General features: G+C 41.1%; 2 protein-coding genes and 1 long non-coding RNA gene across 8 annotated transcripts; 1 reads left to right on the top strand and 2 right to left on the bottom strand.

The window, feature by feature from the left end:
* Nucleotides 1-46,500: 46,500 nt before the first annotated feature.
* Nucleotides 46,501-56,595, bottom strand: LOC128572100 (uncharacterized). The gene is made up of 3 exons (XR_008376042.1): nucleotides 54,460-56,595; nucleotides 49,735-49,823; nucleotides 46,501-49,130 (listed from the first exon to the last, which is right to left on the bottom strand). It is a non-coding gene; the product is annotated as an uncharacterized LOC128572100 (long non-coding RNA).
* Nucleotides 56,596-61,649: 5,054 nt separating this feature from the next.
* Nucleotides 61,650-123,121, bottom strand: SMAD4 (SMAD family member 4). 6 transcript variants are annotated; one of them, XM_053572046.1, is made up of 13 exons: nucleotides 122,984-123,120; nucleotides 121,154-121,211; nucleotides 97,286-97,662; nucleotides 96,149-96,323; nucleotides 95,667-95,696; nucleotides 89,543-89,755; nucleotides 86,589-86,708; nucleotides 86,376-86,492; nucleotides 84,793-84,843; nucleotides 80,018-80,201; nucleotides 78,812-78,980; nucleotides 69,555-69,693; nucleotides 61,650-68,068 (listed from the first exon to the last, which is right to left on the bottom strand). In XM_053572046.1, exons 3-13 carry the CDS (start codon nucleotides 97,532-97,534, stop codon nucleotides 67,857-67,859), a joined length of 1,659 nt encoding a protein of 552 aa, XP_053428021.1. In that variant the 5' UTR covers nucleotides 97,535-97,662; nucleotides 121,154-121,211; nucleotides 122,984-123,120; the 3' UTR covers nucleotides 61,650-67,856. The 6 variants fall into 6 exon arrangements, with proteins under 6 accessions (XP_053428021.1, XP_053428020.1, XP_053428022.1 ...); XM_053572045.1 differs by lacking the exon at nucleotides 121,154-121,211 and having other exon boundaries at nucleotides 122,984-123,121; XM_053572047.1 differs by lacking the exons at nucleotides 121,154-121,211; nucleotides 122,984-123,120 and adding an exon at nucleotides 122,791-122,847.
* On the top strand, nucleotides 122,588-142,618 carry LOC128571712 (translation initiation factor IF-2-like). Its single transcript, XM_053571347.1, has 4 exons — nucleotides 122,588-122,674; nucleotides 122,723-123,398; nucleotides 133,422-133,616; nucleotides 141,392-142,618. Exons 1-4 carry the CDS (start codon nucleotides 122,588-122,590, stop codon nucleotides 141,490-141,492), a joined length of 1,059 nt encoding a protein of 352 aa, XP_053427322.1. The 3' UTR covers nucleotides 141,493-142,618.
* Nucleotides 142,619-144,179: the final 1,561 nt, after the last annotated feature.

The raw sequence follows: 144,179 nt of genomic DNA, 5'->3' as shown, positions 1-144,179 counted from the left end.
TGAATTATAACTGCTAAAGTGTCCTGATGGAGGAGAGAACTCCTCTTCCAGGGATGGTTTGCAGATGCTGCCAGATCCCACAAGTGTAAGCCTGTTCCCCACCCCACTCCCAGTGGTCTAGGTGAGCTAATCCAGCTTCTCCCTTTAGTATGGGGTTTTTACCCTCAGCACTGTTGGCACTGGGGGCCGGAAAATTTGTTGGGGAGGGGTGCTGGCTACAATAGCCAATACTGTAGAATATTTTACGAGGCCTTAACCCACAAGATGTCAGTGGTCCATATACATACACACCCACACAGTTGTAACAATCAGAAATGCCTTCTCAGGGTGGTACCTGTGGCTCAATGAGTAGGGTGCTGGCCCCATATACCGGGGGTGGCGGGTTCAAGCACGGCCCTGGCAAAACTGCAACAAAAAATAGCCGGGTGTTGTGGCGGCCACCTATAGTCCCACATACTCGGGAGGCTGAGGCAAGAGAATCGCCTAAGCCCAGGAGTTGGAGGTTGCCGTGAGCTGTGTGACACCAGGGCACTCTACCAAGGGCCATAAAGTGAGACTCTTCTCTACAAAAAAAAAAAAAAAATGCCTTCTAATGTTGCTGTTTGTACCCTGGGGGGTAAAATCACCCCAATTAAGAATTGTCACTTGAGTCAACTGGAAAACCAAGCCAGTCAACCTAAGTCCTAGGTACTAGGACAAGTGATAGAAAAATGTCTCTCAGTGGTTAATATAACCACTTTTTTTTTTTTTTTTTTTTTTTTTGCAGATTTTGGCCAGGGCTAGGTTTGAACCCACCACCTCCAGTATATGGGGCCGGCACCCTACTCCTTAAGCCACAGTCGCCACCACTATAACCACTATTTTTGAGTACTACATATTTTATATACAGTTGCACTTACTCCTTAACTGAGGGAGGTATACCCTCTGTCACAGATGATGGGAACACCATCTCAGATGATGGGTTTAGCGAGGTGGTGGGATCCTAGTGCCCTGGCTGCTCCACTGTCTCCTTACCCATAAACAGTTTCCATAGGATAAGATGCAGTCAGCATTTCAGTATGCAAATGAAGTGTCTGGCACAGTCCAACATAGTCCAAGGTGCTCTGAGGTCTCGTTTCAGGCTCCCAGACCACTGTGCCCCACTCAGGGCCTCTATCTGCTGCACTTCCCACCTAGGACAGATTGCCCATTCCTGGTGGCCCCTTAGAGGTACTCAATCTATTTGGTGAAAGATAAAAGTTCCTGGAATGAAGAATGAAGCTGCCTAAGAATCCATTTTCTTAGATTGCAAGATTTTATTCGAAAACTTAAGACATCTCTGCACCATTTTGAGAAGTCTCATTTTTCTGTTTATCCCGTTTAAGCCTGGTTCCAGGAAGGAACTAGAGGACTTCAGACCATCACCTTCTCAGCCTCAGAAATGTCATCCCACAGGGCTTAGAAGGACATCCTTAGTTTACTCCTCTGTTATCAAAAGACGGAAAAACTCACCTAAGTACAACTCTGTGTCCTCTTTGCCACATGTATCCAGTCTCCCAGGGTGTGCTGAGGGCAACAGTAAGACCATTTAGAGCTAATCCTAGTGGACTTGGTAGGGTTTGTTATTTTTTTTTTCTATTTTTTATTGTTGGGGGTTCATTGAGGGTACAATAAGCCAGTTACACTGATTGCAATTGTTAGGTAAAGACCCTCTTGCAATCATGTCTTGCCCCCAGAAGGTGTGGCACACACCAAGGCCCCACCCCCCTCCCTCCATCTGCTTCCCCCTCCCCATAACCTTAATTGTCATTAATTGTCCTCATATCAAGATTGAGTACATAGGATTCATGCTTCTCCATTCTTGTGATGCTTTACTAAGAATAATGTCTTCCACTTCCATCCAGGTTAATACGAAGGATGTAAAGTCTCCATTTTTCTTAATGGCTGAATAGTATTCCATGGTATAAATATACCACAGCTTGTAAATCCATTCCTGGGTTGGTGGGCATTTAGGCTGTTTCCACATTTTGGCTATTGTAAATTGAGCTGCAATAAACAGTCTAGTACAAGTGTCCTTATGATAAAAGGATTTCTTTCCTTCTGGATAGATGCCCAGTAACGGGATTGCAGGATCGAATGGGAGGTCTAGCTTGAGTGCTTTGAGGTTTCTCCATACTTCCTTCCAGAAAGGTTGTACTAGTTTGCAGTCCCACCAGCAGTGTAAAAGTGTTCCCTTCTCTCCACATCCACGCCAGCATCTGCAGTTTTGAGATTTTGTGATGTGGGCCATTCTCACTGGGGTTAGATGATATCTCAGGGTTGTTTTGATTTGCATTTCTCTAATATACAGAGATGATGAGCATTTTTTCATGTGTTTGTTAGCCATTCGTCTGTCATCTTTAGAGAAAGTTCTATTCATGTCTCTTGCCCATTGATATATGGGATTGTTGGCTTTTTTCATGTGGATTAATTTGTCTATAGATCCTAGTTATCAAGCTTTTGTCTGATTGAAAATATGCAAATATCCTTTCCCATTGTGTAGGTTGTCTCTTTGCTTTGGTTATTGTCTCCTTAGCTGTACAGAAGCTTTTCAGTTTAATGAAGTCCCATTTGTTTATTTTTGTTGTTGTTGCAATTGACATGGCAGTCTTCTTCATGAAGTCATCCCCTAGGCCAATATCTTCCAGTGTTTTTCCTATGCTTTCTTGGAGGATTTTTATTGTTTCATGCCTTAAATTTAAGTCCTTTATCCATCTTGAATCAATTTTTGTGAGTGGGGAAAGGTGTGGGTCCAGTTTCAGTCTTTTAAATGTAGACATCCAGTTCTCCAAACACCATTTATTGAATAGGGAGTCTTTCCCCCAAGGTAAGTTCTTGTTTGGTTTATCAAAGATTAGGTGGTTGTAAGATGTTAGTTTCATTTCTTGGTGTTCAGTTCGATTCCAAGTGTCTATGTCTCTGTTTTTGTGCCAGTACCATGCTGTCTTGACCACTATGGCTTTGTAGTACAGACTAAAATCTGGTATGCTGATGCCCCCAGCTTTATTTTTGTTACAGAGAACTGCCTTAGCTATACGGGGGTTTTTTCCGGTTCCATACAAAACGCAGAATCATTTTTTCCAAATCTTGAAAGTACGATGTAGGTATTTTGATAGGAATGGCATTGAATAGGTAGATTGCTTTGGGAAGTATAGACATTTTAACAATGTTGATTCTTCCCATCCTTGAGCATGGTATGTTCTTCCATTTGTTAATATCCTCTGCTATTTCCTTTCTGAGTTCATAGTTTTCTTTATAGAGGTCCTTCATCTCCTTCGTTAGGTATATTCCTAGGTATTTCATTTTCTTTGAAACTATGGTGAAGGGAGTTGTGTCCTTAATTAGCTTCTCATCTTGACTGTTATTGGTGTATACAAAGGCTACTGACTTGTGGACATTGATTTTATATCCTGAAACATTACTGTATTTTTTGATGACTTCTAGGAGTCTTGTGGTTGAGTCTTTGGGGTTCTCTAAGTGTAAGATCATGTCGTCAGCAAAGAGGGAGAGTTTGACCTCCTCTGCTCCCATTTGGATTCCCTTTATTTCCTTGTCTTGCGTAATTGTATTGGCTAGAACTTCCAGCACTATGTTGAATAGTAAAGGTGACAGAGGACAACCTTGTCTGGTTCCAGTTCTAAGAGGAAAAGCTTTCAGTTTTACTCCATTCAGTAAAATATTGGCTGTGGGTTTGTCATAGATAGCTTCAATCAGTTTTAGAAATGTGCCACCTATGCCTATACTCTTCAGTGTTCTAATTAGAAAAGGATGCTGGATTTTATCAAATGCTTTTTCTGCATCTATTGAGAGGATCATGTGATCTTTATTTTTGCCTCTGTTAATATGGTGGATAACGTTTATGGACTTGCATATGTTAAACCAGCCTTGCATCCCTGGGATGAAGCCTACTTGATCATGATGAATGACTTTTTTGATGATAAGCTGTAATCTATTGGCTAGGATTTTGTTGAGAATTTTTGCATCTATATTCATGAGTGAGATTGGTCTGAAATTCTCCTTTTTGTTTGGGTCTTTTCCTGGTTTTGGTATCAGGGTGATGTTTGCTTCATAGAATGTGTTGGGGAAGATTCCTTCTTCCTCAGTTTTTTGGAATAATTTCTGCAGTACAGGAATAAGCTCTTCCTTGAAGGTTTGATAGAATTCTGGAGTGAAGCCATCTGGACCAGGGCATTTTTTAGTTGGAAGCTTTTTTATTGTTTCTTTGATCTCAGTGCTTGAAATTGGTCTGTTCAGGAGCTCTATTTCTTCCTGGCTGAGTCTAGGGAGAGGGTGTGATTCCAAATATTGATCCATTTCCTTCACATTGTCAAATTTCTGGGCATAGAGTTTCTGGTAGTATTCAGAGATGATCTCTTGTATCTCTGTGGGATCAGTTGTTATTTCCCCTTTATCGTTTCTGATTGAGGTTACTAGAGATTTTACTTTTCTATTTCTAGTTAGTCTGGCCAATGGTTTATCTATTTTATTTATTTTTTCAAAAAACCAACTCCTTGTTTCATTAATTTTCTGAATGATTCTTTGGTTTTCAATTTCATTGATCTCTGATTTGATTTTGGATATTTCTTTTCTTCTACTGAGTTTAGGCTTAGATTGTTCTTCTTTTTCCAATTCCATAAGATCTCTTGTGAGATTGTTGATGTGCTCTCTTTCTGTTTTTCAAATGTAGGCATCTAAAGCAATGAATTTTCCTCTCAAAACTGCTTTTGCAGGATCCCACAGGTTTTGGTAGCTTGTGTCTTCATTGTTGTTATGCTCAAGGAAGTTAATGATTTCCTGTTTTATTTCTTCCTGCACCCATCTGTTATTCAACAAAAGATTGTTTAATTTCCATGCCTTTGGGTGGGGTTGAGCATTTTTGTTAGAGTTGAGTTCCACCTTTAATGCCTTATGGTCTGAAAAGATACAAGGTAAAATTTCAATTCTTTTGATTCTGTTGATATTTGTTTTGTGTGCCAGGATATGATCAATTTTGGAGAATGTTCCATGGGGTGATGAGAAGAATGTATATTCTTTATCTTTGGGGTGGAGTGTTCTATATGCGTCTATCAAGCATAGTTGTTCTAGGGTCTCATTTAAATCTCTTATATCTTTGTTTAATTTCTGTTTAGAGGATCTGTCCAGCTCTATAAGTGGTGTGTTAAAGTCCCCTGTTATGATGGCATTATCAGATATCATATTGCTCAGACTGAGTAAGGTCTGCTTCAAGAATCTGGGAGCATTTAAAATGGGTGCATAAATATTTAGAATTGAAATGTCTTCTTGTTGTATTTTTCCCTTGACCAATATAAAGTGACCATCTTTGTCTTTTTTGACTTTAGTTGCTTTAAATCCACATGTATCTGAAAATAAGATTGCAACTCCTCTTTTCTTCTGAATTCCATTTGCCTGAAAAATTGTCTTCCAACCCTTGACTCGGAGCTTTAATTTGTCTTTTGAAGCCAGGTGTGTTTCTTGCAGACAGCAAATGGATGGCTTGTGTTTTTTAATCCAGTCAACCAATCTATGTCTCTTCAGTGGGGAATTCAAGCCATTAACATTAATTGAGATAATTGATAAGTGTGGTAGTATTCTATTTGTCTTATTTGGTGAGAGTCCATTGCTTAGTTTTATCTTTTGCATCAGTGTGGAGGTTAGGTTCTGTCCTTTGATTTCTGAGTTCTTACTTTGCTGCTGATCCATTGTGGTAGTCAGTGTGCAGAACAGGTTGAAGTATTTCCTGTAGAGCTGGTCTTGTTGTGGCGAATTTCCTCAATGTTTGTATATCCATAAATGATTTGATTTCTCCGTCAATTTTGAAGCTTAGCTTAGCAGGGTACAGAATTCTGGACTGAAAATTGTTCTGTTTAAGTAGATTAAAGGTAGATGACCATTGTCTTCTTGCTTGGAAAGTTTCATTAGAGAAGTCTGCGGTCACTCTGATGGATTTGCCCCTGTAGGTCAACTGGCGCTTACTCCTGGCAGCTTGCAGAATCTTTTCTTTTGTCTTGACTTTGGACAGGTTCATCACAATGTGTCTTGGAGAAGCTTCGTTAGAGTTGAGGCGACCTGGGGTCTGATAGCCCTCTGAAAGCAGTGTGTCAGAATCTTTGGTGATGTTTGGGAAATTTTCTTTTATAATATTCTCTAGTATGGCTTCCATTCCTCTGGGGCATTCTTCTTCCCCTTCTGGAATTCCTATAACTCGTATGTTGGAATGCTTCATAAAGTCCCATAATTCTGACAGTGAACGTTCTGCTTTCTCTCTCTTCTTTTCTGCCTCTTTTACTATCTGAGTTATCTCAAAAACTTTGTCTTCTACCTCTGAAATTCTTTCTTCTGCATGGTCTAACCTGTTGCTGATACTTTCCATTGCATCTTTAAGTTCCCTGAGTGACTGTTTCAGTTCCTTCAGGTCTGCTATATCCTTTTTATATTCTTCGTATCGTTCATCTCTTATTTGATTCTGGTTTTGGATTTCCTTTTGGTTATTTTCCACTTTATTAGCAATTTCCTTGTTTCCATCACTTCTTTCATTGTTTTCAACATATGTATTCTAAATTCCCTTTCTGTCATTCCTAACATTTCTTTACAGGTGGAATCATCTGCAGTAGCTACCTCATGGTCCCTTGGTGGGGTTGTTCTAGACTGGTTCTTCATGTTGCCTGGAGTTTTCTGCTGATTCTTCCTCATGGGTGATTTCTTTTATCTGTTTCCTTGCCCTAATTTTCCTTTCACTTCCTCTTGCTCTTTAAGTTCTTGTGCCTGTGGACTAAGGGTTACAGGACCAGAAGGGTGAGAAGGTTGAACAGCAAAAATGGGATGAAAGAAAGGAGGACCGAGTGATAAGAAATAAAAGAAAGATAGAGAAAGGAGAGGGGGTGGGTATAAGGAATATTGAAAAAAAGAAGAGAGGCACAGAAAGACGGAGACAGGGCAATATAGGTGTACAGTAGGGTACTTTGACACAACCTTAAAAAACCCCACCTTCTGGGGGTGCCCAGTTGGGTGGTTCCCTTGAGGTCAGCAGCTCTTTGCTAACCTGATCAGACACAGTACCCCACCTCCACCAAGTAGAGAGGAAAGACAAAAATGCTATAAATCAAACCAAAACAAGCAAACAGAAAACTTTACGGGGATAAAATTGGGTGAAAAACCAAATGATAGCGGTAGAAACACTTGCAAAAATGAAGTTCTAGTTATTAAAAAGGCAGCAATGGGAAATTATAATTGAACTAGAAAAAGTGAGAAAGAAAAAGGGATCTGTATGGAAAAGATTGAAATTAAAAAACAAAAGAACATCAACAACGTCAAAATAAACAAAAAAAAAACAACCAAACAAAAAAAAAGAAAAAAATACACAACCAAAAACAAAGCAGTTTGTATATGTTATTGAATATTGTCTGGGCAACACGTGGTCTTCTGGGGTATGAGATGTTAATCACAGTTCTGATACGACTGGAGGCTGCTGTTTTCTCAAACCCCAGCAGGTAGACACCCTAAATCTCTCTTCAGCCCATTTAAAAGGCACTTTGAGCTTGTAAACTTGCTGAGCAGAAGCTTTCCCAGCTTTCTCGCTGCAATCACTGCTGAAGTGGCTATCCACTTACCCAGTGTGCCAAAACCGGTCTCACTCTGCCCCTGAGGGTTAGGGCTACAAGGCGGCTCAGACCCCACCCTTAGGCTACTTGGTTGCTGGGTTACCAGCTCCCACCCGTTTCTAGCTCTGCGACCCTGAGGGCGGAGCCTGCCGGGGCAGATCACTGACAATGGTTCCGTGTGACCCAAACACTATTAGCTCCGTCTGGCTCAGCGGCTCAGCCTGGGGCCCTAGACAACGGCCAAAGTTCTCCACACTCCCGCTCAGGCCTTCCCCAAGGCAATTCAACTCAGTGCCAAGTCCAAGGACATCAAAACAGTTCACAGGTAAGGCCTTTCTGGTTTGCAGTCTCGCTGCTACTGAACTTACAGTTGTGGGCGGGTTTAGACGGATTGAACACACGCGACCACTTGCCAGTTTTCCACTGTTTTAGTCCTCCTCTTGGGGTCCAGAAGTCTCTCGCTGACTCCCTGTATCCTCATAGGAGTGATGATAGGCAGTTCCCACCATCCAGAGATGCCTGGAGTCCTATCTCCCCAGACTCACGGTGCCCAGATGCAAGGAAGCTGTTACTCGGCCGCCATCTTGCTCCACCTCCAGGTTGACTTGGTAGGGTTTTGATGTTAACACTGGTTTGGTCGAGCAAAGCTCCCTAGTGGATTTGCCTGTATATCAGGCCTTGAAGAAATTGCTTTCATCTCATCTCAAAGGGACCAGAAGTAAGTGTCAAGGGAGTGTGCCCCAAACCTGCCCACCTCCTACTGGAGCTTCCAGGGCAGACATACCCTTGACGTGGTGCAGCTTCATCCCCCAGAACCTTAGAGTCACTCCTGGAGGACCCCCACCTCAGGTCCTGACTCAGCTGGGCGGGGCCCAGGCAGGGCTATGTGAGAGTGGGGGTGTTCAGCTCTCCAAAGCCAAGGTTGTGGACTACTGCTTTAAGCTGCAAACCTGAAATTTCTTTGAAGGCTCGGGTCTAACCCTAAATCAGCGAACAATTTGCATTTTCCAAACAACATCCATACTTGATGTTAAACTGTCCTAAGCTGCTTCACTCCCTATACACATTTTGGAAAGTAAAATCAGTGCATAGGAAACTATCACATGTATCAGATACTTTCTGGTATTCCTGCTTTAGTTTGTGACAGTTGAGGACTAGCTCTTTGGGAATAACATAGGCAGTATGAAGCTGTGTCAGGAGAGGGAATTGTCTGGCTTCCTTGGGCTTCTGGGCACCACTTTCCCTTGCTATAGGTGCATGGGTGTGGGGTCAGCTTCTTCAGGGGCTCCATAGGCCCCATATGAGGTCTGAAAATTAAGGTCATGAACTCATTCTAGAAAAAAGTGCTGCACATCACTATGGCCACCTTTTGAGGTGTTCCCCTTCGGAAGCTGTGCTCTGACACCAATGCCTAGTCTACCCCTTAAATTTTGGAACTTTTTTCTGGAATGACCATCAGAACTGTTGTCTTAGGAGGTCTGACAATTAAGTTCGAGAACTTGCCACCATGCACTTACATTGGCAGCACTATGCAAACAACTTAGTAAGGGGTCATGACCTTGGTTTATCAGTGTCTCACAGCTATGTTCGAGTTGACGTGTGGCAGTGCCTTGCCGAGTATGGCTGTTGCAGGTTTTAGGTGCTGGTATCAGTGCAAGGCTTCCAGAGGGGAGTACCTCAAAGGTGACCATAGTGATATTCAGCAATGAGGTATGTAGCACTTTTTCTAGGGTGAGTTGACCATCTTAATCGTTAGGCCGCATAGTTGGCAGTTGCTTCTAGATGCACGTAAAAGAGAAACAAAACTTGCTGTGCTTGCATAACCAGGAAAGAGGGCACAGGGGGTTGTAAGGCCCAAGCCAGGCAGAGTCTTCTCTTCCACCTCCCGAGTCCTCAGATTTAGGGGTTTCCAGTGTCCTTATTTAAATGCCTCACTGTCTTTATTTCATTCCAGAATTCCATACATTAGTATTATATTTGACTCTTCCTGCCAACCCTATGAGATAGGTCATTTTACAGATGGGATTGAGGGAACTAGAAGCAGGGAGCTTCTGATGGCAGAGCAATGGCCAAGGAAGCAGCACCCATGCGCCCCTGTGGTCGCCCATGTGGCTTAAAGCCCTCCCATAGTGCCAGTCTGGAACCACCTCATCTATGAATGTTTTCAGCATATAAAGCTCTCTAACTTCACAGTTTATATTAACTATGATAAATGTGTGTGAAATATTTCATTCATGAACAACACCTGTCTAGTCCGTGTTGTTCGTACTAATCAGAATCCAGAACATGGGCATATTTGCTCTTTGCCATCACCGAGCACCCAGGACACAGGGGCACTGAACCGGAGGTTCATACACAGGTACAGAACGGCCTGGGGCCTCACTGACGGTGGACTTGGCCTTACAAGAGAGTTGGGCCATGGAAGTATCCTCAGGGGTGCACAGAGGATGCCCCCCGCCGGCCCTTTTGACTGGCCTGAGAGGGGACCTGAGGTAGGGCACTGTTCAGAATGGGGAGGCAGGCCGGCAGTGGAGTCACCAGCTTCCAAACTGAACCCAGGGAGTGGGCTGGCCCATGGAGGAGTCCACATGCAGGACACCCGGCCAGCCCAAACCTTGGGTGAGTTTGGAGCACTGCCTCCATCCCATTTCAGGAAAGGGGAGGGACTGGCAGAGGAAGAATGTATTAATTCTGAGACTGACTGGTGAGATACAGCTGAGAAAAAAGGTGACTATCAGCCCCCTGGCAGTCCAGATTCTTGACTAGAGAGTTCAATAGAGAGAGCAGCTTGGCCAGAGATGGAGTTTTGGCAAGGAGGAGGTGATGACTGGTTCTACCTACAGCCCTTTCTGCCAGGGCTAAACCCACCTGGTCAAGCAGGCACACAGGGCTCTGGGGGTGGCAGCTGGAAACCCTGTCCCAAATGGATCCTCAAGAAGTAGCTCCACCCCTTCATGTCCAGGCCCCTTCCTAGCCTTCTCACTGCCTCCCAGCCACCCTCCTCCATTGTTTCTGTCCACTAACATTTGCCAGCTGGGCCCGGTATTTGGCCTGGGGAAACAGACACAAAAAAGGACTCTGTCCTCAGCTAGCTGGGTCCTCCCTTCCCACTCAAGTCTCCCTTAGGGTTCAGGAAATAGGACTTCAATGCATTCTTCTGATGCTGATTGAATTCCTTCCTTCTGGGCAGCTTTATGTGCCCTTGGCACTAAGTGGAAAAAGGCAGCAGGAAGGCTTTTAAATAGCACACAACTGGCCAATTTGTGCCACCAACATAGGCTAGCTATTGTAAACAAAAAGAACAGGTGATGCAATTTGTTACAACTGTCTTTGGCATGGGCTCTGCTGTGGGTTTGCTTTTTTTTTTTTTTTTTTTTTGTAGAGACAGAGTCTCACTGTACTGCCCTCAGGTAAAGTGCCGTGGCGTCACACAGCTCACAGCAACCTCTAACTCTTGGGCTTACGCGATTCTCTTGCCTCAGCCTCCCAAGCAGCTGGGACTACAGGCGCCCGCCACAACGTCCGGCTATTTTTTGTTGCAGTTTGGCCGGGGCTGGGTTTGAACCCGCCACCCTCGGCATATGGGGCCAGCGCCCTACTCACTGAGCCACAGGCGCCGCCCTGGGTTTGCATTTTTAAGAGCACACATTCACCTTTAGTGGAATAAAAATAAACACATCCTGTGCAAATTCTGCTTCTGTTGCATGCTTGGCACCTTTGCAGGGTATGGTATGGCAACTTGCTTTGGTATCGGAATAAAATGAAGCTGTCATCCATCCCTGCCTGCAGGCAGCTCAGGTGACTTGTGGGAATTGGGTGCTGTTGGAATCAACAGTTTCTAGGAACTGGAAACTGAGGCTTGCCATAACAGGAAGCCACTTCCAGGGTTGTATTTAAAGACATTAGGCGGCTTCTAGAAATGGCCACCACATGCCAGAGTCCCTGACTGCCAATAAATAATACAGACTCACATCACTCATGGATAGTCCCTCCTGACACTTGTGGGAGTGCCACATCATGAATACAGGGCATTTATTTACCAGGGAGTTTTTAATAACTGTGTTAGTTCCTATGTCTGTTAGAATGAGGAGAAAACAACCCACTGGGACATGGTCACTGGGCCATCACTGGAGTCACTCCATAGTGGCTGAGTGACTCAGATTTGTGCCCTGGCAAAATAACAAATATAGATGAGGGACTTTCTGGGTGGCTTGAGAGTGACTAACTTGCCAATTGCACAAATGTCAAAGGTCTGTAATAGTCCTGTTGATAAACCACAAAGTTTGAGGAGAATTAGGGCCACTATATCCATAGACACCTTGTTTCACTTGCCTTGAAAGGAATAAAATATACCTTATTGGAATTCTCTAGAATTGGCTACTCTTTGTGTTTGAGTGATTATGGTCTCAAAGCATTTCAGGACTATTATCTTTCTGTTTAAGAGAGTGAGGGGAGAAAATCTTGGAGGGAGGAGAAAAACACCAGGTTGAGAAAAGCCTTCTTGCTCAAAATCACATAATTATTAGTTAGTTGAAACTGCAATTAGAAACTGGATTCCTGTAGCCTGGCTCCCGGCACTCATCTTCCATGCTGCTGCCCTCTGTCACCTGGTTCTAATTTTCCCTTTTCTTTCCCCTAGAAAGGCTGGCCACAGAAAGCCTCCCGTCATAGCTATGTGGCTAAAATCCTGCTGCTGGAGCTTCTTCTCTTTTGCTTAAGGCCTGAGTGTGAACTAAAGTACAGGTGTTCCTGGGAGGGAAGTATCTTTGACTCAGGGATCAGCAAACTTTTTTTTCTGCAAAGGTCAAGATAAATGAACAGGGTGTCCCAAAGGTTGCCATACATAGGAAAATTAACAAATTCATATCTCATTATTTTATATTTGTGTCAACTTGTAGAGAAATATTTTATAAACTTTTATAATGGATATTCTGTAAATAAAGTGCATTTAGCTACAGTTTCTCATTTTCCCCAAGTTTGTATGGCGACCTTTGAGGACACCCGGTGTTTTGCACACAGGCCATACAGTCTGTTATAAGTACTCGACTCTACCTCTGCGGCACAAATTCGCCCATAGACCACATAACAAGTGAACAAATCATTATGGACACCGACATTTGAATTTTACATGATTTTCTCAAAATGTTCTTCTGTTGAGTTTGTTCAGCCACTTAAAAAGGTGAAAACTATTCTTAGTTCATAGGCCACAACATAAACAGGCAGTGGGCCAGGTTCAGCTCACAGGCGTCACTCTAAGGTCAATGTTTTGTGGGTAAAGGTTCTGATGAAAGGGTTGGGTGGGGAGACTGAAAGAACAGGAAACCACCTGTGCCTTCCCGGGTGAGAGGTAGGGAATGCAGATGGGTAGTTGCCATCTGCAGTCTGGCCACCACTGGGCCAAGGCCCTGAGCCCATCTAGAATGGGGCAGCTGCCCCAGGGCCGTCTGTGCAGCTGCTGCTCCCACAGGAGCAGATCAGACCTCACAAGAGCCGATCAGACCTCACAAGAGCCGATCAGACCTCACAAGAGCCAAGGCTTTACAGCTGAGGGTGAATCAGATGTCCCCACACTCTGGATCACAACTGCACCAATATTTGGCTTTTTCCTCCCCACATCCATCTGTAAGAATTCTTTCCCTCACCATAAAGAGAGTGAAAGGTCAGAATTTTCCCTGTTGCTGGTAACCTTTAGAGGTATTTTGTTACTGTTTTGTTTTTTTTTTTAAATATAAAAACCACCTGAGGCGGAGGTTGTTGCTATATTAGACTGACGCTTTTGTCTTTCACCTAGTAGTAGACTTTGGGGCAGAAGGTGCTGTCATCTTGAAAGCACTTCCTCTTACTATTTTATTCAATTCTCCTGTGTGGAGTGAATAAAAAGATGCAATTATAATCATTTTACAGATGGAAAAACTAAGGCTCAGAGTTTCCCGAGGCAAAGCAGGGGAGCAGGGTTTGCATTCAGGTCTGACACCTAAGCCTTGATTGCAAAGCTGGCAGTGTAGTAGGATGACTTGAGGGCTGCAGAATGGCTCCAGCAGGGACCAGCATCCTCCCAGCCTCCCTGGGGGTGGAAGCAGCTGTTGGACGCACTCACGGGCTGGAGGTGGCTGGCAACCCTCCAGCTTCAGCCTCCCCTTTGTCTCACTGTGGCCCTTAGCACTAGCAGTTCCTCTGTGGTAATTTTGTCACTTTGTCCAGGATGAAAAGGGCTTCCTCTCCAGGGGCAGTGCCTGCCTCACCTCCAGAGAGGTCCACCAGAGCCCAGGGCCCATCAGCATGAAGAGCCCTCCCAGGAGGCTTTGCTCTCAGATAGTGTTACTTGCTTATTGTCTGACCTGTCATCAGCACTCCATGAATGAATGGGTTTATGTCTCTAACCTTCAGAAGCCCCAAGAATCCCAGGAAAAAATTCCCTGAGTTTAGTTTTCGGGGGAGTAACCCACAGGGGTTTTTTAGAATTCAGTCCAATTGGATCAGCACCTGACAGGGACACTCTTTAGCACACGTTCACTTCGTCCTCATGACCTTCTGCAGTTGGCAGCCTTGTCACCCTATTTTACAAAGCAAGGGGCTGGAGTTCAGTGACATTGAGGAGCGTATTCAAGTTCACCAAGGTGGTCAGTGGTGGGGTCAGGGTTTGGACCCGGCAGGGCCTGCTGTCTCCACACAGTTCTCACAGGCCTTTTATGGGCACTAAGTCATGCAGGTGAGGGAAGCTCCATAATTAGACAACACTTGAGACCCTCCAGAAGTGCTGAGAAGGGAGGAGCCCAGGGCCCCATACCTGCCCCAGCTGGCAGCACCAGGCCCAGGCTAGGCTGGGACCAGGCAGGATTTTCCCTGTGTTTGGAGCTTGTCTCCTTCTCCCTGCAGGCTACATGCCAGGGGCAGGAATAGCGAACATTTCTCACCTGCAGCCAATACAGCAGAAAACACCTTCCCTTAGAAGGGAGTGGCCTGTAGGTACTGGTTGTGTGAGCTGCACTGACTCTCCCACTGCCCGGCCTCTGCTGGAAACCTGCCATTAAAGTTATATCCTTGGTGTGTCACTACTTCTGCTTTTCACAAGTCCCCTATAAAAATGCATATGAGTGGGGAAAAAAAAAAACTGCATAGGTCGAGGGAGCCCCAGGGCAGAGGGGGATGGGGAAGGCCCTACTACCTACTTGGCAACTTGACCTCTGTTTGGGGCCTCTGCTCACACCCATCAGGATGCCGGACACAGCCTGCAGGGACATGCCTCACAGACTATCCAAAGGCTCACAGCTTCTTCCCCACAGGCCTCCCCAGGGCTTTCTTGCTGGTCACAGCACCCCTCCCCAACACCACCCTTCTTAGAGGGCAATAAGAGAATTCCAAACAGTAAGGGTTTTTTTTCACTGCACATACAGTGTCTCAAGATGTGAGGCCAAAATCTGATGAGCACCACACAGGGACTCCAGCTCAGGCCTCCCAGGCCCCAGAGCCCACAGTGCCCTCTCCATGCCCACGCCTGCTCCCTGAGTCCCTGCTTGGTGCTCACTCACCTTGCTTCCAGTTTCACCCGTCCTGGATGCTGCTGCAAAGCCAGTTCAGGCTAGAGTCCTGCCCTGAGGGACCTCTCAGGCTGTGGGTCGAGATCACTGGCCTTTAAGTGAGAGCCTTGTCTTCACCTGTGAGGAAGATCTACTCAGCCGACGTGGGCCTCACAGCCTTCAGCTTGCCTTCACTAGGTCTGTGGTCATGTCTAGAGGCGAGGGGTCCCCAGATCATCAGCATCACAGCACACAGGGACTCCAGCTCAGACCTCCCTGGCCCCAGAGCCCACAGTGCCCTCCCGGCGTGGACCAGTGACCAGTGACCAGTGCCAGGAGGTTTAACAAGCTTCCTGATGATTCTGATGTACCTGCACACTGGGCCTGCCCTTACCAAGTTCACACACTAAAAAGTTCTGATGACTTATTTTTATTTTACAAATTTCACCCATGTACTATTATTGTACTATTATTTTAAAGCATCCATTAAAAAAAAAGGTGAGTTAAAAAGATGTGGTCAACATGAAATTAACAATACATGCGTTACATGTCTTGTGACCGTCTCTTGGCACAGTACCTACTTCAGGCAACATTCAACATGAATGATTGTGGGTATAAAGCCGTAGTTCAAATAGTCTTCTGGATAATAGTCTCCAACTCTTTGTGAGATCTGCTAAAAGTGCCATGATGTATTTATTCATGGGTGGGTGGTGTTGAGCAGGAGGGCCAGCTCCACGATGGGGCTGTTTCCTGTTTCTTGACTCCCAGGTTTCTTTTCAACATTGTTTTAAAGCCACTTGTCCATTTTAGGAGAGTCAGTTTACTTAGATACAGATAACAGAAGCTCTAACTTCCCTCAGCTGTACTGTAATTTGCAGTTTGCTGAAATCCCTCCCTCCTGCCTGCTCTCCCCCACCCCCACATGGCGATCTGGGGCACCTGGGTCCCTGGTGTTCACGTGGCCAAGCTTTCTCTTTCATTTTTTGAAGTAAAACATTAATGTAAATAGATGGGCTATTATTTTCTTTCCATTAGCCCTTGAATCATTTTGCACACCCTCGGGGTTGCACGTACCCCCTTCAGAGACCCTTGCTCCAGACTGAGCATCAGGCCCCTTCACTTTCCCTGAAATTCCCACGGAGGTCCCTGAAAGAAACGTCGTAGATCAAGAGAACCTTCCAGTGGCTGTGCAGTCCCCACAAGGAGGGCTCTCTGGGCCCTCTTGCCTCCAGGACCTGTCCTCCCTGAGTGTCTGTAGCTGCCCAAGAGGTTCGTCACAGGCATGTGGGGTCTCGCCTGCAGCCAGTGTGGTGGGAGCACCCACCAGAGAGCCCCGGCAGGTCACACCAGGCTCTGACCCTGAAGGCCGGATCAGCGGCCACCATGGGCACTGGGCTGGGCTGCCTCAGGCTGGGCTTGCCCTGTGGGCAGTGCCCAGCTGGTGGTCGAAAGCTGGGGAAATACGCAGGAGGGGCTGCTTCTTTGGCTTCTTGTGGCATTTTTGAAATCTCATTTCCTGTCACAATTCCGAAGCAGGTGTTTCTGTTTTTAAGTACGTCTTCAGTTGCTATTCCGGTCGTGTGAGTCGCTAGTTTTTTCCAAAGACCAAACTGCTATTTTTTCCTCTGCCGGAGGCACAGTGAGCAGCCACTTCCCTAACCAGGATCAGCTGGGGACAGAGGCCCCCTTGGCGAGCCCCAGCCCAGGGACATGGGGACACTGCATAGACTGAGCTGGCCAGCCTGGCAGAGCAGGAAGCCATCCCCCGAGCGGTCACACAGGCTTCTGTTGTGGCCCGAATCATGCATATAGTCTGCTCCTGGCCCACTGGGAGAAGACAGACAAAAACAAGCCAGGTCCAAGAGCCTGGGCGCCTGCTTGGGGACTTCAGCCCAGAGGGCATTGGGAGTGGCTGGGGACCAGCACTGGCCCAAAGGGAAGCCGTTATAGAGCTTCTTAGATGAAAAGCCAGAACCTCAGATCCAGAAATGTGAGAACGGGGTCTATGAACACCCTGAGAACCGCCAGACACATTCAGGAGGCCCATGACCCCTTTAGGAGAATTTGAATTTCATTCAAATTTCATTCGAATTTGAATTTCATTCCAATGAAAATTTTTTAAATTAATATAAGCATGTTACCCTCCATATAAAACATCATCTCACAACAGTGTTTCTAGAGATTTCAGAGCCAACTAGTACTAATTTTTAAAAAGAATGGAGCACAGGATTTTGCTTGTGAACAGCATCTTGGTGTTTTGTACGGGTGAAATGTTGCGATTTTCCCCATAGAGGAAAGACATAGAGGAAGCACATCTTGCACCCCACAGGCTGGTGTCACAGAGTAGAATATTCAGCGTTTGGGTTCAGAAAAATACCATGAGGTCACATTAAAGTAAATGTCCTAACTTGAGTTTGGATGGTTTTTCAGAGACTTTTGGCAATTCATTTTTACACTGATGTTGGTGTTATAGTCATTTAAGAGCTATTGAAGTATATAGAGTCTAAATAAGTTGATGTTCATACTTATTTAAGATGATGAGCAAAATAATCTAGGGCAACCCTGGGGGATTGTAAGACTTTTGGTTTCCTTTGTTTAACAAAGGTTTGTACATGACTCAGATTTAAAAATCAATGCTGTCACCAGGAGAGCTGGCTGATGCCTGTAATCCCGGCACTCTGAGAGGCTGAGGCTGTGGTTAGATTGCTTGAGCTCAGGTGTTTGAGACCAGCCTGAACAAGTGGGAGCCTCAGTCTCCAAAAATAGCCAGGCGTTTTGGCAGGCACCTGTAGTCCCAGCTACTCGGGAGGCTGAGACAAGAGGATAGCTTGAGCCCAAGAGTTTGAGATTGCTGTGATGCCACAGCACTCTACCAGGGGCAAGAAGGCAAGACTCTGTCTCAAAAAATGAAAATAAAAATCATGACTCTGATTTGAATCAGATATCCAGAATTATATACAAGAAAGGCCAGGCCTAGAAGAATTAAGGCACGGTCTGTTAGTGATTAGGACTAAGACACTAGGAGGTCTGTTGTCACTAACGTGTTTACTGAGACCTGAGGCCAAGCAGACATGAAAGAGGCTAGAAAGGTGAGGCTAACAGCTGGCGAAGAAAGAACAATCCCTGTTTACCACCACACACAAACACACACAGAGAGACACAGGTTTCCCCAGGGAAGCAGCTGCAGACACCCCAGAGGCCACAGCAGGCAGCTGAGGTCATCGCCCTGGGAGTGAAGTGGCTGTCCAACTGGCTCCTTCCTGGTGGGGGGAGGGGTGGTGAGGCTTCTCGGCCTCTCTGGCCTCCCTTGCTGGTGGATTGGGGGGTTGCTGAGGTTAGGTCTGGGCTGTCACAGCTGGGAGGGCAAGGGTCACAGCTTTTGGAGGGGTTGTTCCTCAGACTTTCCAGGAACCACAGTGCTCATTGGAACAAAATAAGAAATACAGCAGTATCAGAGGTTTAGAGCCAGAAATGGCAAAGTTCATGCAAGTCAATGAACAAGCCCCTAATGTGACAGATCTCCAGCCCTGCCAGTTGTGGTGTGGGCACCCTGCAAAGGAGCAAGTCCAATCCATGGTCCTCCTGGTGCTTCCAGCAATGAAGCCAGAGAGTTGGCACCAGAAGCCCTTGGGACAGAAACCCCAGAGAGCTGGACTTTCTGCCTTCTGAGATAGGAACCTGCTAGAACAGTGGTTCTTAACCTTCCTAATTGCCACATTATTACAAGTGGAAAAAAGGGGGTCGCAACCCACAGGTTGAGAACCGCTGTACTAGAATCTTCTCACTTGGAAGGTGGTGGTTGATAAAGAAGACACCATAATGCTAGTAACTTAGAAACAAATGGAGCAATAAAGCCCTGGGAACCACTCTGTAAAAGCAAGACATGTATTTTCTCCCAGTTTTGGAGGCTGGAAGTCCTAGATCAGGGTGTAGGCAGGTTTGGTTTCTCCAGAAGCCCCTTACCTTGGTTGGCAGATGGCCTATGCACTGTCTGCACCTGGGCTTTTCTCTGTGCACATATGTTCCTGGTGTCTCTTCCTCTTCCTACAAGGACACCAGTCCTGCAGAATTAGAGCCAAACCCTTATGAACTCACGCAGCTGTCCTACCTATTCTTTAAAGATACTATTTCCCAGCCTGTGGCTCAAAGGAGTAGGGCACCGGCCCCATATGCCGGAGGTGGCAGGTTCAAACCCAGCCCCGGCCAAAAACTGTAAAAAAAAAAAAAGATACTATCTCCAAATACAGCCACATTCCACAGTATTAGGGGTGAGGATTTCACCATACAAATCTGGGAGGGGACATACAATTCAGTCCATGGCACCAATGAAGTGTGAGGTGTGGAAGTTCTGGGCCCCAGGTGCATCCCTGGCAGTGGGGTCCCTGAGGAGCCCCCACTGTGGTGGCAGCTTCCCTCACATCCTGAGAAGGCTGGGGCTCCAGGAATGGCTCATCTCTCACCCTGCCCAGCCCTGACCTTTGGCCCAGACTACTGTTGGCTGTTGAACCCCTCGCTGCATCTGTCTTGCTTACTGAGGAACAAAGAGGCTATTTTCTCATCGACCTCACCAGCTTGTTCATTGATGTGCATTAGTCTAGGTAGGCCTCAGTGGCACTGGGCCCTGGGCACCATTCCAAAACCTGGTCAGGACAGCACAAGCCACCTCAGGTGCCCTTTTGGATTCGATTTACTCAGACAATTAAGCAATACATGCACAGCTTCTGGGCCTGGCTAACACACACATCTCACTCTGGGTACAGCTTCACATGCTGGTTCCATGAGTCGCCTTTCCCAGAAAATACAGATGCCGTAGGGAATAGATGCTGCTGCCAGTAGCAGTGTTCCATGCCTGCTCAATGGGTCTTTCAAGTACAGTGAATAGTACCAAACTCCACTTCCATTTATGACTGAACAGCTAAATCAGACCAAATGTTTCACCAAAGACAAACATCAGAGAGGCTTACATGAGATTGAAAAATTACTAAGTCTGGGTCTCTAGAGAACAGAGATTCAGGTAGATAAGTCTGGAGCCTGGGTGCATTTTCTGATTACATGGAGAGCAGATGAGGGATTTAGCATGGCCTTTGGAAGCTTCATAGACTGCTGGGCAGGGATATGTAACAATGATAGCATAAAAATCAGAAGTGGAATAAATGGGATTAATGTTTTTCTAAGGAACTTGTCTGAAAAGAGATAAATGTACTAATTTATTTTAGAATTTGATAACTCAGAGAAATATGTTGTAATATCTTTTTGATCATGTTTGATAATGCTTTTAGAAAGAGGTGAGGTTAACAGCTAGGGAAGAAAGAGCAAGTCCTGTTTACCACCACACGCACACACACAGGTTTCCCTGGGAAAGCAGCTGCAGACACCCTAGAAGCCACAGAAGATGCCCCAGAGGCCACAGCATGTAGGTGAGGTCACTGCCCTGGGATTGAAGTGGCTCTTCCCCTGGCTCTTCACTGGCAGCGGGCAGGGGAGTGGGGGAGGAGGGTTGAAGCTTCATGAGCTCACTGGCCTCCTTTGCTGATGGATTGGGGGGTCACCGAGGTTAGGTCTGGGCTGTCACAGCTGTGAGGGCAAGGGTAACAGGGTCACAGCTTTGGGGGAGTTGTTCCTCGGTCTTCCCAGGAACCACAGTGCTCATTGGAGCAAAATACATACAACTACCAAGAGATGAGAAAGTCAAATAATTTTAAAAGAAATAAGGCAATAAAGAAAAGTGAACACAGATTAATTGGGACAGAGAACAAATAATAACATGTAAGCTCAAGTAACTCAATAATTATATTAAACATAAATGGATTAAATGCTCCAATTAAAATTGTCTGACTTGATAAAAACAAAACCCAATTATAAGCTGCTTGCAGGAAGCACACTTAAAAAATATATAGAATGGTAAAATTTAAGGTATGAAAAAAGATACAGCAGTCAAAACCCAAAAGGGAATTGGATAAGCTAGAGTAATAAAAGGAGAAAAATAGATATAAAGTCAATAAGCAGGCTTGGTGCCCGTAGCTCAGTGAGTAGGATGCTGGCCACATACACCAAAGGTGGCAGGTTTGGGCCTGGCCTGGGCCTGCTAAACAACAATGACAACTGCAACCAAAAAATAGCTAGGCGTTGTGGCAGGTGCCTGTAGTCCCAGCTACTAGGAGGCTGAAGCAAGACATTTATCTAAGACCAGGAGTTGAAGGTTGCTGTGAGCTGTGATGCTACAGCACTCTACCAGGGGTGACAAAGTGAGGCTCTGTCTCTACAAAAAAAAAAAAATAGAGAGAGAGAGAAAAGAAAAATCTAGATATCTAGGCTAAAAGAGCAACTAACTAACAAAAGAAAATTTTATGGCCAAAAACATTTTGATAGAGAGTGTGGTGGCTCACACCTGTAATCCCAGCACTCTGGGAGGCTGAGGCAGGCGGATCACCTGAGCTCATGAGTTAGAGACCGGCCTGAGCTAGAGCAAGACCCCACCTCTAAAAATAGCCAGGTGTCATGGCAGACACCGGTAATTCCAGCTACTCATGGGGCTGAGGCAATAGAATGGCTTAAGGCCAGGAGTCTGAGGTTGCTGTGAGCTATCATGCCACAACACTCTACTGGGGGGTGACAAAGAGAGACCATGTCTCAAAACAAAACAAAAAAAGCCCATAAAAACATTGTGATAGTAACATTTCATAGCAGAAGAAAATGAGTAAGATATTTGAGATACTCAAGGAAAGAAAATGGAAGTCAAGGATTTTTTTTAATCTAGCCATATTGACTTTTAAATATAAATATTGCAGAAACACTATGTCTGGAACAGGCAAAAGTTCAGGGAATATTAATTCTATAACTTTTTCTTAAGAAACAGCTAGAAAATAAAGTTTTGACAACTGTGTGTGTTATGTGTGTGTATGTATATAAAACCAAGACTACATGAGGGACATAAAAGAGGCTATAATATGCCCCAACTGTATGCTCCCTAGAAGAGGAACAAGAGAAGGGAGATAGAACAAGTGAGAATATCCACACAAAATAACCTTTCCAGATTTGGACAGTAATGTATCCTCTTCCACTAAAAGAAATCAATGCTTCAGGGAGAAATGTCTGCAACAAGAACTGTACCAGATGAGCCTGAAGTATCTTGTTATACCAGATGGAAAAGAAGCTTTCAGAAACACAGGAGTCAAGTAGCACTCCAGCTGCCCAAATAGGACAATTTGAACATCAAAGGTAATTACTACAATGGATGAAATGCATCAAATATGTTTAAATCTATTGGCACATTATGATACAAAAAACTAAAATACTAATTTGTCACCCATGGAGGATGTTAAGAAACCAATTCTTTATTTTGAAAACTAGTACCTAAAGGGAATTAATTAAGCATTTATCTTTTTTTTTTTTCCATAGGTTGATTAAGCGTTTATCTTGTTTCTTCTATTGAACTGTACAACTGGGAACTCAACAGTACATGAGGTGAAATTTATCTTTCTAGAATACTCTAGGAAATGAATAAAGAAGGAATGAAAGAATTATGTCACTATTTTGCAACCTTGAATGAATTGATGTCCCTAGACACTGAACACCAGTAACTGCTAAATCACATAAAGAGAGAGAATGCTAGACATTAAGTGCCTCCCAACGTAAAACAAAACAAGCAAATATTTATGAAGAGTCTTAAGAAGAAACTGATAGCAAAACCGATCTGAGTCTCATTCGCCCTCTAGATGCAATTACCAGTTTATAGGAAATACAAGGACAGAAGAATATGTTAAGTTAGGCTATAGAAATGAAATCAACAAAATGCAGATTATGAGAAACTCTACAGGACAAATGGCCTGATTTTTTTTTTATTTATTTTTTTTATTGTTGGGGATTCATTGAGGGTACAATAAGCCAGGTTACACTGATTGCAATTGTTGGGTAAAGTCCCTCTTGCAATCATGTCTTGCCCCCATAAAGTGTGACACACACCAAGGCCCCACCCCCCTCCCTCCTTCCCTCTTTCTGTTTCACCCCCCATAACCATAATTGTCATTAATTGTCCTCATATCAAAATTGAGTACATAGGATTCATGCTTCTCCATTCCTGTGATGCTTTACTAAGAATAATGTCTTCCACGTCCATCCAGGTTAATACGAAGGATGTAAAGTCTCCATTTTTTTAATGGCTGAATAGTATTCCATGGTATACATATACCACAGCTTGTTAATCCATTCCTGGGTTGGTGGGCATTTAGGCTGTTTCCACATTTTGGCGATTGTAAATTGAGCTGCAATAAACAGTCTAGTACAAGTGTCCTTATGATAAAAGGATTTCTTTCCTTCTGGGTAGATGCCCAGTAATGGGATTGCAGGATCAAATGGGAGGTCTAGCTTGAGTGCTTTGAGGTTTCTCCATACTTCCTTCCAGAAAGGTTGTACTAGTTTGCAGTCCCACCAGCAGTGTAAAAGTGTTCCCTTCTCTCCAGATCCACGCCAGCATCTGCAGTTTTGAGATTTTGTGATGTGGGCCATTCTCACTGGGGTTAGATGATATCTCAGGGTTGTTTTGATTTGCATTTCTCTAATATATAGAGATGATGAACATTTTTTCATGTGTTTGTTAGCCATTCGTCTGTCGTCTTTAGAGAAAGTTCTATTCATGTCTCTTTCCCATTGATATATGGGATTGTTGGCTTTTTTCACGTGGATTAATTTGAGTTCTCTATAGATCCTGGTTATCAAGCTTTTGTCTGATTGAAAATATGCAAATATCCTTTCCCATTGTGTAGGTTGTCTCTTTGCTTTGGTTATTGTCTCCTTAGCTGTACAGAAGCTTTTCAGTTTAATGAAGTCCCATTTGTTTATTTTTGTTGTTGTTGCAATTGCCATGGCAGTCTTCTTCATGAAGTCTTTCCCCAGGCCAATATCTTCCAGTGTTTTTCCTATGCTTTCTTGGAGGATTTTTATTGTCTCATGCCTTAAATTTAAGTCCTTTATCCATCTTGAATCAATTTTTGTGAGTGGGGAAAGGTGTGGGTCCAGTTTCAGTATTTTACATGTAGACATCCAGTTCTCCCAACACCATTTATTGAATAGGGAGTCTTTCCCCCAAGGTATGTTCTTGTTTGGTTTATCAAAGATTAGGTGGTTGTAAGATGTTAGTTTCATTTCTTGGTTTTCAATTCGATTCCAAGTGTCTATGTCTCTGTTTTTGTGCCAGTACCATGCTGTCTTGAGCACTATGGCTTTGTAGTACAGACTAAAATCTGGTATGCTGATGCCCCCAGCTTTATTTTTGTTACAGAGAACTGCCTTAGCTATACGGGGTTTTTTCCGGTTCCATACAAAACGCAGAATCATTTTTTCCAAATCTTGAAAGTACGATGTAGGTACTTTGATAGGAATGGCATTGAATAGGTAGATTGCTTTGGGAAGTATAGACATTTTAACAATGTTGATTCTTCCCATCCATGAGCATGGTATGTTCTTCCATTTGTTAATATCCTCTGCTATTTCCTTTCTGAGGATTTCATAGTTTTCTTTACAGAGGTCCTTCACCTCCTTCGTTAGGTATATTCCTAGGTATTTCATTTTCTTTGAGACTATGGTGAAGGGAGTTGTGTCCTTAATTAGCTTCTCATCTTGACTGTTATTGGTGTATACAAGGGCTACTGACTTGTGGACATTGATTTTATATCCTGAAACATTACTGTATTTTTTGATGACTTCTAGGAGTCTTGTGGTTGAGTCTTTGGGGTTCTCTAAGTATAAGATCATGTCGTCAGCAAAGAGGGAGAGTTTGACCTCCTCTGCTCCCATTTGGATTCCCTTTATTTCCTTGTCTTGCGTAATTGTATTGGCTAGAACTTCCAGCACTACGTTGAATAGTAAAGGTGACAGAGGACAACCTTGTCTGGTTCCAGTTCTAAGAGGAAAAGCTTTCAGTTTTACTCCATTCAGTAAAATATTGGCTGTGGGTTTGTCATAGATAGCTTCAATCAGTTTTAGAAATGTGCCACCTATGCCTATACTCTTCATGAAGTGTTCTAATTAGAAAAGGATGCTGGATTTTATCAAATGCTTTTTCTGCATCTATTGAGAGGATCATGTGATCTTTATTTTTGCCTCTGTTAATACGGTGGATAACATTTATAGACTTGCGTATGTTAAACCAGCTTTGCATTCCTGGGATGAAGCCTACTTGATCATGATGAATGACTTTTTTGATGATAAGCTGTAATCTATTGGCTAGAATTTTGTTGAGAATTTTTGCGTCTATGTTCATGAGTGAGATTGGTCTGAAATTCTCCTTTTTGTTTGGGTCTTTTCCTGGTTTTGGTATCAGGGTGATGTTTGCTTCATAGAATGTGTTGGGGAAGGTTCCTTCTTCCTCAATTTTTTGGAATAATTTCTGCAGTACAGGAATAAGCTCTTCCTTGAAGGTTTGATAGAATTCTGGTGTGAAGCCATCTGGACCAGGGCATTTTTTGGTTGGAAGCTTTTTTATTGTTTCTTTGATCTCAGTGCTTGAAATTGGTCTGTTCAGGAGCTCTATTTCTTCCTGGCTGAGTCTAGGGAGAGGGTGTGATTCCAAATATTGATCCATTTCTTTCACATTGTCAAATTTCTGGGCATAGAGTTTCTGGTAGTATTCAGAGATGATCTCTTGTATCTCTGTGGGATCAGTTGTTATTTCGCCTTTATCATTTCTGATTGAGGTTACTAGAGATTTTACTTTTCTATTTCTCGTTAGTCTGGCCAATGGTTTATCTATTTTATTTATTTTTTCAAAAAACCAACTCCTTGTTTTATTAATTTTCTGAATGATTCTTTTGTTTTCAATTTCATTGATCTCTGATTTGATTTTGGATATTTCTTTTCTTCTACTGAGTTTAGGCTTAGATTGTTCTTCTTTTTCCAATTCCATAAGATCTCTTGTGAGATTGTTGATGTGCTCTCTTTCTGTTTTTCGAATGTAGGCATCTAAAGCGATGAATTTTCCTCTCAAAACTGCTTTTGCAGTATCCCACAGGTTTTGATAGCTTGTGTCTTCATTGTTGTTATGCTCAAGGTAGTTAATGATTTCCTGTTTTATTTCTTCCTTCACCCATCTGTTATTCAACAGAAGATTGTTTAATTTCCATGCCTTTGGGTGGGGTCGAGCATTTTTGTTAGAGTTGAGTTCCACCTTTAGTTCCTTATGGTCTGAGAAGATACAAGGTAAAATTTCAATTCTTTTGATTCTGTTGATATTTGTTTTGTGTCCCAGGATATGATCAATTTTGGAGAATGTTCCATGGGGTGATGAGAAGAATGTATATTCTTTATCTTTGGGATGGAGTGTTCTATATGCATCTATCAAGCACAATTGTTCTAGGGTCTCATTTAAGTCTCTTATATCCTTGTTTAATTTCTGTTTAGAGGATCTGTCCAGCTCTGTAAGAGGAGTGTTAAGGTCCCCTGTTATTATGGTATTATCAGATATCATATTGCTCAGACTGAGTAAGGTCTGTTTCAAGAATCTGGGAGCATTTAAATTGGGCGCATAGATATTTAGAATTGAAATGTCTTCTTGTTGTATTTTTCCCTTGACCTATATAAAGTGACCATCTTTGTCTTTTTTGACTTTAGTTGCTTTAAATCCATATGTATCTGAAAATAAGATTGCAACTCCTCTTTTCTTCTGAATTCCATTTGCCTGAAAAATTGTCTTCCAACCCTTGACTCGGAACTTTAATTCGTCTTTTGAAGCCAGGTGTGTTTCTTGCAGACAGCAAATGGATGGCTTGTGTTTTTTAATCCAGTCAGCCAATCTATGTCTCTTCAGTGGGGAATTCAAGCCATTAACATTTATTGAGATAATTGATAAGTGTGGTAGTATTCTATTCGTCTTATTTTGTGATAGTCCATTGCTTAGTTTTATCTTTTGCATCAGTGTGGAGGTTAGGTTCTGTCCTTTAATTTCTGAGTTCTTACTTTGCTGCTGATCCATTGTGGTGGTCAGTGTGCAGAACAGGTTGAAGTATTTCCTGTAGAGCTGGTCTTGTTGTGGCGAATTTCCTCAATGTTTGTATATCCATAAATGATTTGATTTCTCCATCAATTTTGAAGCTTAGCTTAGCAGGGTACAGAATTCTGGGCTGGAAATTGTTCTGTTTAAGTAGATTAAAGGTAGATGACCATTGTCTTCTTGCTTGGAAAGTTTCATTAGAGAAGTCTGCAGTCAATCTGATGGATTTTCCCCTGTAGGTCAACTGGCGCTTACTCCTGGCAGCTTGCAGAATCTTTTCTTTTGTCTTGACTTTGGACAGGTTCATCACAATGTGTCTTGGAGAAGCTTCGTTAGAGTTGAGGCGACCTGGGGTCCGATAGCCCTCTGAAAGCAGTGTGTCAGAATCTTTGGTGATATTTGGGAAATTTTCTTTTATAATATTCTCTAGTATGGCTTCCATTCCTCTGGGGCATTCTTCTTCCCCTTCTGGAATTCCTATAACTCGTATGTTGGAACGCTTCATAAAGTCCCATAATTCTGACAGTGAACGTTCTGCTTTCTCTCTCTTCTTTTCTGCCTCTTTTACTATCTGAGTTATCTCAAAAACTTTGTCTTCTACCTCTGAAATTCTTTCTTCTGCATGGTCTAACCTGTTGCTGATACTTTCCATTGCATCTTTAAGTTCCCTGATTGACTGTTTCAGTTCCTTCAGCTCTGCTATATCCTTTTTATATTCTTCATATCGTTCATCTCTTATTTGATTCTGTTTTTGGATTTCCTTTTGGTTATTTTCCACTTTATTAGCAGTTTTCTTCATTGTTTCCATCATTTCTTTCATTGTTTTCAACATGTGTATTCTAAATTCCCTTTCTGTCATTCCTAACATTTCTGTATAGGTGGAATCCTCTGCAGTAGCTACCTCATGGTCCCTTGGCGGGGTTGTTCTGGACTGGTTCTTCATGTTGCCTAGAGTTTTCTGCTGATTCTTCCTCATGAGTGATTTCTTTTATCTGTTTCCTTGCCCTAATTTTCCTTTCACTTCTTCTTGCTCTTTAAGTTCTCGTGCCTGTGGACTAAGGGTTACAGGACCAGAAGGGTGAGAAGGTTGAAGAGCAAAAAAGGGATGAAAGAAAGGAGGACCGAGTGATAAGAAAAAAAAAAAGAAAAATAGAGAAAGGAGAGGGGGTGGGTAAAAGGAATATTGACAAAAAGAAGAGAGGCACAGAAAGAGGGAGACAGAGCAATATAGATGTACAGTAGGGTACTTTGATACAACCTTAAAAAAACCCCACCTTCTGGGGGTGCCCAGTTGGGTGGTTCCCTTGAGGTCAGCAGCTCTTTGCTAACCTGATCAGACACAGTACCCCACCTCCACCAAGTAGAGAGGAAAGACAAAAATGCTATAAATCAAACCAAAACAAGCAAACAGAAAACTTTACGGGATACAATTGGCTGGAAAAAACAAATAATAGCGGTAGAAACACTAACAAAAATGAAGTTCTAATTATTGAAATAGGCAGCAATGGGGAATTATAATTAAACTAGAAAAATTGAAAAAGAAAAAGGATCTGTATGGAAAAGGTTGAACTTAAAAAACAAAACAACAATCAACAACATCAAAATAAAAAGAAAAACAACCAAACCAAAAAAAAAAAAAATAAGCAAACAAAAACACAACCAAAAACAAAGCAGTATGTATATGTTATTGAATATTGTCTGGGCAACACGTGGTCTTCTGGGGTAGGAGATGTTAATCACAGTTCTGATATGACTGGAGGCTGCTAGTTTCTCAAACCCCAGCAGGTAGACACCCTAAATCTCTCTTCAGCCCACTTAAAAGGCACTTTGAACTTGTTCACTTAGTGAGCAGAAGCTTTCTCAGGGAAGCTGGAATCACTGCTGAAGTGGCTATCCACTTACCCTGTGTGTCAAAACTGGTCTCCCTCTGCCCCCGAGGGTTAGGGCTGCAAGGCGGCTCAGACCCCGCCTTTAGGCTACTTGGTCGCTGGGTTACCGGCTCCCACCCAATTCCAGCTCTGCGACCCTGAGGGCGGAGCTTGCCGGGGCAGATCGCTCACAATGTCTGCCTGTGACCCAGAGCCAAACACTATTAGCTCCGTCTAGCTCAGCGGCTCAGACTGGGGCCCTAGACAAAGGCCAAAGTTCTCCGCACTCCCGCTCAGGCTCTCCCCAAGGCAGTTCAGCTGAGTGCCAAGTCCAAAGACACCAAAACAGTTCACAGGTAAGGCCTTTCTGGTTTGCAGTCTCGCTGCTACTGAACTTACAGTTGTGGGCAGGTTTAGACGGATTGAACACACACGACCACTTGTGGGTTTTCCACTGTTTTAGTCCTCCTCTTGGGGTCAAGAAGTCTCTCGCTGACTCCCTGTATCCTCTCAGGGGTGATGATAGGCAGATCCCACCAGCCAGAGATGCCTGGAGTCCTATATCCCCAGACTCACAGTGCCCAGATGCAAGGAAGCTGCTACTCGGCTGCCATCTTGCTCCGCCTCCGAGACATGTATACTTTTAATTACACAGTAGAAAAGAAAAAAGCCTGAAAGTTGGTAATCTAAGCATTCTTCTAAAACAATTTTTTTTCAAGGCAGACAAATTAAACCCAAAAGTAATAGCAAGAAATAGTAACAATGAGAACAAAACCTAAAAAATAGAAAACAATCAACAATGCCAACAATTGGTTCCTTGTTGAAAAAAATTAAATGAATACCTGCTGACTAAAAAGAGTCAAGTCCAAACAGCCAATGTGAGGAATGAAGAAGACGTCACTCCAGATGCCACACACATTCAAAAAGGTACAGGAATATCATGAACATGAATAAATTCTTAGAAGAACGCCACTTACCAAAACTGACATAAGAATAGAAAATCTAAATAATACATAGTTATGAAAAAGATTAGACTTGTTATTAAATCCTCCCCCACAAAGAACACCTCACTTCCAGAGTCTTCACTGATAAGTTCTACTAAACTTTTAAGGAAGTCCTTACACTAATCCTAAGCAAATTTGTCCAGAGAACAAAAAAGAGGAATAATCCCAAACTTATTTTATGAAGCATAGCCTTGATACAGAACCTGACAGAAAAATTATGAGAGGAAAATATAAGGTCAAGGCCGGGAGCGGTGGCTCACGCCTGTAATCCTAGCGCTCTGGGAGGCCGAGGTAGATGGATTACCTCAGCTCATGGGTTCAAGACCAGCCTGAGCCAAAGCGAGACCCTGTACCTAAAAATAGCCAGGCATTATGGCAGGTCCCTGTAGTCCCAGCTGCTTGGGAGGCTGAGGCAAGAGAATTGCTTGAGCCCAAGAGCCCGAGGTTGCTGTGAGCTATGATGCAACAGGACTCTACTGAGGCTGATAAAGTGAGACTCTTTCTCAAAAAAAAGAAAAGAAAAGAAAAAAAAATGTCAGGCCAATGTCATTAAAATATAGATTTTTTTTAATCTTTAAAAGATTATCAAACATAATCCAATAATACATTTATTTTTATTTTTTATTTATTTATTTTTGAAACAGAGTCTCACTCTGTTGCCCTGGGTAGAGTGCTATGGTGTCACAGCTCACAGCAACCTCAGACTCCTGGGCTCAAGAGATATTCTTGCCTCAGCCTCCCAAGTAGCTGGAACTTCAGGCACCTGCTACAACACCAGGCTGTTTTTAGAAATAGGGTCTCCTTTTGCTCAGGCTCATCTCCAACTCCTGAGCTCAAGCAATCCACCTGCCTCAGCCTCCCAGAGTGCTAGGATTACAGGTATGAGCCACTGCACTCAGCCCTATTTAAAATATTTTTTTAGAGTCTAGGTCTCTCTGTCACCCAGGCTGGAGTGCAGTGGTACAATCATAGCTCACTACAGCCTTGAACTCCTGGGCTCAAGTGATCCTTTCTGTCTCAGCCTCCCAAGTAGCTGGGACTACAGGTGTGCACCACTTTTCTCATTTTGTGTAAAGATGGAGTGTGTTCATGCTGTCATGGTAAGGAAACTTAAACAGAACACAAAATGTACCAAACGAAATGGTTGATAAATTTGAGTACCTTAAATTTAGGAACTCGTGTTTATCAAAAGATGGCATGAAGAGAATGAAAATGGAGAAAATAGTTGCTATATGCAGACATACACACATATATATACACATATACACACATATATGTGTGTATATATATAGTTGCAGCAGCCCGTATAGCCTATGGCTAGGAGGAGAGAGAGTTATAAGAAATACCTGCATAGCTCAATAATGGAACACCTTGGTGGAAAGGGCATGGAGAGGGATTTAGCTCTCCTAACAAGCATGAGAGCTCACGAGATGAGAGCAGTGGTGAATCGGCAGTCTCTACACGTGTGGTGTTGAGCAGCACGAGATCAGCCTTACATTAGGCTGGAGGAGCAGGCAGTCAGGAGCATGCGCATTTTATCACGGACCCGCTTACTCTGTCTCCTCTCCTGCCTGCAGAACACCAGCATGGTGTCTCTCTGCTGAAGCTTACCAAGCTCTGCTAAAGACTAAGATCTATCTTTCTAAGAAGACTGTTTTACTCTCTCTAACACTCTCTCTCTCTCCAGCTAAATAGACCTGAAGAAGGTAATTTAGCGGTCTGTGTCCGGAACCTAGTTAAGCCGGGCCTGAGACCTGGCCAGTCCAGACCTGGCCAGTCCTGGGCCCTGACAAGTTGTGTCAGGAATGAGATGTGACATATAGTTGCTATGCACACACACACACACATATATAATCAATAAAGAGCCCATATCTAGAAAATAAAGAACTCCTAAAAGCTCATAAGAAAAAAAAAATAACAACCACACAGAAAAATGGACTAAAGAATCAAACAGGTACTTCATAAAAGATTTCCAGATGGCGGAAACAAACAAACAAAAAAACCCACAGGAAAAGGCACTACAGCTCATTGGTAATCAGAGAGACTGGAGTCAAACTCCAGACACTGGGTGCCCCATAATCATATCATTGTATACAGTTATGACTTAATAAAAAAAAAAACAAAAAAAAAAAGAATTTAAAGATCTGACAATTGCTGAGTGCTGGTGAGGAAAAGGATCAATGGAAACTTCCATAGACCATGATGGGAATACAACTTTGTACAACCACTTTGGAAAACAGACATCATCTGGTGAAGTGAAATATGTGCATATCCTGTGATCGGCAGCTCCTCTGTCAGATATTTTCCCATGGCAGTGTAGGACACCAGGAGACTGGCACAGAAGCATTCACAGTAGCCCTGTTTGTCATTTAAAGAAAAAAAAAAAAAAGAAAGAAACAATCCAGCTGTCCAACAGTGATAAAAGAATTAAATGAATTATAATGCATTCATACAGAGGAACACTGTATAGCGTTGAAAATGAATGAACTATGTGCAGCAACATGGATGAATCTCCCAGGTCACAGAAGGGCACCCACAATATGATTCCATTTATTTAAATGCAAAATGAAACAAAACTCTCTGGCTGTGAACATATATGGTAAAATGAAAAGGAAAGTAGAATGATAAACACAGAATTCAGGAACGTGGTTACCTCTGAAGACTGAAGGGCAGGGATGGTGTGTGTGTGTGTGTGTGGGGGTAACAGGAGACTTATGTTCTATTTCTCTGCCCAGGTGGTGGGCATATGGACATCTATTATGTCATAATTCTTCCTGCTTTGGAGTTTACTCATATTCTTTTATACATAATAAGTATTTTCTTTTCAAAACATTTTTTGACTAAGCCACAGCATGTGAAAAAGTGAAAATTGCTTGTAGTAGCATTTTGACCTCAGCCCAAGATTAACCACTATTAATGATTTGGCATTTATTTTCCTAGATTTTGTTCTCTGTGTGTGACTAACATGTGTTTGCACGTGTGTATGCACTTTGGGTTAAATATACATTTTTTTCACATGCATGTTTACATTTGTGAAATGTTTCCCTGGGGATCATTAGAAGATCAGGAGATTAAAGGATAAAGTCTCACCCAGGAATGAGATGCACTTTCTTTGGGCTGCTTACAGTGTTTTCGTTGATTTGTTTCATCATATATTGAGTTGATTAAAAGGACTGAGAGTCCAGTTGGGGAGATATATTTGTGTGAACCAAAATCTCAGAGTTCCTGTCAAATTGCAAGTACCACGGAATCTCAAGGATAGTGCAGGGGATAGGAGTTTAGGACGGAGGTTCCTGTGTCTCTGAGCTCTGGGTGACCTTGGAAAAGTCAGCTCCAGCCTCTGTCCCCATTTCCCTAAGGACAGAGGGAGCTGATAGTTGTCCTCACCCTCCCACAAACTCAAAAGTTTGGGCTGAAGCTCTTTGTCAATCTGTCAAGCTCTAAAGGCCCTTTGGTTAAAGCAGCTGAGTCAGGGCCCTGCCGCTCCCCTGCAGGCTGTTAGGGAAGCCAGGAGAGAAACCCAGGAGATACAGCAAAAGAGGAGAAAAAGAACTGAAAGAAATCAAATAGGTAGGGGTAGGGTTCTCTGCCTCCCAGAGGAGGCTTCTAAATGCCTTTGGCTCCTTTCAGCCAAGTGGGGCCAAGAACATCCTATGGCCTTTAAGTAAGGAGGCTGTGATGAATTTTATGTCTCTGTGATAGAGCTAAGTACTCCAGTGAAAATCCAACTTTAATTAGCCTGAAATCAGCATCCAGCCTGGCAGTGTCCACATGCATTGAGCTGGCCCCAGAAGCCTGCCCGTCCAGACCTACACTGTGCAGGCTGGTGAGTCCAGTTGTAAGGCTGCCCTCATTGTCCAAGGTGAGTGACCAAAAAATATCTTGTTTACTCATCAGCAAGAAGACATGGGTGGAGAGGAGGGCAAGGTTCTGTTCATGACGAGAAAGGACAGAGGAACTGGACTTGAGAAATCTACTCAGGAAACAGCCACTCACATCCTTAAGAAATGCATGAGAGATTTTGCTAAAATCTCATCCACTTGGCATCTCTCTTCCCTTTCCACTTTCTCTCACTGGGGAGGCCAACTTAGAACATGTTGGAGTCCTGGCTGAACTATCGAGCAATCCCTCGGGCCTCCACAGGCTTTTGCTTCCTTTTTTTTTTTTTTTTGGCCGGGGCTGGGCTTGAACCCGCCACCTCCGGCATATGGGACCGGCGCCCTACACGTTGAGCCACAGGCGCTGCCCGAGGCTTTTGCTTCCTAATCTCTGTAATGGGTCTACATTGCCTACTGCACAGAGAGAGAGCAAGCAAAATCCTGTAAGGAAAGTACTTTTCAAACCCAAAAGTGTTAGGCAATGTGAGGTCCAGGTAGCCTCTGCAGGCCCACTTCAAAGAGTTTGCTGAGCAAATGAAGGTGTAGCCACTTGGGCATAGGGAAGGTTTAGAAAACATCTCTGGCATTTCAGGGAAAAAAAAAACAAAAACATTTAACTCCATCACACAATATTGTTAATCCATTCTTCACTCAGGTTACTCAGGAATCCCTGCTTCACAAGGGCCACACTTGACCACATGTGTACTGGAATGTCTCCCAGCTGCCCAGCTTATGGAGCTGTTATGATGCCGCTGGACTGTTCCTGGGGCCTAACCTGGTGACCTCACCCTGGAGCCTTCCACACATTCCCCGCTGGGTTTGTACCTGTAAGGAACCTGGTTTCCTAAAGTTCCTGGGAGGCAGGATCAAACAGGCTTTTGAGGGAGAGGTGATCCCTGGTCCCCACTCGCTCACTCAGGGTCTTTGGGCGAGTCACTTGGCAGCAACCCTGGCAGAACTCCTATTTCTCATCTATACTACAGGGGCAGCACACTCCCCTCCTCTCAAGGGCTGCGAGGTTAAATAACACACAAGGAACTGAACACTGCCGCATTCAGGCCATCCTCATAAAGTATTAGCTATCACACTCAGAGAAGGAAAAATGTCAAACTGGAGAGAGTTAAACTTTCTCCAGGGAGGCCTCATGGTAAGCTTTGGTACAGAGATGGACTCACCTAGAATTTGGCTTTTCTTTTTTCTTTCTTTCTGTCTTTCTTTTTTTTTTTTTTTGAGACAGAGCCTCAAGCTGTCACCCTGGATAGAGTGCTGTGGCATCACAGCTCATAAGCAACCTCCAACTTCTGGGCTCAAGTGATTCACCTCCCAAGTAGCTGGGACTACAGGCGCCCGCCACAACGCCTAGCTATTTTTTGGTCACAGCCGTCATTGTTGTTTGGAGGGCCCGGGCTGGATTCAAACCTGCCAGCTTAGGTGTATATGGCTGGCACCTTAGCCACTTGAGCCACAGGCGCTGAGCCAAGCTTTTCTTTTTTCTTTCTTCCTTTTTTTTTTTTTATTAAATCATAGCTGTGTACATTAATGTGATCATGGGGCACCATACACTAGTTTCATAGACCGTTTGACACATTTTCATCACACTGGTTAACATAGCCTTCCTGGCATTTTCTTAGTTATTGTGCTAAGACATTTACATTCCACATTTACTAAGTTTCACTCAAGCTGTCACCCTGGGCAGCGTGCCATGGCGACATCATAGTGCATAACAACCTCCAACTCTTGGGCTCAAGCAGTCCTCTTGCCTCAGTTTATTTTTTTTTTTTTTTTTTTTTTGTAGAGACAGAGTCTCACTTTATGGCCCTCGGTAGAGTGCCGTGGCCTCACACAGCTCACAGCAATCTCCAACTCCTGGGCTTAAGCGATTCTCTTGCCTCAGCCTCCCGAGCAGCTGGGACTACAGGCGCCTGCCACAACGCCCAGCTATTTTTTGGTTGCAGTTTGGCCGGGGCTGGGCTTGAACCCGCCACCCTCGGTATATGGGGCCGGCGCCTTACCGACTGAGCCACAGGCGCCGCCCGCCTCAGTTTATTTTTATTTGAAGTAGAGATGGGAATCTCACTCTGGCTCAGACTGGTCTTGAACCTGTGAGCTCAAGCAATCCACCTGTCTCAGCCTCCCAGAGTGAGCCACTGAGCCCAGCCGAATCTGGCTTTTCTTGACTGAGCTGAGAAAGGATAGCTATAGGGCATACGGCTCAGGCCTCAAGCTCCAAAGGACTCAGGCTTCAGCTGACATGTGGAGGAACCAGAAAGGCTTGTCACAAAGGTCAACAGATGTTGAGATCACTCATGCACACAGCTCAAGCTGCTGTGGGCCCAACAGAGGGACAGCAGGTTGACCAGGGAGCTTCCTGCTCAGGTACTGTGCTGCTCACATTCCTCATGTGGGGACATACACTAAGGCTCCCACAGCACTGCATGGGAGCTGTGGGACCCCAGCCCCTGTGGCCACCAGCCCTAGGCATTTGGTGTTCTAACTTGTTTCTGAAAGACCAGGAGTTCATTTCAAAATGTCAAGTGATCCTTGGTGACTAATGCCCCTGCTGTGCCACACATCTTCACAGAGGTCGGCCTTCCATGCCTCCAGGGTTCTGTGCTCCAAGAACTGGATCCGTCTTGGTGTCTGTGGCAAGGAGCTACCATGTCATCAAGTCACCCAAAAAAGTCAGGGCGCAACTGAGGTGCCCAGACCCCACTGGGGCGAGCACCAGGGAGCATCTCCGCCAAAAGGATGAGAATGGAGGATGGGAACAGAGATACTCAACAACCCAGAACAAAATAAGCTGTACACTGGACAAGTGGATCTCGTGGGGTGTGCTCAGAAAACAATTGAATTATTTTGTAGTTTTCCACCCTAATTTTCCCACTAAAATTTGCTCTGTGAGGCTGCCTTTGAGCCCACCTGTGAGTGGATTTCCAGCAGGGTCTGTACCTGTACCTGTTCATTCCCAATGTTAAAAAAAGTCCTCTAGTCATTGTTTAAAACATTTATTATAAAAAATTTCACACATAACTCCCCCCTTAAGACAATGGTATAGTGAAATCACAGTTGTGTTTGTTCTGTCAGTTTGATACCCCCTAGCCAATACACACACTTTGTTTTTGCTGAAGTTTTGTTTGTTTGTTTGTTTGTTTTTAAGACGCCCTGGGTAGATTGCTGTGGCATCACAGCTCACAGAGACCTCAAACTCTTGGACTCCAGCAATCCTCTTGCCTCAGCCTCTGGAGTAGCGGGACAATAGGCACCCACCATAACACCCAGCTAGTTTTTCTATTTTTAGTAGAGACAGGGTCTCATTCTTGCTCAGGATGGTCTGTAACTCCTGAGCTCAGGCAATCCACTGGCCTCAGGCTCCCAGAGTGCTGGGATTACAGGTGTGAGCCACCATGTGGGCCTTTGCTGAAATATTTTAAAGCAAATCTCTAATTACCTTAGTTCAGTAATGAGTAAGGCCAGCCCTGCAGAATAACAGGGGACTCTGAGACTTCATTACAGTTAAAGCTCCCTCTCAGCTGGGCGCGGTGGCTCACACTTGTAATCTCAGCACTTGGGAGGCTGAGGAGGGTGGATTACTTGAACTCACAGATTTAAGACCAGCCTGAGCCATAGCAAGAACTCATCTCTAAAAATAGCCAGGCATTGTGGTGGGCACCTGTAGTCCCAGCTACTGGGGAGGCTGAGGCAAGAGAATGCCTTAAGCCCAGGAGTTTGAGGTTGCTGTGAGCTATGATGCCACAGCACTCTACCTAGGGCAACAACTTGAGACTCTGTCTCAAAAAACAAAAAAAAAATCTCCCTCTCCCACTGAGGGGCCGGGCTAGCACAGGCTGGAGACTGCCTTTCAAAAGGGGGTCAGGGTGGGCGTAACTTATTCCCCACCTCAGGTTTCTCCTCTTGCCCACAGCTGCCTTTGGCTCCTTCAGGGCCCACAGGGGTTGGATCACAGGGGCAGGCTCTTCCTCTCTCCTCTGCCGGTCTTGCCTACTCAGAGCCCCCAGAGCTGATAAGCAGATGGTGGGAACAGATACAGTAGTCCTCCCTTATCTATGAGGGACATGCTCCACGATCCCCAGTGCATGCCTACAGCCACAAATAGTACCAAACCCTATGTACACTGCATTTGTCCTATACATGCATATGAGGCCAGACAATGAAGTTCGCAAACCCATCCTAGTGAAAGTGCCACATGCCTCCTTGCTATCACTCCAGTCACCCGATAGCCAACGGAAATATTTCAAAGGCGACCAGACTGATAGTCAGCAATGAGGTATGTGGCACTTTTTCTAGGATGAGTTTGAGAACTTCATTGTCCAGCTTTTTATATACCTATGATGAAGGTTAATTTATAAATTAGGCATTCTAAGAGAATTAACAACAATAACTGATGATAAAATAGGACGATTATAATAATACATCACGATTCTCCCTCTCTGGGGCCATTATTAAGTGAAATGAGGGTTACGTGAACACAAGCACTGCAGTGCTGTGACAGCTGATCTGCTGACCGAGACAGCTCCTAAGTATGAAGGCTGGGAAGTATGACTAGGAAAGGGGTGATTCACATCCCAGGCAGGATGGATCAGGAGAGCGAGAAATTTTATCACCCTACATAAAATGACACAAAATTTCAAATTTACTGTTTATTTCCAGAATTTTCCAATTAGTATTTTCAGACCAAGGTCAACCTCTCGGGTAATTGAAACCTCAGGCATGTGGGTTAGGGGGAGGGACTACAGGATAGCAGCGCATGTCAGGTAAACAAAACATGGACACTTATTGAGTTGGTGTAGTCGTCCTTCACTGTGAAGACTGTTTTTTAGTGGAAAGAAAAATTGGAGGGCGGGGTGAAAGAAGTGTGTGTGTGTGTGTGGGGGGTTATGCACTGCTTTTATCTACTAGATGAAATGCAGAATTCTCATTCTTGCCCAGGTAACCTGGAATCTCACTTGGGAACGTGGCAATCGTTGACCTTAAAGTGACACTGTCCAGTATGGTAGTCACCAGCCACAGATGGCTACTGAACACCTGGGATGTGGTGTAAGTGTAAAACTTGGTATGGAAAAAATAATCTAAAATATTTTATTGATACTATATTTTGATCACATACTGAACTAATTAATATGTTTGAATGTTGCATTAATTTCACCCATTTATTTATTTATTTTGTTTAGAGACAGGGTCTTGCTCTGCACCCAGACTGAAGTGCAGTAGACGGCAGCCCAGAGCTCCTGGGCTCAAACTCTCCCACCTCAGCTTCCCAGGAGCTGGGACTACAGGTACACACCACTAAGCCTGGTTAATTTTTTTTTTTTTTTTCAGATTATAAGGGTGTGTACAATTAGGTTGCATTTATTTATTTATTTATTTTATTAAATCACAGCTGTGTACATTGATATGACCATGGGGCATCATTCACTAGCTTCACAGACCGTTTGACACACTTTTATCACACTGGGTAACATAGCCTTCCTGGCAGTCTCTCAGTTACTGTGCCAAGACACTTACATTCCACATTTACCAAGTTTCACATATACCCTTGTAAGATGCACCACTGGTGTAATCCCACCAATCCCCTTCCCTTTACCCACCTCCCCCTCCCTCCCCTCCCTTTCCCCCTTCCCCTATTCTTAGGTTGTAACTGGGTTATAGCTTTCATGCAAAAACCCTAAATTAGTTTCATAGTAGGGCTGAGTACATTGGGTACTTTTTTTCCCATTCTTGAGATACTTTACTAAGAAGAATATGTTCCAGCTCCATCCATGTAAACATGAAAGAGGTAAAGTCTCCATCTTTCTTTAAGGCTGCATAGTATTCCATGGCGTACATATACCACAATTTATTAATCCATTCGTGGATCGATGGGCACTTGGGCTTTTTCCATGACTTAACAGTTATGAATAGGGCTGCAATAAACATTCTGGTACAAATATCTTTGTTATGATGTGATTTTTGGTCTTCTGGGTATATGCCCAGCAGAGGGATTACAGGATTGAATGGCAGATCTATTTTTAGATCTCTAAGTGTTCTCCATATCCCTTTCCAAAAGGAATGTATTAATTTGCATTCCCACCAGCAGTGCAAAAGTGTTCCCTTTTCTCCACATTCACGCCAACATCTCTGGTCTTGGCATTTTGTGATATAGGCTAGTCTCACTGGAGTTAGATGGTATCTCAAAGTAGTTTTGATTTGCATTTCTCTGATGATTAAAGATGATGAGCATTTTTTCATATGTCTGAAGGCCATGCACCTGTCTTCTTCAGAGAAGTTTCTCTTCAAATCCCTTGCCCAGCCTGCGATGGGATCCCTTGTTCTTTTCTTGCTAATGTGTTTGAGTTCTATAATTTTTTAATTATTTGTAAAAACGGGGTCTCATTCTGTGGCCCACACTGGTCTCAAAATCCTGGGCTTAAGTGATCCTCTTACCTCAACCTCCCAAAGCACAGGGATTACAGACTTGAACCACAGTGACTGGCCTCTTTTTAACTTTTTGATGTGACTACTGGACAATTTAAAATTACACCTGAGACTCAGCACCTATAGCACAGTGGTTACACTGAGGCTGGCGGGTTCAAACCTGGCCTGGGCCAGCTAAACAATAACCGAAACAAAAAATAGCTGTGTGTTGTGGTGGGCACCTATAGTCCCAACTACCTGGGAGGCTGAGGCAAGAGAAATGGCTTAAGCCCAAGAGTTTGAGGTTGCTGTGAGCTGTGACATCATAGCACTCTACTGAGGGCAACATAGTCTCAAAAAAATAATAATAATAAAATTACACCTGAGCCTCGTGTCATATTTCTGTCAGACAGTGCAACCTTAAGAGACTCAGCTAAAACCATGAGGGAAATTGTTAACAATTTAATACCATGTTAGAAAGACTCTTTCCCTCCCCCAAAAGAACTGGTTCTAGAGCCCCAAAGGCTTGATCTGGATCAGTGTCTAGTTGGACCCCTTCGTGTTACAGGTGATGGGACTGAGGCTCAGAGAAGAGTGACCACCTGGCTTGGGGTCATCCCTGTGTAATTGCCAAGCACTTGAGAAACAGTTAGAAAAGACAGTGAAAAACTTGCATGAAATCCTCTATGCATTTGTACCTCAGAATGTAACCTTTCAGCGTCCCTTGGGGAATGGCAGCTGTGTGTGTGTGTGTGTGTGTGTGTTGCGGGAGTGGGGGGAGAGGGGGGGCAGCCTGCAGATGCCTGGCTGCCCTTAGAAACACTAGCTGAGTGCCAGCCGGCTGCACGGGGCCCACGGAGGCCTGGGTCTGCGGTCGATGAACTGGCAGCCTGAGCCCCAGACCTGGCCCACAGACATGTTTTGATTGGCCGCAGCTTCTGACAACTTTTTGAATCATTTGCCAACATTTAAACATTGGGAAATGTCAATAAAAATATGGGTTTCCGACTTCTCTTGAAAAATTGGCTCTGGTGGCATGAGGCCTGTTTTCCTACCTGGCTCAGACCCACTGCACCCTGCAACTGCCACCCTGAATGTGGCATTGCCACTCTGTCCCCACCCTGCTCATCCCCTCCTGGCACAGAGACCCAGGGCTGTTGGCAGCTACAATCAACTGAGTCTCCAGTTTTTCTCAGAGTAGAGTTGAGAAGGAAAGTAAAGTGTTTCCATAGCTATGTCTCTACGGAAAGGCTAAAAAATTAAAGCTAAGCCAAAAGAGCTTCAGATTTCAAGATTTTTTTTTTTTTTGACCCAGCTGCTTCCCTCATTTGCTCACCACAGGCATTTGAGTTTGCCATCCTGATCTGATTTTTCTGCTGTGTCCCCTGACAAAGGGAAAGTGGCCATTCTCCCATCTTCCGTGAGGAGACCTAGGCACAGAGAAGCCACCAGCCACCAGATACAGGGAGCTGGCTCAAGTGGGGTGCCTGGGGTGAGGGTGTCCTGAGGTCTGGGGCTTCTCCTCAGCTTCTTAACCTTCCAGGGCCACGTCATCAGGATGTGTCTGTCAAAGAGGTGGCAGAATCCAGTTCAGTCAGCCAGTCCAAGGCTGTTCCCAGAGCCACACCCACATACAGAGAGCAAAGGGACACAGTTTAAGCTAAACTAAGAGACATCGGAGGGAGCAGTTGCCTCTGGCAAAATGATGGTATCCTACCCTCCATGCCCTGGAGCCCAGGCCTGTCTCCTGGGCTGACCACACACACGTGCTTCCAGCTTTCGGAATGGGCTAAGCAGGGTACCAGACCACAACTGCCCTGTGAGGTCCACACCTGGACCAAAACTGGGCAGCCCCCGAAGCTAGAGGGGCCTCTCAGCTCCCCAGCTGAGGAGCTTGCACGCTCTTAACTATCTCAGGAGACCTGGGGACTGTTTCTTATACCCCATGAGCCGGCAGGACAAGGCAGGCTACCTCTGCAGGGGAGGTAATCAGGCTTTAAGGGTAACTAAGGCTGCTTGTATCATTAAAAATATACTTGATTTTTAATAACTTTAAGAATTGTAGTTATCAGCTGGGTGCGGTAGCTCACGCCTGTAATCCCAGCACTTTGGGAGGCCGAGGTGGGCAGATTGCCTGAGCTCACAAGTTCGAGACCAGCCTGAGCTAGAGTGAGACTCCCATCTCTAAGAATAGCCAGGCATTGTGGCGGGAGCCTGTAGTCCCAGCTACTCAGGAGGCTGAGGCAAGAGAATTGCTTGAACCCAAGAGTTGAAGGTTCCTGTGAGCTATGATGCCAGAGCACTCTACCTGGGACAACAAAATGAGACTCTTATCAGAGGCAGAGGAGGGGAGAGTTATATAGGAGGAATAAGTACTGACGTTCTGCAGCACTGTGGGGTGAATATAGTCAATAACAATTTTTGTATATTTTCAAATAGCTAGTAGCTTTGTATATTTTCAAATAGCTAGATTTTGAATATTGCCAACACAAAGAAATGATCCATGTTTGAGGGGACAGATGTGTTAATTACTCTGATTTGAATATTGTTATGTTGTGAACATGTATCAAAGTATCACTCAGTGCCCCCAAATATGTATAATTATTATGTGTGCCAATGAAAATTGAAAATCAAGAATAACTAGGCTACTTTATTACAGGGAATGATACATTGACAAGAGCAGACCAGGTAGATGCCCATTCAGATCTTTGTCCCAAACTGATTAGCCAACATAGAAACAGATGCTTGCCTAACTGCCTAGAGTGGGGAGCAAGACTGGCTGGGCAGGCGGCAAAGTGGGGGAGGTCCTTCATTCTCTAGGAAAAGGGAGAGGAGAGGTGCACAGACGTGGCCAACCAGGTGAGCCCCTTACTTCATGGTTCCTATTATCTGCATCTTTGTCAATTACAGCATTCACACTTCTATTTGCTTATTTATTTGGGATTTTTGCCCTTGTTTGTTTTTTAAAACTGTCATGCACTGATACAGAAAGATTCTAAATTTTTAAAAAGAGGTTTAAAAAACTCGGGCGGCACCTGTGGCTCAGTGAGTAGGGAACCGGCCCCATATACCGAGGGTGGTGGGTTCAAACCCAGCCCCGGCTGAACTGCAACAACAAAAAAAAATAGCTGGGCATTGTGGCGGGCGCCTGTAGTCCCAGCTGCTCAGGAGGCTGAGGCAAGAGAATCACATAAGCCCAAGAGCTGAAGGTTGCTGTGAGCCATGTGACGCCACGGCACCCTACCGAGGGCAATAAAGTGAGACTCTGTCTCTACAAAAAAAAAAACCAAAAAACCCATGCATTTAGTATGCAGAGGAAATAAGAATATTACTCAGAGTTGCTTATATTTGCATGAAGAAAATGTGAAAGGATACACAAGAACTAAGAAAAGTGTTTGTTTGGGACAGGGTAGATGGATTGTCTCAGTCTCAAAGTATACATTTAAAAAATCTAAAAGAAAATTCAAAATTAAGTGCCACAAATAATTTCACAAATAGTCTAAAAAGGAGCAGAGGAAAACCCACCCTTAATCATACGGCCATAAAAGCCTAGAATATATTCATTCTGGCATTTCTTTCTTCCTGTTTTTATCCATATACTTTTATATTTTATATATGGAGATAGTCATAGGACACATAAAATTGTGTCTCTTAATTGTTTCATTGACAAATGTGTCAAACGGTCTATGAAACCAGGGTATGGTGCCCCATGATCACATTAATGTACACAGCTATGATTTAATAAAAAAAGAATATAAAATATAATTTTTTGTTTTTTGCTTAAAAACTAGGTTTTAGTGTGTGTGTATTTGTTTTCCTTAGACTCTAACTTCTAACTTTCTAACTGGTGATGGTTTGTCTCAAATGATATAATTTAATGTGCTTTATTTAAAAAATTAAAAATGAGTAAGTTTTCATGCATAATGTGATCTTGTATTTGCTCTGCAATGTATAACTATGATGCATGTTATCTTTGTGTAGTGGTGAACGATATGACTTGTATAAATCCTGTTCTCATCATGAAAAAAAAATTGTTTCATTGACCAAGTGTTCCCCAGATTATCACGGGATTCATTTTAGTTGGCTGAATAAAAGTCTATCAGCTTTCTTATTTCTAAAGGCCCACGGTGCCTCGGAGACTCCTCCTCTGGGCACATCTGGCAGTGGGACCATGGCTTCTCTTTCCTCCCTGAGCTCAGAGTGGACAATTCTAAAGCTCATCACTCAGCACAACTATGGCTGCAACTGGGACTGACTGGAGAGCAGGGTGCAGAGACCCGCCCTTCCCCCAGGGCAACTGGGATTCACCGAGGGCGTGAGCCCCTGCAGAAGGGTTTTATCTCTCCAGAGCTCACTGTTCCTTAACATTTGTTTACTTCTTCATTTGAAATAATTATAGATTGCAAAAATAGCACAGAGAGTTCTCTTACTCCCTTTACTCAGTTCCCTCAATGGTTAGTTACTTCTTATGTAGGTATACTACTACCATAGCAACGCAGAAAATTAATAGTGATATAATGTGCACGCACGTGTGTGTGGTGCTGTGCAGTTTCACTGCCTGTGCAGATGTGTGTATCCACCACCCCATCAAGACAAATAACTATTCCAGGCCACATTGATCTCCCTTCAGCTACTTCATCCTACCTTGCCTACCCCCCACCCCCAGCCCTAACCCCTGACAACCAGTTATCTTTCCTCCACCTCTCATTTTGTCATTTCAACAATGTTGTATAAATGAAATCACAGAGTATGTGATGTTTTGAGATTGGCTAATTCTGGGACTGTGCCAAATAAAGCTTTCACGAGCAGGTGCAAGCTTCCATTTCTCTGGAATAAACACCCAGGACTACCAGTGGTGGGCTTAGTTTTTTAAGAAATTGCCACAGCCTTTTCCTGAGGCTCTGTACCATTTTACAGTCCCACTCAGTGTGTGGCGGAGCCAGCCTCTCCACATCCCAGCCAGCATTTACTTGGCATTGAGCATAGGACACAAGCAGGCCAATCCCAGCCTCTCTTGGACCTTAACTGTGATATTGACAGAGGCAGATCTTTACTGAGCTGGCCAATTATGAGGTGTATTAATACTGCCTTTTTAGGCCACGTGCTGTGGTTCACACCTGTAATCCTAGCAGTCTGGGAGGCAGAAGCTGGTGGATTGCTTCAGCTCATAAGTTCAATACCAGCATAAACAAATGTGAGATCTCATCTCTACTAAAAAAAATATATATATATAGAAAAACTAGCCAGGCATCATGGCAGGTGTCTGTAGTCCCAGCTACTCAGGAGGCTGAGGCAAGAGGATTGCTTGAGCCCAAGAGACTGAGGTTGCTGTGAGCTAAAATGATGCCAGGACACTCCACCCAGGGTGACAGTCTTTTTATTTTCTGTATTTTTGGTGCTTTAATGTCTGCAGCCTTGCTGACTCTGGAAAGCCTGGGCCTCCCAGGGCTAGCTAACTCCTAGAGACATCAGAGCGCCTCTGGCCAGTGTGTCTTTCATATGCAAACGAACCAATCAGGGCCCAATCTCCCCTAACAACCTCTTATGTCCAGCTCTAACCCTATCAACCTGCCTCATCACCCCAGGGCCAGTTAATAGACAATTAAGGTAGCCCCTTCATCCTGGAACCAGCTGAAATTACTCACATTGGCCAATCTAAAACCTGCTAATTGCTTACCCTGCCTACCCTCGTCCCACAAAAGCCACACAAACAAAGGCTCTTGCCCATGTGTTTCCCTCCTACCTCAGCTTCTCCACAGACCCTAATGCATCTTGTCTCCCCTCATCCAGCCCACTCCTCTTGGGAACTGTAACAATCTTTTCCATAGCAGTTGTCTCCTTATCTGTTGGCCTTACCATAACTGAATAACAATAAAACCTACATTTTAAAACACGAAGACAATATAATCTTATCTCTGCTGGTAGCCACCGTGAGGGAGGGTGCGTGAGATGAGGCCCACCCATAGAAACAGGAGAGTGTCCTGAGGAGTCATTTCAGGGCCTGGATCCACCTATCCCTGAAAAGCACCCAGATGTCTTAGGTGAAAGGGGGGCACTCGACAGGCAAAGATCTCACAGACCACCAAGGCTTGTACGAAAGGTTTTTATTGGCGAGGGAGGGAAGCAAGGAGAGAGAAAAGAAGAAAGAAGGAAGAAAAGAGAGAGAGGAAAGGGGGGCGGGGAGAGATGGGGAGAGAGAGGAGAGAGAGGAGAAGAGGGAGCACTTGCGCAAGAGACAGCGATACAGGTTCCGTTGCGGGAAGTCTTAGAATGGTGATGGGAGGGCAGAATAGCCAATAAGGAGTTACTGCCCTGGCCGGAAGAGGCGTTAGGGGCAGGCCCTAATTAATCTTGGTCTGTAGAAAGTAGGCGAGGCTTTTCTGGGGGAGGGGCTTTTTATGGGGTAATTAGGTAACACTAGGTACATGAGCAAGTACTTTTTTTTTTTGGCTTAAACTATTTTGAGTTGGATTATCTGTCCCTAGCACCCTAACTGATGCAGGGACAGGCCATGGTGACTGTCCAGGTGCTGTGCGTGGTCTTGCGGGGGACCGCGGTCGAGTTGCTCAGCCTCCCCCTCCAACAGTTCCGACCTCAGCACGTTCTCCTGTTGTCTGATCCAAATCCTCAATTTCTTTTCTTCAATCCTTTCTTGAGTCTAATTTTCCCAGGCTTAATAATCTGAGTCTTTTTAGATTGTCAAAGCGTTAGCTTCTGTTATGTAAAACATGTTCTTTTATCTCTAGCTCCCTCCCACACTGCCCCTCAAGGAATTCCCAAACCGGACCAGACAAGCGGTGGAGGTACCTGGGAACAGGTCAGGCCAAGGCCAGCAGCAAAGGGGCCTCAGGGGGAGATGGCCCTGGTTTGGGGGGGCACGGCTACTGCAGAACCAGGCGCGTAGGTTGCTTCTGTCTCCTGTGTGTGAACAGTCCCATGACAGGGATCCTCTTCCTCTGCCCAACATCAGATAACAGTTCTCCTTTCCCACCCTCAAGACCACCACCAGTCTATAAACGAGGAAACTTGCCTGTAATACTTTAGCTAATAAATGGTGTTGGTGGGACTTACATCCAGGTCTGACTTCAAAGCTCAGGTTCTTTCTACATCAATCAGTATTTTTTAAACACATCCCAGTGCCTGACACTGCATTCTTCGAGCCTGTGAAGGAAGGGGCTGGCTCCACATGGGCAGAAGCCTTTGGAGAGAAGCTGAGGCGGGGGTGTGGTGAGAACCCTGCCAAGTAGCAGGAGCAGAGACCCAACCAGTAGAGCAGCAGCATGAAACAGGATGCTTGTACCCTGGAGCTGACAGCCAGGGGACAGCCAGGAGGCTCTTCTGTTAACAGTGGCCTTGATGGTCCCCAAACCCTGAGGGAGTACATCATTCTCAAGGAGAAATGTTCCCAGCAGCTACCTGCCAACCAAAAAGGGTAGAGCGACTGCTCTGATAACAAAGCTCCCACCCCAAACCTGGGCCTGAGACAGCAGCTGACAGCAGTTTGAGCTCTAACTGCAGAGGCAGCTCTTAAACAAAGCCCACACCCCCAACCCCACTTTCTCTGCTATCCCAGGGTCCCTGCTCTTCTCTAGGCCCTCAACAGTGTGGGGCATTAGACGTCCTCCCTGTCAAAACCAGGGTGCTAAGCATGGAAGGAGGTACCACTACAGGGAGACAGGTCTTAGTGCTGGGAAGAATTTCGTAAATTTAGAGAGGAGCAAAATGGGTGCCCAGCCTTGTGCCTGGTCCTCTCCTGTCTGGTAATGGGATTTCGGACATTGTTAGCAGTTCTGGGTCTGCTACGAGAGCGTCGAGCCACTGCCTACCAGCCCCTTCCACTTCTGCCTCTGTGTAGCGTCACCTCCACCACATGGTTCACACACCCCAAATACCCGTGGTCCTCCATTCAATGTGGCCCGGGCACTGCTAGAGCTGCTGCCTCTGGCCTCTCATGGGCCACCAGTCAGCATGGTAGTTCCGTGGGTGCCCCTCCAAGCTGCCCCTTGCCCACACTGCAAAGGTGAAGCCTGCATTTCCATCAGCTGGGTCGGAGCCCACCCATGCGGGGCTGGCCTGCTGAGGAGCCGTCCCATGGCAGCTGATGGTGAGAAACTCCCGGGAAACCCATTAGAAGCTCTCCCAGTTAGGATCTTCAGCAATTTTTCTAACACTCTTACACTGCTGCAGCCTGTGCAGACATTTGCTCCCTGGCCTCACCCTGCACTCTGCCAGGTACTTTCCCTGACCTTGCCCGCTATTTCCCAGTCAAGCGGTGGGTGGGGGTCCTCCCTCCTGAGCCACAGCCTTCTGAGCCCCTTCAGCATGGGGACTTTTCCAGCACTCTCCTTCAAAACTGTTAAATTTTCAGGAAACCAAGACCCAGAAGATTTAAGATCTCTGTGTCTCGCTTTGTTCACTTGTAAAAACAGTGATAACATTCCCAATGAAGTTGCTGTAAGAATCAAATGAGCAGCGTTCTCGCATGTGGAACAGTGCCTGGCACAGGTTAGTGCTCACCAAGTGCCAGCTGTTGCTTCTGCTGTCCTTCATTGTCTTCATGTTTCCTGGGCCTGGCTCTAGAATTTCTTCTTTAGCCTGTAGCTCCCCAAGCTCAGGGGCCTCCCCCAGCCTTTCAGGAGTAGGAGCTTTTGGAGAGCTGGGTCAGGGTGGCCACTGAGAGACATTTCCCTCCAATGCCCCAGAAGCCAGGTGGTCAGCAATGAGGACATTTAGAGTAAGACTGGACCCAGCCAGCAGGGCCTCTGTCCTGAGGAGACCGACTCTGCTGCCTACCAGATGTGGGTAAGCGAGGGCCTGCCGTAGTCACTCTGCGAAACTGATGCTCTTGAATACCTAAAAGGACAGTTGTCACAGGGTATCCCCAGGAGGCCTTGCAACATCGCCTGATGGACATGTCATCGGCAGGATGCAGGTGTTAGGGTGGCCCTGGAGGGCTGCCTGTAGACGGTGCCCCACACCCACTGTGGCAGGCCGCCCCTCTTGGGCTTTGTGCAGGGTGAGCCCTAGGAGACCACGTGGTGACTCAAGGCTGGGACCGGGTGTGCTCCATCCTGCTACCCACAGACCGGGATGATGTCTGTCCAACCCTGGAGGTGCTAGGGAGGAGGGCGGGTGAGCAGCGGACACGCAGGGTAATGGCGACACCTAGTGGTAGCTGCGGGAATGCGCGGAAGCCGATTGCCGAGCGCAGAGCGGCGCCCGATCTCCCGGGCCGCCTTCCTTCCTGTCTCCCTTTCCTCAGCCTCCCCCTTTCGCCTCGGACAGCAACCCTGTCTCCTTTTCCAGTCACCCTCAGTGCTACCCGCCCCGGCTCCCTCCGCTCCCTACCAAGGAGCAAACTGTCCAGGGTGGGGGCATCCCGGCTCCTTCCCAGGTCCCACTGTCGGGGCTGGTCTTAGGTGGCATTCCGGCCACGCAGCTTTGACTCCAATCTCACCCTGGATGCCTGTCCCCCCAGTGACCTGGGGTCCTTTCCGGTAAGCACCGTTCCTTCAGCTCCTTCTCCCAGGCTCCTGCTAGGCAACGCTGTAGGGAAAAAAAACCTGGGGTAACTTCAAGGTGTCACGCATGGCCCATACCTAACATCTGGCTGCCTGTGTCCAAAGCGTGTAGTGTCAGCCCTGCTGACGGGGGATGGGGAGGAGCTCCCTGCCTGTAACAGGAGGTACTGTTGTGGTGGTGTTTTCACTCGCTATTGAATATTTTGCGTCTTTGTTTTCCCTCCTGGGCCAGGCCAGGACACAGTACAATAATGTGCCTAAGGAAACCCATTATATATGTTTAGCCTCAGTCTAGAAAGGCCAAGGTTGAGGGTGGAGCCCGTGGGATCAAGCAAGTGCACAAGATGCCCAGGGCAGAAGGACTTTGCTGTCACCTCCTGATGAGCTAGAGGTGCCTTTCCTTGGTACACTGAAGACCAACCAAAAGGAATACTCAGGAGGGAAGGATTATCAGTCGTATTGAACTTAGGCCACCTCTGATGACCCCGTATTGATTACATCTGCAAAGACCATATTCCCAAATGTCACATTCACAGGTACCAGGGGTTAGGACCTCAACATTTCTTTTAGGGACACAAAATTCAACCCATAACAACCAAAGAGCATCTGTTACGGTCTTTCAATTAAAAGTAAAGCTTTGGGGGCTGAGCTACCACATAAAGAGTCCCGTTTATGAGTGTGCTTTACACACTGCGAAGATGTACCTGTTTGCCCAGTGACTCCTTTCCCTTTTTATTGGTCCATCAGTGATGCTTTTGTGGTCACTATAATGAATGTTAATGTTTACTCCAGGCTGAAGTGCCAGCTTTTCTCATGTTAAATGTTAAAATGGACTATTAACTTGGAATATGGCCTCTCTCTCTCCTGAGCTGACAAGAACATTCTAATGTCAAAATAAGTCAAGCTGACCTTGCCTTTTCACTGAAGTCCACACTCCTCTGAGCCTGGTCCCAACACCTTGTTACAGCCCAGCCCCAGCTCTCTGCACCTGCTGCACATCTCCGCTCTCCAGCTCTGGGACTCTGCACTGCCCTTCTCAAGGTTCCTTGGGCTTTCATGCTGGTGCCTGTGTCGTGTCTTTCCTGGAAGCCCCTTTCCATATCCAGCTCCCACTGAAAGTCCCAATCTCAAAGGCTGAGTTCAAAGGCTACTTCCTCCAGAAAACCTTCCCTGATCCTCAGGCTTCCTCCTCAGAAGGTTGACCTTCAGTTCAAGCACTGACCACATTCAACTTTGGTCTGAAGTAAACTTATATCTTTTACCCTTCTCCCTACTTCTACTAAGCAATAATGGAGAGAAGTCTGGAGATCACTCAAAAGAAATAACTAAAGTTGCTGGGAAAAAATATATATATATAAAGTTGCTGGAGATGTTTCCCTAGAAAAAAGAAGACCCCCTGGAGCCATATCCCCCAGGCTTCCTTCAACTGCTCAGATTCTTTTTTTTTTTTAATTTTAAGGGACAATAGTAGGGTCCTCAGGAAGGAACACCCACTCTGTGCGCAGGGTTCCTGAAGGGGAAGAGCTGTGGACTAGGGGAACATGATAGGTTTAGAAAAGCTTAGTAGGTGCTATTTGTGCCAGAGTTAGGGTATAAAAGTGTAAGTTTATTTTACATTAGAGAAGGGGAGGGGAGTCGGGGGAAGAGAGAGGGCCTGGAGTGAGAGAGAAGAAAACAGGGGCAGAGGAGAGAAAAGGAGCGAGAGAAGGGCACAGCAAAAGGAAGGAAAGGAAGGAAAATAAGGAAAGGAAGGAAGGGAGAGAAGGAAGAAGGAAAGGAAAGGAAAGGAAGAAAAGAAAGAAAGAAAGACAGTCAGCCCAACTGTTCAGATTCTGTCAGGCCATGAGCTCCTGTGGAAACTATCATTGGGCTGCTTTGGAGGTCTTTACACACATTCACACCTGTGCTTGGCACACACAATGCTCAATACAACCTCCTCTCTGACCTTAAAATAGGAAGATGATCTGGGTGGGCCTGACCTAATCACAGGAGCCCTTTAAAAGTACAGTTTTCTTCAGCTGGACATGGAGGGAAGTCTGAGAGCTTCAGAACACAGGGGATTTGTCCCCTGCATCTGAGATGGAGGCGGCCATGTGGTAAGCACCTGAGAGTGGCCTCTGGGATCTGAGAGCCATTCCCAGCAGGGAACTAGACAATAGGGATTTCAGTCCTACACTAGGAAGGCAGTGAGCTCTGTTGACAATCAGAGGAATCATGGAAGAGGATCTTTCCCTGGTTGAATCTCCAGATGAGAATGCAGCTGGCCTGTCTTGGTTTTAGCCTTATAGGACTCTAAGCAGAGGACCCAGCTGTGATGGGCTAGACCACTGACAATGGAAGCAGTGGGCCAGTAAGTGTGGGTTATTTTCATCTGCTCTATATGTGAAGCGTTTCTTATCTTACTAGCAGTCAGATGGTAGTATGTGATACGTTCTATTGATGGTATCTTAGTACCATGCCATGTTATGGCCAGGCATGATGGCTCTTGCCTATCATCCTAGCACTCTGAGAAGCTGGGGTGGGTGAACTGCTTGAGGTCAGGAGTTTGAGACCAGTCTGAGCAAGAACAGTACCCTATCTCTACTAAAAATACAAAAACTAGTCAGGCATTGTGGCAGGAGCCTATAGTTCCAACTGCTTGGGAGACTGAGGCAAGAGGATGATTTCAGCCCAAGAGTTTGAGGATGCTGTGATCTGTGACACCACGGCACTCTACCCAAGGCACAGAATGAGACTCTAGTTCCATTTGTATCAGCAGAAAATAACTATAAATGTGTACAAGTATATATGTGATATTAAATCCATTCAGAAAAGACTAGAAATACAGAAATATCTGTGAAAAGTTATCTTTGGGGAGGAAAATAGGGTGAGAGAGGAACAGTAAAGATGGCTTTAACATTACACTATGTCTCTGTGTGACTCTCTAACAACAAAAACACCCTACACAAAATTTTAAATATATTATTACATTATTAATATACCATATTTTACTATATATCAAATATATGTTATGTAATAAAGCTTTATAAATTCAAACAGCATGGTAATATTATAGGAATAGGCAGACAGATTAATAGAACTGAATAGAAAGCCTAGAAAATATAAAACATCAATAATTAAAACAGTGTGGTATTAGCATATGACTATTATGGGTAGACCAATGAAGTCCAAAAACAGACCCAAATACATACAAAAGGTTTTTCTTTGAGACGAGAGTCTCACTCTGTCACCCTCGGTAGAGTGCTATGGCGTCATAGCTCACAGCAACCTCAAACTTCTAGGCTTAAGCGATTCTCTTGCCTCAGCCTCCCAAGTAGCTGAGACTACAGGCGCCCACCAGAACACCTGGCGGACACAGAGACAAGGTCTCGCTCTGGCTCAGGTTGGTCATGAACTCATGAGCTGAGGTAATCCATCCGCCTTGGCCTGCAAGTGCTAGGATTAGAGATATGAGCCACCGCGCCCAGCCAGTATGTATAAAATATTAAAATATAAAAGTGAAATTTTTCAGGCAAATAGCTGAGACAATACATTGCCAGCAGACCTACACTACAAAAATATGTTAAGGAAATTCTTCAGGCAGAAGGAAGAAATTCTTCAGGCTCCGGATGGAAAGTCAGATCTACAGAAAGAATCAAAAGCATCAGCAATGGAGATGTTTTGAATTTAAACACAAAACAATTGTGTTTAAATATTTTTTTGTTTCTTAATTTCTTAGAAGATAATTGACCGTTTAAATGAAAAAGAAAATCCCAACAATGTAAGATGGAGTCTATAACATATGTAGAAATAAAATGTATGACCATGACAGTACTAACAATGACAGAAGGGCAATGGACATAAAGTTCTTCTATACGAAGTGAAGAGATACAATCTTATTTAAAAGTAAACTATGTTTTAATGGCTCAGTGCCTGTAGCTCAAGCGGCTAAGGTGCCAACAACATACACCAGAGCTGGTGGGTTCGAATCCAACCCTGGTCTGCCAAACAACAATGACAACTACAACCAAAAAATAGCCAGACCTTGTGGCAGGCACCTGTAGTCCCAGCTACTTGGGAGGCTGAGGCAAAAGAATCGCTTAAGCCCAGGAGTTGGAGGTTGCTGTGACGCCACAGCACTCTACCCAAGGCGACAGCTTGAGGCTCTGTCTCAAAAAAAAAAAAGAAAGAAAGAAAAAAAGTAAACTATGTTTAAAAAAAATTTAAAGGGCACTAAAGGCCTGGCACACGCCTATAATCCTAACACTCTAGGAGGCTGAGGTGGGTGGACTGCCTGAGCTCAGGAGTTCCAGAACAGCCTGAGGACGAGACTCCTATCTCTAAAAATAGCTGGGCATTGTGGTGGATGCCTGTAGTCCCAGCTACTCAGGAAACTGAGGCAAGAAGATGGCTTGAGCCCAAGAGTTTGAGGTTGCTGTGAGCTATGATACCATGGCACTCTACCAAAGGTGAAAAAGACTCTACCTCAAAAAAAAAAAAAAAAAACAAATAAAAATACAACAAAAAGGCTAATAAGCCAAGAGTGGAGATAAAATAGAATCATCTAAAATCTACATCAATACAAAAGAAATCAATAATAGAAGGGAAAAGAACAAAAACAGATGGAATAAATAGAAAAATAATAAGATGGTGGTTTTACATTCAACCATATCAATACTTACATTTAATGTAAAGGTCTAGGCTGGGCATGGTGGGGCATGGTGGCCGAGGTGGGAAGATCACTTGAGCTATAATGATGCCGTTGTACTCTAGCCTGGGCAACAAAGCGATTTTTTAAACAAACTGGATAAAAATAAGACTAGCAATAAGTAAAAGGATAGGAAAGAAATGGAGTCGCCACCTTAACATCAGGCAAAATACATGTCAGAGCAAAGAATATCATCTGGATAATGAGATATTTCACTATTGAATTGCCAGCTCCTCAAGAGTATATAAAAATCTTAAATGTAAGCACAACTAATTATAAAGTTACAAAACATACTGTCAGTTTTTGTTTGATTTTATTAAACTTATTCTAGAAAGTTTTAATTTCAAAAAACTTGTAAAGGTGGTTCCAAGAGTTCCCATATATAGGAAGTCCCCAGATTACAAATGAGATAGGTTCTGTAGTTTTGTTCTTAAGTTAAATTTGTATATAAGTTAGAACAGATACATTTACCTATTACCTGTATTAGTCTCCATTTGTAGGTGTGAGTCAGTCAGAAGGTTGTAACTCCAGGACTTAACTGTAATAGCCTCCATTCATAAGAGCAAGTTGTACATAAGTCAGATGTTTGTAACTTGGGGACTGTCTGTACTCTACATCCAGTTTCCCCTTTTATTAACATCTTCCATTAGTATGGTACATTTGTGCTGGGCACAGTGGTGTATGCCTCTAGTCCGAGCTACTCAGGAGGTTGAGGCAGAACAATTGCTTGAGCTCAGGAGTCCAAGTCCAACCTGGGCAACATAGTGAGACCCTGTCTCTAAAAAATTTTTTTAAATAAAAGGAATGATACATTTGTTAGTAGTAATGAAACAATATTGACACATTATATTAACTGAAGTCCATACTTTATTCAGATTTCCTTAGTTTTTACCTAATGTCCTTTTTCTATTCCTGGATCCTATCCACAATACTACATTTAGTTTCCATGTATCCTTAGGTTCTTCTTGGCTATGACAGTTTCTCAAACTTTCCTTGTTTTTATTTTTTTTATTTTTTGAGAGGGAGTCTCACTCTGTTGCCCTGGGTAGAGTGCTGTGGCATCAGAGCTCACAGCATCCTCAAACTCCCAGGCTCAAGCAATCCTCTTGCCTCAGTCTCCAGAGTAGCTGGGACTACAGGCACCCACCTCAAGGCCTGACTATATTTAGAGACAGGGTCTCGTGTTTGCTCAGGCTGGTCTCAAACTCCTGAACTCAGGCAATCCGCCCACCTCAGTCTCCCAGAGTGCTAGGATCACAGGCATAAACCACCATGCTCAGCCACTTTCCTTGTTTTTAATGACCTTGACAGTTTTTAGGATTACTGGTTATGTTTATAATAGCCCTCAGTTGGGGTTTGTCTGATGTTTTTCTCATGAGAATGGAAGGAAAAGCAAAGTAGTAAAGTACTATTGTTATCACACTATATCCAGGTACAAAGTATCAACATGACCCTTCACATGAACCTTGATCACACAGCTGAGTAGTGACTGTCAGGTTTTCCACTGCAAAGTCACTCAGGCAATTAACATTTCACAAAGGTGCCAACGTAATTTAAGACAGGAAACATACTTTTTCAATATATGCTGCTTAAGCAATTAGATATTCTTATGGGGAAAAAATGAACCTTGACATTTACATATTGCACACATAAAAATCAACTTCAAGTGACCTAAACATGGAAGCTACATGTATACAGCTTCCAGAAGAAAATACAGGAGAAAATCTTCATGATTCTTAGGTAGGCTAAGATTTCTTAGGGTGCAAATAGCACAAACAATAAACAAACTCATAAAGTTGACTTCCTCAAAATTTTAAAACCAATCTTTGAATGTCACTATTAAGAACATGAAAAGGGGGCGGCACCTGTGGCTCAGTCGGTAAGGCGCCGGCCCCACATACCGAGGGTGACGGGTTCAAACCCGGCCCCGGCCAAACTGCAACCAAAAAATAGCCGGGCGTTGTGGCAGGCGCCTGTAGTCCCAGCTGCTCGGGAGGCTGAGGCAAGAGAATCACTTAAGCCCAGGAGTTGGAGGTTGCTGTGAGCTGTGTGAGGCCACGGCACTCTACCAAGGGCCATAAAGTGAGACTCTGTCTCTACAAAAAAAAAAAAAAAAAAGAACATGAAAAGGTATCACCACCATGCCTGCAATCCTAACACTCTGGGAGGCTGAGGCAGGTGGATTGCTTTAGCTCACAGGTTCAAGACCAGCCTGAGAAGGAGGGAAAGAGCGAGACCCCATCTCTACTGAAAATAGAAAATCTAAGGCAAGAGGATCACTTGAGCCCAAGAGTTGGAGGTTGCTGTGAGCTGTGATGGCACAGCACTCTACCCAAGGTGATAGCTTGAGACTCCATCCAAAAAAAAAGGAAAGGGCTAGGGTGTGGAGGCTTACTCCTGTAAATCCTAACACTGTGAGAGGCCGAGGTGGGTGGATTGTTTAAGCTCATGAGTTCAAGACCAGCCTGAGTCAGAGGGAGACCCAGTTTCTAAAAACTAGCCAGGCATTGTGGTAGGCACTTGTACCCAGCTACTCGGGAGGCTGTGGCTAGAGGATGGCTTGAGGCCTAGTAGTTGAGGTTGCTGTGAGCTATGATGCCATGGGACTCTACCCCAGCCAACAGACTAAGAAGACTGTCTCAAAAAAAAAAAGGCAAGCCACAGTTTGGGAAAAAATATATTCACTGTATACATATTTTTCAATATGTGTATATGTATATTTACTATATTGTGTCCAGTAAAGATCATATTATAGATCTTTATTCATAATATATTTTTAAAACTTACATTTCCTTAAGGCGGCAAGCAATCTGATTTTTAAATGCCAAAATAATTAAACATTTCACAAAAAAGGATATCTACATAAATGGCAAATAAACACATGAAAAGATGCTCAACATCATTATTCATGAAGGAAATGTAAACTACAACCACAATAAGATACCAGTTCATGCTCACTACTATGGGTAAAATTAAAAAGACTCACAATATCAAGTGTTGATGAGGTTGTTAACAACAGAAACTTTTATATTTCTCTGGTAGGAAAGTAAAATGGGGCTGCATCTATGGCTCAGTGGGTAGGGCGCCGGCCCCATATACCAAGGGTGGTGAGTTTGAACCCGCCCCGGCCAAACTGCAACAAAAAAAAATAGCCAGGCGTTGTGGCGGGCGCCTGTAGTCCCAGCTACTTGGGAGGCTGAGGCAAGAGAATCGCCTAAGCCCAGGAGTTGGAGGTTGCTGTGAGCTGTGACGCCATGGCATTCTTACTGAGTTTGATAAAGTGAGACTCTGGTCTCAAAAAATAAATAAATAAAGTAAAATGATGCAAACACTTTGGAAACGAACCTAATACTTTCTTCAAATGTTAAACATGCACTTACCATACAACCAATCAATTTTACTCCCAGGTGTTTAACCAAGAAAAATAAAACCCAACATCCATCTGAAGACTTGTACATAAACGTTCATAGCAGCTTTATGAATAATAGCAAAAAAACTAAAACACAAACATCCTTTGACAGGTGAATGAATAAACAAATTGTGATATATTCATACAAGGTAATACTACACAACACAAAAAGAAATGAACTTCTAGGCAGTGCCTGTGGCTGAGCGGGTAGGACTCTGGCCACATATACCTGGTGTGGCAGGTTCGAACCCAGCCCTGGCCAAATGCAACAAAAAAATAGCTAAGCCGGGTGGCACCTGTGGTTCAGTGAGTGGGGCGCTAGCCCCATAAACTGAGGGTGGTGGGTTCAAACCCGGCCCTGGCCAAATTGCAACAAAAAATAACTAGGCAGGGTGGCACCTGTGGCTCAGTGAGTGGGGTGCTGGCCCCATAAACCAAGGATGGTGGGTTCAAACCCAGCCCCAAACTGCACAAAAAATACCTGGGTGTTGTGGCAGGCACCTGTAGTCCCCTCCCGAGGCTAAGGCAAGAGAATCACCTAAGCCCAGGAGGTTGCTGTGAGCTGTGATGCCATAGTACTCTACCAAGGGTGATAAAGTGAAACTCTGTCTCTAAAAAACAAAAAATGAACTTCTAATACATAATTTCGATGCGTCTTAAAAACATGCTAAGACAAATGAGTTAAATATACATATTGTATGATTCCATTTGTAAGGCAGAGCACTCTAAACCAGTGATTTTCAAATGGTGTGCTATGAGAGGATCTTAGGTGTGCCTCAAAATTTAAGATCATTATTTTTGAAAGAAGTTCAAAACATACTAAGTATATTCTTATTTAAATTTTTTTTTGAATCAATATAATTCAAGTGTACCACAGAAGTTTAATGATAGGTTCAAGTGTGCTGTGAGATAGAAAAGGTTGAAAATTGCTGCTCTGAACTATAGTCATAGGAAGCAATTGTTGCCTGGGGCCAGAGGTGGACACTAGGGAGTTGACAGCAAAGATGTGCAAGAAAGCAGTTTGGGTAATGGAAATGTTCTTTATCTTGATGTTGGTGCTGATGGTTTCATTTGTCAAAATTTTGAACTATACATTTGAAATTGGTGCGCTTTTTGTTTACCTCAATTAAGTTGATAAAAATGCATTATCAAAAGTCAAAAGTTCTGCTTTGGGAGTTGTTCTCAGTGCATTGCTTTCTGTGGCCATTGGTGCTCCCCAGGATATCCTCTCCATTATCCTTTGGCCACAGCTGAAGAGAGTATTTGAAAACACGACCTCCTCGGGGTCTGATAGGGCCTCAGATGTAGGTCTGGCACAGTCAGTCTCTGGTTCTGTCAGCATCTTTTTTTTATTGCAGTCAGAGTTGCAGCAAGAGCCAAACCCAAAACCTTACCCAGACTATGTCTCTCTGGAGGCTTAATTACAGGTGCTTTGGGTCCCTTTAGTTTTTCAGTCTTCTCAATGCCACTGAGAGCTCTCAGTCACCCCAGGTAGAGTACAGTGGCATCATCACAGCTCATAGCAACTTCCAAACCCCTGAATTCAAGAAATCCTCTGATCTCAGGCTCGAGTATCTGGGATTACAGGTGTGTTGCCACCATGCCTAGCTAATTTTTTCTATTTTTGGAAGAGATGGGGTCTCACTTGTATTCAAGCTAGTCTTTAACTCCTGAGCTCAAGCAATCCTCCTGCTTTGTCCAAAATGTTAGGATTACAGGTGTGAGCCACCACACCTCGACAGTGGTTTTTCATCCATCCAGCCTTTTATGTGGAGTATTCACACTGTTAGTGCTGATATGTGGGATGCTCTTCTCTTCAACATGTTGGATAATACCCTGTTGTTCTGTTTGCCTCTTGTGCTATAGATCTGTGAACTATAACTTTTGGGTGTTTTTACAATGGTTTTATCTATCTAATCACACTATTACATGTATAATGCACTTTTCAGCATTTCCAATAGGGCAGGTCTGGTAATGACAAATTCCCTTAGCATCTGCTTGTCTGAGACTGACTTTATGCTCTGTTTGGTGCATACACATTTAGAACTGCTATATCTTCTTGACAGAGTGACCCTTTCATCACCACATAATGTCCCTCTCTGGTATTTCTGTTTTGAAATCTAGTTTATCTGATATTGATATAGCTGATTACTTGTTTCCTTTGATTGGTTTACCTGATGTATTATTTTTCTATACTTTCACTTTTAGCCTGCCTATTTTGCCATTTGAGGTGAGTTTCTTGTAGACAGCATATAGTTGAGTCATGTTTCCTAATTCATTCTGCCAGCATGTCTTTTAATTGGTACATGCAAACCATCTCATTTAGTGTAATTGATATTTTGGCAGATAAATCTGACATTTTATTATTTTGTTGCTTTTTCTGTGTTCTTTTTACTGCTCTGTTGTCAGTTACTTGAACATTTTTTATAATTCACTTTATAATGTTTTTGACTATGTTTCTGTATAGCTTTGTCAGTAGTTGAACTAGGTATTATTTTATTGTATATTCATAATTTATCACAGTCTACTACAGTTATTTTACCAGTTTGAGTGAAATGTAGAAAACTTACATTCCCCTTACTCTTCCCTGTTAATAATTATTTTAGATACTTCCTCTCTATATATTTGGAACCACCTTAGGCAGTGTTATAATTTTTGCTTCATCTATCAAACATAATTCAGAAAACTCAAGATGAGAAAACCTATTTACCCATATTTTTATCTTTTTGTTTCTTCCTGATGTTTCAACTTTCCTTCTTTTATCATTTTCGTTTAGAGAAATTCCTTTAGCCATTCTTATAGGGTAGGTCTGCTGATAACAAATTCCCTGAGCCCATCCTGTCCATCTGAATAAAACCTTATAGTGGCCCAACAAAACTGTACCAAAATATAGGTTCAGATGCCATTCTAAAACTAGGGCCAGAAGTAATGAAATTACTTTTTTAGAATATAAAGGGCTCAGGGAAAAGGATATTACAATTTATCAGTGAGACAATAATGGTGAAAATGGTTTGAAGGAGAGCTGGGGAATGTCCTAACTTTTGAGATTGCCATTTGTAGAAGAGTTGTAATTAGTGGAGAGCGATGGAATAAAAAAATAAAAATAATAATCAAATGGAATAAAAAAATAAAAAAAAATAATCAAATGTTAACTCAGAGAGTAACGAAGAAAATACACAACGGCTCTTTCACCTCACAACAGAATGTTTTTTTCTTGACTGCCAATCTACTATCTTCTTCAAGTTCTAGCCTAAAATATTGTAAATTTTAGATTAGGAAACAGTGAGAATGAATCTCGAGCCTAACAAATATCTCTGAAATTCCTATCCACAAGAGAAAAGGTTGATGTTACGCTATTTACAAGCCAATGTCACAGAATTGCCTTACCTGACCCTCCAACATTTTGACCTCCATATCACGGAGGAAAGAGATGGGAAATAAATAGCTTTCTTTAGCTCTTAGGCAATGGAAGTGTCTCCAATGTCTGCCTCTCATTTTAGCATCCTGGTTTTCATAATCCCCTAGTACCCACCTCCTCTCTATTACCTTCGCTGTGCCCCCTTCCTTTTAGAAATGAGAAAAGAAGGGGCTGGTATTCTAGGGTTATATTTAAAATGTTCTATTTCTCACTTCAATGGCCACAAAGCAATAAAGGATAATATTGGCCTTGAGTCTGAAAATTCTCTAAGTCATTAGGAACTCTTTCCAGGTCCAGGACATCCACAAACTTAAGAAAAAGAATGAGCACATAATGATTTAGTTGGCTTTCTCTTTTAATCAAAAACATACTTTGTTACAGAGTTCTCAAGAAAGGTTCAACTATTTTTTAGCCACAGACTTCAACCAGGCAAAAGTATAAAGAAAGCCACAAGGAACTACTGGAGCTTTTCAGCTGACCAGTTGTTCTAAAAGCAGAAGCTAAGAGTGGCTCTTCTCTGGGTTTTGGCATAGCTGCATTCCTCCCACTTCAGGGGAAGAAACAGAATTGGAAAATATCACCAGCAAATCTGTCCCACCCCCACAGTCATTTCTTTCACACTGAGCTCTGCAGCCCACCAGGTTTTTATCATCTACAAGCATTCATATTTTTCCCTTAAATCACATGTCCAATGCATTGAACAGAACTCAATTTTAATCTTTTAATCCATCCAAGCCCATGAGTCCTTCTATCAATGACAAACAGCCTTAGCAAGAGCAGCTGGTTTCATCCCTTCGTCTCCAGTTACCACAAAGCTGGCCTCTACCAGGACTCCCCAAGCCCCCATACTCAACCCAGCCCAAGGTCCTTGAAAAAGCCAAGTTCATTAATTATTAATTATACTTATCCAAGGGTAGACTGGAAGAGAACTCTGAAAGGAATGATTCAGCCAAAAGTCATCTTATCAAAATGGACCTAAAAAGAGCCAAGAATAAAGTGAATAATGATCTACTGGTATTGTTTCCTTGAGTCATATAAACCGTTTTAACTAACACAGTTTGGAGGAATTTCTGCTTTGAACACAGAAGAGTTAAAAAAACAACAACCCAGAGTAATGACCACTAATAATCATTAGGCATTAACAATAGGTTTTCAATCCATTTTAGTTGAAAAACAATTACTGTCTCACAGCACTTAGGAGGATGTTGTCACACACATACCAACTGGAAAGTCAGAATGTCATGACTCAAAGAAAGTCTTAACAAATTTTGACTAAAGATGATGGACAAAAGAAAATGAAGGCTTTTCCCTTTCAATTTTTGTGGGTTTTTTTTTTTTTTTTGTAAAGTATTTATTGCAGCCCCTAAGATGGTGCTAGGCCTTTGGTTAAAATTAAGTCTTAAGGACATACTATGTAACATTTTGTCCATAGGAGAACAGTAATAAAATATCAAGCCTAATCTCATTTGAATAGCATGGAAATAAGTAAAAAGCCCCCTCAAACAGCAGAACAAAGACAAGATGAAATCCAAAACTACTGCAAGGCAGGCAAGGTCACTTAGAATTTCAGAGCTGGAATAACTAATCTAGTCCAACTCCCTCATTTTACAGATGAGGCAACTGAGGCCCAGAGAAGGTAAATGACTTGCCCAAGGTCACACAACAAAACAGTGGCAGGCTGCAAACTAGAGAGTGCAACTGTCTGGCCGAGCCCAGAGCCATTTCAGGTTCCAGGGTGAACAAAGAACAATGGCTCTGGACCTATTGAGAAAGCATCTTAAATAAACTGTGAAAAGTATCCATATCAACAGAGAAATGATTGTCTTCACCAAAGTTTTCTCCTCAGTCCTTCTAAAAAAGGGAAAAAAGCTTCATTCATTCATTCAAGTCTGATGTCCAAATCCCTGAAAACATCAGCAATTACTTTAGCTACTCCTTGGGGCAGGATATCAGACCCTCAATTATCACAAAGGCACCTACAGGTCAAAAATATCTGTACAGGAAGAAGACCAACAGGCAAGGCTTAAAAGGAATACCAAAACAAAACAAATGACACTCTGGATTCCCGAGGTCTGTTCTGCTTGATTGTGTGTCTGCTGGTGTCCTTAGGCAACAGTATTATCTCTGGCTGTTGATGCTAATAACCCTTGTACCCCAGTTTTTGTATGAGCAGCATTCAAGTGGAAGCAATGAAACCTTTCAAAATATTACTCTAGGGGGGAAAATATGAATATGACTGAATTTCTTTCTACCGTAACTACCTGAAAAGAACAGGAAGCACTCTACGCAGTCAAACTGATGTCTAATGCCAATACAATGAAGTCCTTTTCAACACTTCACAGGGAAGCATCTTGGGTCCTGTCCCAGAATTTGTACTTGTGTTTTAAAGTAAGTTTTAGTAAGTTTGGTAATCTGGTTTCCTTGCCTAAGCAGTCAGAAATAATGCATGAGAAAGGGGAAAAAATACTAAGGGAAAGCATATTAACAAGCGCACATGAAGGGGGAGCTGTCAGAAAGGGAGAAGACCAGGAGAGCAGAGAAGGGTTTACAACTTCAAAACCATAGCAGTCTGAGACCCTTTAGTAAGGCAAAACAGTCCTGCCTGTCTTAAAAGGCCCCAAAGTCCTCAAAAAGCTAAGTGCAAAAAGAAATATTAAATCCAGTATATTTTCTAATATAATATTAAATAACTCCATTAAAAAAATGGCTAAAATAAAAGTTTTCTGCTTAAATAAGGCAAGTTTTGGTTATGTGGAAAATTTCATTCCACAGTGATACCAGATCAACAAGAATCTAGAAGCCTGGGGACAAGTGCTAAAGATAAAGCTGGGCCTAGGATGCTGCTTTCTGAGTGAGTAAGGCCGCTGATTTTGTACAACCTTCTTGTAGAAAAGAAAATACCTAGTTATCAGGGAAAAAATAGAAAGGTTTACACGAGATTCTCATGGCCTATGCTCTATAATCTTGCAAACGAAGATTTAGGTTATTTACATATAGCTATCTACAAGATGGGTTCTACCATGGGGGGGGAACATTTCTTCATGCTGAGTGTACCCAACATACAAGAGTTAGCAACTAATTTTACAGGTAATTGTTCTAATATACTCTTTTACCTTGGTGACCTCAAGTCACCATTTTTTCAATCTGCTATTATTAAATAAAATGCCAATGAAAAAATGGCAATGATGAAGGGAATAAAGTCTAGAAATCACAAACAAAATTAACTCTGTCCTACTCAGAGACTAAAATGGCTTCTCCCAAAAGGCTCTCAAAGAGCCTGAACTAATCTGACTTTGCATAAAAAAGCTAATGAGTTACTATTAACCAGTTACGACTAAAATGGGCACAGAAATATTTCATGGGTTTTTTTTGTTGTTTTGTTTGTGTTTTTTATTCCTTAACTACATATACTTCAGAAGCAATTTTATTCTTTAATTACATATACTTCAGAAGCAATTTGATAAAATGTAAAATGTTCCTTCCCCAAATGGACACAGTCAAAAAGATACTTGCAACTCACCTGCCTATAATTAGCAATAAACTAGAAAGACATTTATCATCTGGAAGACAGGGCATTTTATTTTGTCTTCAAAATTTGTATTACAAATACCCACCTTTATACCCCACACCCTTCCTCACCAAAATGGATTTTAAATCTGAAACACAACACAGCTAGTATGTGTGCAGTTCACTAGGATGTTTCAAGTATAGTCGTCATTAAGCCAAACCATGCAAACTATAAACCTGTACTGTTTACAGGAGGAATGGGATAGGCAACCCATCTAGTGGTTTTGGCAACAAAAGAGTCATGTTTCTGGAAAAAGCAAGGATGTATGGCAGTGATTTATTATTATCTTTGCATACCAGGGGCAGTAAACTATAAAAAATGAGATAGATTCTATCCCACAAAAGAACCTACACCTGGAAAATACAGGCAACACTATTTAGTGTTCCCTTTGATAATGCACTGAAAGGCACTGGACAGAAGTGGAATGGGTCTCACACTGTACGTGGTTCAACAATCGCTCAGCTGTCACTGAGCTCAACATTTTGAGTCTCTGAGATATGAGTTAGCTAGAGAAAACCCACTCAGAATCATATCCTCATAACAGTCAGATTCTGAGAAGTGTAGAAACTGTTTTGCCCTTAAAGTAGACATAAAATTATAAACCTAATGAGATTCTTTAGTCTTAATCATCAAAGATGACCACTCCAAGAAACAGAAACATAGATTAACAACCAAGCTCTCAGGAATAACTTGATCGTAACATACTAGATGTTTTCTCAATAGCATGTGACTAAATCTAGGTACAAATATAAGCAATTAATAACTAGAAGTATTTCTATATTTTATGGCTCTTAATAGAAAGAAACCAAGAAAGGTGACTTGGCTCCAAAGAGATACTTCTTAGCAAATATTTCTCACATACTCTCCCAGATGATTAAATATGATTAAATATCTTGAAGTAGAAAAAGAGTCAATGGAGTATATCAATGCACGGTTAAGGTTTTAGTCAAATCATCTGTATTTTTAGAAGATCTGTTACTCTAAAACTCTCTTCTATTCTTCATTCACAGTAATCCATGGACCTAAAATCAACAAGTTCTATAGAAGGTATCTTTTTATAAGTCTGCCAATAAAACTTAAATCATGAAACTTTCACAGAAGAAAATTAGGTTTTTACCAAAAGTATTTTTAAGTACTCAAGAGTACAAATAAGTTGGTAGAGAAGTTATTTAAGAAACAGAAGACAAAGCTTGGATCAAGATCTATGTTTAAATCACAGCAATAGCAAATTCAGTGGTTTCTAGGATGATCTTACTAACAAGACCTTCTGAGTAAGGCAGTAGATTTGTTCATTTCAGGTCATAGAAGGAGGACTGTCACGACAATGTTTATATAGCTTTACAAAGCCCTCCAAGCAAAAAGTAAAAGCATCTGAAAGATAATTCTTGATTTTATTTTACACAATTTATCCTGTAGATAACCTATTTATCACTGTGTATACAATCAGGCCTATTTTTGCTACAGTAAAATAAAAATCAAAAAACTAACCAACTCTACACAATACATGTCCACATGGGAAGTCCTGGTAGAGCGTGAGGGTAAAACCAAAGCTGCCCAATAGAAGTGGCTGTTGCCTGTCATTTAGTAGAAGGTGTCTCACCACTGAGACTGGACTCAAAAGTGCAGAAGAAAAAAATATTAAAAATCAAACCTAGAATTCAACTTTGCATGTTGAGATTCAGTTTTATTTATGTTACTAACTAGGTAAAAAGCATACATACTGTGTCTGTGGTACAGTCAATACATCTGCAACTTTTCTACTGAAATTCTCTATACAAAGTCACCGCCAATTGATATGACCATTGATGGCAAAGGGCTAAGAATAACCACAAGGTATAAAAAAGTTTGCAGTCTTGCCCCAAGATACAAAAACTGAATTTTAAACAATGTCATAACATACATGATTTAAACAGTATATGAAAAAAAGTCACATGTCAAATCAAGTACAAAAATATCCAAACTACCTATTAGGAACTGTAATGTTTACATTATTCTGCACAGTATTTAACACAGAATTTAGCAGTTTCCAAAATACTCATTATTTAGTTTAAGCACTGCCACCTTTGCAGAACAGTATAGAGTGACACTGCTTTTTGTAGTGTTTTTAAAAATACAAAACCTTTCCCTATGAATTAATGAAGGAAAAAGAAATTCCTCTTCTAGGCTCCTTAGTAACCAACCTTGTGCCTAGAACTATAGAAGAATACATCTACTATTTAATAGGGCAAACATATACTTCTTGATAAATAGTCATCCATTAAATGTCGTGTAATTTAACTGACATTTCTTCATCTGATAATTCTAAAGAAGTCTCAAAATACACACAGATTAGTGTTTCTTTGCCTTGGGGAAAAAAAAGTTGCAAGACAATATGAATTGAAATCATCTTCACTAGTTTAACTTGCGAAAATTATTTTGGATGAAAAGTTATAATACACTGATTGCTATCTTATTTTTTTAAACACAGAGTAAAGTTGCTCTTTGTAAAATTAACTCACCCACATGGCACAATATTTTTGGAGTAAAGTATGTTCAACAATAACAACTTGCACACAAAATAACATAGGTGAATTAACTTTGAGAACTTCTCTGCCTTTAAAATCAGTAATATTGGATTTATTCTGTAGAATAATACACATATCAATGTTCTGCATATAAAAGGCTCTAAGACATTTTAAAGGGCTAAACTTCCCAGTACTGGAATGATTCCTTCATACATAACTGGTGAAGATTTAATAAGAATGTGTTTTTCCTAATCTTCAAGCGTTGAGCCATGCCCGAAAAGTTCTAAATAGGGGGGAAAAATTATTTTAATCCAGTTTCTGTCTGCTAGGAGCAAGGCAGCAAACACATATTCCAACTCTTTATGAAAAGATAAAGCAGAACAAAAGTGAAATATATCTTCAGATTATAAACAAGATTGTATTTTATAGCCCACCATCCTGCTAACATTAAGAACCCCAGCAGTAAAAGACCTCAGTCTAGAGGCTGTGGGTCTGCAATTGGCATGGTGTGAAGCACTTCGTCTAGGAGCTGAAGGGCCCGGTGTAAGTGAATCTCAATCCAGCAAGGCGTTTCCTTGATGCTCTGTCTTGGGTAATCCGGTCCCCAGCCTTTCACAAAACTCATCCTGAGTATGCATAAGCGACGAAGGTCATCAACACCAATTCCAGCAGCAGCCGACAGACCTAACAGAGAAGATTGGCAAGATGTCAGAGGGACAAGGTGACCTCTCTCTTCCCATCCTCCCTCATTCCTAAATTAATAAAGTGACCCACTTTCTGTACGTCATTCTCCTCAGCATGTAACTTCTCTGTCAGTGCCAAGATGTAACTATAGATCTAAACTTTATCAACAGGGCTGAAAACTTTCAATTAAGGCAGTTTTTATTCCACATGTGTCTTCTAGCTACAACCAATTACAAAGTAAATTACCACAATCTACCAGCACCTCACCTGTTTTTCTCTTTAGAAGCAGAGGTGAGGGATGAGAAACAACTTGTTTTAAGGTAGTGCATGTCCTTAAGTTGGTTCTAGGAACCCCTTACTGTCTGTCTAAACAGCCTAGTTCAGAGTAAGTACAACTAATAGTGAGACAGTTAATATTTCTGGTTCAACTGACAAGAATTCTTGGATGACCAAGATGATGTCTATCTCTCAAACTTCCAGTGACAGAGATGATACACAATTACTCAATGGGGTCAACAGCTGAGAATTATAAATTTAGTAACAGTTCTGGAGTCTTTGGTAATAGAATGTTTATACATCAAAACTAGCAAATTAATGGTTTAGAATGCCTCAATTTTTAAAAATCAAATTTCCTAAATAAATATGCCTTATCTACCAAACTCCTGAACATAAGTCACAATGGAGACTCTGCATCTAGTTTTCCAGTCAGAACATACAGTCAAATAGTCAATCTGCATTCATCAATATTACAATGAAACTAATGGGAGGAATTTGCATATACTGTAGAGAAACCTGCAGGGCCACTGCAGTTTTCTTAGCCAGTGTGATTTGCTTACCACACTGAAGAGGTTAAGAACAGGGGTTGAATGAATCACTAGTTATGCCTTCAGACGTGGAAGATGGGTGCCACGTGTTTCCATCATAAAAGTCTATAGTCAGGAGTTTAACTCTGCAGTAAAAAATTCCCCATCAGTGTGAAACCTGGCACACAGTTCAATTTTACCCTAAAATTAAAAAAAAGTCTACAAGTTATCAAAACACCACCCTCACTTAGTTTTCTCTCCATGCTTAGCATACTTTAAAAAAAACCTGGAGAGGTATCCAATTGTGAAACTGAAATATACTTTCCTTACTAGAATAAAGCCAACCACTTCAGTAATTTATAACCCACCCTGGCTGGTGAGGCAGGAATCATAATAAGCATCAAAAAAAAAGAGGGGAGGGGGATGGAACAATATAACAACAACCCCCTAACTCCTTTAACCCATACTTCTCTTTTGACACAAAAAGAATGCAAACTGAGTTCTAGGGAAGGGTGACTATTACAGAAGTTTTTACCAATTCAAAAATGTTACCATCCCAGTAAAAAAATTTTAATTTCTATTATTACTCAAAGTAACTAACCAACTAAGTAAATGAAGATAAAACACCAACTATTACACTAAAAATACAAACAAACAAACAAACAAACCCAAAGCATACTTACTGATAGCTGGAGCTATTCCACCTACTGATCCTGGACCAGGGATGTTTCCTGCCACGGCTGCTGCCTGGGCGGCTGCTGCAGCCTGTGCAGTGGCCGCCTGCTGCTGCATCTGCCGGTGACACTGACGCAAATCAAAGACCTTAAAAAAAGGAAAGTGTTTAAGTTTCATGCTATGGAGTCTGTCAGGAAATATTCCAAACATCAAAAATAAGTATGTTACTTATTTAAAATTCAGTTTAATACTCACAAGCAAAAGGTGAAAATTTTTTGGCTTTTATGTAGATTGTAACTGGTATAAAACTAGTTAGAAAAGGTGGCTTGCAGCTCACCAAGAGGAACATTTCAACATCATGATGCTGGCTGCCACATGCCTCTGTATCTTTTATCTAGTTTATCTAGGCAAACTGTTACTGTTCTTGTGAAAAGCCACCCACCTGTATAAAATGAACAGTTAAAAAGTCACCTCTACTCTTCCATAACATCACTGCAGAGTTTTCCTTAGGTGGTAGTTGATAATTTTGGCCACTGGCCAACTTCTTTTCTTACCATTCTTTATCATTATTGCTACTTGGAGGAGTGCAAGAAATGGCACTGTCACTATATACAAAAACATCTACGTTTTCCAGAGATGTACACTTCAGTCCATAATAGCAACAAGACATTATCTAAGATAGAGGTTCTCAAACTGTGGGTCATGACCCCTAGGAACTGTATTAAAGGGCCACGGCATTAGGAAGGTTGAGATCCACTGATCTAAGACTTGTTTTAAATCACTTAACAAAGGGAAAAAAGAAATATAAAAACTACTTAACCTGGATAATGAGTATATAAGATTTCATTAAACTAGTTTCTCTACTTTTCCATATGTTTGAAAATGTTCATAATTTTGGCCAGGCGTGGTGGCTCATGCCTGTAATCCTAGCACTCTGGGAGGCGTAGGCAGGTGGAATGCCTGAGCTCACAGGTTTGAGACCAGCTTGAGCCAGAGCAAGACCTCATCTCTAAAAATAGCCGGGTGTTATAGCAGGTGTTTGTAGTCCCAGCTACTTGGAAAGCTGAGGCAAGAGAATTGCTTGAGCCCAAGAGTTTGAAGTTGCTGTGAGCTATGACACCACAGCACTCTACAAAGGGCCAAAACGTGAGACTATCTCCAAAAAAAAGGAAATGCTCAGGCTTGGCACCTGTAGCTCAGTGGCTAGGGCACCGGCCAAATATACCAAGGCTGGCGGGTTCGAACCCAGCCCGGACCTGCCAAACAAAAACAACTACAACAAAAAAATAGCCAGGTGTTGTGGCAGGTGCCTATAGTCCCAGATACTTGGGAGGCTGAGGCAGGAGAATCACTTAAGCCCAAGAGTTTGGGGTTGCTGTGAGCTCTGATGCCAGAGCACTCTACCAAGGGCAACACAGTGAAACTATGTCTCAAGAAAAAAAAGAAAGAAAGAAAAAGAAAATGCTCCTAATTTTAAAAGGAAATTCTACCTTTGAATCCTATCACTGATATTTGCTAATTATTGTAGATGGGTTAAGCTTCTTAACTGTTCTGAGCCTCAATTTTCTAACCTATAAAACTGGAATGCTAAGTATATATACTTTCATAGAGGTGTTATAAACTTGGCATAGTGTACAATAAGTGGTCAATAAATACTACAAGGGAAAAAAATAGTATGTACCAACTTACCTTTCAGAATCAGGTAAAAGGTAAAAAGGAGTTGGTGAGTAATAATTTCAGTGTGCTTTATCAACTGAGCCAAGGACTAGCATAGTACAGAAGGGGTTGCCACATTTGGCCTTATCCTTATTAAAGTTTTAAAATGTTCTTTCAATAAGCAACAAATTATAGATAATAAATTGTATAACCTTTTTTTTTTTAAGACAGAGTGTTACTATATCACCCTTGTTAAGAGTGCTGTGGCGTCACAGCTCCCAGCAACCTCAAACTGTTGGGCTTAAGCTATTCTCTTGCCTCTTCCCAAGCAACTGGGATTACAGGTACCTGCAACACCTGGCTATTTTTGGTTGCAGTTGTCATTGTTACTTAGCATGTCCAGACCGGGCTCGAACCTACCAGCCTCGGTGTATGTGGCTGGCGCCCTACTCAATGAGCTACGGGTGCCAAGCCATATATAACCTTTCTCTAAGTAAAAAAATCTTCCTAAAAGAATCCATTTGCTTATATTTGCGTTTTTAAAAAGCATTGAAGATTACACAAAAGGAATGGTTATCTATAGAAACCGTAGGAAAGGACAAGGACAGGCTGAAACAATGCTGCTCAATGTTAACTGAACTATGTGGCTACTCCCTATCCAAAAAGTAAACCACAGTGTCATACTTAAAGAACTTGAAAAAATAGTACTTCATTTTATATGGAATCAGAAAAAAACTCAAATAGCAAATACATGACTCAGAAATAAGAACAAATCAGGAGGTATCACATTACCAGACTTCAGGCTATACTATAAATCTATAGTGATCATAACAGCATGGTACTGGCACAAAAATAAAGCGGTAGATTTATGGAACAGAATAGAGAAACAAGAAATGAACCCAGCTACTTATCACCATTTGATCTTCAACAAGCCTATCAAAAATATTCAGTGGGGGATACACTGCCTATTTAACAAATGGTGCTGGGTGAACTGGCTGGTGACCTGTAGAAGACTGAAACTGGACCCCCACCTTTCACCATTAATAAAAATTGATTCTCACTGGATAAAAGATTTAAAGACAAGACATGCAACTATAAAAATACTAGAAGAGAGTGCAGGGGAAACACTTGAAGAAACTGGCCTGAGAGAATATTTTATGAGGAGGACCCCCCCGGGGCAACTGAAGCAACACCAAAAATACATTACTGGGATCTGATCAAACTAAAAAGCTTTTGCACAGCCAAGAGCACAGCAAGTAAAGCAAACAGACAACCTTCAGAATGCGAGAAGATTTTTGCAGGTTATGCATCTGACAAAGGTCTGATAACTAGAATCTATAGAGAACTCAAACTAATTAATAAGGAAGGAATAAATAACCCCATTTCTATGTGGGAAAGAGACTTGAACAGAAACTTCTCTGATGAAGACAGGGGCATGGCCTACAAACACATGAAAAAATGCTCATCATCCTTAATCATCAGAGAAATGCAAATCAAAACCACTTTGAGATATCATCTAACTCCAGTAAGATTAGCCCACGTCACAAAATCCCAAAACTACAGATGTTGGAGTGGATGCAGAGAGAAGGGAATGCTTCTACACTGCTGGTGGGAATGCAAACTAATACGACCTTTTTGGAAAGAAGTTTGGAGAACACTCAAGGAACTAAAAGTAGACATACTGTTCAATCCCACAATTCCTCTGCTAGGTATATACCCAGATGATCAAAAATCATTTTACAACAAAGACATTTGCACCAGAATGTTTATTGCAGCCTAATTCATAATAGCTAAGACATGGGAACAGCCCAAGTGCCCATCGACCCATGAATGGATTAACGAATTGTGGTATACGTACACTATGGAATACTATGCAGCCATAAAAAAGATGGAGACTTCACATCTTTTATGTTTACCTGGATGGAGCTGGAACACATTCTTCTTAGTAAAGTATCTCAAGAATGGGGAAAAAAAGTATCCAATGTACTCTATACTACTATGAAATCAATATATAACCACCTATACACTCATACAAATGGCAAAACATAACTATAGTCCAGAAAGTAGAAGGGAAGGGGGGGGAGGGGGGCTATGGGAGGACCTCCCCTAATTTGCATGATGCAATAGTACATTTCAAAACTATTAAGAAATGAGTATAATTGTGATGGATTGATGGATGTGTTACTAAGTTCAATGTAAGCATTTCACATTGTATATCAAAGCAGTACCCTGAACCCCAATAAATGCATCAATGTACAAAGTTATGATTTAATAAAAAATAATTACAAAAATAAAAGTAAACCAAAGCGTTTTAAAAGTCTCTGGCATGGGCAGCGCCTGTGGCTCAGTGGGTAGGGCATCAGCCCCATATACCAAGAGTGGCAGGTTCGAACCCAGCCCCAGCCAAACTGCAACAAAAAAACAGCCAGGCGTTGTAGCAGGCACCTGTAGTCCCAGCTACTCAGGAGGTGGAGGAAAGAGAATCGCCTAAGCCCAGGAGTTGGATATTGCAGTCAGCTGTGATGCCACGGAACTCTACCAAGGGCGACAAAGTAAGACTCTGTCTCTGAAAGAATAAAAATAAAAATAAAAATAAGGCTCGGCACCTGTGGCTCAAGCAGCGAAAGCACCAGCCACATACACCTGAGCTGGTGGGTTCGATTCCAGCCCAGGCCACCAAACAACAATGACAGCTGCAACCAAAAAATAGCCGGGCGTTGTGGCCGGTGCCTGTAGTCCCAGCTACTTGGGAGGCAGAGGCAGGAGAATGCTTGAGCCCAAGAATTGGAGGTTGCTGTGAGCTGCCATAGCACTCTACCCAGGGTGATAGCTTGAGATTCTGTCTCAAAAAATAAATAAAATAAGAGTCTTCTGGCATGTACACAGCCCAATATGAGCCCACCTAATTATCTTTGAAAATAAATCAAGGAATGTTCAATTTACTACTGAAACCATAATTTGCAAATGCTTGAAAAACTTCTAATTGGCTTTAACAATGGTATTTACATAAAGCATAAAAAAACCATAAAATAACCTCCTTCCAAATAGCAAATCACATTCCTACTTAACTTGCTTCTCTACTCAGTGCCTATCTTCTCAAAAGGCTTTCCCTTATTTTTATACGAAACTGCCAAACGTCTACCCAAAATGTTTGTACCAGTCACATTCCCACCTACAGAGAAGGAGAGCTGTGCTGCTCCACATCCTTGTCAGCATTTGTCCATGTTTTGGATTTTGGTCATTCTACAGGCAGGTAGTGGCATCTCACTGTGGTTTTAATTTGTACTTCCCTAATGACATTAGGATGTTAAATATCTTTTCATATGCTTTCTTGTCATCTGTATGTCTTCCTCAGTGAGGTGATGGTTCATGGTTTTTGCCCATTTTTTAATTTGTTGAGTTTTAAGAGTTCTTTATTTTTATTAGCTGTGTCTTTTGCAAGTATTTTCTCCCAGTCTGTGGCTTGTTTTGTCATTCTCCTGCCATTATCCTTCACAGAGCAAAGTTTTTAATTTTAATGAAGTCTAGCCTACCATTTCTTTTTCACACATCATGCCTTTGACATTGTTATCTAACAAGCTTTATAGTTTAGCATTTTACATTTAGGTCTCTACAACCACTTTTCTTAAAACCATCACTAACCAAGTACAGTATATATGTAATCTTACTTACCTGGGAGTAGAGAATAAAACTGACTTATGAATCTCCAAGGTTCAAATATGCTCTCAGCATTAACAAATCCCTACCCCAACCATGAGTCATTAAAAATAACCAACTATAATTGTCACACACGAGCTCTCTACAATATGTTATAAATAATTATAATTAGAATTGCTTTAGCCTAAATCTATACTAACATCAGCGGCACATATATAGTCAATCATGAAGATGAAACTTTATGACTTTTTATCTACAGGTATGGTAAAAATAATTTATTAGGGACCTCACCAAACCTTCTTTCCATAGTAGATTATTTACATAATTCATAGCATTCAAACCAGAAGACTTAAAATTATTCAGTTAGGCTACCTACTAACTGAGTAATTAGTAGGTTTCCTACTGATTTCCTGACTTCACACTATAACTGATTAATTGATAATTGATACCACAACAGATTTCATGTTATACTAGATGGTAAAATTAAGATGATCATTGACATGCTAATGTTTTCCTTTCAGAATATGACTAAGTTGTTCATAAGGGCAATTCAAAGTAACCAAAGGCTTTAAATATTCTTTTTGACTCAGACCTAAAAACAATTTCTGAACTGGTGACACTGCTAAGCTAATTTCTTTCTTTTTCTTTTGTATTTGTTACTATTTAAAGAATGTAGACATTTTTAAATGTCAGGGACCACCAACCACATTTCTAAAAACAATTGCTGCCTATGTTTTGACACTTGGAAAGACTTAATTCCTTCAAAATGTTGCCCTGAGTATTTCAAATTCTGCCTGAAAAATATGAGACCTGAGCTAATTTCTGCTTAAATTTAACCATGTTTCCTGTGATTACTCTCTGAAGTTGTAACAAACCAGGAAATAGTAATCCAGAAAGAGAAATGGTACTGTTGGTACTCTGGGCACCTAAACATAAGACTGCATTAAGGACATGCTAAGTAACATGGCCTAGAAAAATCACAATCCAGGAATCACAACATGAGGTAACTGGGAATAAATTTAAGGGAGATTCATAATACCCTTCACACTACCTCTCTGGTGGTTTAGAAGCAATGTCCCTGGCCCCCTTCCCCTAGCATATATGTGATCAAAAACAAATCCAAATTAATATCATCAAAATTTGCATATCAAAATCACCATAATAAGATTCTATTATACTTCACATCCATTAGGATGGCTAAAATAAAAGAGACAAATAGTAACAAATGTTGATGGATGAGAAAGTAAAGAAATTAGAACGCTCACATACTGCTAGTAGGAATGTAAAATGGTGCAGCCATTTTGGAAAACAGTCTCAGTTTCTCAGAATGTGACACATAAAGCTACCTTACAATCCAGCAATCGTACTATGTACTCAAAAGAAATGAAAACATATGACCACCCAAATACTTATATACGAATGTTCACAGCAGTACCATTCGTAATGTAACCAAATAGCTGGCTACCATAACGCAGTGGTTAGCACACTGGCCCCACGCACCATGGGCGGCGGGTTCTAGTCTAGCCCCTGGGACTCGTAAACAACAATAACACAAAAAAAATAATGTAGACAAAAAGTGGAAATCCTTGTCCATCTACTGAGAAATGGATAAACAAAATATGATACATAACGTAGCTATTCAGCCATAAAAAGAAATGATGTACTGACATTGCTATACGGATGAGCGGTTATTTCCTCATGGCAGAGAAATCTAAGCAATGTAAATTAGGCTTTAAGCAACCTGCGGACTTCAACTCAATGTCCACAAAAGATAAAGTTCCCCTACTTCCTAACTAAATATATAAGACCTGGTTCTGAGATGTGAATCCCAGCTGCCAGACTAGGGCAAAACTGCTCTTTAGGGAGAAGCCAATGACAGGGAAGAGAAAACTAAAATAAATCAATTCTCTCAAAATAAACCTGGCAATAAATACGTAACAGACTACAAAGCATATACATGTAAGAAAACTCAATGCCATTAGAAATAACAACACACAAGTAACCAAATATAAAAGTTCCTTATGGGAAAATCAAAAATATAAATAATTTCCACCTCTCAGAGACAATTCCTGGTGAGACACTGTACATATCATTACTTATATATAAACAAACACAAATATCTATGACATTATTTAACAAAAATGGGATCATATCCTAAGCCAACTTTTCTATACTATATTGCCAATAAATGTAATTTAATATTTTGCTATTCTGTTGTTCTAACAGATCAAATCTGTAACTGATGCTCTATCTCCAAAAATTTTAACAAGGAATTCCTGTTAATTGTTAGGTGTAATAAACAGCTTTGTGATTATGTTTTTCAGAACTTTTTTTTTTTTTTTGTAGAGACATAGTCTCACTTTATGGCCCTCGGTAGAGTGCCGTGGCCTCACACAGCTCACAGCAACCTCCAACTCCTGGGCTTAAGCGATTCTCTTGCCTCGGCCTCCCGAGTAGCTGGGACTACAGGCGCCCGCCACAACGCCCATCTATTTTTTTGGTTGCAGTTTGGCCGGGGGGTGGGGGTTTGAACCCGCCACCCTCGGTATATGGGGCCGGCGCCTTACGGACTGAGCCATAGGCACCACCCCGTTTTTCAGAAGTCTTTATGGATTTGAGATTCACACAGGAGTATTTTATGAGTGAATATGTTTGGAATTTGTTTTGAATTACTCCAGGAAAATAAAACTAAGAGAAGAAACACATTAAAGGTTGGTAATATGGTGGTAATTGTTGAAGCCAGATAATGGGCACATGGGAATCTATTATTTTCTTTATACCTTTGAAAGTATCTCTGAAAGTTTCGAATTAAAAAAAAAAAGTCCCCGTATCCTTTAACTAAACTTCAACTGAAAAGGAGATACTACGTTTGCTGCTGAAAGGCAATCAAGCAATTCCATTTTTGAGACACTATCTAGCTATATAATCTGTAGCCTAAGCAATTTCCTGGGAATAAAGGAAGAGGTACAGTTAATTCCACTGATCTACAATAGCTGACAATGAAGATGTTTAGGATGACTGAAAATCCTGCAATTAAAAATATGTTTAGAGGCTGTCTAATTACAACTATCTTTGCCTTTTTTTTTTTTTTTTTTGTGGTTTTTGGCCCGGGCTGGGTTTGAACCCGCCACCTCCGGCATATGGGACCGGCGCCCTACTCCTTGAGCCACAGGCGCTGCCCAACTATCTTTGTCTTTCAAAAACAGTATACATTGGGCGGCGCCTGTGGCTCAGTGAGCAGGGCGCCGGCCCCATATACCGAGGGTGGCGGGTTCAAACCCGGCCCCGGCCAGACTGCAACAAAAAAATAGCCGGGCGTTGTGGCGGATGCCTGTGGTCCCAGCTACTCGGGAGGCTGAGGCAGGAGAATCGCCTAAGCCCAGGAGTTGGAGGTTGCTGTGAGCTGTGTGACGCCACGGCACTCTACCGAGGGCAATAAAGTGAAACTCTGTCTCTACAAAAAAATATTTAAAAAAAAAAAAAACCAGTATACATTATAGAGTAAAACTGAAATGAGTTGAATATACAATAATTAGTGAAAAATATTTCAGTTTTTTCAGGTTCTTAATTTGAGAAGCTATTAATTTTGGAATTCCATTTCATAAAATCTAAAAATCGGCTAACATGAAATTCCAAAGTCTGATTTTTACAAATTTCATGTCAAATGAATACAAGTTTGGACATTTCACTCAAAATTTTTAACAGCTTATTTATTACTTTAACATTTAACAAATTTGCTAATAAAACACTAGGGTAGAAAGGCAATCACAAAACCAGGTAACTGATCATGTCAATAAACATTCCCAGGAAGTGTGTTTTACATTCAAATGCAACTTCTGATAATTTACTTGATATATAAGGTATTTTTCTATTTTTCCACTTCCATTTTAATTCTTTAAACAACAAATAGCGCTTTCCAAATCTAGAATCTTCATATAAAATTGTAACTCACCTTTATGTATGCACTTGGGTAGATCTTATGGACAGCATCTCCAGGTGCGCGCCCAGCTTCTCTGTCTAAGTAGTAACTCTGTACAAAGACTGCGTGGTCACTAAGGCACCTGACCCAAACATCACCTTCACCTTTACATTCCAACTGCACACCTTTGCCTATATGCAACCTTATGAAGAAAAAAGGAAATACATTTCACCTTGCTAAGTATTTTTAAACTGAATTCTCATTTAACCCTCATAATTCAGTAAGATTAAGTACTATTACGCATTGCTTATTCTCATTACTCAGAATAAGTAGCCTCATTCTTTAGCTAAGGAAACTAGGGTTTATAGCTACACTGTCCAAACTGATAGCCACTAGTAACATGCACAAGTTGTATTTTAAGTGCTCAATAGCTATGTGTGGCTAGTCACTAATGAACTGAATGGTGCGGATATAAATCATTTCATCATAGAAAAGTCTATTAGCCAGCACTCTTAGGGAGTAATTTGCAAAAGTCAACACAGCAAATGATAGAGCCAAGATTACGTGCTTACACATACATGTCCTTAAAGAGTTGAGATCACATAGTAGCTAAAATTGTGTTTTCCTGTAATATTTTATCCTAAGCACTTCTATAAATTATTAACATTTTAATGGCTACATAAAAAATGAAAGTTTATTATAAAAAAATTAATCACTTCCTTTTTATTACCAATTTTCAACATTATAAATAACATTTTCAGAAATAAAGTTCTCATTTTTTTATATTATTTCCTTTCAGTAGATTTGTAGAAATAATGTATGATTGGAGAAAATAAAAATTAATTTTTGAAGGAGAACCAGGCCTTAAAGCCATGTGTGGCTTTCTGGATCCTTAAGGGCAAACTTTTGACTGAATCCAAACTTTTGACTTTGAAGTGTGGATTCATTTAGGAGGCTGCACTTGGGGATGGGCAGGGCCACATGTAGCAGGGAAGGCCACAGGTTCCCTACTACCCCTGGACCTCACTAACTTTAAAAAGGCCATCTTTTATTCTTATAAATTAAACAACAAACATCTATAATTAAAATGGAACGCTTGTAAGTTCTGAATTTTCAAGATGATCTTTATTTCTTTATATTTAAAAACTTATATAATGTACATTATAAAATATAGCCTTAAATAAAGACAATGTACTATACTCAATTTTCGAAATGACTATCTGACTATATAATCAATACCTTGCTCTCTCAATGGCTTCTGTCCTGTGGACATTGGAGAGTTGACCCAAACAAAAGCGATCTCCTCCTGAAGGGTCCACGTATCCATCAACAGTAACAATAGGGCAGCTTGAAGGAACCTTAAATGTCTCTCCTACCTGAACATCCATTTCAAAGTAAGCAATAGAACACCAATATTCAGGAGCTATAGGAAATAAATAAGAACATCCACCCATGAGAGAAAGATATAAAACTTTCACTTTCACGCCACAAGACAAAGTTTCTCCTAAAAGAAGGGGTGAAGATTAGGGAGAGGGAAATGAAAAGCACCCGAAGAACTAGATTATAATGATACTGCATTAAAAAGTAAGAATTTCCATGCCTTCTATTTTCCAGCTCAGTACTTAGCATTGTTCTTTAAAATCATTTTTAAAATCTGGCATTTGATTCTTTCCTCAAAGGATCAAGTCAAGGGAGAATTTAAAGAACAGAAGTAATCAGAATCTAAAATAATTTCACAGTGTTTCATTTGACTGCACATATTCTCCTGTTAGTATGAACTTTCATTTTTTTTTAAATATGATGACCCTAAGATATATTTCAGTTGTGTGCTCTTGAATAACATTAATCCATGGCATATTTTTATAGATTCCTAATTGAGAGATAGAGCATAAACAAGTGAGCTATCCCAGGCCCTAAGTCAAGATTAATTATACTCTATACACAGATGTTGAACACATGTATTCCCAATTGTCTCTAGGGTGAAAGGTCATTTGTCCCGTCTGTAAATATATGGCCATCACAAGAGATATTTTTAGTGAAATCGGTTCATATTAACTAATACAATTTCAACTTTGAAGATGTATTTAGTGTATTCACTTGAACAATAAATGATTTAAAATAATGGGAAAAAAGAGGAACTACTTGGTTTGGTTTGAAAATACAGTTGATCAAATACTTTCAATATTTGTTTAAATATGTCAATTATATATTATTTGGTTTTTCTTTTTTAACTCATTTAAAGGTATCTACAGAGTATCTAGGAATCATTCCAGGCACTGTTACGCAATAGCAGAAAACAAAACAGCTACTGTCTCAATCACAGAGGTGCAGGGCAAACAAGCAAACTGATTTACAAGTTAACTCAGATCATGACAAAGAATGTGAATAAAATGAAACAAGGTGTAGAACAGATTATTAGGAAGAACACTTCAGACTGGATGTTGGGGGACATCCTAACTGGAAAAGTAAGACTTGAAAAACCTTTTGTCTATGTGAAACTTCAGAAAGGAAAGCAAAAGCAAAGACCCTAAGCATAGAAATGGGTTTGACATTTTTAAGAAAAAGAAAAAAAGCAAGGCTAGTGCCATTTATTAGAGAATGAAAAGGAGAGTGGTACAATTTTGTCTGCATTCATCTGCATCTTAATGTGCTATACATAAACTTTAAATTAGAGTTTGAAGCAGTAAAACTTTCAACAATCTCAATGGGTTTCAACAAACCCATCAAAAAGCCTAGATCTTTTCAGACTAAATGCAAGTTCTTAAGCAGAGAAATATCATAACTTGGGTCAAATTTTAAAAGAAATACTGAGTAGAAACAAAGATGAATTGGTGAGGAGGATGATACAGGAATGGAAGCTCTCTTAACAGAGAGACTAGTTACAATATTCTTACAACAGATCAAGAGGAGAAATGAACAGGAACAGCTATGAGGTTAAAAATCCTCAGTGCCCCGTGCCCCCTAAGTGGCCACAGCCAAAGATTGACTAGGTTCTAACCTCCTGGCCCTATTAAAGGCATATTTGCAGAGATAATCTTCTGCAACCAACTGGACAAAGACCTTTTCACAGTCATCCTCACCATTGTGTCATTTCCTTATTCTACTCAAAACCAGAGGCTTTTAGTACCACCTCTTCAGGAGGCTGAGATGGGAGGATTACTTGAGCCCAGAAGTTTGAATCCAGCCTGGAAGTAACAAGATCCCATCTTTTGGGGAAAAAAACAAAACAAAACAACAATAACAAAAAAAGGCAGGCTTTAATGTGAATGCATGCTACTATATTTACATATCCTCAACTAGTTAAGATTATTCCTTATAAACCATCAGGAGCTGTTAGGCCTAAACATCAGTGCTACCATGAGTAGAATAAAGTAAATCTATCAAGAAGCCAAAGGCAATTGCTCAATTCAAAAATGAGTCCATGGCTGGAGACGGTGGCTCACATCTATAATCTTAGCCCTCTGGGAGGCCAAGGTAGGTGGACTGCCTGACCTCAGGAGGTCAAGACCAGCCTGAGCAAGAGCAAGACCCTGTCTCTAAAAAAAGCCAAGAACTGTGGCAGGTGCCTGTAGCTACTTGGGAGGCTGAGGCAAGAGAATCCTGAGCCCAAGAGTTTGAGGTTGCTGTGAGTTAGGATACCACAGCAGTCTACCCCAGGGTGCGAGAGTGAGACTGTCTAAAAAAAAAAGAAAAAGTCCAAATGACTATAGCTAAATGGCGCTTTTCCTACTCCCACCCCTATGATTGCATCCAGGGAAAGTCTTTCTTCAGAGCCCTGATTACTCTTGCTCCTAAAGACCATCTCCTACTAAGCCATATGAACACTGAGACTCCTAATTTGCTAGGAGCCACTTTTGACTCTCAGGGATGCTGCTAGCAAAAATTCTCATTCTTTAGCCTTTAGCCTTTTATCACAATTTATTCACACACAAATTAAGGTCCTGATATAATGATTCCCTTTATGTAATCTCAAAAATAAGTAAAACCAAACTACTAAATAAGATTGTTTAGGAATGCATTCATCGCTTTAAAAAAGAAAAAAAAGAAAAAGACATCTATAAAACGCAGGATAGTGGGGCAGCACCTGTGGCTCAAAGGAGTAAGGGCGCTGGCCCCATATGCCAGAGGTGGCGGGTTCAAACCCAGACCAGGCCAAAAACTGCAAAAAAAAAAAAAAAAGCAGGATAGTGGTTACCTCTGGGAAAAAGTGAGTAAAAGGTTTTGACTTCAGTGAAATTAGACTGTACACTGATATCATATACTTCTCTGTATATTACATTTCTAATGAAATGTTTATGAAAAGGCATGACCCACAAAAAAATGTTTAAAATCACAAATACACAATCTAACATACAGTATATGGAAAATCCACCAAAGACAATAATTTAAACTAGTAATATGTATAGCTTAAAAAATACTTCTGCCCCCACCAGCACTTTCTCCTGACCAAAACAATTATTTGCCTCCTAAATCAGGAAAAAATTGTGTTACATTATTACATCTACTGCTAGTGAGATGTAAAACTGGTTCTTCTACTCTGATGCTGCCATTGCAAAGTAATGTAGTCTAAAAATTCTGCAAATCTCTCAAACTGAAATATAAGAAGAGTTACAAACACAAAGACTTTGCCCTGAACTTTTTTCTAAACATGTAGAAGAAAACGGAAACTAACACAAATAACAGAACACTAACTACCCAACAAAAATCATGTGGATCTACTTGAGATAAGTTACTCTTTAAATAATCATTATGGGCACAATACATATATTTTTTCAAATATCTTACTGTAACCAATTTTAGTCAATTTGTAAATGATATTATTTGTGCTATAGTTTGTGATATTTAAATTGGGCATGATTTTTATCTCATATATTAATATATTTACATATAAAGGAGGAATTACATGAATTTGCTTCAAAATAATATAGATGGGAGAAAGAAGGTGAGAATAAGAATGAAATAAAATTGGCCATTAGTTCCTAATAGCTGAAACTGAGAAATGGGTACAATGGGAGGATTTCTTATACTATTATACTTATGTTTAAAATTCCTCATGATAATTTTTAATTAGAAAGAAAACTGAGTCTTATGGTTACAAAAAAATTAAGGTGATTAGCTGAAGTAGTCTGTGTCTTTTTAAGCTAAGAAAAACAGATAAGAAAGAATAGAGGGAAAATTCAAAATCCTATGTTTGGGTTTTATTTTCAAATGTTTTCTATAGTTTCATAATTATATTCAAACTCTGGCCTCATAGCACAGTGGTTATGGCATCGGCCACATGCACCCAAGGCTGGTGGATTTGAACCCAGATGGGCCAGCTAAACAACAACAACTGCAACAAAAAAATAGCCGAGCATTGTGGCAGGTGCCTGTAGTCCCAGCTACTTGGGAGGCTGAGGCAAGAGAATCTCTTAAGCCCAAGAGATTGAGGTTGCTGTGAGCTGTGATGCCATGCACTCTACCAAGGGCGACATAGTGAAGCTGTCTCAAAAAAAAAAAAAAAAAAAAAGGAAAGAAAAAATTATATATAAACTTTGAAATGGAAAAGCTACTTTGCTGTTTACTCTTTTGAACACAATTTAAGTTTTTAAATTCCAGTCAACTGCAGATTCCTGATTTGCTCTTCTAAGACAGATACAATGAATTATTTTTTTCAGCATCTACCTAAGATTCTTGCCTAAGAATCTAAGCTACAGTTTTATAGCTCTCCTATAAAACCTACTTTTATTCTGCTAATTATTTACTCAATGCTGAAGTCAGCATTTCCATACTTTATATTTTAGCTGAACACATAGTTCTTGTCTTCTCTTTCAGAGATAGTTACAATAAATCAAATATAGACCGTCTATGTGTAACTATTATCAGCTACTCTTAAATTGTTAACTCATGTCATAATGACTATTATACTTATCTTAGAAAGTAAGTTGCCCTGTAATTAATTATATTAAAACTTATATATGTTCCAGTCATGAACAAAATCCATACACCGGAAATCAATTTTGAAATAAACTTACCAGGGTGATTAGAAATGGGAGGCTGGAATGCAAGCTCATTGTGAACTGGCCCTAAAGAAAAGACAATAAAAACCCCATTTTTAAATTTATTAAAAGTTTTCCAGTGCTAAAACTTTTAATAAACCCCACTTAAATATAACTATCATACCTTAGTTGTTTAGAACAAACTCACATAATGTCTAAGAACTTGAAAGCTCAGTTGAGATTACTTTGTAAGTACAATAAACAAATACTCCTGAATTACTTTTGTGTATATATTTTTTTTTGTTGTTGCAGTTTGGCCGGGACTGGGTTTGAACCTGCCACCCTCGGCATATGGGGCCGGCGCCCTACTCACTGTACTCACTGAGCCACAGGCACCGCCCAACTTTTGTGTATATTTAATAACTAATATTTTAGCACTATGTGCCAAGTGCAATTAAGCAATTTACAAATGGTTTTACATGCAGTATTTAATGCAGATTATAAATAATTAATGTAACATGTAATACAATATAATTTATAATGTAGTATGTAATAATTTAAATTTTTAGGTCTATTCTAAAAACAAGTGCTTATGTTTACTAAATTAAGGATGTTTATGTAATGGAACAGTAGCTAACAAAATTTAAAGCTTATTGTGTGTTAAGACATCATTACACTTATCACATAAATTATTCCATTTACTTCTCACAACACCCCCTGAGGTAGATATTACTATTATACTTTTTAGGTTAAATAACTTGCCAAAGGTCACATGGCTATTTAAATGCTCAAACTCAGCATTCTTAACCACTACGCTGACTCAGGCAGCCATTAAAAAGTATATTCTCTTAAGATATGGAACAATAGTAACATAACTGAAAAAAAGGACGTTATATATAATATACATATAGTATGAACCCCACCCCCAATTAATATATATTCATTTATATGACTGGAAGGAGAATGACAAAATATTAGAAGTGAACATCTCTGGGTGGTGGGATTCTGGGTAATTTTATTATTTTTACTTTTTATACTTTTCAAGTATTCCTTGGTACTACTATTGATCTTATAAGGAGAAGAAAGGGATTTTACATATATGAAAGATTTACACTCTTGATTTTCCTAAGTCAAATGAACAGTGTTCCTATTCTACCTGAAACTATAGGCTATCTACAGGGTATCTTTCCCAATCATCCCTGCACAGAGTACTGACAGACTGAACATCTGAGTATCTATGGTACAGTGAATACGATGATGAGGGAACCCTTGAGAACTCAGCACTCAAGGGATTTCAATCCGTTATGTGTGAATATACAAGATACACATGAGATCTAAGAATATACAAAGCAAACAAACAAATGAATGGAAATCAATGTGGTGTTAATGAAACATTAGCAGCAGAGAAATAAATGTATTTAGTAAACAACGCTCCTCTAAAGAAGGCATGATAACATTATGAAAAAATAACACTATTGATAAAAAATGCTAAAAAGCATTAATTATTTAATGAAACAAAATTGTAGGATGAATAAAAGATGTAAAACTTTTTTAAAAAAATAGAAAGAAAATAAAGTTCTACAAAAGAAAAAGCCCTTACAACAAAAACAAGAGCTTACAGTAATGTCCGGGATGGGGCGGCATAGGCGGGTGGTGCTGAAGATGGCCGTTTTGGTGGTGAGGCAAATTAGGTGTGTATGGTGCAGTCCTACTTCCAGTCCAGGTGGTAGTGCTGTCTAAAAATTAAGGCCCACATGGATTAATTTGCTTTTATAAAGGCTGCCTATTTTTTTTCTCAACTATTTAAAAGATTTTAAAAAGCATGCACATACTATGATGGTAAGTAGCTGGCTGACCAGTAAATCCATTCTGCTGCTGTCCTGGCTGAGGCCCTGATGCTATCTGCAACAGTCCTTCACTATGGCTGCCTGCTAGTATACTAGCAGGCTGACCTAGAGGAACAAGAAGACATTAATATGGCACATTTAGAGATGCAATCCTATGATTATACTTAATAAATGAAGGACCAATTACACTGGACAATGCAAACTATAAAGATGGGTAAAAAGCAGTAACTTCCTCAGAGCACATCAGTTCACCACTGGCCACTCCATCCAGCTATCTATGGACCTTTCTTTTTAGGAACTCAAAAATCCAGGCTCAAGAAAATGCTGAAAACTGGAAAGCTAATCATTATCAGCACTGGTACTGATAATAGCGGAATGCTAAGGTTTGATAAAAGAAAAGCAGAGCAGAAAGGTATTTTAAATAGGATGTGATAGGGAAGGTGAGGAAATTAAAAAGATAAAGCTCTATTGTCTAATCAATATAGCAGCATTAAGTGGTTAAAGACAAATGAAAAAACACCCAGTCTAACTTTAAAATTTTTCTACATGCTCTTATAAACCAAGAATCATGTCTTTTCCAAAGCAACGTATTTCCAGATTTACACAAAATTAGTTGCCCTCTCTGTATGTAATATACCAGAAGGACTAAGTTTCCTCTAGCCTCTATTCAAAGAGACCATTCTGTGATATTGCTTACTTTCTTACACTTTAAAGGCTTTTTTTAAGTCAAAAAAGTTTGATTTCTTAAAGCAAACATTAACTAAATCAATCATTTATCCCGTTTGAAAAGCACTAAATTTCATAATTCTTTGTCACTGGGATCACCTCTTTCTTTTCTCATCTAAATGGGAGTATAATCAGATGAAAAAGAATAAATGTCACCAATGCTGAAAGTATCATGGAAAAGGAACACTTTACTTTTCTCTACAAACTAAATTTCCTTAAAGCTAAGACTGTAAAACCAAAAGCTAAAGAGGAAACTTCACTACTCCCCAAATTATTTATTTGTAAAGACGATGTGTTTAGCAACCTCCCTTCCTACTCATTCCTCCAATCCTGCAAGTATCTTTAAAGGTTAATTACATTTTTTCTTTTTAAAAATTCTACATATTCCTAGGTAACTTACAAAAAAACAAAAAACCTGTCACTACACAGAAGAAGTGATTTTAAATTACAGTTACTTAGAAAGAAACTAATAAAGATATTCAGGTGACATACGAACATTAATTATAAAGTGGCCCATTGGAGTTATCTGTATTGAGTATGTTCATTACATAATTCCAAGCACTTAACATAAACAATACAACTAACCAACTCATGGATAACAGTTTTCCAATTCGTCTATTTTGGTCCAATTCCCTTTCTTTGATTTAATTCTATCAATACCCTTAAGGGAACATTTTGCCACAAGCTCTAAAATTTACAGTATTTGCACTATTCAATTGTGCATATCTAATCCCAAAAATATCAAGACAAAATTAGCTGCATTTCATTTATATCACTTTTTCTGGTCTTTGAAAAGAAGTCAGCCCCAAGGAACAGAACAGTCAAAATGAAGTCACTTTGGAATTCAATCTCCACAAAATACAAAAGGGTAGATTATCTGTACTCTAGCACTAATCTACGCTCAAGTGGCTGTAATGTATCTTCTTTTATTTTCCATCACTACCCATTGTGTGTCAACCATATTACCAAACTAGTAAATAAAAAGCAGACAAATGATTAAGGGTCCAGATTCTACAGTGCTTATCCTGCATGACCCGCTTAGAATATGCTGTCCATGGTGACAGAGATTTGCATCTTTTACATAGCAAACCAAAAAGATACTGCTTTAAAGTTGTGAAATGAATTAATAAGGGAGAATTTTGGTATACTTGAAACTTCACAATTACGGAAATAAGTCCCCCATTACTCTAAAGATAAAATTTCTACACTGAATCTGATCTAACATTAAAGTAAATAGAATAATGGTCACTTTGGTTGCAACTAACAAAGTATGAGTTCAGATCTATCAAAAATCTATTGCTGATATGGATTTAGATATAATTCCCTTAGTAACCACATACAACTGACACCATACATATATCAAGACAATGCTCTGTGACTCGAAGAAAAAGAAAAGAGAGAAAAGCCACATCACTTGCCAAACAGCAAACTGTCTGACCTTTGGTGACTGGGAAAATAAATAGCAGTACCAACAGAACCAGATCAACATGATCAGGCTCTAAAAAACCTGAACCTAACAGCCCTCTGATTCCTATTCCATTTCGAAAGAGAAGAACCCTCTTGAAACAGATTTATTTGAAAAGATAAGTATGTTTTAAAAAGAAAAATATAGAATTTAGCTTAATATCCAAGTTAACTAAAAGACTTAATGTCTATCTTGAAGGATATATAACAAGTTTATCAAGATCTCTTTTTCTAAGTTTGCATAATGAGAAAATGAGGTGACTACTACAATGTACTATAAATGAAATGCAGCTAATTTTGTCTTGATATTTTTGGGGTTAGATATGCACAATTGAATAGTGCAAATACTGAAAAGTTGCAAATCCATTAACACTAATCTTTATAAACACTTTGGTTCAAAAAACTACTTGTTAACTACTTAAATATTTCTCTAAAATATATCTGAGAACTTAAGCTTATTTCTGCATATAATAGTACAGTACAAATTAGATCACTAATTTAAATCAATATGATAATCAAAATCATTACTTAAGTTTCAAGTTATTATACATCAACATAAGAACCTTGAAATAGATTATAAATGTCATTTTTCCTAGGACGAACCCAAATATCTACTTAATATTGTTTACCTATGAAAGATAACATAGCGTTCTTTTTACTTACTTGGAGTTTTCCTCCAAGCAACTACATATAGTATGCAATGAATGGGAAAATACAACTTGCTGACTACATCTGATTCCAGAACTCACTTGTGGAAGCCACAGGAATGTTGGGAAAGTTGGTGGTGCTGGTAGCATTTGAATCAGATGGGGCTAACAGAGCTGGGGTGCTGTATGTCTCTGTTGACGCACGATTACTTGGTGGATGCTGGATGGTTTGAATTGAATGTCCTTCAGTGGATAACGATGGCTGTCCCTCAAAATCATGAACATATTCATCCTTTACCAACATATTTTGTGGAGCTATATAGAAAATTAAACATTTTAAATTTTTATAAGCTTCTATTTCCAGAAAAAATTCTTGTAACACCTAAAATCAACTAAAATATGAATAACTCTAATGCAGACTTTAAACTTATTATTTTAAAAGCATACTATTATACTCTATCAGCAAAAGTCAATTTCTTAGAGATAACAGCATCAGATATATTTTTTATAAATCAATATGATTTCCAAATTTAAAGCTACACTATATTCCAATAGCTAATAAACCCAGAAGAATAACCACCCAAATATACAACATGTACATAACATGAAGGAAGTGAAAAGCGAATGGCTGGAAAAATGTTTATACAGATGACAAGATCAAGTATTCAGTTCAAACTGAAGTTTAACACCTAGTTATAACATTTTGCTAATTACACTCTGTGGAGAGATGAAGAGGATCTGATAGCTCTCCAATTCTAGGATCTAGAATTACTAACAAAATTAGATTCCAGCTGACAGAGTATAACACCTTTCCATTAACAAACTAGGAAATGGCTTGTTTTGTTGTATGAAAACTGTATGTTACTTCCCTGTCTAGAACCTCCCCCTATGTTTTGGGGCTATTGGTTTAGAGTTTGCTTTTTATCTTTAGCTAAGAACCCTTCATTGCTTCTAATAATCCACTAAACTCTAGTATCAGGTTCTTAGAGCAGTCAATTAACAGTATACTAAAAGACATTTTTCTATTAAGAACCAGCATATCTATCTTTGGAAAAAAAATTATTATATGTAAATGTCAATTAGTTACATGGCTATTTTTTATTGAGACTATTTCAAAGCAGTAAGAATAATCTAGTGTTCAAATTTCTATGTACAATCAAACCGTTTTCATGCATCAAAAGTCACAAAGATGCTGATATTTTTAAGACCCATAAATTCCACTCCAAAGAATTTCTCTTTAGATAATGATATGGAAACAAAAAGATAATCAAAAGGACACTTAACGTATCATTATATCTCAGTAAAAAACTGAACCAAACCATTTATCATTAATGCTGGCCAAATTATAAAAATAATACAAAGAAAAAAATTGTTTGGGAGCATGAAGTGGGTATGTCTGCATTTATTTATTTATATTTATTTATTTTTTTGAGACAGAGTCTTACTATATCGCCCTGGATAAAGTGCCGTGGCATCACAGCTCACAGCAACCTCAACTCTTGGGCTTAAAGTGATTCTCTTGCCTCAGCCTCCCAAGTAGCTGGGACTACAGGCACCCACCAGAACACCCAGCTATTTTTTGGTTATAGTTGTCATTGTTGTTTGGCAGCCCCAGGCTGGATTCAAACCCACCAGCTCCGGTGTATGTGGTTGGCACCCTAGCGGCTGAGCTACAGGCATGAAGTCATGTCTGCATTATTCAGCCTTTTATTGCACCCTTCAACAGAGATCAGTGATTTTCTTCATATGTATTGTGACACCTCTAATTAATTTGTGGACATGTTAGGCTTTTTGTTCCTATAGTGACTAGAACTTCTAGCCAATATACTGGTATTGCTAGCTGATCTGAAGATGTATCTTGTCCACCTGATACTCATTGCTTCTGCTTTTTAGTGGACTCTTCAGCATAACAGGCAATCATAATTATCTCCAAGTGCCAATTATATGCTGCTTATAAATAGTTATAATTCAAATTTTTCTTGCCTATATATATAGTGGCCAAACTTGTGGAATTTCTATCAGTCTATGGGTCTCTGTAATCAAATAACCTAAAATATGTGTTTCTTAGGTAAAACTGAAAGTATCAACAAGGATAAAAATACATTTGGCAATATATTTTTGCCAAAAGAAAAAAAGTCACAAAACACTATTATACATTATGCTCATATGCATTTTTTAAAAAATCATACTATAACTAAAAATGCAAGGTACAGAAGTGTGCACAGTATGCTTTTCTGCATAAGAATGGAAGAAAATAATACATGTATTCTTTGCATAAAGAAACCCTGGAAGAAAACACCAGAACAAAAGTGATTACCTCAGGTGGGGGAGAATGGAGACAGGGATGGGAGCACTTCTTTTCACTGTATACATTTTTTTTTTTTTAAGGCAGAAAAGTATTTATCATACAAACAGAAATCATTATAAAGTACAAATTTTAGGCTAATATCACAGACATCACCAAACACAAATAACTTCATTTTTAAAATTTTTATTATTGTCTCAGGTTAATTTGAGAGTACAAAGAATTAGATTACCATTTTTGCATTTGTGAGGTAGAGTACCTCTTATATTTGTGCCCCACCCTAACGTTATGCTCATTAAGTGGGAGCACAATTTTTATAGTATTTTGATTTATGCACCATCTACTGCCTATTCAAAAAAATAAAATTTAAAAATACAATATATGTATTTTTTAAGTCCAGAAAAGCAGACACTAAACCATTAAGTATTTCTCTTTACGGTCTAATATTTGACAAATTCATTCACTGAGAAAGTATTTCTTGAACACCTATGTTCTAGGTACTACTCTAGTACTTGGGATATATCAGTAAACAAAATAAATTTGTTTATTTTTGTTTATAAAATTCCTGCCCTCATGGAACTTACAGTCTTGTTTTTCTACTGTTTAAATATCTAACAGCACACATTACTCCAGTTCCCCTGCCTAATCCTGGGTAAGTTCCTTGACCTGCAGGCACAAGTCTCCCCACCTGGTAAAGTGCAGATAATCCCACCTATCACGCAGAAGTATTGAGAATGATGACTTGGTACTCATAAAACATTTAGCTCAGTACCTGACAAACAATGAACACTCAGTAAGTGTCAGCTGTTATTATTTAACCATTATTTCTAAGGTAGAAATATATACAGTGCTTGTAAAATGTTCCATAAGGGGTAAAAAAGAAAATGTACTCTCTATACGTGACAAAAAAGCTAAAGCCTCTAGACCCACCCTAGGTCTCTGTTCTTTATCACCACCAGCAGGCAGGTCACAGCACTTGCCTGATGGTATTATCACTCTCTTATGATTTACTTACTTTTTCTCTCCTCTATTACATTATGAGCTCTCTAGAGTAAACATGCTGTATTATCTTAGCATCTCTGGAATCTCACACAGTATCAGGCAATACATGCTCATCAAATATTTGTTAAAATGAATACATAGATCAACGTGGTCAAGGAAAAATTTCATGAAGAGAGATGAAATAAGGCCAGAAATGATTAACAGCTCAACTCAAAAGTAAAGGAACTTTTCCATTTTCTTAACTTCTAGAGACCTGGTCTTATTTCTTTGTCCGAATCTAGAAAGAACTATGAGAAACATCTGTTGTTATCTGGGTTTTGAAGTAAGTCTCTGAAAACTGCCTTTATATAACCACCTCTAGGGGGATCCACTAGGCTGAACACAGCCCTAGAGTCAAGGAAGAGAGGCTATCAACCCATACAATCCCATCAATAGCAAGTACTCAGAACAGGAGTAATTTTAGGAGGGAGCTGATGAGCATTTGAGAATTTGGACCCCCACCCCTGCACAGTGCCTCCATAGGGAGATCCTACCTTTTTCTTTTTTGAGACAGGGGCTTCCTCTGTTGCCCAGGCTGTAGGGCAGTTCACTGCAGCCTCAAATTTTTGGGCTCAAGTGAGCCTCCTATCTCAGCCTCCAGAGGATCTGGGACTACAGGTGCCTACCACCATGCTCCACTAATTTTTCTATTTTTGATAGAGACAGAATCTTGCTATGTTGCTCAGGCTGGTCTAAAACTCCTGGCCTCAAGTGATCCTCACACCTCCACCTCCCAAAATGCCAGGATTACAGTCATGAGACACCTTGCCCAACCTGCACAAAGATTCTAATATAGTTATCCCTACCATCTCCCAACCCCTGATATCCACTGAGTCAAACACTTCAATTCTGCAAAAACATGGATTCAGAATGGTAAAGGTCTGAACGGTGTTTACTTTCCAAAATAAAAAAAAAAGTGACATGATATCAATGTCTATAGGTCAAAGGGCGGAGCTTTAACCAAACTGCTATTAATAACCCATACTTTTCAGAAACCTACTTATCATTAACAAGTACCAAAAGGTACTGGCATCATCTTCGATATTAGTGACATGAAAGAAAAATAGAATAAAAACAAGTAAATTTCCATGCTTTTCCTAAATTTTAAGGTCACATGGTATTTCTGACACAGTCTAAAACTGCAGAACTTTAGGTGCCAAGCTACTAATTTCCCTCCAGAAAATCAGCACATCTTTCAAGGTAATAGTGGTTCCTTATCAATTTCTCTTCAAATGAATCAGATCTTACAGAAATTTTAGTTCATGAACAAGTTCTAAGTAACAAAGCTAAATATTTAATAGAACTCTGTTCTCAAATACTACACTAAAAAAATAAAAACACCCCTTTGTGTTTCATTTTTTCACCTCAAAACACTTTTTAAAAATTGAATTAGATTAGTTAAGATGGGCGTATACTTTAAAGTAGGCTTGATTTATTAACTCAAAATGTAACAAGATTTTAAAAAATACTAATAAATGTAATTTTAAATCATTCTCAACATTATCATTCTTAAAAATAAATTAGGCTGGGCGGCGCCTGTGGCTCAAGGAGTAGGGCGCCGGTCCCATATGCCAGAGGTGGCGGGTTCAAACCTAGCCCTGGCCAAAAACCAAAAAATAAATAAATAAATAAATAAATTAGGCTGAAATGAAAAAATACAATGCTAGTATTATTAAAAGATATGTTGTACATAATTCCAAACTAGCAAACATTATGGGTGCTTAACACCAATTTTAAAAATTGGCTGTGAGACTGTCTTCAAAATAGCCAGTTCTTAGCAATTTAAAAATATTCTACTTTAGGGCGGCGCCTGTGGCTCAGTTGGTACGGTGCCGGCCCCATATACCGAGGGTGGCGGGTTCAAGCCCGGCCCCGGCTGAACTGCAACAAAAAAATAGCCGGGCGTTGTGGCGGTCGCCTGTAGTCCCAGCTACTCGGGAGGCTGAGGCAAGAGAATCGCTTAAGCCTAGGAGTTGGAGGTTGCTGTGAGCTGTGTGATGCCACGGCACTCTACCGAGGGCCATAAAGTAAGACTCTGTCTCCACAAAAAAAAAAAAAATATATTCTACTTTATATTTATGTTTGTGGCATACTCCTCTATCACATTTCTTAGACTATTTAAGTTCATAAATTGCAGTTCAAATCCAAACAGCCTATTTATTTTTTTAGAGATAGGGTCTCAATGCTAGAGAGCAGTGGCATGATCACAGCTCACCACAGCTTCGAACTCCTGGGCTCAGCCTGGGTACCTGGGACTTCAGAGGTAGGCCATCATGCCCAGTTAATTTATAATTTTTTGAGAAGACAGTGTGTCTTGCTACACAGTCAGTATTATAACCTCCATTTTATAAATGAGAAAATTGAAGCTTAAAATAACTAATGTGGCCATGGCATACATCAGAGAAAGAACTGAACCTAGGTATAATTTAAGGCCTGTGACTCACTATGTTGCCCAGGGTGATCTCGAACTCCTGGACTCAAGTGACCCTCCCATCTCAACCTCCCAAAGTAGAAGGATTACAAGAACCTGCCTGGCCCCCAATAGCCTATTAAAATCTAGTTTGGGTTTTGGTGTTTTTTTCCAGGGTTTTCTGAAACAGGGTCTTGCTCTGTCACTCAAAGCTAGAGTACAGTGGTGTGATTATAGCTCACTGAAACCTCAAACTCCTGTTTGAGCAATCCTCCCCACCTCAGCCTCCCAAAGTGTAAATCCAGTTTTAAATGCTGATGTATGCCCCCCAAAACTGTACATTTCCAAAGAAGTAGGTTTTTTTCTTGTTCATTACTGGCACCCACACAAACTAATTCTAGGTCAACAAAAAAACAGAGAGGATAGGATAAAAGAAAATAAAAAAAGTTATTTAAAAACAGATTACCTACCATTATTTTGCAGTGTTAATCCTGAGAGATCTTAATTTTTGAAAGGGAAAAAAATAAACATGAATTATTACCATGAAAATATTTTCAATTACATTTAAAATTGTACATCAATTACATTTAAAATTGTAAGTCAGAGATTACAAAATTTCACCATTTCAATTTGGGAAAAATGGCACACATGCTACCTAACAATACATAAACTTAAGTATTCGAATCTATAATGCTTTCCATCTTATTTTTCAAAAACAATGCTCTAAGTGGGTAAAACATCAACCATATAATACTTCGTTTTAGCAATTAAAATACAAGTTTTTTCCAAGTTCAAATTTAAATACAGGTACTTACTTAAAAATGTCTGATTCTGTAATCTTATTTGAAGTTCTAGGCTAACTCTAAATTTATAATTTAACTAAGAAAAATTAAAATACTATTGCAATCTTTTTCCCTTTATGTTTCAAAGGATCAAAGCAAAGTTGACTTACCGATCCCAGGTGACACAACTCGTTCATAGTGATATGGATTCACACAGACACTATCACATTTTAAGTCAAAGGCATACTGACAATATTTAACATGTTTTAGTTCATTTTTGTGAAGATCAGGCCACCTCCAGAGACGGGCATAAATCACATGAGGAAATCCTTTCCGACCAGCCACCTGGGAAAAACAAACAAGCATCGGTTATCTGTTAGACATTATTTATGTTCTCATTTAAGCCTCACAACCCTACAAAGTCAGTATTATAACCCCAATTTCATAATGAGAAAATTAAAGCTTAAAGTAACTAACCTGGCTATCCTCAGAGATAGAACTGAACCTAGGTATAATTTTAAGGTCTGTAGTCAGGTTTTAAAACTGCAACAAGAATCTGTTGTAGAAACTAGCTAAAATTTAGATATGAAATTTGAAAATCTAATGACATAAGATTTCTGTAAGTTTCCTTAAGCCCCGGAAATGTGTTATGCAGTTCCACATGAAAAACGTGACCAGTGAAACCTTTGGTATTAGTGAAATATGATACCAGATTTCTGTATAATAAAAGGAAAGGTATTTTTTTTAAGAAATGTTAATGCATACCTCTATTTCGTTGTTTATTTATTTATTTTTATTGTTGGGGATTCATTGAGGGTACAATAAACCAGGTTATACTATTGCATTTGTTAGGTAAAGTCCCTCTTGCAATCGTGTCTTGCCCCCAAAAGGTGGGGCGCACACCAAGGCCCCACCTCCTCCCTCCTTCCCTCTCTCTGCTCTAAAGGAAAAGGTATTAATTTAGTTGTGTCAATGTACATACAACACCAAAAAAAGAAAAACAGCTACAAAAATGAATTCCAAATTGCTAAAGGCAGTTCTCTCAGAATGTGGGTTTTCTTCTGATTTTATTTTTATTTTCCAAATTTTCTTTATTGAACTTATTTTTGAGTCAGAACATTAAAAAACTTTTAAGAACTATCTTTTGCACACTATTCCACATACTCCCATAGTGCATACTGGTATAGGATGTACAGTATCTGAAGAGATGGAGCACACATTAAATTATTCCTTACTTGAGAGGAAACAACAACTTTTTAAAATCTGCCACCACAGAAGGCATAGAAAAACTCTATTGTAAGACTAACCTGAAGCCTTCCATCCAATGTTCTCTGTATGGTAACACATTTACTAGGATGAGCTCCATTTGTAGTTATAGCTGTTATTAAAGAATCCAATTCATCTTTTTTCTCCTTCAGCTTCTTTACCAAACTCTCAATTGCTCTTTTTGCAAATGTTTCACTCTCTCCACCTTGTCTATGGCACATCAAACTATGCACAATGCTCAGACAGGCATCATTACTTGTTGGTGTATTCGTAATAGACATATTGTCCATTTGTTCAAGTCAAGTTTTTTCTTTTAAATCGAACGTCTCCAATTTCCAGAGCAAATTTTATCTTTTGGAGGCAGTAAAACAACAGCTAATGTTGTGATGAAAATTATGAGACATGTATTCAGGATAACCTTTAAGAAAAAAAATGAAACAGATATGAGAACACGCTTCACAAAGTAGATTCAATTACTTGGAAAAAGACAAAATTACTCCAGTTAAGCCAAAGACTCAATGCACATAATTAAAATTCAATGCTTAAAGTTTAAAAGTAATCAATTAAAATGTTGCTATTTTGACATTCTGAAAATACTGAGGTTAGGTCTTCTCATTATCACAGAGGCACGCTCAATCAAGTATTATTGACTATGCTAGCCACCCTCATGTAAAAACTTAACAAGACTTTAAAACTTACTTATAAGGATACCCACTTTATAAAGTATGCTTGATTAACAACTGGATTTGTAAGTCTATCACTAATATACACCGCCATCATCTGGTACAAAATGCTACATAGCAGTTAACAGCCATCTCTATTAAGAGAACACTGACAATAATATTAGGTTATTAAGTATGAAATGTCCAATTTCCTTAAGTATTAAGTTTGCCAGATACTATCTCTGACATTTCACTTTGACACTTCCTGTTTATTTTTATCATGAAGGCACATCCAGTCTTACAAATGCATGTTTTAACTTGTTATTATCTTTTAAATTTTTTACAGCAATTTTTATGAAACCACAATAAGTCAAAAATCTGTGCTATATTGGCTCAGCACCTGTAGCTCAGCAGCTAGGGTGCCAGCCACATACATGGGGGCTAGCGGGTTTGAACCCGGCCCAAGCCTGCCAAACAACAATGACAACTACAACAAAAAAACAGCCGGGCACTGTGGTGGGAGCCTGTAGTCCCAGCTACTTGGGAGGCTGAGGCAAAAGAATCACTTAAGCCCAAGAGTTTGAGGTTGCTGTGAGCTGTGACACCGTGGCACTCTACTGAGAGCTACACAGTGAGACTGTCTCAAAAAAAAAAAGGAGGGGGAGGTAATGAAAATGTGATTGCCTGGGACTTACAGAAGTAGTACTAGATGCCAGAATTCAATGAAAACATAAATTCTGAGAAAAAAATAAAATAAAGGCTGAGCGCCTGTAGCTCAGCAGCTAGAGTGCCGGTGGATAACAATGAGTTGAAAGCTGTAGTGGAAGCAAATTCATCTCAACCTGTGCGTGAGTTAGCAGCAAGGTTTGAAATTACACATACTATTCCAACAATACTGAACCATCTGAAACAAATCAGCAAGGTAAAGGAGCTGAATAGATGGATTCTGCATGAATTAAATGAACATCAAAAGAGAAATCATCTGGAAGCTTGCCTTTCTTTGCTGTCATGACATAAAAGGGAACCATTTCTACATCCATGTTGTTACATGTGATGAAAAATGCATTCCTTCCAACAATTGCAAGCATTTGGCACAATGACTGGATAAAGATGGAGGACTGAAACACAGTCCAAAACCAAATATTCACCCAAAAAAGCTAATGGTGTCTGGTGGTCGGGCGCTGGTTTTACCCACTACAGCTTTATGAAACCTGGTCAATTACAGCAGACGTCTACTGCAACCAAGTGGACAAAATTATGAGGATGCTTGTGATTAACCAGGCAAGATAGGTAAATAAAGACAGGTCAATCCTCTTGCAAGACAACACTCAACCATATCGCACAAACAACGCTGGTCAAACTACAGTTAGAGTTGGAAACTCCCTGTCATCCACTATATTCACTGGATCTTGCATCAAATGCCTACCACTTCTTCAGGCTTTGAACCACTTCTTGTAAGGAAAAATATTTGATTCTCAAGCTGTGGAAAACACCTTTCACGAGTTCATTGCCACTAGCTCTCCAGGCTTCTTTGCTGTTAGCATGTATCAGCTACCATTAAGATGTCAAAACTGTAAAGACAGGGTGGGCAGGTGGCTCACACTTATAATCCTAGCACTCTGGGAAGCTGTGGTGGGTGGATGGTCTGATTTTAGGAGTTCGAGACCACCCTGAGCAAGAGCAAAAACCTGTCTCTTACTAAAAACAGAAAAACTACCCAGGTTAAGGCCTGTCCCAGCTACTTAGTAGGCTGAGGCAAGAGGACTGCCTGAGCCTAGGAGCTTGAGGTTGTTATAAGCCATAGCACTTTACCGAGGGTGACCGAGTGAGACTATATTAAAAAAAAAAAAAACTGTATTGATAATTCATGTGCATACTTTAATTATACTGCCTCTTGTTTGAGGTATAATCACAAAACATTTGATTCGAAATCGGATATATCGTATTTAATGACCTAATAAAAACCCCAATTTAGAAAGGGACAAAAGAATTCTAATAGATGATTTCTCCAAAGATAATGGCCAATAAACACATGAAGATGCTCAACATTAGTTATTAAGGAAATGCAAATCAAAACCACAATGAGGCTAGCCAGCATGATGGCTCATGCCTGTAATCCCAGTACTTTGGGAGGCCATGGCAGGAGAATTGCTTGAGCCCAGGAATTTGAGACTAGTCTGAGCAATGTAGTATGACCCTTGTTTCTAAAAACAAAATTAAAAATTAGCTGGATATAAGTGGCATGCACATGTAGTCCTCCTAATCTGGAAGACTACTTGAGCCCAAGACCTTGAACTGCAGTGAGATATGATGACACTACTCAACTCTAACCCAAGCAACACAGTAAGACCCTGTCTCATAAAAACAAACAAAATCCACAATGATATACCACTCCATATGCACTTGGATAGATAAATAAAAAAGACAACAAGTATGAAGGAGGAAGGAGAGAAATTGGAACCCTGGTATATTACTGGTAGGATTACAAAATGGCATAGCCACTTTGGAAAACAATCTGACAATTATACATAGGTCATTATTAAAGTTCTGAGATAGATATGTTATGGTCCATTATTTTACTTCCAAGAAACAGAGTCAACAGCATCCTTTGTGATTCACCCATGCAAGTTTTAACTTGCTTCACTTATGGGTATTGTTGGGAGGGCTTCATTTATATCCATCTTCATGGAGTTCATGTGTCCTGATTTTTGTGTATCTCAAAACTTTCATAATGACCCATGTACAAGATGTTAAATAGTTACCTCATGACCTAGCAATTCCAATCTTTACAGTGCTACCCAAGAGAAATGAAATCCTATGCCCACCCAAAAACATGTACATAAATGTCTATAGCAGCATTTTTGCCAATAGCCAAAAAGTAGATACAACCCAGATGGCCATCAAATGATGAATGTATAAATAAAATAAAATTCCAAACAGCGGAATATTATTCAACCATAAAAAGAATTTAGTACTGATACATGTTGCACCACTGATAAACCTGGAAAACATACAATAAGAAACCAGTCACATAGTCAGATCTTGTAAAATCCCATTTATACGAAATACACAGGAATGGCAAATCCAGAGAGGCAGAAAGTAGATGAGTGGTTGCTAGATGCTGTTAGGGGAAAGGGAATGAGGAATAACTGCTAGTAAGTATGGGGTTTCTTTGGAGGTAATGAAAATATCCTAAAGTTGACACTGGTGATGGCTGCACAACTCTGTGACTATGTTAAAATCCACTGAGCTATACACTTTTTAAAAGTGAATTTTATGGTTTCTGAATTATAAATAAATAAAGCTGTAATTCAAAAAGAAAACACTCAATTCTTCAAAAGATTTTACCTATGAAAGCAGCAGGGTAAATTTTCTTCCAAAAATATTAAACTACAGAAAAGGAATATTAATGTAGAATCCATTCAACATGTAGTAAACTAAAGTAACTTATCTAACCTTAAGAACCTACACGGAAAAGAAAAGGAGATGAGCCTAAGAACAAACAAGACAAAACAGCGTTGGAGTGGGAGGTGGAGCAAGATGGTGGCCGAGTAACAGCTTCCCTGCAACTGGGCACGGTGAGTCTGGGGAGATAAAGACTCCAGGCATCCTTGGCTGGTGGAATCTGCCTATGATCATCCCTTTGAGGATACAGGGAGTCAGCAAGGGACTTCTGAACCCCAAGAGGAGGACAAAAGCAGTGGAAAACTAGCAAGTGGTTACGTGTGTTAGATCAACCTAATCCCGCCGGCAGTCATAAGCACAAACAGCAGTGAGACTGCAAACCGGAAAGGCCTTATCTGTGAACTGTTTCAGTGTTTTTGGACTTGGCACTCAGTTGAACTGCCTTGGGGACAGCTTGAGCAGGAGTGCGGAGAACTTTGGGCATTGTCTAGGGCCCCAGACTGAGCCGCTAAGCTGAACGGAGCTAATAGTGTTCGGCTATGGGCCGCAGGGAGCAATTCTGAGAGAACTGCCCTGGCAAGTTCCACCCTCAGAATAGCAAAGCAAGGATTGGGCAGGAGATAGTAACCTAGTGACTGAGCAGCCTAAAGGCGGAGACTGAGCTGCCTTACAGCCTTAACCCACAGGGCCAGAGTGAGACCCATTTTGGCACAATGGAGCCTCGGTGTGTTGCCCTGCATTGAGTTGCCGTGGCGTCACAGCTCATAGCAACCTCAAACTCCTGTGCTTGGTGCCAGCCAGACCTCCATAAGCGCTGCACCACGATGCCCCACATGCGCCCGCCGGGCTGCCGCATGCCCTGACCAGGAACTGTGGGAGCCACGCAACCCTGCGTCCTCCCTCCCATACCCTCCCTGCCTCCACACTGGCCCGCTTATCTGGCCAGGGACTCTGGTAGCCGCATGCCCTCCGGAGCCCTCCATGCCTCTGCACAGAGCCCTTCTCCTGGTCAGAGACTGCTGGAGCCTTGGGCTCTCTGTGCAAAAGTTGCTGGGCGCCAAGCACTCCCAGAACCATGCGCACCACCTCCCGCCCTGTTGCTTGATCCAGGTGTGTCACACTCCAGAGCTGCTTCCACAACCAGAACTCCCTGGTTGGGGCAGCCCCACAGGAACTACACAGGGCCACTCCCTACAAAGATCCAGCAACAAAAGAGTGATCCCGCTGAGGTCTAATCTTGGAGAGACACCTCCCCAACTCTGAGGACAGCCAGAGGCAACAGTAAAAAACAAACACGAGGTGAAATCAACAGAAAAACTCTGGCAATATGAATAATCAGAGTAGATCAACTCCCCCAAGGATCAATGCGGCAGACACAACACAAGATCCCATGCACAAACAAATAGCTGAGATGTCAGAAATTGAATTCAGGATCTGGATAGCAAATAAGATCGAATTAGAATTCCAAAAGTTATCTCAAGAATTCAACGGATTCAAAGACCAACTGACAAAAGATTTTGACACATTGAGACAAGAAGTTGCAGCCCTCAAAGATCTGAGAAACACAGTAGAATCCCTCAGTAACAGAATGGAGCAAGCAGAAGAAAGGATTTCTGACATTGAAGACAAAGCTTTCGAATGCTCCCAAACTCTCAAAGAGGAAGAGAAAACGAGGGCAAAAACAGATCACTCTCTCAGAGAGCTCTGGGATAATTCGAAGAAAACCAATATTCATCTTATAGGGATCCCAGAAAGTGATGAAGTGGCTTCACAAGGCATAGAGTCTCTTCGCCATGAGATTACGAAAGAGAACTTTCCAGACATGCCAAGAGATTCTGAAATTCAGATAGCAGACAGTTTCAGAACTCCAGCACGACTCAACCCAAATAAGACATTGCCCAGACATAATCATTATCAGTTTCACTAAAGTTAATATGAAGGAGAAAATTCTGGGGCGGTGCCTGTGGATCAGTCGGTAAGGCGCCGGCCCCATATACTGAGGGTGGCCGGTTCAAACCCAGCCCCAGCTAAACTGCAACCAAAAAAAAAAAACAGCCGGGCGTTGTGGCAGGCACCTGTAGTCCCAGCTACTCGGGAGGCTGAGGCAAGAGAATCGCTTAAGCCCAGGAGTTGGAGGTTGCTGTGAGCTGTGTGATGCCACGGCACTCTACCGAGGGCCATAAAGTGAGACTCTGTCTCTACAAAAAAAAAAAAAAAAAGAAGAAGGAGAAAATTCTGAAAGCTGCCAGATGAAAGAAAACCATCACCTACAAGGGCAAGAATATTAGAATAACTGCAGATCTCTCTGCTGAAACCTTTCAAACTAGAAGAGGATGGTCATCGACTTTTAATCTCCAAAAACAAAATAACTTTCAACCCAGGATCCTGTACCCACCTAAACTGAGTTTCATTTATGACCGAGAAACTAAATACTTCAATGACATTCACATGTTGAAGAAATTTGCCATAACTAAACCAGCTCTCCAGGATATTCTCAGACCTATCCTCCATAAAGACCAGCGTAATCCTCCACCACAAAAGCAAACCCACCCAGAAAATTTTGATCAAATTCCAACTTCCACAGTCGCAAAAGGATTAAAAATGTCCACTGGACTCTCGAAAGGCTTATCAATATTCTCAATTAATGTGAATGGTTTAAATTGTCCTCTGAAGAGGCAGAGGTTGGCTGACTGGATACAAAAACTCAAGTGATAACTGTTGCATACAAGAATCGCATTTTACATTAAAAGACAAATGTAGACTCAAGGTGAAGGGATGGTCATCTATACTCTAGGCAAATGGAAAGCAGAAAAAAGCAGGCATTGCAATCCTATTCGCAGACGCAAAAGGCTTTAAACCAACCAAAATAAGGAAGGATAAGGATGGACACTTCATATTTGTTAAAGGTAATACTCAATATGATGAGATTTCAATTATTAATATTTATGCACCCAACCAGAAGGCACCTCAATTTATAAGAGACACTCTAACAGACATGAGCAACTTGATTTCCTCCAGTTCCATAGTAGTTGGGAGATTTTAACACCCCTTTAGCAGTGCTGGATAGATCCTCCCAAAAGAAGCTAAGCAAAGAAATTTTAGATTTAAACTTAACCTTGAACTTAATTCAACATCTTGACTTAACAGACATCTACAGAACATTTCATCCCAACAAAACCGAATACACATTCTTCTCATCAGCCCACAGAACATACTCCAAAATTGACCACATCCTAGGCCACAACTCTAACCTCAGCAAATTTTAAAAAATGGAAATTATTCCTTGCATTTTCTCAGACCATCATGGAATAAAAGTTGAACTCAAGAACAACAGGAACCTGCATACCATACAAAAACATGGAAGCTAAACAACCTTACGCTGAAGGATAGATGGGTTATAGACAAGATTAAGAAGGAAATCACCAAATTTTTGGAAGAAAACAACAATCAAGACATGAATTACCAGAACCTCTGTGATACTGCAAAGGCAGTCCTAAGAGGGAAATTATAGCCCTGCAAGCCTTCCTCTAGAAAACGGAAAGAGAGAAAGTTAATAACTTAATGGGACATCTAAAGCAACTGAAGAAGGAAGAACACTCCAACCCCAAACCCAGCAGAAGAAAAGAAATAACCAAAATCAGAGCAGAATGAAATGAAATTGAAAACAAAAGAATTATACAACAGATCAATAAATCGAAAAGTTGGTTTCTTGAAAAGATCAATAAAGTAGATAAACCTTTGGCCAACCTAACCAGGAAAAAAAAAGTAAAATCTCTCATTTCATCAATCAGAAATGGTAACCATGAAATAACAACAGACCCCTCAGAAATTCAAAAAATCCTTAACAAATACTACAAGAAACTCTACTCTCAGAAATATGAAAATCTGAAAGAAATCAACCAATACCTGGAAGTACGCCACATACCAAGACTTAGCCAGAATGAAGTGGAAATGTTGAACAGGCCTATATCAAGTTCTGAAATAGCATCAACTGTACAAAATCTCCCTAAAAAGAAAAGCCCAGGACCAGATGGCTTTATGTCAGGATTCTACCAAACCTTTAAAGAAGAGCTAGTACCTATATTACTAAACCACTTCCAAAATACAGAAAAAGAAGGAATATTACCCAACACATTCTATGAAGCAAACATCACCTTCATCCACATACCAGGGAAAGACCCAACAAGAAAAGAAAATTATAGACCAATATCACTGATGAATATTGATGCTAAAATACTCAGTAAGATCCTAACAAACAGAATCCAAAAACACATCAAAAAAATTATACACCACAACCAAGTGGGATTTATCCCAGGATCTCAAGGCTGGTTCAATATATGTAAACCTATAAATGTAATTCAGCACATACACAAACTAAAAAATAAGGACCATATGATTCTTTCAATTGATGCAGAAAAAGCTTTTGATAATATCCAGCATCCATTTCTTAAACTAATAGAGGCCATCCACAGGAAACCCACAGCCAATATCGTATTGAATGGAGTTAAATTGAAATTATTTCCACTTAGATCAGGAACCAGGCAAAGTGGCCCATTGTCTCCATTGCTCTTTAACATTGTAATGGAAGTTCTAGCCATTGCAATGAGGGAAGAAAAGGCAATCAAGGGTATCCACATAGGATCAGAAGAGATCAAACGTTCACTCTTCGCAGATGATATGATCGTATATCTGGAAAACACTAGGTATTCTACTACAAGACTCTTAGAAGTGATCAAAGAATATAGCGATGTCTCAGGCTACAAAATCAACACCCATAAATCTGTAGCCTTTATATATACCAACAATACCGAACAAACAGTCAATGACTCTATTCCTTTCACAGTAGTGCCAAAGAAGATGAAATATTTGGGAGTATATCTAACAAAGGATATGAAAGATTTCTACAAAGAGAACTATGACACTTTAAGAAAAGAAATAGCTCGGCGGCGCCTGTGGCTCAGTCGGTAAGGTACCGGCCCCATATACCGAGGGTGGCGGGTTCAAACCCGGCCCTGGCCAAACTGCAACCAAAAAATAGCTGGGCGTTGTGGCAGGCACCTATAGTCCCAGCTGCTCGGGAGGCTGAGGCAAGAGAATCGCGTAAGCCCAGGAGTTGGAAGTTGCTGTGAGCTGTGTGAGGCCACAGCACTCTACCCGAGGGCGGTACAGTGAGACTCTGTCTCTACAAAAAAAAAAAAAAAAGAAAAAAGAAAAGAAACAGCTGAAGATGTTAACAAACGGAAAAACATACCATGCTCATGGCTGGGAAGAATCAACATTGTTAAAATGTCTATACTACCAAAAGCAATATGTAATTTTAATGCAATTCCTATTAAAGCTCCATTGTCATATTTTAAAGATCTTGAAAAAATAATACTTCGTTTTATATGGAATCAGAAAAAAACTCGAATATTCAGATCATTACTCAGCAATAAAAACAAAGCAGGAGGAATCATGCTACCTGACCTGAGACTGTACTATAAATCAATAGTGATCAAAACAGCATGGTACCTACAAACACATGAAAAAAACCTCTTCATCCTTAATCATCAGAGAAATGCAAATCAAAACTACTTTGAGATATCACCTAACCCCAGTAAGAGTAGCCCACCTAACAAAATCCCAAAACCAGAGATGTTGGCATGGATGTGGAGAAAAGGGCACACTTCTACACTGCTGGTGGGAATGCACACTAATACGTTCCTTCTGGAAGGATGTCTGGAGAATACTTAGAGACCTAAAAATAGACCTGCCATTTGATTCTATAATTCCTTTACTAGGTTTATACCCAGAAGACCAAAAATCACAATATAACAAAGACATCTGTACCAGAATGTTTATTGCAGCCCAATTCATAATTGCTAAGTCATGGAAGAAGCCCAAGTGCCCATCGACCCATGAATGACTAGCAAATTGTGGTACATGTATACCATGGAATATTATGCAGCCTTAAAGAAAGATGGAGACTTTACCTCTTTCATGTTTACATGCATGGAGCTGGAACATATTCTTCTTAGCAAAGTATCTCAGGAATGGAAGAAAAACTATCCAATGTACTCAGCCCAACTAGGAAGCTAAATTATAGCTTTCGCATGAAGGCTATAACCCAACCCCATAGCACAAGACTAGGAGGAAAGGGCCAAGGAAGGGGAAGGGAGGGGGGAGGTTAGGGTGGAGAGAGGGTAATGGGTGGGGCCACACTATGGTGCATCTTAGAATGGGTACAGGTGAAACTTACTAAAGGCAGAATACAAATGTCTACCATACAATAACTAAGAAAATACCCTATGTTGAACAGTTTGATGAGAATATTTTGGATTGTATATGAAACCAGCACAATGTACCCCTTGATTGCACTAATGTACACAGCTATGATTTAACAATAAAAAAAAAGAAAAAATAATTAAGAAAAAGAAAACATAGCGTTGGAGCCTGTAGTTTGTAGTCTGGGCTGTGATTTATTTGTTCATTGATGTTACTGTACTCCAGACTTATTATGCTTTTATTTTCTTTTGCTTTTTATTTGAATCTTTAAACACTCCTCCCTAATTAATAAAACTAGTACATCATTTCTCTACCAAAACTTGTTCCTCTTCTGAAGACCCTGACTTGTTAAAACACCAACTCAACACAATTCCTCAGCCTTAGAAAGCTTAGCAATTGGGCAGCACCTGTGGCTCAGTCGGTAGGGCGCCAGCCCCATATACCGAGGGTGGCGGGGTTCAAACCCGGCCCCAGTCAAACTGCAACAAAAAAATAGCCGGGGGTTGTGGTGGACGCCTGTAGTCCCAGCTGCTCGGGAGGCTGAGGCAAGAGAATCGCTTAAGCCCAGGAGTGAGGTTGCTGTGAGCTGTGTGAGGCCAAGGCACTCTACGGAGGGCCATAAAGTGAGACTGTCTCTACAAAAAAAAAAAAAAGAAAGCTTAGCAATCACCTCTAGTCTCCCTCTTTCTTTCACTATCCCCACATTCTCTCAAAAAGTTACAAGATTCTTATAGTAGTCATTTCTGTCTCACCACCCCCACTCTTTTTTTTTTTTTTTTTTTTGAGAACGTTCTTGCTATGTCACCTCTGCTAGAGTGTAGATGCATCATCAATAGCTCACTGCAACTTCAAACTCCTGGGCTCAAGCCATCCTCCTGCCTCAGCCTCTTGAGTAGCTGGGACTACAGGTGGACACCACCTTGACTGGCGAATTTTTCTATTTTTTTGTAGAGATGGGATCTTCCTCTGGCTAGAGCTGGTCTCTAATTCCTGACTTCAAGCAATCCTCTTCCACCTCTTCCTCCCAAAGGGCTAGGATTACAGGTGTGAGCCACTGCACCCAGCTCTGTCTCCTCTGTTCTATTCTGTGTGCCACTGGTACAGGTTTGAACCTCCCGAGAATTTCTATCAGTCACTTTGTATTTAATACTTACATCTATTGTTATTCTTTCTACATAAAATGCCAGTCTCTTCAACTCATAAGCCCCATGCAAAGCAGCAGTTTTTCATATGTCTTATAGCACTTGCCTACACTCAATACATATATGTCAAATGTCACCCTCCAGATAACCAAAGATGAACTACAGGGAGGTTTTTGAGTCAGAAATATGGATCAGAACCCCAACTTTCACATCAAGTAGTCACACAGAGGGTGTTACTTAAGTTCTCAGAACTCTGATTAAAAAGATAACTTACAGAGCTCAAAGGAAGAAGTCTAAATAAAGTGCCTAGCATACAGCATTAAGTAAAAAGTAGCTATTGTCTAAATATTAAAATGTTTAATTATTTTAAAAGATGATTTTCCTAAAACACATTATCCATTTTTCTGCATTTTCTCCTATTAAAATTTGTCAAAGAAAATATAGGAGGGTTGGGAAAGAAGAAAACCACTGATCCAGTACTCACAACTCAAAGGCATATAGGAGGCAATTATATAAATGAACAAAATGTGTCAAGTGTAAAGAAAGGTAATGTGGAACAAGTGCATGCCCATCTAATGCATACCACTACTTACTTCCAAAAGTGGCATTTGAGAATGTTGGCTCACTGCTGCCAGATCTTCAATTTGAAGAGAAAATACTCAATGGAATATGAAATCGCATTTTTGAGTGTTGGTGATTATTTATGGGCTAAAGAAAGAAAGAAAGGAAAGGGACCAAGAGAAACCAATGTGCACGTCAAACACAACACTAATTCAAAACTGACCCACAAGAACTACCAGTTTAAAATCTCTGAATGCCAGCCTCACAAAATTTTAATTTCTACACGGAAAGCTCTAGAAGGCAGGGGCTGTAGTTGTCCTATTCACCATTATATGTTCGACTTTTAGGACAGGTAAGTGCTCCATGTAGTCCAATGCACACATTTCTGTATGTGCTTTCAGATGCTTGCTCCTATTGCTTTTATTTACTAAAACATCCAGACCCATTTTATCTACTCAGTAAGCCATCCTTCAAAGTGTACCTTAAGGGTCTCAATTTCTCCAAAAGTTCTCCCTAACACACTGTCTCATCTCCCCTCAATCCCCAAGAGCTGCTTCCATGGTATGTTACTAGGTGCCCTCCCTCAAATGTAAAACACAACTCTATTACAATTTAACACATTACATTATAGTTATCTGATTACCTATTTGTCACACATTGTTGCCACAAATCTAGAAGTTAAAGAAAACAGCATTATTATTATTATTTTTTTTTTTTTGTAAAGACAGGGTCTCACTTTATCACCCTTGGTATAATGCCGTGGCGTCACAGCTCACAACAACCTTCAACTCCTGGGCTTAGGCGATTCTCTCGCCTCAGCCTCCCGAGTAGCTGGGACTACAGGCGCCCGCCACAATGCCTGGCTATTTTTTTGTTGCAGTTTGGCTGGGGCTGGATTTGAACCCGCCACCCTTGGTATATGGGGCCAGTGCCCTACCCACGGAGCCACAGGCATTGCCCAGAAAACTGCATTACTTTTTAATCTCAGCAATTGCCAGCACTTGCACAGTTCCTGACATACACCAAGAAAGTGTTTGTGGATTAACTAGCGCTTTTTAGTCTCTGGAATTTTCTTAAAATAAATTTCGATGAGTAAGAATACTTTTAATGAACTCATTTTCTGGTATTATGTTCCAAAAAATGTGTATCAATTTACAATGTAACTATTTCACCACAATCTCACCATCAGATGTCATCACTTCTAAAATTCATGCTATTTAGGGGTCTAATAGCATCTTAAAGGTTGTTTTAATTATATGAAAGAAAATGAGCTTGCTTTCTTAAACACAGCTTTCTCATCCATCTTTGTTGTATTCCTAGTCTGACCACAAATGCCTGAAACATAATTAAAAGTTCCAGGTATAAAAAAAAAAAAAATTATACCAGCAGGGATGACTAGATGTCCTACATTAAATGACTGGAGATTATGGAAGTATGGTAGACAAGTGCATAATACTAGTTATTACTAAAATTACATATTCTAATTAATGTTCTAGCAGCATGATTAAACACGTTAAATAACATCTTTTTCAGTTCTCTCTTCCATAAAATGGGAACATTATCTGCCCTGACACCTTTAAAAACTTACTGTGGTAATTAAATGCAACAATACACATAAAAATAATTTGGGAACCACAAACTGATCAACTCACGAAACACTGTATGTATCACGTATGAGGCACTACAGATACAAAGACAAATAGCACATAATCAGAAAGTGGATCTCAACTCTCTCCAACGAACATTTCATTTTTCCCAGCAATTAACATCCCCTCCGTAACTATGCCAAAACAAAATTCTAATTTACTTACATATATTTTAAAAAATTTAACAATGCCCTAACAGCAACAAAAAGGAAGAAAAGATTAATATATAATAATAAAATGTGTATTTCGATATATAAATGCTCAAATATACCAACTACCTTAGAATGCATAAATAAAGAAGTTAGATGCTGCACTTACAGGCCCTTATCGCATTAGCAACTCAACTAACACAATGGCACTGCAGCTGTTAACGTGGATTTTTCTCAAATGGTGAACTCTTGCTGAAGTTCCAAACAAAATAACTTCAATTAAAAAAATTAATTGGGGCTCAGAGCCTGTAGCTCAAGCGGCTAGGGCACCAGCCACATACACCAGAGCTGGCAGGTTCAATCCAGCCCGGGCCGCCAAACAACAATGACAACTACAACCAAAAAATAGCCAGGCGTTGTGGCGGGTGCCTGTAGTCCCAGCTACTTGGGAGGCTGAGGCAAGAGAATCACTTAAGCCCAGGAGTTGGAGGTTGCTATGAGCTGTGACGCTATACCACTCTACCCAGAGTGACAACTTGAGGCTCTGTCTCAATAAAATAAAATAAATTGGGAGAAATTTAATTCCTGGAAAGCGAATATACATTAAGCTCATTACAAGGTCTGACAATTAAGTTTGGAACTCATCCTAGAAAGAGTGCTACATACACACCTCATTACTGAATATCACCATGGTCACCTTTCAGCTATGCTGACACCTAGTCTACCCTTCAAAGTAATTTTGGAATTCTTTTCCCGGAATGACCATCAGACCTACTATCATCCTATGAGGTCTGACAATTAAGTTCATGAACGTGCCACCATTCGCTTACATTGGCAGCACTGTACAGACAACTTAGTAAGGTTTCATAACATTGGTCTGTCAGTGTCTCGGTGTCTCATGTCAATGAGTGGCAGTGTCTTGCTGAGTGGTGTTCATTGCGGTTGCATGTTTTGTGTGCCATATGATGACAGCTCTGATGGTAATTCCAGAAAAAAGAGTTCTAAAACTGCTGGTATGAGGCACAGCTTTCCAAGGGAAGCAGTACTTACTCCATTGAGAACTACTGATCTGGAAGACTCAAACATATTATTACACTAAGTAATAAATGCTAAAAGAGGTAGGAATAAAGTGATTTGGGACTATGAACGAGGGAGCATGGAAAGTTTGTAGGTAAGCTATGTCTTGCCATGATACATCAGGATCAGCTAGGCTATGTATGATGCATTGACAATAAACTCCCCAAATATCAATAGCTTCAAACAAGTTTGTTTTCTGATTATACTACATGTTCATCAGAGATCAACTGGGGACACTCCTCACTATCATCTCTCAGGGATCAAGGTGACAAAGGCTTCATCTCTACACATGGCCTTAAATGGCAAGGGAAGAGACAGGAAACTCATGTGCACTGTATTTTAAAGGCTATCGCTCCTGCTCACATTTGATTGGCTGAAATCATACAGCCACGCCAGGACGTTCTCAACAAGGAGCAACTCCGTTCCTCAAGGGACATTTGGCAATGTCTGGAGACATTTTTGATGGTCACATTTGGGAACTAGTACTCTGGGGGTCAGAGTACTAGTAGGCATCAAGGGGGCAAAAGCCAGGGCCACTGCTAAATGTCCTGTAAGCCACAGGACTGCCCCCCTCCCCTGCCAACAAAAGGTTACCCAGCCCAAAATGTCAACAATGCCAAGGGTGAGAAACTAATTTTAAGGGAGGGACAAGGGAGGCAAAGAAATGCAATACTACCATGTGCCAGAAGAAGGCCATCAGAATACTGGTAGAATAGTACTAACGACTACCACATGTGAACCAAAATTTGCCAGGCTGCAGGAAAAAGCAAAGAGCTATAAGAAAGATGTTTTGTGTAGAGTAGGTTCATGGTAGGAAAGAGAACTAACAGCATTAGATTTGTATTAGAAAGAAAACTTTAGTGAGAGCATGGAGAACAGCTCTGGAAAAGGAAACAGAAAACCAGTTAGGAGACAATGGTCAGAAAAGTGATAAGATCCTAGATTAGGAACATGAGCAATGGAAACCCAGGGGGTTTCTCTAGGTCAGTGATTCTCAACCTTCCTAATACTACGATATATTTTTATTGTTACAAAGGGGTCGCGACACATAGGTTGAGAACTGCTGCTCTAGGTAGAACAGACTAGACTCATTAACCAACTAAATATGAAGGATAAAAAAAGGGGATATTCAAAAATTGACCCATTTCCTAGACAGCTAATTGAATGACAAAGAAAGAATAAGACTTAACAGAGGATATATAACAAATTCAGTTTTAGATATACTGAGTTTGAAGAGCTTAGCAGAGAAGTTAGACCTATTCGAAAGTCACTTTTCTTTAGCATACACCTGCATATTAACCTGAAAAAAAAAAAGTCACCCACATATACAGGTATTAGATGAAGTCAAGTAAAAAGTAATGGGAAGTAAAGAGTCAGCAAAAGGGACAGAGGTTTGTTCTTGTATCTACCTACTGTGTTTTTTCCTCCAGCCTTGCTATTAATCAAAAGCTGTCACCTGATGTTGACCACAGATATAACAACCAATGGACTCTAAAGCCAGATAACCAAACTAATTAAGATACTCTCTAAAATTAGATGGGCCTGAGAGACTGTCATGTAAATTCATAGATTTTAGTTAATGAGTGTTGACATTTTTTAGTCCTCAGACGTTAGTTTTCTTTTGAATTACTATATTGTGACTGCCAAACATAGATTTTCTGGAAGTTTTAAGTGTTTTGATCAGTAATCAGTAAACTTGCTAGTATGGAAATATGTGAGGAAAAATGCTCACGTTTAACCAGGTAAGGGGAAAAAAACCTGGCCTGGTAAAATAACACTAAGAAAAAATTCTAAGCATAGGCTTATCAGGTGTTCCACCTTAATACAGGCCTTTAGCACACGTTAAGACAAAACAGACTTCAAGCTGACAGCTCCTCAAACTGAAGGGCACTGCACCAGAACTTCCAAGAGTGCAAGGATTTAACAATGCAACCAAATCAACAAAAAGAATGTTTTTTCGTTAAGTTTTAAGATGACCTACAAGGAACAAATTGATAGGTATACTTCTTGCTTGCCCATAGGTCTTAAATTTAAATGTTATTTTGGTATACCAGCTTTACTTTACATAATCTTACTTCTAAATTAACATTTTCTGGATGAATACAGATTGATAGAAGAAACAACAAAATACAGCAGGTGACATCTGTATTGTACAACGGCATATATTTCTGCTTCTGTAATAGAAGTCTCATTTTCTAAGAACAGTCTCTCCATCTGGGCTCAGCCTAACCAGAGCCACCCACTGGCCACACAGTTGTTTCAGAAAAGAATCCTATACAAGCTAATGACTTCTGATGCAACTATACAGGTAAAATTTGTTTAAAGTCCTCTTTATGCTGACTTGAAGTTTGAAGTAGTTAGCCTGGAAACTAACCTAAGAATTAAACAGAAAGGAAAGCAAAGCCAAGAGACATAGTTCTGGAGATACTGGATTACACCCTGAAGGCAGGTCTATCTCCAGACCAAGCCAATGAATTCCTCCCCCCTTTGACTGCCACGTATTCCCTAATACATAATAACTGAACAAAAATTGTATTATTAGCATCTTCAGAACTAGAAGCAATTTAGTATAAACCACATAAATAATGGAACCAACCAGTAATCAATAATACAAATAACTAGTTATGTTCTTAAAAAACAGAGATAAAGTCTTACTATGTTGCCTAGGCAGGTCTCAAACTCCTGGGATCAAGGGATCCACCTGTCTCAGCCTTCCAAATCTCTGGGATTAACCACACCCCAGTGAACTAGTTACTTTAAAATACCAGCTGTCAGACAGGGTTAGGTGGCTCACACTATAATCCTACCACTCTAGAAGGCTGAGAGCAGAGGATCACTTGAGCTCAGGAGTTCAAGAACAGCTTGAGCAAGAACAAGACCCTGTCTCTACTAAAAGTAGAAAAAATTAGCCAGGCACTTTGGTGCGCACCTGTAGTCTCAGCTACTCAAGACGCTAAAGTAGGAAGATTCCCATGAGTCCAGGAATTTGAGGTTGCAATGCACTCTAGCCTGGGTGACAGAAGGGGACTGTCTTAAATAAATAAAACAGCAGCTAATCAAACTCTCTGATCTCAGGATTCAATTTACAGTCTTAATTACTGAAGTTGCTAAACAGCTTTGGTTTATGTGTGCTATATCTATCAACATTTACATTATAAATTAAAACTAACAAAATTTTAGATATTAATTCATTTAAAATAATAAAGCCATTACATGTTACTATAAATGATACCTTTTATGAAAAACATACATTTTGGGCGGTGCCTGTGGCTCAGTGAGCAGGGCACCGGCCTCATATACTGAGGGTGGTGGGTTCAAGCCCAGCCCCGGCCAAACTGCAACAAAAAAATAGCCGGGCGTTGTGGCAGGCGCCTGTGGTCCCAGCTACTCGGGAGGCTGAGGCAAGAGAATCATGTAAGCCCAAGAGCTGGAGGTTGCTGTGAGCCGTGTGATGCCATGGCACTCTACCAAGGGTGGTAAAGTGAGACTCTGTCTCTACAAAAAAAAAAAAGAAAAAAAGAAAAACATACATTTTAATTTCCAAAACAAAAAAGTTAGGAATCAGAGTGAAACTGTTTTACATCTTTGCAGCTGGACTCTCTTGTCTGCTACCACATTCGATCTATTGTGATATGTTGTTTTGGTTGAAGTACATGAAGAAAATGTGCCTCACACAGAGATACAATTGGAAGGAAGAAGTATTTTAATACCCTTTTCAAATGACAACAGATATTCATTTTTTAATCATCACCAAAACTCAACAAGTGGCAATTCTTTTTTTTTTTTTTGTAGAGACAGAGTCTCACTGTACCGCCCTTGGGTAGAGTGCCGTGGCGTCACTCAGCTCACAGCAACCTCTAACTCTTGGGCTTACGTGATTCTCTTGCCTCAGCCTCCCGAGCAGCTGGGACTACAGGCACCCGCCACAATGCCCGGCTATTTTTTTGTTGCAGTTTGGCCGGGGCTGGGTTTGAACCCGCCACCCTCGGTATATGGGGCCGGCGCCCTGCTCACTGAGCCACAGGCGCTGCCCAAGTAGCAATTCTCAAAAGTTGGTTGCAATGTGGAATCTAAACCCTATCAATTAACAACTTTTGGCTCTGTTACATAAAAATTCATTGATTTAACTTGTACTTTGAATGGATCTCCTACCCATACATAATTTTGTAAGATCATGAATTGGTCATTTCGGAAAATATTGTTTTAATAAGTTATACAGATATACCATATGTTGACATATTTCCTTATATCGTTTTTTATTTAAAATTATAATACATCCCTTAGTATCACTAATAATTTCATCAGAAATTAAGTATTAGGAAACTGGCAAATTCATAGCAACAGATACAAGTTTTCCAGAAAACTAATTTTCTTTCTTTTTTTTTTTTTTGTAGAGACAGAGTCTCACTTTATGGCCCTCGGTAGAGTGCGTGGCCTCAAACAGCTCACAGCAACCTCCAACTCCTGGGCTTAAGCGATTCTCTTGCCTCAGGCTCCCGAGCAGCTGGGACTACAGGCGCCCGCCACAATGCCCGGCTATTTTTTGGTTGCAGTTTGGCCAGGGCCGGGTTTGAACCCACCACTCTTGGTATATGGGGCCGGCGCCTTACTGACTGAGCCACAGGCACCGCCCCAAAAAACTAATTTTCAATTAAAAGATTTTATCACTGGCAACAAATGTTTTCCTTGAAGTGGCCAGCTCACTTCATTCATTTTCAAGGAAGTATCTGCCAAAGACACAAGTCTAAATAACCATAGTTTTTCTATCAGTCATTCCGTTAAGTAAAAATAAAAATGGTGCTCCATTTAAAAAGCAGCCAATTCAGCTCATAAGTCAATCTCACAGCACTTTTCCTAGAAAAGAACTTTTGTACTTTAATGTGGAGAAATGCTTTATACACTCTTCCCATTTAATCACACTGAATATTTAAAAGATACGCATGTCAGGATAGAGATTTTAAAGAATAAAACATTTTACTGCTTCACCAAGGGTGTTCTTAAGTGAAATTGGCATTTTTTCAAATGCTTAACATGTGTTTGGATGTAAAGAACACAGTAAGAACGCTCATGATTTGGTCTAACTGCCTTGAGTCATGCTAAGGTGCCAGAAGGTACTGTTCCCTACTTTAGGAACCACTGTTTTAAAAGACTGGAAACTACGCTGAATTTCAATAACTGATAACTACATTTCATAAAACTTTTAAATGAAGACGACTATCAAGTCATCTAGATTATTCTCTCAAAAGAGGCTATATCAGAATCTCCTGCAGATTAGCCCATCTCCACTAAATAGATATCAAGCATAGGGACCTACTTTAAAGAGCATTGTAGGAGTCTAAGGTATTGACAGTTTTACAAGGCACTGATTTAGTCTACAAGCTTCACTTTACAAAAATTTGTGAAACAAATTAAATACTACAAATATATGCAACTGATTAAAAAGACTAAGTAGAAAGAAGTTGTGTCATTTTTCTTTATAATTAGCCAGCTACTTCATTTCACATCTATACACATACTATTCTTTCTTCAACTAGTTTTAGTAGGGGATATCTACGACACAGAGGCATCTAGTGTGTTTACAATGATTCCTGGTTTAGCATACCCTATTAAACGTTACTTTCAGTCATCCTTTTGCCAGATGATTTAATTATTTCAACAACTGGTCGTCTATTGGTATTGTATGTTTAAGAATTCACCAATGAAGATCACTGATAAATATCTTTAATTTTAGTTTTATATTTAGAAATACAGTGACTTGGAAAAGACCTAATTGCATATATTCATCTATATTAAAAAACAGAAAACAGTTCGTTCCCCATACAGATGACCAAAAATATATACATAAATAAAATACAGAAAACATACCCTACTACAAAAACAAATATTCAGAAGTAGTCCTTTTTAAAAATCATAAATTAGATTTACATTCAAAACATGTAAATTAGGGTTCGAGGGATTTTAAGCAAATTACTCCATGTATTGATGATCGCTGTACTATATTAAAACAAAGCAAATAAAGATAAGCATGCTAAAATAACCAACTCTTTAGAATCAGGTTATTATTAACAATACAGATTCCCTTTCACTCTGTTCCCTTTCTAAATCTGTGTGTGTGTATGTGTGTGTGTAACTGGATGGCAAGTTATTAAGGTACTGTTATTTTTTTTTTTCTTTTGTAGAGACAGAGTCTCACTTTATGGCCCTCGGTAGAGTGCCATGGCATCACACAGCTCACAGCAACTGCCAACTCCTGGGCTTAAGCGATTCTCTTGCCTCAGCCTCCCAAGTAGCTGGGACTACCACAACGCCCAGCTATTTTTTGGTTGCAGTTCAGCTGGGGCTGGGTTTGAACCCATCACCCTCGGTATATGGGGCCGGCGCCTTACCAACTGAGCCAGGTACTGTTATTTTTAAACAGCTCTTCCAGAGACAGAGATGTAACCACTATAGACTAGCACTTACTTGGGAAATACTTCAGGTAGTGTGACTGAATGTAGAACTGAACATGTCCTAGAATTATGATCTCTCAAGAAGTGCTACGTAGCTTGGCTACTTGAGCAACTGCATTATAGAGTGTATAAGTAACAGCAAAAGCTAAACAATGTAACTTGCTTCAGAAACCAGTGAATCAGCCGAGTAATTGATAGCTCAAAAATTTTATGGTTCCAAGCAAATTTACCTAAGACCAATTCCGTTGAGAGTTTAGATGCTAATTTAAGCAATTACAAAGTCATTAATCTAAAAGGGGCACAAGCAAGCATTTTAGAATATACTTCAAAAGAAGACCAACTTCCTATTTAAAACAGTCATACCAACTTCTCAGCACGGAAAATACAGCTTCCTAAAACTTGATACCCAACAGTTCAAATGAATCAAAAATGAAAAGAAGGGGTGACGAAGAAAGGAAGAAAGAAGGCTACAGATAGACTTGAAAGTCAAACAAATGTGGCAATACCTTCAAAAGACCCAGTAAGTTAGACAAGTGAGATGATTACATTCTGCATGCATTAAACCACTGCATTAAAGAATGTGAAGTTGGGCTCCGCACCTGTAGCTCAAGTGGCTAAGGTGCCAGCCATATACATTGGAGCTAGAAGGTTCGAATCCAGCCCGGGCCCGCCAAACAACAAGGACAACTACAACCAAAAAATAGCTGGGTGTTATGGCGGGCGCCTATAGTCCCAGCTACATGGGAGGCTGAGGCAAGAGGATCACTTAAGCCCAAGAATTTCAGGTTGCTGTGAGCAGTGACACCACGGTGCTCTACCCAGGCGACAGCTTGAGACTCTGTCTCAAAAAAAAAAAGAATGTGAAGTTGACAGGAGTGAAATAGTTCAAAGTCAGAGGACCCTAATGGCTCAACCACCATGGAGCGCTGACCTAGGTGTATCCCAGACCAACTGAATGATTAATTTCTAGGGGTGGGATATGGACCCAAATTTTGTAAAGCTCCCTAAGAGATTTCAAAATGCAACCAAGGTAGTTGTCTATCTGACCTATCGTGTAATTTGCAAGAAGCAAGTTACCCAGACAAATTAGAAATTATAAGAATCTTTTAAATTGGGCGGTGCCTTTGGCTCAGTCGGTAAGGCGCCGGCCCCATATACCGAGGGTGGCGGGTTCAAACCCGGCCCCGGCAGCCGGGCATTGTGGCGGGCGCCTGTAGTCCCAGCTACTCGGGAGGCTGAGGCAAGAGAATCGCTTAAGCCCAGGAGTTGGAGGTTGCTGTGAGCTGTGTGAGGCCACGGCACTCTACCGAGGGCCATAAAGTGAGACTCTGTCTCTACAAAAAAGAAAAAAAAAAAAGAATCTTTTAAATTATAAGAATCTGAACACTAAATTTTAGTTTTGCTTATGTAAGCACTACCCTGTCATTCATTCATGTAGTTAAAACAAATTTTCCTGATGTTAACTACACCATGTAAAAGTGGCAAGACAACACAACTTAAAATACCTTGTTCCTGAGAAACTGAAATTCTGCCAAATTTCCCATCACCAAAATTACACAAGAACAAAAAAATTCTAAATCAATCTCATTATCAAGTATGCTTGGTATATTATGATGCCAACATACCATGCTGAAAGTAGCTCAAATAAATGATATCCAGACATCTGTGTAAGCTGTTTCAATTTGTTTTAAAACAATTCAGTCTTAAACTACTGGGCAAAGAGTCCAAAATTTGACAATTTAACAAAATTGTATTAGATGCTGTATTATGCTTGGTGTAACTCCTCTAACGTTCATTTAATGTGGATGGAAAATGAAATCAAACCGTCAGTTTTATACAAGATTAAGGTTTACCTCAATCATAATTCATCATACCTTCAAGCAAAACAAAAAACCATGCCTAAACTACACAATTGTCTAGGAAAAAAAAAAGTCCAAACATATACAATGAACACTGAAATGCCCAATGTAACACACGTAAAGAACCATTCACTCTAAAAAAATCACTGAACGAAAAAAAATTAGTCATGAGCTAGAGGACAAAATAGAACTGAAATAAGTTTAAACATCAGAAAAATAACATATGCTCTCACCAAAACAGACAAAAATTGAGACAAGATTAAATGTGCTTTTTAAATATAATGAATCCTCAGATTCTGTAGAATTAACTGCCTTAGTAAAGACTTCAGCAATTCACAGCTCTACTATAATAGTGTCTAAAGATGTTACTATAGTACTATGTTACTAAAATACTAGCTATTTTTTCATTTAGTTTAATTAAACTAAACTATTTTTTTTAATTTAATTCAAATTAAAAAAAAAATAGCTTCCAAGTGGGATAGCAGAGTGTAACTGGGCAGTATAAGCAGAATTGCTTCTAGCAGCAAAGCTATCATAAAAGACCAATGATCTACCTAAAGCTTATTTCAAAATATTTTAAAGAAACTTCACACAAACTTTCATTTAAGTCTGAAACAGACTGGCAGTTTGGTTTTATTCTTCCTCAAGCTTTACACAGAAGGCACTTAGCTGAACAGACAAATAGGCACTCTCACCTTGAAAATTTTTTAAACCAAGACGCAATCACTCGTTAAAGCAAACTCACCCGAAAACCTGGAAAGCAAAGAAAAAGTCACTTCTACTAATAGATTCACAAAATGTTATTATCAATTTTCTATAGAAACGCTTTTAGTTTTAATTCCAATAACTTAAACCTATATAATTCATCACCACCTTTAGACCTAAAACTATCGCAAATCATCAATGCTTGGCCTACCTCCTATTACACTTGTTCTGTCACAAACCTATTTAAGAAAACAAAACCTTAACTTATGGAGGAACATTAATGAGATATCATATTTTTAAATGTTAATTATTTACAATTTGGAATATCATGCACTAATGATACCAGAATTTTCAGATATAGAAAGAATACATCTTAGAAAAACAAGGTACACTTTAGAACGTCCTATATTTGGACTGAAATTAGTCTCTGCAGGGCATAGCAAAAGTAATTTATGAAACCTACAATAAAAAATACTTAAATGCAATGTTCTAAATCTAATTACTCTATGAATTATGCATTTCTGTTTTCTATTAAGACTCTACATGGTTTCTGCCAGCAAAAAGTACTGAACCTACTTGTTTAACACCTGAATAATCACGCTGCTAATAAGACTAAAAGGATGCTAATTCTGACATAAGTCAAAGATAGTTGACAAAAATTAGCCAAGACTTTATGCCTACAGAAAGTCAATCCAGGGTGCTTAGAATGATTCCTCTATTACCTTGTTATATTTACTATTTCTAAATAACTGGCAATTCCACCTTAAACTATGGAGCAAAAACTGAAGACATTAAGAACTTAATTCCAGGGCGGCGCCTGTGGCTCAAAGGAGTAGGGCGCCGGGCCCCATATGCCTGAGGTGGCGGATTCAAGCCCAGCCCCGGCCAAAATCTGCAAAAAAAAAAAAAAAAAAAAAGAAAGAAAAAGAAAAGTAATTCCAAATACATTAAAATAATTTTAAAATAAGAATACGTTTACGGTTCTCAGGGCAAGACAGCTATCAATGCTGAGTAAGTTTTTTAAAGCTTCTCTATACCAGCGAAGGTATCTTTCATGTTAACCAAACACACCCATGTCTTGGAAAATTTACCTGGAAAAATGGTTAACAGTGGTTTGGGAGATGTGATGAAGCCACCGCCCTCCGCCCTACACCAATTTCACGCTCAGTACATTTAGTACTAACAAGACAAACTATGTATTTTATTAGTAGACACGATTTATTAAGGGCGGCGGGAGGCTCAGTTAGTGCTGAGAATGTTTCCTACGTACCGCCATCTCCCGCAATACTCAAAAGTAAACAAATCAAAACCAAAAACGTAAACTGTAAAGACAAGACCTAGAAGAGCAAGGGACAAAGAGAAAACAAAAATTTGTTTGAGAAAAGAAATTAAGACAAACCATTTACAACTTTCATTTAGACCCTATGGCAACACACTCCAGCCGACTCAACGCGCTCTGCCGGGGCGAGAGAGAAACTACTCCAGAACAACAAAGAGGAGCGGCGGCCGTGGTAGGAGTCCCTATCCGAGTTTAACTTGGTTCTCTGACAAATTGCCAGCGGAGTTCGGGGCCGCAGGACCGACTCCCGAGCCCGAGGGGAGCGAAGAACCCCTGCCTGACACTAACCCGACCCGGCCAGCGCAGGGGCCGTCGCTCGGTCCCGGCCCGAGTCGTCAGGCGGCCGTGCTCACCCTCCGAGCGGACCCGTCCGCCTCCCGCGCGCTCCCAGCCACAGCCGGGAACCCGCCCCGGGGCGGGGAAGCCACGGGCGGGGCGCGCGGGCCCGGCCGGGGAAGGGGAGGGGACATGGCGCGGTTACCTGGGCTCGGGCGGTGGCGAGGGGAGTCCGTTCTCCCGCCGCTGCTCGTCCGCAGACGCGCAGGGCCTGCCGCTTCCCCCGGCTGCCCGGAGTGCTCCTCGGTCCCCGCCCCAAGGCGTCCGGGCCAGGCCGCCCCTCCTCGGCGCCGCGCCGCTGCCCGCGCGGGCCGCCCCGCGGCGGAGGAGGGTCTCTCTCGCGGGGCGTCCGGCTCCCCTCACCCGCTCCCACCCTTTGGGCGGCAGCAAAGCCAAGTGGAGGACGGCAAGGGCCTCCCGGGGAGAGCGGGTGGGCGCGAACGCGGGCTCCGCCACCCGAGCCGCTCCGTTACCGCAGCGGCGACGACGACCAGGGCCGTGTTGTTGCTGCCAACTTGTCGAGAGAACACTGAGCATGCGCGCACGGAGACCACATCCGGGTAATTTCAGGGTTTGGCCCTTTTCCCCCGCAGCTTTCCTTTCTCCCTGCTGCCCCCGCCTCCCGCTCCGAGAGACTCGGGGTTCGCTCTGCGCAGGCGCCCGCAAGGCAGCTGCATCCGCTGTTGTCTACGAGTGCGGGTCCCGGCCCTGGCAGAGGGCGCTTCTCTGCGGCGGTAGCGGGGCGCCTGCTTGAGCCTGCTTGGTGGTTAGTCACCAGAGACACTGGCATCGCCTGACAAAAACGTACCAAATACACAGGAGAGCACAGCGTAGAGTGGGCGTCCTGTAAGTGTTTATAAATAACGATCTAGGACCTTTTGTTTGTTTTGAGGATCGCGTGAGCACAGAAATTAGACTTTTAACTGACAAGCACTAACTCTGGGGGTATGGTGATTGTAGCGGTTTATATGGAGAAGAAACTGGCAATGGCTACACCTTCCATCCCTCTCTGCCATCCCTGAATCACGAGTTCCAAAGATGTTTAATCTCGAGAGACTTACACGACAGTCCAGGAATCACACGTTTAGGAACTCTACCAAGTGTTAAAAATTTGAGTGGTTATTGTGGGCAGAGATGTAGGTGGAGTCTCAAGTTGGAAGGGACCCTTGAGTCCTAGGCATATCTATAACTAGGTTACCTGCTGGGCAAGGAAAAGCCCTGCTTTTAACTTTATACTTACTTTATTTGATTTTTTTTTTTTTACAAGACAGTAATTTCTTTTTCTTTGTTTTTTTTTTTTTTAAACAGAGTCTCACTTTGTTGCCCTCGATAGAGTGCTGTGGTGTCACAGCTCACAGCAACCTCAAATTCTTGGGCTTAACCGATTCTCTTGCCTCAGCCTCCCAAGTAGCTGGGACTACAGGTGCCCACCACAACGCCCGGCTATATTTTGGTTGTAGTTGTCATTGTTGTTTGGCAGACCTGGGCTGGATTTGAACCCTCCAGCTTCAGTGTATGTGGCTGGTGCCCTAGCCACTGTACAGGCGTCAAGCGAGTAATTTCTCATTTAAAAGTTTTTTGGAAAACACACTAATTATTATTGTTATTATTTTTTAGACAAATTCTCACTATGTCACTCTCCATAGAGTGCTGTTGCGTTCCAGCTCACAGCAACCTCAAACTCTTGGGCTTAAGCAATTCTCTTGCCTCAGCCTCCCAAGTAGCTGGGACTACAGGCATCCATCACAATGCCCAGCTATTTTTGCAGTTGTCATTGTTGTTTAGCAGGCCCTGCCCAGGCTCCAACCTGCCAGCCTTGGTGTATGTGGCCAGCGCCCTACTCACTGAGCTATGGGCACAGAGCAACACACAATTATTTTTTTCACCAACCAGGAAACACTTCCTTTGGGAGTCCCTCCAAAACTAATTATTAAACAGTCCTAAAGTCATTTCTTAGGTCCCATTCATCTGAACTGTTTATACTCACAGTCCCCTCCACTCCATCCCCCATGCACACTTAACACTGCATTCTGTCTGCTACATCACAGGTGACTTCCCTCCTGTGCCAGAACTCCCCTAAAGCTTCAAACGAGGGTTCCCTTATCCGTGGTATTTATGAAGACTTTACAAGACCAGTTTTAAGAGCTTTCATTTCTAGATCTTCCACTGCCATGTTTCTTAAAATTGTTCAGTTTGAGAAGGAAGCTTAGAATACAGGATCCTCTTTCAAAACTGCCCTTCTCTCCCGCCTTACAAAAGAAAGTAAAAATTCTAACCCCTTACTAAGGTACATTGACCCAAGATCTAAACATCTCCAGGACAGTTCAGAGGGAGAATTTAAAAAACTGGTGTCAGCCAGGCATGGTGTCTCTTGCCTGAAATCCTAGCACTCTAGGAGGCCCAGGCAGGTGGATTGCCTGAGCTACAGAGTTCCAGACCAGCCTGAGCAAGAGCAAGACCCAGTCTCTGAAAAAATAGCTGGGTGATGTGGCAGGTGCCTGTAGTCCCAGCTACTGGGGAGGCTGAGGCAAGAATATAGTGTGAACCCCAGCGTTTGGGTTGCTGTGAGCTATGACATTACTGCACTCTACTGAAGGTGATAAAGTAAAACTCTGTCTCAAATAAATAAATAAATAAATAATTGCTGTCACTGCTGAGAAAGTAAATGACTTTAGTGAATGGGTTAAATTATTTTGGTAAGTTGGGAAGTTTCCAATTCTTTGCTATCAACAAAACTGAAGAAAAATCTGTCAGCTGATAGATTATTGAAAATGGTTTAATAATGGACCAATGTATGATTCTTAAGTGATATACCGCAGGAAAACTAAGTAACATTGTTATAACTAAGCTTCTTCCATCCCATCTGTATTAGTTATCTATTGCTGTATAACTATATTATCATAAATTTAGAACTTTAAAACAACATGCATTTATTGTCTTACATTTCTATGTGTCAGGAGTCCAGATGCAGCTTAGCTGGGCCCTCTACAAAGTGAGGCTGGGAAAAGTATCAGCTTTAAGCTCACATGGGTTTTTTTTTTGTTCAAGCTCAGGTGGTTTTTGGCAGCATTCAGTTCCTTACAGCCTGCTAGACTTGAGGGCTTCAGTCCCTTGCTGCCTGTCAGCTGAAGACCCCCTCTTTTCCATGCCATGTGGCCCTCTCCATAGGGAAGCTCGCAATATGGCAGCCTGCTTCTTCAAAGCCAGCAAGGAGCCACCAATACACTGGTTACCATCTTATGTAACATAATCACACACAATAATCACACACATCCTGTCCTCTTTGCCATGTTTTTTTTTTTACATGTGCACCAAATCACATGCCCTGCCTACACAGTAGGGGGGTAGGGACCAGATGGGGTCTCATTAGAGTCTGTCTACCATACCATCTAATGGTTTATGCAAATGACAGTCCCTTCAGGTTCCTTTCACCTTTTCGATTAAGGGAAACCTGACTTTCCCCTGGGATCCTTCTCCTCTCTAAAGTAGTGGCTACTGTCTTTTCAATCATAACCCTCTTAGCCTATGCCTGGAGGTGAGGTAAGTTTCCTCCTTGCTTCTCAACATTGCTTCCAAACCCTTGCCCCCCTCCTCCCTGTCAAACAGTAGCTTTGAATTGTGTTAGCCAATACCCATTATTGCCCTTATTCTCCTTTATTTCTGTACTTTGCTCTGTCAGTCAGACTACTGCTACTTGTCTTAATCCTAGGTGATTATAAAATATCCCCAGTACCCTGGCTTCTCAGTTCCTTGAGTGCTTCTCCTCCAAAGATCTTATCCTCTGTCCTAACTCATCCACTGACCCCCATGATCATAATCACAGGAGCTTCATCAAACTCTACTTCTTCATAATCACAATTTCAAACATTTCACACTCCAATCACCACCTCATTTTTTCCAAGTCATTCCCTGTAGTGCTCTAACTTCAAGAATTCTTCACTCCCATCCTTACTCAGCTTCACCCCTTGTCCAATCATTATAATTACTCTGACACACACCCTAACCCCCTTTCCTCCCTCCCCCTGTGTTGTGCTTGTTCAGCAAAACCACAGTCCTGATTCAAGCTGGCTCCCCACCTGCACTGTAGCACTTATGCATTTGAATGTGGCTGAAGAAAAATGCAACCACATTGACTAGTTTCACTTTAATTTCGTCACCATGAACCTCAGGTGGACCCTTGGTGCTGCCCAGCAATCCTACTTCCCTTTTCCATTCTTCTAGATGTCATACCCTCTCTGTCCTCTGTCTTAATGCTCCCCAACCTTTTTTTTTTTTTTTTTTTTTTGTAGAGACACAGTTTCACTTTATTGCCCTCAGTAGAGTGCCGTGGCGTCACACAGCTCACAGCAACCTCCAACTCCTGGGCTTAGGCGATTCTCCTGCCTCAGCCTCCTGAGTAGCTGGGACTACAGGCGCCCGCCACAACGCCCAGCTATTTTTTTTTGTTGTTGCAGTTTGGCTGGGGCTGGGTTTGAACCCGCCACCCTTGGTATATGGGGCCGGCACCCCGCTCACTGAGCCACAGGCACGGCCCTGCTCCCCAACCTTTTTGACACCAAGGACCCATTTCAAAGAAGACGGTTTCTCCATGGACCAGGATCAAGCGGGGGGTGATTTGAGGATGATTCAAGTGCATTACATCTCCACTTCAGATCACCAGGCATTAGATTCTTATAAGTAGCACGTGACCTAGATCGCACGTGCAGTTTACAGTAGGGTTCGGGCTCCTATGAGAATCTAATGCTGCCACTTGTCAGACAAAAGGCAGAGCTCACTTGCCTGCCACTCATCTCCTGCTATTTGGCCCAGTTCCTAACCTACACATCCTCCCCTCAATCCTCATTCTCAATTAAGAACCATCCTTCTGTGTCATTGAGAAAATTGAAGGAATGGAACAAAAACCTCCCAGAATCCCACCAATCCCCATACCCACATACCAGCCTCTACTCTGCCTTCCCCTCCATTACATAATTGAATTTCCATGCTTCTAAGGCCAGTCCCTTCACTAAGACAATAAACCTGCTATGGTGGCAAGCGCCTGTAGTCCCAGTTACTAGGGAGGCTGACGAGGCTGCAGTGAACTAAGATTGCACTGTTGCACTCTCACCTGGGCAACAAAGCAAGACTCCATCTCTAAAAAATTAAAATTAAAAAAGAAAAAACTAATCCCATCTTGCCTAATCAATGTCATCACCATCACTCTAATAATTATCCTTGCTATTCTGCATTATCAATATTTCCTTCTACTGAGTCATTCCCATAAGCCTACAAGCAGCTGTTATTTCTCTAATCCTAGAAGGTCTTCTCTTTGGCTCATTTCTCTGTTCTTTGGCCCATTCTCTGCTGTTTTTACAACAAAACTTCTGAAAAGAGTTTTCTACATTTTTGTCTCTAAGTCTCCTCCACTATGTGACAGCAAAATGCATAAACATATGATAATCCTTTCTATACACTTTTAAAACATGTCAAACATGATATGTATGCTAAGACAATATATGTATATAGTAGAATCATAACACACACAAGGTTATACATGTGGCGTATTTTAGGTCATCAGCCTCTCGTGCTTTCATCCTCACAACTCTATCAAAACTACTCTTGTCAAGGCCAACAATGAACTTCAAATTGGTTAAATCCAATGGTAGTCTGAATTCTCATCTTGACTGAGTTGTCTAACTACTTCATTCACTTTTTTTTTTTTGGCAGACCTGGGCTATGTTCGAACCCGCCAGCCCTGGTGTATGTGGCTGGCACCCTAGTCACTGAGCTACAGATGCCGAGCCATGATTCACTTTTTTTTGGGGGGGGACAGAGTCTCACTATATTGCCCTCGGTAGAGTGCCCTGGCATCACAGCTCACAGTGGGCATCACAGCTCACAGTAACCTCAAACTCTTGGGCTTAAGCAATTGTCTTGCCTCAGCCTCCCAAGTAGCTGGGACTACAGGTGTCTGCCACAACACACAGCTATTTTTTTTTTTTTCTTGCAGTTGTCATTGTTTAGCAGGCCTGCTGGTATCGGACCCACCAGCCTCTGTGTATGTGGCCAGCACCCTACCCACTGAGCTATGGGTGCTGCCAATTCACTTTTTTTTTTTTTTTTTTAAACATTTTACCTTCTTGGTTTTCCTCCATTTCTGGTCCCTCTTTCCCTGTTTCCTTTGCTGGCTTCCATCTCTTCTTTCATATCTCTTAACCTTACAGTGAGTGACTCAGGGCTTATTCCTTGGACTTCTCTTTGTTATCTATACTAATTTCCTTGATGATCTCATCCAGGCTTCTGACTTTTGATATCATCATATGTGATGACAACACCCAAATTTATATCTCTAGCTTAGACCTCTTACCTGAACTCTAGATTCTGATATCCATCAGTCTACTGCATATCTCAACATGTCACAAAACGAACACTTTTCCCTTCAAACCTGTTCAGCTCACCAGCTTTCCTATCTCAGTTGATAACTCCATCCTCAAGTTGCTCAGACCAAAAACCCTAGAGTCATTCTGGACTTTTCTCTTTCTCTCACACCCTGTGTCTAGTCCAGAGTCAGAGCATCCTTACCCATCTCCACTGCTACTCTTTTGGTCTGAGCCACCATCATCTCATGCTTGGATTAGTCTTCTAAAGGCTTTCCCTAGTCTCATGCTTGCCTTTCTCAACATAATAACTAGGGTGAGCCTCTTAAGCCTATGCCAGATGTTAATCCTCTACTTAAATGCTTGCATCAAATGCTCATTTCATTTAGACTAAAGGTCTACATACTTCTAAAGGGTTCTGCAAGATCAGTGTCCCCCCCACACTTGATTATTACTTTTCTAATCTCATCTCCTGTCATCATCCTCCAGTATCACTCATCTCCAGTCTTCCTGATGTCCTTTGTTGATCCTAGGAAAGGCCAATGATGTCCCCATTGAGGGTCTCTGCACTGGTTGTACCCTCTGCCTTGTACACCTTTCCCCCTGTGCAGTTCTAACTCTCTCAACTCTTTGGTCAAAAGTCATGAAAGAGGCCTACCCTGATCTCAGTGTTTATAATGTAGCCCAAGTGCCTACAGTAGCTATTGACACATAGGAAGTGCTTGATAAATATTTATTGAATGAATGAGTAAGGTGTTTCATGCTTCTATTCATAGAAATGAAAACTAGAACAAAGGTTGATTCTGAATCCTATTTCATTCCAGCAAAAATATGCTACACTTTAATTTTAACAGTATATCAGAATTTATATTTTATGTTAAGATCATTAGGTATTAAAAATTATATTAATTATACAGTTAACACGAGTTTTTTAAACTTCAGAGACTCAGTCAGAAGGTTTTTTAAATTTGTACAGAGAAATATGATAGAACGATCAATAAGAGACTTCCCAGCCTAAAATATTATATTAAAATGCTCAAGAAAATATTAGATGAGGAGAAAAAGAGTGATGTAAAATTTGTTTTAAAGAAAAACTTGTTCATGTATTTTTTAAATGGATGATAGTTGTTGCTTTACGATATTTAAGTTTCCTTGGATACATTTAAAGAATGATGTAACAATCTTATTTTAAAATGCCAATACTTATGCCAGAAATAACCTTGCCATTATTTAAACTTACGATGAAACATATTGGATATGACCTTTAAAAGTATAAAAAGGAGTTCTTCAAATTCTTTTAGGAGGAAAGCAAGCAAGAAAATTTGAAGACCTATGGTCTTCCCAAAGCACTCAAAGGGACCCTGAAAGTTTTTCTTATGTTTTCTTTAATGGTTTCACCCTGTGAATAAGAGCTTTCCAAGTATAAGGAAAATCTAAAACAGTGGTTCTCAACCTGTGGGTCTCAACCCCTTTGTAACAATGAAAATACATCCTGCATATCAGATATTTATATTACAATTCATAATAGTAGCAAAATTACAGTTATAAAGTAGCAACGAAAATAATTTTATGGTTGGGGGTCACCACAACATGAGAAACTGTATTAAAGGGCCGCAGCATTAGGAGACATTAGAAAGGTGAGAACCACCGAATTCTAGAACTTTAAGCTTTTCATCCTATGGGGTGGAGATAGAGCACTCTCACCTCCAGCATCACCCACTGTGGAAAGAACCTAGCAACTGACAGATCTAGGCACAAATTAATGTCAACCTAATTTGAGGGGAAGGGAAGTGTCTCTGTGTTGCCCAGGTTGGACTCAAACCTGGACACTTGCCTGGCTCAAGTGATCCTCCTGCCTCCTGCTCCAGAGTAGCTGGGAGATGGATGCCATTGTAACCCAATGTTTTTAAAAAATAATCCAAGGCAGGGTTGGGTGTGGTGGCTGATGCCTGTAATCCTAGCACTTGGGAGGCAGAGGCAGGTGGGTTGCTTGAGCTCCCAGGTTCGAGACTAGCCTGGGCCAGAGTGAGACCTTGTCTCTAAAAATAGCCGGGCATTGTGGCAGGCACCTTAGTCCCAGCTACTTGAGAAGCTGAGACAAGAGAATCACTTAAGCCCAGGAGTTTGAGATTGCTGTAAGCTGTGATTCCACAGCACTCTACCAAGGGTGACAAAGTGAGACTGTGTCTCAAAAAAATAATAATAACAATCCAAGGTGACTGGGCAAGGTAGCTCACATCTGTAATCCTCGCACTTTGGGAGGCATAGGAAAGACGATCACCTAAGGCCAGAAGTTTTAGACCAGCATAGACAAAATAGTGAGCACCCTATATCTATAAAAAATTCAAAAATTAGCCAGGCATGGTGGTATATACCTGTAGACCCAACTACTTGGGCAGTTGAGGCAGGAGGATCACTTGAGCACAGGTATTCAAGGTTGTGATCACGCCACTGTACTCCAGCCTGGGTGACAGAGTGAGAGTCTATCTCTGAAAAATAATAATAATGATAATCAAGATGCTCCTGAAAATTACTTAACATTGATTATCTAAACACTGTGTTTCCCACATTCCTAAAAGCAATACTATATATTCTCTCATCTCCTTTGCCTTAAAGTATAGAATGTTATGTTTGAGGATGAATTTGACATGCATTTGACTATCAAGTGTGTTCCTTTAGCTTTAAAGGAGGCCAAGGACTTGATGAGGAAGAGAGAAAACGGGTGGAGCCAGTGCTCCATTTTTATCTTTATTATTTTCTAAAAAGCTCTAATAGCTGCTGTCCGTGCCAAATCCAGCAAGGGCCACAAGGGCAGCTGTGGACAGAATCCCAAGGCGGGGGAAAGGGGCAGAGCAGGAAGGAAGGAATTAGGTGGGAGGGGAGGGAAAATTTCAGCCCACCTTTGTCTGGCAGTGGTCCTCCAAGTATTCACAGAGGTGGGGAGCTGCTGACAGTGAAGCACAGGAGCAGCACAGCACCCTTGGCTGCCCTGCTCCCTTCATTCACGCAATGGCCATTTTCTTCAATTCCTCCCAGGTGCCAAGTACTGAGGCATTCAGAGATAAGTCTACTACAGCACTTGCCCTTGAGAAGCTCCCAGTCTAGTGGGGAGAGAATAAAATGTAAAGAGACAATTCTGATGATGTATGAGTGGAGTACTGGGAGAGAAAAGAGAAGGTGCACCCAGATCTTGCCTGAGGGAGTTTAGGCGGTTTTGTGGAGAAAATGACATTTGAGCTGGATCGTGAAGTACCGTAGGAATTGGTCAGCAGAAAAGGATTGAGTGGGGACTTTCAAGGCAGAAGGAACAGTGTGGAGATAGGAAAGTGGTTGGTGTGCTTGTAGAATGGTTAGAAAAAAAAATAGTGTATAACTATAGATATATTTGCCCATGTATAAAACAAAATGAAAACGAAAACATAATGTCATTTGTAAAAGATTAAACATTGCAGCATGATTTGCCATAGCAAATGGTTGGAAACAACTCAAATGTTTATCAAAAGGGGAACTGGTTAAATAAATTAGGACACATCCATACCAGAGACTACTACATAACTGTAAACTAGAGTAAAAATGTTCACTATACTGGGCAGCACCTGTAGCTCAGTGAGTAGGGCGCCAGCCACGTACACCAAGGCAGGCGAGTTTGAGCCCGGCCCAGGCCTGCCAAACAACAACAACTGCAACAACAACAATAAAAAAAAATAGCTGGGCATCGTGGCAGGCACCAATAATCCCAGCTACTTGGGAGGCTGAGGCAAGAGAATTGCTTAAGCCCAAGAGTTTGAGGTTGGTATGAGCTGTGACGCCACCACACTCTACAGAGGGCGACTTGAAACTCTTGTCTCAAAAAAAAAGTTCACTATACTGATATGGAAAGATCTCAAAGTTTTACAGCCAAATGAAAAGTCAAGTCCATAACAACAAAAGTTATGCTAATTTGTGTATATAAATGATATATTTTATAACAATGATGATTGCATGGGGTGAGGTAGGACCTAGACCATTAGGGGTTAGGATGGGAGAAAATGTTTCATTGAAAATTTTCTTTTATCTTTAAGCTATGTAAATGTATTATCTATTAAAAAAATTAAATTGGAACATGATTGAAACTTGAAATTCAAAGTGAAATTCTTGTTCCTCTCCTTTAAGACTCAGGGATCCTCTAGGAATGGTCCCCTTCTGTTTGTCAGAATCAGCCACCCTTTCTTTATGCCCTGAACCTAGGCTGTGAGTTCACTGAAAACAGAAGGTTCTTCCTTCCCAGCTTCTCTGAGTGCCTGACACGGGGCCTGCACACAGCAAGGGTCAGACAATGTTTGCTGAATGGAGGGGAGAGGCAGAGTATGAAGCAGGGAAGACAGATTTGGGACCAGACCAGGAAGAAAGACATGCTGAGGAATGAACTCCACTCAGGATCAGGTATGTTTGGACTTCTTTTTTCTTTTTTTTTTTTTTTACATTTTTATTAAGGTCTAACTTCTATATTACAAACTTTTTTCAGTGGACAGTTTGAAACATTTGGATATGTTCAACACGCAGTCACCACTACAATCAAGTTTTAGAACATTTTCCTCCCTCCAAAAAGTCCCCCTGTCTCTTTGCAGTCAGCGTCACTCCCACACTCCTGGCCCCAGGCAACCACTGCCAGGCTTCCCGTGGCTAAGGTTTTAATTTTTCTAGAATTTCACATAAATTGAATCTTACCATATAGTCTTCAGCTTCTAGGTTCTTTCACTCAACATGTTGTTTTCGAGATCCAAAATGTTATTGTGTGTCAGGAGTTAGTTCCTTTTATTACTTGGTAGTATTCCATTTGTGTATGTGCAAACCCACAGAAACAGGTTGATTAGTAGGTTAGTTGTTGCCAGCAGATGGATGAAAGGGGAATTGGGAGATCTTCACCTTTCTTGAGGTGAAGGAAGTGTTCTGGAATTAGACAGTACTGAGAGTTGTACAATACTGTGAATAGAATGAGACACTGAATTGTACACTTTAAAATGGTTAAAATGGAAAAATTTATGTAAATTTTATCTTTTAGGTAAGCATCACAGCATGGTTGCTAAGCAAACAGTCTTTGGAGGCAAACTGACTTGGTTCAAGTGTCCATTTCACTCCTAACTAGCAATGAGACCTCAGACAAATGATTTTAAGTCTCAGTTTCTTCATCTGAAGTGGGCATAAAAATTTAGCCCATCTCACAGAGTTGTAGTAAAGACTCAATGATATAATACACGTGAAGCCCTTAGCATGGTACTGACAAGTGCCTAGTTAAGTGTTAGCTTCTTGTTTAAACCACCTACAGCTGCCATATTTCAAGGTCATTGCATGTCTTAATCTATTTGATTTAACATGAAGCAGGGAGTAGTCTCAATCTACAGGTGGCGACCCATCAAGAGATTTATCCCCATATAAGTAACTTGTCCCCATATTGAAGGACATTCTATAAAATAACTGATCTGTTTTTTTTTTAATGTCAATGTCATAAAAGACAAAGGCTCAAGAAACTTGCAGACTAAAGGAGGCTAAATAGGACAATTAAATGCCATGAATTATTCTGAAATGAGTCTAAGGGATAGAAAATAGACTATAGATTTGATTGTAGTATTGAATCAGTGTTAGATTTCTGGATTTTGACAACTGCAGCATTCAGGGCTAGGACTAGGAGGAAGCAAAAAAGGTTCGTGTGGTGCACAATTAAAGAAAGGCTACTGACTCTCAGGCCTGGCTTGCCTCCTTCTGGTTCTGGCACTGAAATTGTGCTTATGTAGGAAAATGTCCTCTTTCCTAGAAAGTACACACTGAGGTAGTAAGGATAAAGGAAAAATTAAAAAATTAGCTAAGCATGGTGGTGTATGCCTGCAGTCCCAGGAGGATTGCTTGAGCCCAGGAATTTGAGGTTACAGTGAGCTATGATCAGGCCTCTATGCTCCTGCACTCCAGCCTGGGCAACACAACAAGACCCGTCTCTAAAAAAAAAAAAAAAAAAGGCACACCAACATACGCAATTAATTAATTCACCAATAGTCCAGCAATAATGATAATATGTAGATAGAAACAACCTTAAAGCATGTGTTGCAAAAGGTTAACAACTGGAGAAGCTAGGTAAAGGGTATACAGAAATGTATACTATTTATACTGTTCTTGCAAGTCTTCTGTAAGTTTAATATGTTTTTACATTGTAAGTCACTTGTCCATGTGATAAGTTTCACAAGCAGCAGAACTGGAATCTGGAATTTGAACTCTGCGCACAGTGTGTGTATCCCACAACTGAAACAGCAACAGCCTAAAGCCAGGGCCTGGGCGGCCCCCTGCCCAGGTGCCTTGGAGCAGTGTTTCTCCAACTTCAGGCACGCAAATCTCTTGGAGATCTTGTTAAAAGCAGATTATGATTCGGCAGATCTGAAGTCAAGCTGGAGAGTCTACTTTTCTAATAAGCTTCCAAATGAGACTGATACTGCCTTTCATCCTAGGACCCAAACCCGTGGGGCCTAAAATTCAAAATGTATTGGGGAGGGAAACGTTAGGTTCCTCAACCATTCCCCCACCTCCCTTCCCGGAACAAAAGGCCTACCTGCCTCGCCCCCAAGAATTCTGCTACAAAGACCATAGCCCACCAAAGCCTTCCAGCAAACTGTGGAATCTCCATCCCCCTACGCCCACTATAAAAACAAGTCCCCAATCACTCAGTGCAGCTGCCATCTTTGCCCAGATGGGTCTCAGTCCCCTTTCATTAAACTTGGGCTGAACCTATCCTGGTTTCGTCTCTGGGTACACCTGCAAACTCCTTTCAGGGAAAAAGGGAAAGGAACACTAAATGATTTAGGAGACAGTTCACAGTTATGATTCTATCCATTTAAAATGTTTTTCAATGATAAGTTGAGCCTTCTTTTTTCAAACATCCTTTCATTCCATAAACATGCAGAGTGAGTCTACTGGGTGCCATACTTTAGAATTACAGAATTGAACAGCAAAGAACATTAACTGAAACAGTTATAATTTACCCAGTCTTTTCCTTCCCCCAGGAAACTCCAAATCAGCTTTTAAATCACAGTTTTTAGTCCAACAGATGAACTTGGCACCCAACAGCCACTCTTAATATCACAGGTACAAGAGAGAATAGGGTAAGCAGGGAGTGCTGGAAATGACAGGTTCATCAAAAGCAAAAGAAACATTTAAAAAAAAGTTGCCATTTGTGCTGCAAGATCATTTTAGTGATAAAAGGATCTTCTAATGAATATTTTTTTGCTTTTTTTAAATTTTTAGCTTTCAAAAACAGAAATCTTTTTCATATTTTAAAAATATTTTTCTTGGGAGACAACCTTGAGGAAAATAATTAATGCTAACTGGGTCCAAAATCACAGCTACTGTTTGTTGTTGTTTTAAGCTTCAGAAATAATCAAGTGACACCTTTTTGAGGTGGGAATTAGGCCCAACAGACAAGTATTAAAGAGAAAAGAAGCTGTGAGCACTCTTGCAGCCTCAGACCTCACATCTCTTCAGAGTAGAGCAGGTAGATGGTTCCAGAATTCAGCTTCTCTTCCAAAAAATGATGACCTGCAGACCCCTCACAATGCTGAGGCACCAGAACAATTACCCCTCTGGGCATCTTCTGTCCCTTTCCCCCAGGGCTGCTGCCTCTCTGCTTTTGCTTCTTCCCCTTTCCTTTCCCTGGCTGACTTTCACTTCCCTGGCATTTCTGACAAGCTTCACCCAGCTGCCACCCTGGAACTGCCTGCCCACTTCCTTCCCTCTGTGCTGCCATGCATGCTACTCCTGAGAGGCTCTGGGGCCACTGGGATCTTCTCTGGGGCTTGGGAAGCCAGGTATCCACATCTTTAATCAGGAAGGAAATAAGAACATGGCAAACCCCTTTTCAGGGAGGCTGGTTCCCAAGTCCCCTCCTACTTGGTGCAACAATAGCACCCTTCCTCTTTAAGAAAGATGCCATGGCTCAAAAGCCCCTGGCAGGCCTGGTGCCTTCTCTAGCACGTAGATCATTGAACTGCCAAGTTGGTCCAAACTTGCCTGAAGCTACACCGCTTAGTTAGAATGCAGGTCCTGACTCAGGTCCTAAGCCCAGTCCACAAAGGCTCCTTGGAAAATGTTCTTTGTTGGAGGGTTTGACACAAAGGCCGAGGAATGTGGTTTAGGCAGTCCTAACCTCCAGCTGGCCCTCCAGCCTCACAGCTTTCCCAGTAGAACATTGGAACTGGCTTCTTCAGCCACCACAGCTTTGTGCCACAGTGATTAATCACAGGCCCAGGCCCAGGGTCTGCCTTTCCTTCCTCCTCCATCTTCACAAATCTTGCTCATCCATGAGACCCAGCTCTCCTCCTACTGATAACGCCACCTTCACTGATCTTATCCAAACATCGCTGGCACCCCACTGGCACTTGATGCTGTGCTGTCCCATGTGTTTATATCCTGCTTCATTATGAGACAGTGGCAGAGAGGCTAAGATTATGGGTGAGTTTTCAAGTCAATGGACAAGAATCCAAATCCTGGTTCTATCTCGGCGTGCTCCTAAGCAACTTACTTAACCCATATCAGCTTTGGTCAGATTATCTGCAAAAGTAGATATCTTAATGTTTGCTTAAATTCTTTTCTTGACTGGGCACAGTGGCTCATCCCTGTAATCCTAGCACTTTGAGAGGCTGAGGTGGGAGGCTCTAGAGGCCAGGAATTCAAGGCCAGCCTAGGCTACATAGCAAGATCTGGTTTCTACAAATACTAGAAAAATTAGCCAGGCATGGCTGTGTGTACCTGTAATACCAGTTACTCAAGAGGTTGAGGTGGGAGGATTGTTTGAGTCCAGGCACTAGAAGTTGCAGTGAGCTTTGATGGTGCCACTGCACTGGAGCCTGGGTGACAAGATCAAGACTCTCTCTGTAAAAAAAAAAAAAGAAAGAAAACTTTTATGAGCTACTACATGCTAATAGATTTGAAAATCTAGATAAAAGGGATACATAGCTGGAATAAAATACCTAAATGACACAAGGAAAAACAAATTTTGAATAGGATAATTAAATAATTTGAAATCATCTTCCACCCCATCAGATATAAACATATGTACACATTTGCTTATATTAAAAAACAATGGGAGAGGCTCGGTGCCCATAGCACAGTGGTTATGGCACCAGCCACATACACCAAGGCGGGTTCGTACCCTGGCTGGGCCAGCTAAAACAACAATGATATCTTCGACAACAACAACAAAAATAGCTGGGCATTGTGGCGGGCAACTGTAGTCCCAGCTACTTGGGAGGCTAAGGCAAGAGAATCGCTTAAGCCCAAGAGTTGGAGGTTGCTGTGAGCTGTGATGCTACAGTACTCTACACAGGGCGACAGCTTGCCTCAAAATAAATAAATAAATAAATAAAATTGGAGAATAAACTAAAAAATTTTAAAGACTACTTAAGAGGAAAGGAATAAGGAGAGTGGAGCTAGAATTCTGTGAATATACCTTGTTTTGTAGATTTTACTTTATAACTGTGTTAATATTTTAAATATTGATAAAACTGATCAATTAAAAGCAATCCCTAAAAAGGGATTAAAACTTAAATTAAAAAGCAATCCTGAAAAAAGAAAAGTAGAATGAAACAAGTGAGCCTAACTCCATGTAGGGTTGGTAGGACATCGAGAGGAGCTAATCCAAGCAACTTTAAAGTGAGTAACAACTTGATTCTGCATCTCTAATGGGACATATCTTTTTTTTTTTTTTATTGTTGGGGATTCATTGAGGGTACAATAAGCCAGGTTACACTGATTGCAATTGTTAGGTAAAGTCCCTCTTGCAATCATGTCTTGCCCCCATAAAGTGTGACACACACCAAGGCCCCACCCCTCTCCTTCCTTCCCTCTTTCTGTTTCCCCCCCCATAACCATAATTGTCATTAATTGTCCTCATATCAAAATTGAGTACATAGGATTCATGCTTCTCCATTCTTGTGATGCTTTACTAAGAATAATGTCTTCCACGTCCATCCAGGTTAATACGAAGCATGTAAAGTCTCCATTTTTTTTAATGGCTGAATAGTATTCCATGGTATACATATACCACAGCTTGTTAATCCATTCCTGGGTTGGTGGGCATTTAGGCTGTTTCCACATTTTGGCGATTGTAAATTGAGCTGCAATAAATAGTCTAGTACAAGTGTCCTTATGATAAAAGGATTTCTTTCCTTCTGGGTAGATGCCCAGTAATGGGATTGCAGGATCAAATGGGAGGTCTAGCTTGAGTGCTTTGAGGTTTCTCCATACTTCCTTCCAGAAAGGTTGTACTAGTTTGCAGTCCCACCAGCAGTGTAAAAGTGTTCCCTTCTCTCCACATCCACGCCAGCATCTGCAGTTTTGAGATTTTGTGATGTGGGCCATTCTCACTGGGGTTAGATGATATCTCAGGGTTGTTCTGATTTGCATTTCTCTAATATATAGAGATGATGAACATTTTTTCATGTGTTTGTTAGCCATTCGTCTGTCGTCTTTAGAGAAAGTTCTATTCATGTCTCTTGCCCATTGATATATGGGATTGTTGGCTTTTTTCATGTGGATTAATTTGAGTTCTCTATAGATCCTAGTTTAATGGGACATACCTTAAGGACAAAAGGACTACACACACGCGCGCGCGGCAAAAGGGCAAGAGTATACCAGCTCAGCTTTCTCTTCCTCTTAAAAAACCATCAGTCTCGGCAGCACCTGTAGCTCAGCAGTTAGGGTACTGGCCACATACACCCAGGCTGGCAGGTTCAAACCTGGCCTATGCCAGCTAAACAGCAATGACAACTGCAACAAAAAAATAGCTGGGCGTTGTGGTGGGTGCCTGTAGTCCCAGGTACTTGGGAAACTGAGAATTGCTCAAGCCCAAGAGTTTGAGGTTGCTGTGAACTGTGACGCCATGGCACTCTGCCCAGGGCGACGTAGTGAGACTCTGTCTCAAAAAATAAAACCCACCAGTCCTATCAGGGGAGCTCTGCCCTAATGTCATATCTAATACAAATTACCTCCCAAAGGCCTAGCCTCCAAATACTATCAACATTAGATTTGGGGGGTTAAGTTTTCAACATCTAAAATTGGGGGGACATGTTCAAACCATAACATATGGCAAAATGGAGTCTGTAGTGTGTTTAAGGCTCTTGAGATAGGAAGATTATCCTGGGTTGTCCAGGTGGGCCAGATACAATCATAGTGCTCCTTCTAAAAGGAACACAGAAGGAGTCACAATCAGAGAAGGTTATGTGATTGTAGAAGCAGTGGTCGGACTAATGTACTTCAAAGATGGAAGAAGGGGCCACAGGGCATATAGAGGAAGCCACTAGAAGTTGAAAAGGGCAAAGAAATGGAATCTCCCCTCAGAGCCTCCAGAAGAAACCAGCTCTGTCAATGCCTGTCTTTAGCCAGTGAAACTGATTTTGGGCTTCTGACTTCCAGAACTATAAGATAATGAATTCGTGTTGTTTCAAGCCAGTAAGTTTGCAGTAATTTGTTACAGTATCAATAGGACACTAATATACCTGGAATACTTGGTGACTATTCAAATTATCGTTCTTCTCCCCTATAAATTATTATTTCTTTTTTTTTTTTTTTGAGACAGAATCTTACTCTGCTACCCTGGGTAGAGTGCCATCGTGTCATAACAACCTCAAACCCTTGAACCTGAGCAATCCTCTTGCCTCGGCCTCCCAAGTAACTAAGACTATAAGCACCTGCCACAGTGCCCAGCTAGTTTTTCCATTTTTAGTAGAGACAGGGTCTTGCTCCTACTCAGGCTGGTCTCAACCTCCTGAGCTCAAGAAATCCACCCACCTCAGCCTCTCAGAGTGCTAGGATTACAGGCATGAGCCACCGTTCCTGTCTTCTTCTATAAATTTTGATTCCATAAGTTGAGTTGGGAGCCCAAGAATCTGCTTTTTAACAAGCATCCAAGTGACATTTATCTTCAGGTAAATTTTGAGAACTGTTGTTGTATGGATTATAATAGCTTAACCAAATTTCTCAACACCACTTTACAGGTAACAGACTCCATTTCCTTGGGCTACAGGTGTGGGGGCATAACAAAGGATTGGCCCGTCTTGGCACTCCATTGCCTTAGAGCTGGAAACTGGGCCCACATTGGCCAGTCACAATCCCTCTCTGAGATTTTATATATGGAAGCCACAAGGAATAGTGCTTTATCATTGTGCTGGGTTTGGTTTAAGATTCAACAGGGCCATCCCAGGATGGAGCATCAGCCGCCATGCTGGCAGCCACCTGCTCTGACTGTATTTTGGAAGCTCATCTGCACCAGGAAAGAGGATAATAAACAGGCAAGTGGAGTTGAAAGTTAGAACACTGAGGGACGCCCTGATATCCTTTTTGCCTCTGGATACAGTTACATCTGATGCTGCTACCATCCCTGTCTTTGCACCTATGAGAATAAATGAATTCTGTGATATTTCAAGCTCACTGGATTCGTTTTCAGTCTCTTGAAAGGACTCCTAACTACTATATTGGGTGCTACTTGGAATGCCTGGGGAATGGATCCCACACGTTGTCTGCCTTTCTCTTCACCCATTTTTTTGTCCCACGTTGACTGCTTCATGCCTATCTATGCAGGTTTACATTAGACTGATCAGAATTTATAAACTAATTGCATGGAGCTTGCAGTCACTCTGTCTCTACCGCTCACACTAACTCCACATCCAGTATAAACACTTTCTCCCTCACCACATAGTTCCCAGCATCTGCTGTTCAGGTGATTCTCCTCCCCCTTCTAGTTCCTGCTCTGTCCCATCTACTCAGTGATGAGAAATTCTGAAGTGAGGCTCTCTTCCAATGGAAACTAACTGGGCAAATCTCCTATGATTGCTTTTGTTCAAAGCACTGTCCACAAAATGACCCTGCAGCTATATTATATTGGGTTTTACAAGCATCTTTAGCTTGAGCTGAGGAGCAAGGGGGGTTGAGTGTTGACTAGAAGATTTTCCCCCTATTATTCAAGACTACTTCACTGAGTAGTCTTTCCTATCTTTCAGTTCCAAAGTTTCTCATCTCAAGCAGATGCAACTAAACACTGTCATCTGTGACCTTTGCCTAGTAGAAATCCCCATTGCCAGGGGGATGGGTGTATAATGCTTACCATAGAAGACCTGGACTCTGCTAAAGGCTCACAACAGACCACCACTGGCAAGTAGAGTTGGGCTGTAAATCTTGGCAGAAGAAAATGGGAATTCATAACACATCTCTCTACGAGTAATGGAGAAAGAGTACTGGGCCAGCAGTCAGGAACCTGAGAATGATCTTGACTCTGCCATTTACTACCATTTAGTAAAACTTAGGTAAGTCAGCTAGCACCTCTTGGTTCTAATTTCTGCATTTGTAAAGTGGAATTCATGATACTCCCATGCCTGCTTACTTCATGGGTTGTAAGAATTAAACAAAGTATATACATGTAAGGTATTATTATGTACTATACAAATGTAATTATAATTGTGATAATTATGATCCCCTAGTCCTAGACATCTTTATTTGAACCTGTTGGACTGTTGGATTGTTACTATCTACTTACCAAGACTGACAAAAGTGAATTGCTTCTCATAAACCAGTTTATTTAATACCCATGGGTTAGGAATTATGCAAGCCCGTGTGTAGTATAGTATCAAATTCAGAACATCACTTAGAATACTACTATATGCAAATGGTTGAGGATTCAAAGTATGAAGGCACATAATGTAAATAGATGCTATAAATTTTTGCAAAACATGCCTAAAAATAGTTTTCAGCAGATGCTTCCAAACTCTCTCTGGATTACAGCTTTCAAACAAAACAAAAATCCCAAAGGATTTGGACCAGAGATCTTTAAAACCTCCTCCACCCCTCATAACTGTCTTTATTTAGTGCTAAATTTAAAGCAGATGGAGAAACCAGCAAGCAAGACAATGCCTACATCTGCTAATAAATTGATACTGCTGAGCCAAGCAAGCAGAAAAATCTTATGTGGTCTGTCCATGTTAGTAAAGCTATAAATAAGGCAAAGGCCCTGCTTTTGAAGAATTTATAATTTATGTAATTTAGACATAATATTGTTTGCTAACTTTTATTGAGGACTTACTATGTGCTGGGCGCTATTATAAGTGCTTGTACTCAAACTGACTCATTTACTCTTCCCAACAACCCTGTAAAATAGGTACTGTTATATTATGCAGTTTGTAGAGGCAGATAGTAAGTCTCACAGAGATTGAGTGATTTTGTCCAAGAACACATGGCTAGTCACAGAGTTGAAATTCCAAAGCCCACACACCTAACCATCGTCCTAAACTGCTCCTCTAGAAAGACAGAGGTAGGAACAGAATGTCCCATGACTTCACTTTATACTTACTATATACTCTTTATTATTTTAGATGTGCAACCCATCCTGGTTAGAATGTTCTACAGGTCTACATTATGGCACTGAGAGTGAGCCTTGCACATAGTAGGTGCCCAGTTCATATGTTGATTTGATCACGGACAGTATTATTTTGGACAGTTAGTTTCCTTTGAACATAAAATCATCACTAGAACTTAAAGAAACTGATCGATGTCATGAGAGATGTATTAGACCTCTGAATACCAGTGAGTCCCATAGCATCAAATGTGTTCATACTGCATTGTAACTGCCATTCCCTCCTGGTCTCTTCTTGGAAGCTTCTCCAAGCTTCTCCAAGACAAAGATAGTGTCCAGGTTATCACTGTGTCCTCAGTGACCAGCCCAGCACCTGGTGCATCATATGGTGAGGAGTTTTAATTGGGAATGACGGGAAATCAACTGGCATTTGTTAAAGCAAAAAGGGAAATGTTGGAAGGATGCTGGGGAGGATGCATGGGTTGCAGAACAAGCAAGAGCAAGAACTCAGGAAACAGGATCTCTGGACACTGGATCCAGGCTCCATGCCGCTGGAACTCCTTTCCTTCCATTCATTTTCTCTGCCTGGGAAAAACACATTCCCCAAAGCCCTTGATTTACCGCTT

The sequence above is a fragment of the Nycticebus coucang genome, chromosome 19 (assembly GCF_027406575.1).
Source record: "Nycticebus coucang isolate mNycCou1 chromosome 19, mNycCou1.pri, whole genome shotgun sequence".
NCBI lineage: Eukaryota > Metazoa > Chordata > Mammalia > Primates > Lorisidae > Nycticebus > Nycticebus coucang.
This window is presented reverse-complemented; position numbering and strand designations above follow the sequence as displayed.

Coding starts and splice junctions, on each gene's coding strand:
- SMAD4 (XM_053572045.1), bottom strand. CDS start 97,534: ATGGACAATATGTCTATTACGAATACACCAACAAGTAATGATGCCTGT. Junction 84,844..86,375: donor GCCCCATCCCGGACATTACT/GTAAGCTCTTGT, acceptor TCTTTTCTTTAG/GGCCAGTTCACAATGAGCTT. Junction 68,069..69,554: donor TGGAATAGCTCCAGCTATCA/GTAAGTATGCTT, acceptor CTTCTCTGTTAG/GTCTGTCGGCTGCTGCTGGA.
- LOC128571712 (XM_053571347.1), top strand. CDS start 122,588: ATGGCAACACACTCCAGCCGACTCAACGCGCTCTGCCGGGGCGAGAGA. Junction 122,675..122,722: donor AAAGAGGAGCGGCGGCCGTG/GTAGGAGTCCCT, acceptor ACAAATTGCCAG/CGGAGTTCGGGGCCGCAGGA. Junction 133,617..141,391: donor TGAACTCCACTCAGGATCAG/GTATGTTTGGAC, acceptor GTTTGGTTTAAG/ATTCAACAGGGCCATCCCAG.